The sequence below is a fragment of the Miniopterus natalensis genome, chromosome 11, assembly GCF_054644295.1.
Source record: "Miniopterus natalensis isolate mMinNat1 chromosome 11, mMinNat1.hap1, whole genome shotgun sequence".
Lineage (NCBI taxonomy): Eukaryota > Metazoa > Chordata > Mammalia > Chiroptera > Miniopteridae > Miniopterus > Miniopterus natalensis.
The window spans coordinates 30,493,707-30,615,405 of record NC_142091.1 but is presented as its reverse complement, the minus strand read 5'-3'; the positions used below and the strand labels follow the sequence as shown (position 1 = coordinate 30,615,405).

At 41.2% G+C, this 121,699-nt stretch overlaps 5 protein-coding genes across 11 annotated transcripts; 2 read left to right on the top strand and 3 right to left on the bottom strand.

Moving 5' to 3' along the window:
• Positions 1-6,943: 6,943 nt before the first annotated feature.
• Positions 6,944-14,379, top strand: TMEM126B (transmembrane protein 126B). Of its 2 annotated transcripts, none has more exons than XM_016206844.2 (5): positions 6,944-7,024; positions 9,721-9,839; positions 11,573-11,766; positions 12,813-12,924; positions 13,174-14,379. In XM_016206844.2, the coding sequence occupies exons 1-5, from the start codon at positions 6,944-6,946 to the stop codon at positions 13,355-13,357; spliced, it is 690 nt and encodes a 229-aa protein (XP_016062330.2). In that variant the 3' UTR covers positions 13,358-14,379. The 2 variants fall into 2 exon arrangements, with proteins under 2 accessions (XP_016062330.2, XP_016062331.1); XM_016206845.2 differs by lacking the exon at positions 6,944-7,024 and adding an exon at positions 8,233-8,385.
• A 5,132-nt stretch (positions 14,380-19,511) lies between these two features.
• Positions 19,512-27,672, top strand: TMEM126A (transmembrane protein 126A). The gene is made up of 5 exons (XM_016206843.2): positions 19,512-19,596; positions 21,785-21,917; positions 24,525-24,718; positions 25,708-25,822; positions 27,436-27,672. Exons 2-5 carry the CDS (start codon positions 21,829-21,831, stop codon positions 27,626-27,628), a joined length of 591 nt encoding a protein of 196 aa, XP_016062329.1. The 5' UTR covers positions 19,512-19,596; positions 21,785-21,828; the 3' UTR covers positions 27,629-27,672.
• Positions 27,673-29,988: 2,316 nt separating this feature from the next.
• On the bottom strand, positions 29,989-36,943 carry CREBZF (CREB/ATF bZIP transcription factor). Of its 6 annotated transcripts, XM_016206840.2 has the most exons (4): positions 35,612-36,943; positions 35,324-35,401; positions 34,190-34,258; positions 29,989-32,419 (listed from the first exon to the last, which is right to left on the bottom strand). In XM_016206840.2, the coding sequence occupies exons 1-2, from the start codon at positions 36,682-36,684 to the stop codon at positions 35,386-35,388; spliced, it is 1,089 nt and encodes a 362-aa protein (XP_016062326.2). In that variant the 5' UTR covers positions 36,685-36,943; the 3' UTR covers positions 29,989-32,419; positions 34,190-34,258; positions 35,324-35,385. The 6 variants fall into 6 exon arrangements, with proteins under 6 accessions (XP_016062326.2, XP_016062327.2, XP_016062325.2 ...); XM_016206841.2 differs by having other exon boundaries at positions 29,989-30,713; positions 31,395-35,401; XM_016206839.2 differs by having other exon boundaries at positions 34,190-35,401.
• An 8,657-nt stretch (positions 36,944-45,600) lies between these two features.
• CCDC89 (coiled-coil domain containing 89) lies at positions 45,601-47,293 on the bottom strand. Its single transcript, XM_016206734.2, has one exon. It carries the CDS (start codon positions 47,291-47,293, stop codon positions 46,178-46,180), a length of 1,116 nt encoding a protein of 371 aa, XP_016062220.2. The 3' UTR covers positions 45,601-46,177.
• A 3,416-nt stretch (positions 47,294-50,709) lies between these two features.
• Positions 50,710-107,915, bottom strand: SYTL2 (synaptotagmin like 2). Its single transcript, XM_016206835.2, has 19 exons — positions 107,754-107,915; positions 98,190-98,341; positions 96,278-96,410; positions 88,029-88,110; positions 86,970-87,084; positions 84,341-85,144; positions 77,131-80,976; positions 74,305-74,406; positions 72,302-72,355; positions 70,771-70,818; positions 67,239-67,333; positions 64,143-64,262; positions 62,676-62,845; positions 61,500-61,602; positions 59,376-59,546; positions 57,017-57,095; positions 54,817-54,916; positions 52,542-52,747; positions 50,710-51,728 (listed from the first exon to the last, which is right to left on the bottom strand). The coding sequence occupies exons 1-19, from the start codon at positions 107,852-107,854 to the stop codon at positions 51,583-51,585; spliced, it is 6,627 nt and encodes a 2,208-aa protein (XP_016062321.2). The 5' UTR covers positions 107,855-107,915; the 3' UTR covers positions 50,710-51,582.
• Between the last annotated feature and the right edge of the window lie 13,784 nt (positions 107,916-121,699).

The following is a 121,699-nucleotide window of genomic DNA, read 5'->3' as shown; positions in this document are numbered from 1 at the left end:
AATGTCAGAGCTCTCCAAAATAATAGGCAACCTACAGAGTTAGGGCCTCAGTGACTAGCAAGAAGGTGTCATCAGAAGTAAAAGGCCACATAATCTTACACATAATCTTTGAAAGCTTTAGCATAGTAATTCATTTTCACAGGATTTTCTACTTTATAACATCATTCCTCTTGGTCTTAATTTTTTTTTTTAAATGGGGTCAGGAGAATTGTTTCATAATGGAGGTGATTTGGCCATAATTCTTGAAATAGCTTTGAGAAACTTACTAAAAATTGAACTTATGCAGAAAGCTTACTAGTTGGAATTCAGAATGACTGACTGGACAGAAGAGACTGGGTAAAACTCATGATCCTTTGCTGACAAAGCAACCTACATTAAGGATACAGAGCCCTCGTGCCTTGACTGCTACAATTCCTGAGCAGGAATTATAATAGCTGGGGAACAGGTCCTCTCCGCTAGTAAAAAGGATTTTACACACCTCAGCCTTATACTAAAAAAAATTTATAATCAGTGACATGGTTAAACAATGAATATTATGAAACAACAGCATATAAGGGGAGCCTATAATTAAGAAAGATGAGCATTCTTCTAGTTTATTGAATATATTGTTATAGAATGGACGGGTGGATTGGTTGGTTGGTTGATTGGCAAAGGTATGAATGCCTTAATTCAATGTTTTAAAAGTCCAATATTTTGTGTACATCTCACTGACTAGACTCTCCTACCCAAAAAAGTAACCAATAATAGGCCTAAAGGAGAAATCAAATATTCTATCCCATGGAGCAGTTTCTCAAAAACCAAATAGTTCAAATATTTTTTGGTATCAAGTCTAGCATATCATTAGTTCACTTTCCCAAAATATAACTATAAAATAAATTTAATTAACAGATTATTTTAATGCCATGCCTATTGTTTGCCCCATGACATACTCCTAATCAGTAGCTGAATACAAAAGTATTCCTCTGTTCCTTTCTCCAGATCTCAATCCAAATACTCCTGGATTGATGAGTATTTTCCAACATCAGGAGACTTTCAGCTTTATGATTTGCAATAGCCCTCTCAATCAAGGTCATAATGGCCTTTTTGAGAGATTTTTAAATCTAAAATTTTCTTTAATAAAAATTATCTATTTTACTGTGACTTACAGAAATTGAAAAAGTTTGAAAACAATCTTTTTTCATCCCTCTCTGGAAAGATTCAGTACTCGACTCTTTTATTGGCTGGGGAAGGGGGGAGGGGGCGGGGTTGAAATAAAAGCAGCATCTGGATATAAAAGTGGTATAACAAACATGAAAGTTTAAACACACATTTGCAAAAGGTACAGTCAATAAACTCAGGTATATAATTTCCCCTTCAGAGGATCTGGAAAAAAAATTTATTTTAAGAGGTTAAGAAAAGCTAGAGATAGAAAGATAGTACACTCAGATAATGAAAGGCATATATAAATTAGTAAGATACTACCAAAAAAGAAAGTAAGGCACAAAGTGCAGGAAACAGGTAATGAATAAAGAAAACTTTGCATGAGGAAGGAATAAACAGAAGAGTTCTAGGGCTCCCTTCCCCAGGGAGAAGAAGAAAAATAAAAATAAAAATAGAAGTGACACTTCTCTGAAGTATACAGTCAACCAAAAGGAAAGACTGTGAACCCAGGAAACAATCTCACTTTCAAAGATGCCCGTGAGATATATGGCAATATCATCTCTTTGAGTTCTAATTACACATTCTTCGCCCTTCTTTAAAAAGAACAATGTCAAGATATATGAATTATGAAAATGGTAGTATTTAACTTTAAGTATGTGGTAAAAATAAGTTTATGAGAGCTCCATTATATCACTGAGAACAGTTGCAAAAAAAGAATTCAAAGGAAATAAAGGGTCAGAGAAATGAAAAATGTCAGGTAGACTTCTTTACCAATTTAAGAGCTCAGAAGACAATAGGACAGTATTTTTAAAACACAGAAAGGAAATGAGCATCAACCTCAAAGTATTAAAAGCATTGTTTTCTCTCACGTATTTAGTAAAAAGAGAGTAAAAAACTGTTCAAAAAAAAGAAATTGCAACGGACTAAAAAATTCTGGTAAAGCATATTTTATCATTAAAACAGCAACTTTCCACTGAAAACACAGATAAGGATACAATTATCATTAACTTTTATTTCTTACATTAATCCACCTTCAACATAGATCAAAGCAATTCAACAAGTCTTGTTGAAACAGCACTTTACCATGATCTTGTATCACATCAGAGAATGCTAAGATGACTGATCTTGGATTGGCCCTGAATTTTCACAGATTAAAATAGGTCAAAGTGTCCTCAAGGTTCAGTTGGGAGAAAATCAAGTTATTACTGTAGAAAAGAGAATCCTAAGTGAAAAGCTAGTCTTGGAGAAAAAAAATCTCTAATGAAGAAATGGAAAAGTTGATAAAACTGAGATCTACAAAAAATGTGCAAAGAGTGGGGTGGTAGAGGTAGGAAGTAATGTCATAAAGCAAGAAAGCAGTGACCACAGGGGTTTGAGGTACAGCAGTCTGAGCCGATCTCAGAGCAGTCAAGAACAGTGCCTAAAAATGGACTGAGATGTCACACCCACTCCCACTGCCCACCGTTTGTATGTCAGCAATCAGAGGATCTCCCCCTACTTTCACAATAACATACAAAATAAACACCAAATGAAAACCTGTCCTATGAAAATGTCTTATTTTAAGAATATATTCAATAATGAATAAACGCTTGACTCAATGAAAATAGTTATTGTTAAAATTACATTAACCTAGCTCTCCCATCATATCTAATAGATGTAACAATGAAGAAAGAAAAAAGATTCAAGGTGACAGAGGACAGTACTCCCTACAAAATGAATCTAGCTTATACTTTAAAATATTTGTCTTACTCGTATTTTAGAAATTGTACAAAAGTAAGCTTAGCCAATTAAAAATAAAATGCACGTGTCATCATTTGTTTGGCTCGTTGTCTATAAGATTCAAAAATATAACTTAATACTAATAGTTTTAAGAGATTAAAAAGAAGACAAATTGTTTTTCTAACTAGGTCACTTCAGAAAGTAAATTAAGTAATGCATAGACTTTAGTATAACCCAAATATATAGTTTTTGCTCATTAAAACTTGTTGATTCCTTAAAATTTGATCCATTACGATCAATCCATTGTTAAAAAAGAAGGGGGGGGGAGGAGAGGAAAGAGAAGGAGGGAGAGAGGGAGGAAAGAAAAGAGGGAAAGAGGGGAAAAGGGAAATAAACGTTAAATTATTTCTCAGAAAGTATGATTTTCAATAGCTTATCAGCAATATCTGTAACTTCCTTTAAATGTCGGAACTTTTAAGAGGCTCAGTCTACTGGGTTTAGAAACCTTAAGGTCATCCTGCTTAGTTAAGTTACACCTAAAACATCAATTGCCTTTCCTCTTCCTTCCCAGATACTTTTATCCCTTCCTCTCTCTCTCTCCCTCCTTCTCTCTCTCCCTCCCTCTCTCTCTCCCTCCCTCTCTCTCTCCCTCTCTCTCTCTCTTCTCTTTTCTCTCCCATTCACCTCCCTCCATCTCTCACACACACAATGTGTTTAATTCAAGTATTAGTCTAAAATAAGGTAATCCATAAGGGGCAATGTCTTGAGAACAATAAATGGTAGAAAGAATAACTGTAAGTTAAATATGTCAAAAAGCTATAATAACATTTATTGGCTACATTACCAAAACCATTTTTGTTCCAGGTAAGCCAATTGTGTCAGGTCTGGACAGGTGCGGCTCCAAAACCTCATAGACCGTTTACCTCTCTCAGTGACATTATGGGGAAGAGTGGGAGAAGGCAACAATTCCAGTCTGAAAGCCCAGTGTTCAAAAGGGATATTTCTCAGTGTTTCAAAGGTTTTATATACCACTGTCCATCTCCACAGCTGGTTGGAGAAAGCATCACACTGATCACGTTTCCTCAATGCACTTTCCAAATCCACAGGTAGAAGGATTCATCATAGTGCACAGCCAGGTTACGCTTTAACCTTCACACTGAACTTTAGTTTCAGACTGAGCAACTCACATAGCTGGTCAACTTTTGGATCTATGCTAGCCCAGTATAATTATAGTTCAAGCATGTTCATATAAATTTTGGTTCAAAACCGTTGAGAAAACTCTATAGTTGATGTGATCTTCCATACCATGTGGAAAAACACAAAAACCAAACAAACAAAAAAAAACTGGTGTCACTACGATCCTTAGCAACAAAGATGGAGTAGAGCTATGCTAAAGTGAATCCCCAAGTCTGAGCCATAATAAACTATACTTCAGGAATCCACTGATCTCGATCAATGCCAGGAAGGGGTAAGAGGTGGGGACTCAGGTGTTTGCTTCTGTTGGGGAATTTGCCAATCATGTTACTGGATAAGGCATACATCTGGAAAGCACAACAGTTACCAAAGTTGTGCTTTATCATAAAAGTGAAGATTTACACTAGAGTAAACCCAAACATGAAATCTATTTTTTAATCAAAAGATAAATAATAAATCTATAATTTTGTTCAGTGCAAACAATTTTGCAATCTTTTACAATATCTAATTCACTTGATAAATATTACACCCATGAGGAAGAATTAGACTGCACGCATTTCTTTTTTAAAGATTGTTTAAAAGTGACTTTTAACAAGCTAAAGAAAATCCCAAATCTATACCAAATCCATGCTGATTGTAAATGGTGATTTATATCACCTCATTTATGAAATCATCAGTGTCTGCAATTAAATACTACAGTCCTACTTCATTTCACTTTAGCAAAGTAATATTACTGAATGATGTGCCAGAGAAAAGACATTATTGTAATAAATATTTCCCCAAGCCCAAGCAAAATTTTACTCTCAAACGGAATACATTTTAAATTACAACTACCAGAATCAAGAAACATATATTATATAGGAAGCTTCATAGCCCACCTTTCTTCTTGACTGGCATTCTTGGTCTTTCCACTGCCACAGGATTCAAGATCTCTTTTCAGCTCTCAACTTGATGCAACTGGATTGAAGCCAAGAGCCAGGTAACTGTTGCAAACCGCTTCACCTATTTGGTTTTGAAACCCAGGCTGTCTTCTCTTTCAGATAAAGAAAAAAATAATGTATTTTTTCCACTATTAAATTTTTGACCCTGCCCACAGAGTTTAGAGAAACATAACTTTCAAGTTTTTCGATTTTTAGAAAATATTATTTTTTTAAAAAGCTGAGAAAATCATTGTAAGCATAGAAAACGTTATTAAAACTCCTCTTCAGGCAGCAACATTTTTTTTGGAGTTCAATGGCTAACTCGATTAAGGCACACACCAAATTCCCAGAGCTGTTCCATTACTCTCAGTACATGATCAAATCCAAAGATGACCTGGTTGATGATAAAGCTCCTCAATTCTTTAGAGAAAAAAATTAAACACTCCCCCTCCTCTTCCTCCCCCCCCCCCAAAACAGCACTTTTGAAAACCTCTTTGACTCTAGTCTCTAAAAAGGTGGGTGAGTTTCAACAGTTTTCCGGAGCAGAACACAGACTGAAAGGCCCCTTTCTGTTTACTGGACCAGAAGTTCCAGCTCTCACCCCTCAGGAAGGCAGGCTCCAGGCTGCTGGCACTTTCATTTTTTTTCTGCCGTGCTCCCCAAGCCCCTCAGGCTTGATCCTGAGCGCCCCCTCTGATCCTGATGCTCCCATGTATTAACCGAGAGGGCTGAACGGGAGGAGGGCAATGCCCTGGCACCGAGACATTAAAGTGACAGTGCTACTCAGTGGGCACTTGATGCAGGATGAGTTGGCGAAGGCGATTTCTTCCCCCCGGAGTCATTCACGTCGTGCCATTTCTTCGCATCCGAGAGGCTGCCTTGCGAGCGAGGAGAAACACCCAGGCTGCTCCGGAGAAGTGAGACCTCCCCGCAGAGGTGTTTTCGGAGCCGCCGGGGTAGTGTTTGGCATGTGAGCGCCAGCTGTGCCAAGGGGCGGCGATTTCCTAAGCGAGAGAGTTCGGCCGCCGGGCTCCCACGTCCCCCCCGTCTCTCAGCCTCTCTCCGACCTACCCGCCTTCCTTTTGCAGAACAGACCGGAGCTCTCGGCCAGCGCCGGCCGCCCTGCCCACACCCCGCTCCGGCACCGAAGCGCGCAGAAACGTCCTGCACCCTCCACGCGATGAGGTGTTTCCTCAGGCGGGAGGAACGGCAGCGCTAGAAATTACATAACTCTCCAGTTTGGCTTCTCTAAGACATGGAGGCTGGAGGGTCGGGGCTTGCTGGTCTGGGAGACTGCCGGGCGCGCAGCGTGCGCCAAAGGGCGCCAGGCCTCCTGGCTGCGCCCCCCGCCCCGAAACACTGGCTGGCGAGGGGATCTGCTCGGGAAGTGGGGGGGCAAATGTCTCTCCGGTCCCTTTGCAAGCGGAGTGAAAGGATGGAATATGAGGGCACCAGGGACTGGGGAGTGGAGTCAGACGGCCGCGAGGGGAGAAGGCCGGGCGGGGATGCCCTGGTGGCCGGTTAGGGTCTCGGGGGAGGAAGCGCGCGAGGAGCTGGAGCCGTGATACATGGGCCAGGCCAGAGGGGCGAGCTCCCTGGAGAAGTGAGAGAGACGCGCAGCTCGGCCCCAGCTCACAGAGGCGCCCTGGAGAGCAGAGCGCGCAGCTACAGCCCCGGGCTCGCAACGCCCCGCGTCCCCCTCGGGAGGCGAGAGGGAGCCGGGCTAGCAAATAGCCGCGCGAGGGAACGCAGGGCTGGCGGGAGGGGCGGGCCCACGGGCAGCTGGACCTCCTCGCAGCCAATGAGCAGCCGCAATTTCAGGACGCCGCGCCCAATCCCAGCCAGGATGGAGGGCGCGGCGTTTGACTGAGTCGGGGCGGGCAGGGACTGCGGACGAGAGGCGTGAGCCGGAGGCACCGCCCTCCCGGCGCGCTGGGCCCCGCCCACCTGCTCGTCACGTGGGCCCCAAGATGGCGGCGCTCGGGCGCGAGGTCGGGGCCGACCTGAGAGGTGGAGGTGTGGTGCCGGTGGGCGCCGGGGAAGTGCGCGAGGTAGGCGGAACCCGGGGTGGTTTGGGCCGTGATTTCTGCAGCCTCAGTGTGTTGGCGGACTCTTCTGAAACGGTGCACATACACGGGATTTGAAAATCTAAAGAGAACAGCTCCCGAGTCCGGGGGCGTCTCAGTCAGTTAAGTCCCCAGATGCGGTGGAAACGCGCGGAGGGAAAGCAGGAGCCCGCTTGTGTTGTCTCTTGCCTCCTGGCCGCGGCTCTGGCCTCACCCTCAACTTGAAATACTTTCCTACCCCTTTTTCTCCCCACCCCAGCCCCCTCCCCCAAATTCTCCTCTTTCGGATATATATTTTAGTTGATTTTAGAAAGAGAGAGAGAGAAACATCGATTTGTTCCGCTTATTTGTGCGTCCATCGGTTGCTTTTTGTTTGTGCCTGATTGGCGATCGGGACCAGGGCTCAGCATTTGTTCAAATGTCATTTCCTACGGGAAACCCTCCCACACTTCCCCCAGCTAAGTTAAGTTTGCTTCTCTTATGTTTTTTGGTTTGTTTTTATGACACGCTTGTTCCGCGTGTAAATCACGTGCCTCGGCCCCGCCCTCGCGCTGGGTGGCGGGTCGCTGGGCTCGACCACATCTGGTGATGCCGGGGCCGCCCAGCGGTGAGTGAATGTGGTGTAATATTTGAAGGTCGGTAAAATAGTGCACAGAATAGCACTGCAGAACCGTAAAATACTTTGCAAACTATAAACCTTCATAAATTCACGCTTTCCGGTATATTGAGTGGCCATCGACTGATTTTTAGATAAAATGTTGGTATAACCAACGTCTTTACGTTTCAGTACTTGTTTAAAAAGTACGTGGCCCACCTATTTCTCTGCTTTAATAACAGTGCCTTCCAAAGACTAGGTAAGCACTCAGATATTTGCTGTCTTGTTTGAGCATTTTAGGATCATAATCCTGGATGTCTGTAGACAAGGTAGGAGGTTGATACAGGTCACTGCCCAAAAGTTTTCTTTGTGGGGAATAAGGCACTTCAATGAATTGGATGACAGCAGAACAAATTTATCCAAGGTTCCTGGTTATCATGTTACTGACATCTGCCTTCTTAGAATATTAGATTATAGAACCTCCCTCAGATACCACTATCCCATTTTTTATTTAGATGTCAGAGAGAGGCAAAAAATTAAGTCTAGTCCCTTAGAAACTGTAATTTGTAATTTTTACCCTGTCCTCTGCAGGTATTCTAAACAAGAAGATAGAACTACATGGGTCCAGTCTGTAATGCTGCAGGGAAAGAAACTGGCCCATTATTATTGTGTAATACCATCTGAAGGTTCAGAGGAGCCCGTATCTTCAGGATGTTGATACCAGGGATGAATTGGCCTTTCATTAGTTAGGGTTAGTATTGCTACATATCACTTTTCAATAAGTGAGTATTACAGTGATGTTCAACATATGTCCATTGACTACCAGCATCAAAAGAATAACTACTAAAATGCATATTTCTAGGCTTCACCCTACTCCTATTGAATCCAGATATCTCAGGAGGGAGCTCAATAGACTGCATTTCAAATGAACTCCCAATGTGATTCTTGTGCACACTAAATGTTGAGACTCACTGATTTATTAAGCACCTTCTGTGCTATGCTTAATCCACTCTAATTCTCTTGCCCAGGAGTCCTGAGATATGAGATTTAGCCTGTGCCCTTGACTAAATTTCATGTTGTTAAAGTGCCGATTGCTATAAATTGTGAAGGGCAATAGATTTTTTAAATCTATTCATTGTCTAATTTGGAATCTCATAATGCTAGTGTGGCAAAAGATTTAACAAATGTTTTTATTAAGAATTTTCACAGAGATATGAGAGTCTTACCAGAGCACAACATTCAGAAAGGAACTTTTCTGAGGATCTAGGTTTCTTTTTGTTTGTTTTGCCACTGGTTTCTGTTAAGATGCTGCTGGCCAAATCCTCATGGTCCCTTGACATTGACAGCCATCTATTCATACATCACACTTGGGATACAGGAACCTTCTAGCCCTAGAGCCCAGTGCCATGGGTCCTGGCTCACTGGTATACTACACAACAGTTTCCAGTAAAGGTCCTGCTTTGCCCCAGGTCCTACTAGGGAGGCATTTGTATTATATAATCAGTAGCCATGAGCCACTGTTTCTTCCTAGCCTGGAACAGTCTCTCTCTTTATGAAGTTCTCTCTCACTATTCTCCAAGGCAATCCCTGCTCTCTCCTACCCCTCCAGGAAACGCAACATAACCTCCAAAATGAACTCAGGCTTTTATGAGACATAGGATAGAGAAAGTAGCTACAACAAGTAGCTACTGTTTTCTTCCAGCTCTGAAAAAGCTAGAGCAGGGAGAACTGCAAAGGGCCTGGCTACCTTTGGGGAAAACTATAAGGAAAACAAAAATATTTCAGTAAGTTATCCTTCTACACTAAGTCCTAAGGCAAGCACCCTTTCAAGCCTTATTTTTCTCATTTGCAAAAGCAGAATGATAATTATCCTACCAGTTTTTCAAAATGATTGAATCAAAAAGCCACTGTCTAGCAGATAAGAGCTCACTAAATGTTAACTGAATCATTCACATCATTAAAGAAGTATGTGAAAGCAGATGACAATACCTGACACGTTACTTTAAATGTTTTTTAATCTGAATCTGTAGAATTTATAATATTAACATCATTAGCTATTATCGTTCTTGAATTTTGTGTTTTCTAGGACATCAAGATGACAACATACACACATGGTCAATCCAGTCCTTCTCTAGGAGATGCAAAACTCAGACCAATGGTCATCGAAATCATAGAAAAAAAAATTGAGTATCTTAGAAAAGACAAGTAAGACACACCCAAACTGAAAATCAATTAACTTTATTTTTTTTCAGATCTTCTGTATTGCCATTGTTTCTGAATATCTAACATCCTATTAACTTCATTGGATTGGTTATGAAGAAAGCTTATTTTAAAAAAAGAACTGGAGAAAACACTGACAGATGAAAATAGTGGTTTGTTGGAATATTGGGACTGTGGATAACTGCTTTTGCTTCTTAAAAAAATCCCAATTGTTACTGAAATGTTATTTGTGCAGTAAACATTTTTAAATTAAAAGTAGTTAGGAGCCGGCTGGCATGGCTCTGCAGCTGAGCATCAACCTATGATCCAGGAGACTGCAGTTAGGTTCCTGGTCAGGGCACATGCCTGGGTTGCAGGCTCAATCCCCAGTAGCGGGCGTGCAGGAGGCAGCTGATCATGACTCTCTCTCATCATTGATTTTTCTCTCTTTCCCTCTCCCTTCCTCTCTTTGAAATCAATAAAAATGTATATTTTTTTAAAAAGTAATTAGGCCCGGCCAGGCATGGCTCAGTGGTTAGCGTCGACCTAGGATCCAGGCGATCCGGGTTCAATTCCCGGTCAGGGCACATGCCTGGGTTGTGGGTTGGATCCCTAGTCGAGGGTGTGCAGGAGGCAGCCAATCAATGACTCTCTCATCATTTATATTTCTCTCTCTCTCTCTCCCTCTCCTTTCCCCTTCTCTGAAATAAATAAAGATATTTAAAAAAAGAAAAAAAAGTGATTAGGAGAGCCCTGGCCAGGTGCTCAGTTGGTTGGAGCATTGTCCCATACACCAGAAGGTTGTGGGTTTGATTCCTGGTCAGGGCACATACCAAGGATGTGGGTTTGGTACCAGGTCTGGCACAAACAGGAGGTAGTCAATCGATGTTTTCCTCTCTCTCTCCTTTCCTCTCTCTCTAAAATCAATTAAAAAAAAAAAAAAACACACACACAAAAAACCCACATTTCCTTGGGTGAGGATTTAAAAAAAGATTAAAAAATATAATTAGAAGAATACCATTTTGGGGGTTATTTATATTTAATTGGAACAGTTGTAATTAAATTCAGCTTAGAATTGATTACCTTAACCACAGTGCTGAGTTCAACAAACAGGAATACAGATTCCATGATGTACATATAGTTTCACATTACCATTTTGACTTTTAGATTATTAGAGCTCAAAAATCAAATCAAAAGCTGTTGACCTTATACCTTACACATTTCTGGATTTAGGTATGAGTCAGACTAAGTAAAACTAGATCTAGCAAAATCTCTTTGGATGAAGTTTTGGAAATCCTTGACAAATTACTTTAAATGTATCTGGACTAATTAAGAAATAGTTGTTTTTTAGAAGGCCTAACCGAATGTAAAGAGCTTTTTTTCAAATGATCTTAACCAAGAACAGTATTCTTGGATTTAGATAGCTCATAAAATTTGGCTGCATTGGAACATATTTGTATTTATTTGTGACCACAGTTTATTCTCTCTTTAAAAGAGCTCCATTTTAGAACTGCGCTAAATATTCTCAGAAAGAGAATTATATCCTCTGATTAGAATGGAAGTTCCAGGGGGCGTGGGATTTTTTTTTCTTCTTTATTCCCTGCCCTCTCCTCAGCATGTAGAAAATACCTTTCACCTAGTAAGTGCTCAGAAAATATTTGATGCTGAATAAATATGTAATAACAAATAATATATCTATTAGGAAAATATGTTGAACTTAATTCTTGTTTTTCCATTAGGACTTTAAATATATATGGAACAGTGGTCTTTGGAACAGCATCTAGTTTCTCTGGAATGTTGGCAAACTTCATTTTCAGACACTGCTTCAAGGTTAAACACGATGCTGTGAAGACGTATGCATCACTGACTACACTTCCATTTTTGTCTACTGTAGTTGCTTATAAGCTCCTTGTTACAGATGCTTTGTATTCAGGTAAATTTAAGTTCATTAAAGTATAATGTGTTCATATCTAAGTAAAATTACTCATTAACATATACTGTTGCTGCTGCTAATAATAATCCCTCACATTTATGTGTCGCTTTACCACTTAAAAGTACCTTCACATATATTGTCCTATTTCATGCCCACAACAGTCCTCATCAGGCAGGGCAAGTAGTATCATCTTTTTTACAGATAAGCAACAAAAAAAAACATGTTCAAATCTAAAAAGCAACATAATACACTGAGGAAAAAAGCAGGCGTTGGCATACTACACACAGTTTCAGATCCTACCTCCTACCCCTTGAGTTTTGTGACATTGGGCGAGTTATTTAATCTGAGATTCAGTTGTCTTATCTATGAATTAGGACTAATAGTACTTACCTCACAGGATTGTGAGAATTAGGAGAGTGTATGTTAAATGCCTAACATAGTACCTGGCAGAGTATGGGCTTCTAATGTTATTTCCTGCCTCCTCTCTCTAAGTTTCTCAACTAGTAATTGATGGAATCTCTGACTCCTGTTCATCAGGTCCCTGCTTAAATATCTCTTCCCCAGGGAAACCTCTGATTCCCTCACTGTTTCTAGATACATTCTCTATTTGTTTTACCTTCAAAGCACTGTGCGCTTAAAATTATTTATTTAAATATCTGTCTAATGTCCTTCTTTCCTGATAGACTAGCCTGAAGGTTAGATATTGGGTCTCTTTTATGCAACACTGTATCCCTAGCACCTAGCACATGCCTGCTACATAGACAATAAAAATATATTAACCTAAAATCCAGATGTCTGGTCTGCTAGTTTAATTTTCTTTATTATAAAGTTGCTTCTGCAGCAACCACATATGTAAGAGATAACTTTCCTTATGTAAAGTATAATAAAAGCACTTTTAAGGCATGCCATAGACGAAATTTCTAATATTCTTTCTACTGTTTCACTGTGGTTGAGGACAGTACAGATAACTACTTTTTGAGGGCACAAGACTTTCTTAATGTTTATCCTGAGTTTTAAAGGGAGACCAATTTACTTTTGTTTTCCAGGTAATATAAGCAAGGAAAATTGTGCTCTGAGAAGTTCACTGGTTGGCATAGTATGTGGTGTTATATATCCAACTGGTTTGGCATTTTCTAAAAATGGGCGTCTGGCTGTAAAGTAAGTCTGTCTGTTTGTTCTTTCTCTTCCTTTTTTTTTTTTTTAAATATTAGTAAACTCTCCTTATTCTTTAGCTGCCAGTGACACATTTTAATCAAAATATAGTAGTTTGGTATTGCAAATAGCTAACTTTTAACCTTTTTGCTAGCTGCATGGAAGACCTAGGATAGAAATCATCAGTTAAGGAGAAATCAAATTTTTCATAGAATATGCATCCAGGAGAAGTGCTTACCTCTTTTTCCTTTTTAGGTATCATACTGTTCCACTGCCACCAAAAGGAAGGGTTTTACTTCATTGGGTGATGCTTAGTCAAACACAGGTAAAAGGAATGGCGATTCCTCTAATCTTTCAGCTGTTCTTTGGAGTATATAATGGTCTACGACATTATGCAATATTTGAAAGTACACTTGAGAAAACTGTGCATGAAGATTAACCAAATAATGAATGGATTTTTTTATGATGAGGACTCAGGTATTGCTGAAAGAATTCAAAGTAACTCCGGCCAATTTCTTTCTGTTCTTTTTGCCTAGTATATAGCAGGTTGTCAGTAAATATGCAGTAACTCAACAAATAAATGTAAGTTTTGTCTTTCTTCCTCATTGTATGTGGAAATGGGTTTGAGGCCTCAAGTTCTGACCTATACATTTATATATTCAGTCATTCATCAAACATTTAGTGAGTACCTGCTGCATCTCAGGCACTAGAACTCACAATTAGAAGAGAAATTAAAAATGTCAACACATGAGAGAGTTTGAGAGATATACACATAATTCTGTGGGCACATTGAAGATGTGGCTATTAATTATTTGTGGCTATTAACTATTTGTGAGCAGAAGGGAAAGCTATAGGGAAAAAGAAACATTTGACCTAAGTTTTTAAGAAGTTGAAAGTTCATAAGAAAGCAAAATATAGAAATAGCATACAGCCCATTCCTCTACCCTAAACTCTGATTCAGTATACTTACTAGCTTCTTATCATTAACAAATTATTTTCATTGTGCTGTTTAAAGAACATATATTGAGTGCCTGTTTGCTATGCATTCATATAGGTACCAGGGGTACAAAGATTCAGTCCCTGCCCTCAATAAGCTTAAAATCTAAAGAAAGACAACACAGCATGCTTCTTTAAGTCTGCTAGAGTATTCCTGAGCTACACATTTATCTTAATTCAGGAATGAACACTGATGAAAAGAGTAAGACACAGACTGGAACCCCACCCACAGCCCACTTTCCTTGTCTTAACCATACTCATACTGAGATTAAAAATTTGATCATCTGAGGACCCAAGCAACCCAAAGCAGAAATGGAAGTCTTAATAAGGCGCTTATAGCATCATATATAACAAACTGAAATACATGTATTCTTTTGTAATGAAAAAAAAAAGACCAGTTACCCATCTAGTTTTGTATCAATAATACATGATACTTGAAACTCTAAGGAAAGGGCAAGTGATTGGGGGGGGACAAAGCAAGGGGCAGGGGGAATCAAGTCAAATAGATAATTAGATCAGTGGTGTTCTTAACTCTTAAAAAATTAGTATATGAATACTTTCTCATTCTGAGATATTCAAATGATCCAGAAGTATATATACAGGGTCGAGCAAAAGTAGGTTTACAGTTGTGAGTATATGAAACACAGAGAATACTTGTATTATTATTTATTAATTATTGCATTATTTTCCATATGAACAACTGTAAGCCTACTTTTGCCCCACCCTGTATATACGTTTGCTATATAGAACAAGACTTGGAAAGTCTTCCTGCTCTCCCACTCCATCCTATTTCTACTCTATTCTCCACTATCAAGTTAGCATGCCTCTTTACTTGCAGTATTCTTTTTGTAACACATATTTTTAAATAAATTTTATTATCCATACATATTTTTCACTTAACTATATGTCTTAGAGCTCTTTCCAACTCATTACATATTGGTCCAACACATTCTTATTAGTGGTAGTACATTCTTGATTCTAGTATTCACATAGGTGATCCTTCCCATACCCTGGTCTCTCTACCCTACCTAACTTATTCTCATGGTCACACTTTAGACCCGTCTCTCTGATATGATAGTCAGTAGCTACTATTCAGCATTTGCAATGTGAATAATCTAGATTGAAATGTGTTAAAAGTGTAAAATACACATAAAGATTTACTCTGTAAAAGAAAAAGTAAAATGTCTCATGGATAATCTATTGATTACATGTTGAAAGGTTACTCTTAGTTATATTGGGTTAAATAAAATGCATTAAAGTTAATTTTATTTGCTTTTTTTAATGTGTCTACTAGGAAATTTAAAATTACATACATAACTCACATTATATTTTTATTTGTACTATGTTGCTCTAGACCTTGTCATTATCAATAAATTCAAATTCTCCACATTCTCAATTTTAAAGTCCAGTTTTCTTATCACTATCTCCTATCCTTCAAGATCTTTTCATTCTCATACCACAACTCCAGCATTACTTCAGCCTCACCAGAATCTATAATCCATCGGATCCCATTACCTTTTCATTGTCCCTCACTCCCCTCACACCCTTACTGCCCTTTTCCAGCTTCAGCCACATCAATCTTTTAAAGTTTCCCAATCTCGAGGCAAAAAGAAAAAAACAAAAATGAGTCTAGCTAAAGTTGATTTTTAAATAAAGATATTGGCCTCTTGTTTTCTTTTGTGAATTTTCTGTTCATGTCTTGACCATTTGAATGTAGAAGCTCTATAAACAAAATCAAGGACAGCACCACATGATTATCTCAATCAAGGCAGAAAAAGTCAACACTGTTTTATGATAATAGATACTCAGCAAACTAGGAATAGAAGGAAACTACCCCAGCAGAATATAAGCCTCATATGAAAAGCCCATAGCTGATATTCTCAGTGGTGGAAGATTGAAAGCTTATCCTCTAAGATGAAGAACAAAGCAAGAATGACCACTCTTGCCAATACTATTCTATACAGTACTGAAATTCTAGCAAAAGTAATTAGAGAAGAAAAATAAATTGGAAAAAAAGTAAAATGATCTCTGTTCACAAATTACATGATCTTATATATAGAAAAACAAAAAAATTCCAGAAAACACTGTTACGCCTAAAAACAATTTCATCTAAGTTGCAGAATACAAAATCAGTACACAAAAATTCATTGTTTCACTACACAAACAACAATCCCATTTACTGCAGTATTAAAAAAGATAAAACTTAGGAATAAACTTAACCTATGAGGTAAAAAAAAAAAAAAAAAAAAAAAGCTTGTACACTCAAAACTACAAAACATTGCTTAAAATATCAATGAAGACAGACGTAAATGGAAAGACACCCCATGCTTGTGGACTGTAAGACTCAACATCATTAAAATGTCCATGTGACCCCAAACAATCCACAGATTCAGTGCAATCTCTATCAAAATTCCATTGGAATTTTGAAAAGCAATGGAATAGAAAAGCAATCGTAAAATTCATATGAAATTTCAAGGGACCCTGACTAGACAAAACATTCTTGAAAAAGAACAAAGATGGAAGCCTAATACTTCATGATTCAGAACATACTACAAAGCAACAGTAAGATGATGTGGTACTGGCATAAAGCTAGATATATTAACCAATGAAACAACAGACAGTCCATAAATAAATCCTTGCATATATGGCCAAATGATTTTTGACAGGGTGCCAAAACACACGGTGTTTGAAAAACTGGATATACACATGCAAAATAAAGTTGGACCTTTTCCATACTCAATATATAAAAAGTAACTCAAAATGGATTAAAGACCTAAATGTAAGGCCAAAAACTACAAATCTAGAAGACACGGGAAAAACTCAGGACACTGAATTTGAGGGTGATTTCTTTCCTATGACACCAAAACATAAACAAAAATCAAAATTAGACAAATGGGAGTACATCAAAATTAAAAAGTTGTTCAAGTCAACATAACAGAATGGAAAGGCAGCCTAAGGAGTGGGAGAATAACCCCTTATATATCTGATAAGAGGTTAATATCCAGAATATAACTCAATGACAAATAATACAATTAAAATATGGGCAAATGACTTAAATAGACATTTCTCTAAAGAATATATACAAGCCATGGCCAGTGTTGCTCAGTGGTTAGAGTGTCAGCCCAGGCACCTAAGGGTCTCGGGTTTGATTCCCGGTCAAGGGCACGTACCTGGGTTGCAGGTTGATCTGCCCTGGTTGGTCAGGGCTCATGCAGGAGACAACCAATCGACATGTCTCTCCCACATAGATGTTTCTCTCTCTCCCTCCCTCCCCCTAACTTCCTCCCTTCTACTCTCTCTAAAAATCAATGGAGAGAATATCTTCAGGTGAGGATTAACAAAAAAAAAAAGAATATATACAAATGGTCAATAAGCACATAAAAAGATGCCCAACACCACTAATTGTTAGGGACATGCAAATCAAGACCACTCTTGAGATATTTCTTCATATCCATCAGGATGGCCACTATGAAAAGAACAGAAAATAACAAGTGCTGGCAAGAATGTGATGTTGGAACCCTTGTTCACTGTTGGTAGATATATAAAATGGTGCAGCCATTATGGAAAATAGTATGGAGGTTCCTAAAAAAATTAAAATATAAATACCACATAGTCTGGCAATCTCACTTTTGGGTATATATCCAATATAATTCAAAGCAGGGTCTTGAAGAGATTTACACACCCATGTTCATTGCAGTATTATTCACAATAGCCAAGTGGTAGAAGTATCCCAAATGTCCATCAATAGATGAATGGATTAAAAATGTGTAATATATACATGTACATACATTGGAATACTATGCAGCCTTAAAAAAGAGGGAAATTCTGTCGTGTGACAAAATGGATGAACCTCAGGAACAGTATGCTTAATAAAATAAGCTAGTAACAAAAGCACTAATAATGTATGATTCTAGTCATATGGAGTATCTAAAATAGTCAAACTCATGTAAGCAGAAAATAGAAAGGTGGTTACCAAAGGCTAGGGAGAGTGGAGAGGAATAATTAGTGTTTAGTGGGTATACAGTTTCAGTGTTGCAAGATGAAAAAGTTCTAGAGATCTGTTGCAAAACAATGTGAATATATGTAACACTACGTAACTACATACTGTACTTTAAAATAGTTAACATGGTAAACTTAATGTTATGTGGTTTGCCACAGTTTTAAAAACTAAAGCAAATACCTTTTTGACATGCAAAATATAAAAGAATTAACCACCAGAAGATTTGCTTTCTAAGAAATGTTAAAGAAAGCCCGGCGGGGCATGGCTCAGTGGTTGAGTGTAGACCTAGGATCCAGGAGATTGGGGTTCGATTCCCGGTCAGCGCACATGCCCAGGTTGCGAGGTCGATCCCCAATTGGGGGCGTGCAGGAGGCAGCCGATCAATGACTCTCATCATTGATGTCTCTATGTCTCTCTCCCTCTCCTTTCCTCTCTGAAATCAATAAAGATATATTAAAAAAAAAAAAAAAAGGTTAAAGAGTATTTCAGGTGGAAGGAAAAAATTACCAGATAGAACATGGATCTATAAAAAAATAAGAGCACTGCAGATGGCAAATGTACAAACAGTTTTCCAATCGAAGCTCATGCTGACTTTCAACCTTGAAATCTAACAAGCTGTTTTTATTTTCTGTTTCACTCACCAGAGAATATTTGATATCAGATAAATCCTTCTTAGCCATGGAGTTTTGGGGGCTCTTCTCACCCTGCCCACCTCACCTTAATCTGGAATATCACTTTCTCCTCTGATAAAGCTCAATTACTTTGAAAGCAACCTTGGTAGGCACTTTTATTGGATGCTCACATATTTACAAAGTAATCAGCAAAAATGTTATTTTCCCTCCTGTTTTACAGATGAGAAAGAGGCTGCTAGGATGAGAACTGAGACGTCTTCAGAGGCTCAGTCCAAGATTTCCTTCTCCGTTGTCCTGCCCGCCCTCCAGTTTTTCCTTGGCCACACTCACGCACTCCTGCAGCTCTAAGCAGTCCTAAGCAGGGCGCCAGGGGATCCTCAGAAAATCAAGCTCCTTGTCTTGAGGTGCTGATTATCTTGAAGTGGGACGATCAACCAGATTGCAACATGGCACAGGGATCCACGGGAAAAGAGAAACTCGACGGAGCAAAGAAGTCTCAGCTCCTTTTTTTATCTCTTTTTATCCTAGTACCCACCGTAGGCCAAGGGCTGTGCTGTTGTCTTGCACCCCACGTCCACACCGTGAGGGAGGCTCTATCGGCCGGGAAGGTAAATAACGTGCCCAAGGTAGGTTTTCAGTGGAAAGGGCCGGTTTAGGGTCACCCGACTTGCATCTGGCAATGTCACACTCCGCAAAGCTCTGCCCTGGGAGGCAGGGGGGGGGTGGGACCAACATTCTCCAGGTGACTCCGAGTCCCACGGCTTACGCCCAGCATCTCCCTGGGCGGGCAGCTCCTCAGCCAGAAAGTCGTAGCTGCGCGCAACCTGCCTCCGGGAAGCCCAATCAGCGGCAACCTGCCTCCGGAGAGCCCAATCAGCGGCGACCTGCGTCCCGGGAGCCCAATCAGCGGCCGAGGCCCCGTGCCCGCCTCGGGCCGAGTCACGTGCCACCCAAAGATGGCTGCGCCCGCGCGCGTTGAGCGAAGGTTGCAGTGAACCTCGGCGGCCGAGGAAGAGCACGAAGCCCCGGCAGCTGGGAGGAGAGCAAAAGGTACTGACGTCCCCGAGAAAGAAGCGCTTCGGGAATGAGATCCCGGGACTGGGTCGGGAGGGGAGGGGTCGGCGCTATGGCGCTGACGGGCTCTTCATTTTCCACCTTAGAAGAACTTGTAAAGTAAGCCAATAGAAAAAAAAGAAGAAAAAATAATGCCTGCACATGAATTTAATCCCGGGTTTACTGCCAGTTTATAAGGTATCCTGGGGCTAACTTCCTTTTCAGAGGCCCCCTTTTCTTACTGCCTCTCTCGGAGCTATGCTGAGTGACGTGAGAAAGCGAATTCAAAAGCAGTTTGACGTGTTTGTGGTATTTAAAGGCGCCATTGTCTTTGATAGGGATTTATTATTAATAACGGGGACAAAAATGACCAACTGCGGGCTGCCGGGTCAGAACTTTTACCGAGTTAAGGACGACTTTAAATAGCCGCACCGTGGCAGTGGCAAGTTCACAGAACTCAGAACCTTACCAATATACAGAGCATAGAACAGAAAGAAAACTATGATAGTATTAGGCGGGACTTTCTGAAATAATTTCTTTTATTTCCGATATCTAAACCGTACACTTTTTATATACCGAATCTGATCGCTTTTTATGTATCGCTCCACCTCCCCCACCCCCACCCCAAGCAGAGTCGTTCAAAGCTTCTCTAGGATGGAGATTGTGTCTATCATGTTACTGTAACCAAGGCCCTCGAAAAGTTTTGAGCCCAGGATACCTAGACATGAATTTCTGAGCCTGCATTGTACTTACTAGGTTAATTTTAAGTCTAGGGATATGAAATATTAGTGCCCTGAACATTTTCCAAATGATCATATGAACCTAACAAAGTACCCTCCAAAAATCTTAAGTTACTCGGTGTCATAAATTAATCTTGTAGCAAATGAATGATAGTGAACAAAGAAAATGTAATTTCATAAAATCATGTTGTCCTGTGCGGTTATCCGTAAAGTTTTGCTTAACCCTGCTACCCTGAAATCTTGTTTAATAAGCTAAAAATCTCCGGGGGAAAAGTTACCATTCACCATTTCCCTACTCTGACATTCACCCCAACTAGTACATGGATCAGCAAACTGCTGGCTTGTGGGCCAGCTAAGCATGATATTTATATTTTTTAAATTATTTTTAAAAAGTATTCAATAAAAACCATAGGTGACCTGCAAAGCCTACAATACTATATGGACCTTTAGAGAAAAAGTTTGATCTCTGCTGTAGGGTATACTTAGAAGTGAAGTTCTTAGGTATGTCTTCTACCTACTAAATACCATATTCCTTTCCAAAGGGGTTGTACTCAAAACTGGATATAATTTGTTTCCACCTGCAGCACGAGTTACCCTACATTCTTTGGAGTAATTGAAATAGTCAGATTTTGTGTTGTTTTGTTGTTGTTTTTAGCGAACCTAGGTACACATACTGGTATCACTGTGGTTTTGTTTCCCTGATTATGAAGTTAAGCATATTTTCATGTTCATTGGCTCTTTGCCTTTCCTTTCAGTGAAATGCTCATTCAAACCTTTTGTCAATTTTTCTGTTGGGTTGCTTGGTCTTTTCTTGTTGATTTGTACTTCTTTACACATTCTGGGTACTAACTACTATTTACATATATATATGTATACTACTATTTACATATGTATATGTGTATATTGATTTCAGAGAAGGGGAGGGAGAGGGAGGGAGTTGAAATATCAATGATGAGAGAGTCATCATTGATCGGCTGTCTCCTGCACACCCCTGACTGGAGATCAAGCCCGCAACCTGGGCATGTGCCCTGACCAGGAATCAAACCACGATGTCCTGGATCCCAGGTCCTAGGTCGATGCTCAATGCTGAGCCACGCTGGGCTGGGCCTAACTACTCTTTTGTCAGTTATAGTACAAACATTTTTCCCGCACTAGTTTATCTTTATGGTGTCTGTTGATGAACACAAGTTCTTAGTTAACATTTGTTTTATGTCTTTTGGTGCTATTTGCAAATTAAATATTTTTAAGGGTTATAAAAAATATTCTGTATTCCTAGAAGCTTTATATGCTGCTTTTCATGTTCTGATTCTGTTTCACTTAGGATTGATTTTGGGGATGGGGAGGGTATAGTGTGCATGCAGATCATGAATTCAATCTATAGCTAATTCTCTTGAAATTATGGCCTTCAGAAGGCTTTTTATAAGCTCTTTTGTTTTTTTCTATAGGTATACATTACTGGAAAGTGATATTAATTTCTTTAAGGCTCAAGATGGAAAATCATGAACCAGATGATACTATGAAGGAAAACATTTTTGATATCATAACCAGAAAAATTAACCAACTTCCAGAAGCAGAAAGGTAGGAGCCCATCTTAATGGTGAATTTTCATTGATTATCTCAAATTTATTTGGTTTCTATATAAATAACAGAATGTCAGAAGGAAACTAAAACAGTTTTCTTGCCTTGAGAAAACCAAGGCCCAGCAAGATTAACCATTTAGCTCAAAGTCAAGGCTAGAATTCATGTCTTTGGGCATATATAATTATATGATGGTTCTCTTTTCCATTAGGTTTATAATCAAATGTACATTTGTGGACTTATTTAAATAGCAAAACTTTAAAAAAGCTTTTAAATTGTCTTCATTTCTACCATTATGCTTACCAGTCTAAGAGAAAGTCATTTAACACACATAGCTAGACAAGGGATCTCAGAGAATAGGATCATGGTTAAAAGATCTTTAAGATATTATTGAATAGAAAAAGTTTATGTAGGAAACATACTGATCTATGAAGACAACACTAAGTGAACTATAGTACACAGTTTCTTTTTGGGAAGTAGATTTAAGGTAGAAGAAAAAATGAAGGCCAAAAGGAAAATGCCTAGTAATCCTGGTGAGTAGTAATGGTAGGGTGGTGGCAGTTAAGGTAAAAATAGGATGGATTTGAAGTACAAAGTAGTTCCACATACCATATATTTCATTGCCACTTGTTAAATTTGGTCTTACATTTTATATGTTTAGTTCATGTGTCTAGTTATTTTGTATGTCTTGACAAAATGTCATGAGTTTCTAGTTGTATAGGTACTTTTTTGGAAAATTGGCAAAGGGTCTGCCAGATAATTTTGTACTTGCTGAATTATTAACTAAAAAATGTGACTTAAAACTATAGTAAATTAAAATCTGGTTGGGAGACAGCAAACTTGGCTACTCAGATTCCAGTTGTATACCTTGTTTTATTTGCATATTTATTTTTATCATATATGTTTTACAGCAATACCAATATATAATTTATAATATTAATATAATATGCAAAAAATATATGGGCAAATGGTTTTCCTCTGAGCATTCATTCCTATGACTAAAATAGAGATGCTATATATTGAATAGGATTGTTATGAAGATAAAATAACTTAGTATTTTAGAGGAAGGGTTGAAATTTCCCCCTCTCACAAAAATAGGTCTTTAAAATTCATGTTTTTTGTTGTTTGGTAGGTTCTTTTCTAGGTTCTCATCAATCTTTAAAAATTATCTTACATACTTTAAGTTACTAAACTGCCTCTCTCCTACTGCCATTACCATAGACTTGTGTTGTATTTCAAGTTTACATGTCTTTCATCCTCAAAATAATAAACTGAAAACAGTGAAGGTAGAAGGTAAATTTTTGTGCCTTCGGCAGCAAGTCTGCTGCCTATAGTAACATGATTGAATGGCAAGCAACATTATGCCTGCAAAGTGAAAGGTTAAGAAAAGTAATACCTTATACAATGTTGGAAGCTCAATTAGGAATTCCTAGGAAAGTTGTTTTAAGAGTGTTAAACATAGAAGTCGGAGGGGTTATTGTGAGGCTAGTTTGGCTAAGAGTAATGGGATTAGGCAAAAAACCATATATATATATATATATATATATATATATGTAAAACACATAGACACAAACAATAGTGTGGTGATAGCCAGAGGGAAAGGGGTGGTGGTGGTGGAGATGGGCAAAGGCCAGGAAAATGGAGACTGAAAGAGACTTGGCTTTGGCCAATGGGCACTCAATGCAGTGTGCAGATGATGTTTTATTGAGTTGTACACTTGAAATCTGTATGGTTTTGTGAATCAATGTCACCCCAATAAATTCAATTAAAAAAATAGTAATAAGAAATTTAAAAGATCGACACCTGTGTTGTAGGTTGCAAGGTGGTAAAGTTAAGCGGTAGGCTGAAGAGTTTGGAATATTTTCAATATCCAGCAATAATTTTAGGTATTATTTTTTGCAAAACTAAAGAATGCTCAGAACATGCATTTTGAAGTCATACATACCATAGCTTAAAAAACCACTTTTCTCAAAACATTTTTATTATTTCAATGAGTTGTTGTAAGGAACCTGGTATGGAATATCCCTTCAATGTTAGTACTCTTCCAACCCCCAATCCTGACTCTAATGCTTTTAGGGATTAAATGAAAGGAAACGTTAACTCCACCTCTTTGAATGCCTTCTGTGTATCAGGTGCTATTTAAACCGAGAGGAATTTCTTGTATTCATTGTCTTCAATTTGTTTACAGTGGGGAACACTAGTGAACTCCTTATAATGTGTTGTGCTAGAGAGGTAAGAAGTATTGGGTGTTGTCAGAACCCAGAGAGGTATCCAAATCAAGCTATTCTCTGCTATATATAGTGGGGGAGATTTCTATACTAATATCCTTTGCAAAATCACAAAGTATATTTAGCAAAACCTAAATGTATCACTGTCTCCTTAAGTGTTACCAAGTTCAGAAGCCTTTACAATAAAAATCTAATGTGAAATATAGTGACTTTTAAAGGTTTTTTTTTTAATGGAGCTATAAGGGATAACTGTTGTATCCTGTTACTCCTAAAGTTCTGGTAAGTTCTCTAACATATGCCAGAATTGAGAGCATACAAGAGCTCCCAACACACAATAGTGCCAAAGAAAACTTTACTATTTTTTTTTTCACCTACTCAGGAATGTACTTGAACACGGATCAACATATATTGGACTTAATGCTGCTCTCTGTGGCCTAATAGCAAACAGTCTTTTTCGGCGCGTCTTAAATGTGACACAGGCTCGTATAGCTGCTGGTTTACCAATGGCAGTGATCCCATTTTTGACAGCGGACGTATCCTACAAAGGTTTTATAAGTTTACCGTTGAATACAGGTAAATCCTATTCACTATTACCAGAGTTTGCTTTGGTATATATTTCTACCCTACATTCTTAAAATGGCAGTTCATGTTAGGATGGCCTACCAAACAAGTGCACATACACAGCAGTTCTTAACACTTTCCTTCATCTAATTTATCTTTTCCACAGTGCTTAGAATAAAAAGTATTTGGAAACTTAATTTTTTTTTTAAAATGCTGACCACCTTAGTTAAAAAAAAAATCTGCAGAGAACTTTCTTTATGGGAATAAAACTCTAAGTAGTAAATCTCTCAAAGTACTTGATGTACATACAAGAATTATTAAATGTATGGAGACTTGATTTCCTTTCGACAGTTTACCGTATGTGCTGAGTGCTTTGAGTATAGCTAATCATGAAAAAGGTTTTGATTAATGATTTGAAATAAAAGTATTACAAGGGATGGTTGGGAAGGAGGCAGTCCATTTAAGTTCTTTTCTGCTAAGTGTTGCTCTAAATTTGTTTAAACTGTTTGAGTATTTTGCTTAAATCCCTATAATCAGTGTGAAAAGAACTTTTATGATCCAGGGAAGCCTATTGCCCAGTGAACTGAGCAGACTGACTGAGGAAAACTTAAGTTACAACTTAGCTTTCTATTTTTAATATACTTTACACTAATTTGGAAATGAAGAATTTCATAAAGTCACTATATAAGTATAAATTGTAAAAATTCCCATGGATTAAAAAAAGTTTAATACAAGTGCAGCAAGCTATGAGTGTAAACTGAGATTATATTCAATCAAGTTCATAACAAATTAGAAATTTTTCCTAAGGTGGTTAATCAGTTACTCCTAGGTGTTTTAGGTTATCTGTACATGTAATTATACCTTTTAACATGCCTTGCAGAATTGCATTTGCTTACTGCCTGAAAATTGAGTCTCTGTGATTCATATAAGGGGACCTTGCATTCTTTAAATGTTTGCTTGACTATCATGACCTTCATTTCCAGAACTATTTTATTTCCTAGGTGATTTGAATTGTGAAACCTGTACCATAACACGAGGTGGATTGGTTGGACTTGTTTTTGGTGGTCTGTACCCTGTTTTCTTGGCTATACCTGTGAATGGTGGCCTAGCAGCCAGGTAGGATCATTTTCTCATTATCATTGAAAAACTTCAGTAATATATAAATGATTACCTAGAAAACATTTAACTTAAAATAGCAAATACGTTTTCTAAGGAATGTTACCTTTTGATTTGAAAAAGTTAAGACTTGTTTTTTCCCTTTTTTTTTTTTTTTTTTTACTGTATTTACAAGTTTCTTTTTTTTTTTGGATTTTTGGAGTTCACATATAAGTGGTATCATAGAGTATTTGTCTTTCTCTATCAGACTTACGTCAGTTGACAAAATGTCCACAAGGTATCCATGTTGTTGCAAATGACAGATTTCCATCTTTCTCATGGCTAAATAATATTCCATTGCATATTATACCACATCTTCTTTATCCATTCACCCATTGACAGGCACTTAGGTTGTTTCCATATCTTGACTATTATGAATAATGCTACAATAAATATGAGAATGCATATATCTCTTCGCTATCCTATTTTCATTTCCTTTGGGTATATTCCCCGAAGTAGAATTGCTGGATAATATAGGTAGGTTTGTTTGTTTGTTTGTTTATGTAACTCCATACTGTTTTCTTTTTATTTATTTGTTTCTTTATCTTTATTGTTGAGACCATTACAGATGTCTCCCTTTTAACCCCACTAATCCCCTCCACTCTACATCCATCCCACCCCCAGGCCCTCCCCACACCAATGTCCACATCCATGGGCCATGTCCATAAACATACAAGTTTCTTGATTAATGTCTCCCTACCTACACCCCCCCTCCCCACCTTCTGTCTGAGATCCCTGTTTGTTCCAAGCGTCTATGTTACTGGATCCACTTTGTTCATCAGTCTATTTTGTTTATTATATTCCACATATGAGTGAGATCATTTGGTACTTGTCTTTCTCTGACTGGCTCATTTCACTTAGCATAATACTCTCTAGTTCACTCCGTGCTGTGCCAAAGGTCCTTCTACTTCACAGCCGCATAGTACTCCATGGTGTAAATTTGCCACAGCTTTTTTATCCATTCATCTACTGATGGGCACTTGGGCTGTTTCCAAACCTTAGCTATTGTGAATTGCGCTGCTATGAACATAGGGGTGCATAAGTTCTTTGTGATTGGTGTTTGGGTTCCTTAGGATATATTCTTAAGAATTTGAAAACAGTTCTAGAAATTTATCACACTGTACCTCTTGGGTATATAGTTCCAGTTGTTAACCTTAATTTACAGTTTAGGTTAATTTACAATTTACAAAGCCGCGAGTAATACTATTCTAGCATTAAAACCATGTTATTTATACACACACACACACACACTCACTCACACTGTTCGTAAGAATTTAAGCATTCCCACTAAAGGAAAACTCCATCAGAAAATGTCTAGCTATAAGTCTTCTACTCCAAAACTGTTATTCTCTAATGAACTTATATCAAGCAGTCTATGCTATATGAGCCTCCGGAGATGAACTGGAGAAAGAGGCAAAAAAATTACCCCCAAAGGGACAGTTTTTAGGACTCATAGTAGCAGTGCCTTAATATTTACCTAAACTAGTCAAGACTTCTGGGATTAATACATATATTGTACATTGGTTTGCCACGACAGTCTTCCCCAGTGAACTGCTCTCAATGTTTTCTTACAGGTATTCCTCAGCCCTGCTACCAGAGAGAGGAAACATCTTAACCTACTGGATCAGACTTTCTAAGCCTATCTTTAGAAAGATGTTATTTCCCATTTTGCTCCAGACTGGGTTTGCAGCATACCTTGGTTCTAGACAATATAAACTACTTATAAAGGCTCTTCAATTACCTGAACCTGGCCTAGAATTTCAGTGATTGTTAAGCAAATGTGTACACAAAAATAAATCTGTAAGAATAAACTATGTCTACTGTATGAATAAACAAGACTTAAAATTTATCACATGAGGTACAACTCCTGAGACCTACAACAAAAGGCTTCACAGGGCAACAAAAGGCTTAAAACCACTAAAGGCTACCAACTTAAACAAGAGCATAACTTCTTGTTTGCCCAATAGTATCTCTCCACCACTCTTGCTCTTTGCCTTTAAATTAGGCAGAGTTTGATCTTTAACACAGAAAAAAACAAACATGAAACAGTTTCCAATAAAGACTTCATAAAGAATCCAAACAGGAATGAAAATGGGGGGTGGAGTGGGAGTATCAGTATACTACAGCAAATGTTATTTACACTTCATTTTCCCAATTCACTGTTTTCATTGGTATTATAAATCCATAGAATCTTAGAACATATTTATTAACCTTCCTTACAGAGGGACCAATTCCAGTATTCTTTACAGGTGGTTATTCAGGCTCAACTTGAGCTCTCCTAAAGTTACATGCTTCAAAAGTCAAAAGTCACCTATTTATAAGCTATATTCTTATAAGATTGAGGCTGATCTTATCTTTGAAGTTTCCATCTAGTATGGAATAGTTCTTCTGGAATCACAGATCTCAGTCTTTTTTTTTTTTTAAGCTGTGTGACGTTAAGCAAGTTAACGAGCCCCTCTCTAGCCCTCAGTGTTCATCATTAACCTCACTCAGGATTGGTATTACGTAACATGTAATTTGCCTAACGTAGCACCTGATGGTATCAGGCACTCACATGGTAGCCATTTTCTTACTATTGCTCCTGGTTTTGTCTGCTGAAATATCCTAATCTTTCCTCATTTCCTAAAATAGATTATTTAAATTTTAGAAGTAACCTATTGTGTTCCCCTTCCTAAAACTTTTGATCTCAGTTCTTTAAACCATTTTGTGACAGCACCTAAATCAGTACTGTCCAACAGAACTTTATGTAATATTTTATATCTGACTTACATTAGCTATTGAGCACCTGATATGTGTCTAATGCAACTGAATAACTGAATTGTAAATTTTAATTAAGTTTTTAGCCACGTGTGGCTAAAGTCTAAAGTACTGGACAGTACCTATTTAGACCAACACTTTTCTGATGAAACAAGCCAGTTGTACCAAATAAGATATTAAGTGATATCATAGATCATTTCACAAGCATTTAACTATTCCTTCTAAACATAGTGACATAACTGTTGTGATCTTATGCTACTTAAAATTGTATCAAAGGAGAATGTAGCCTGTCACCTAGAAGCACCTTCGTGAAATAGGCTTTCAATGTCGCTAAGAAAGCAGTGCAACGGAAGATTAAAATTTAAATGAAATTTTAAAAATACATTTTCAATCTTTCAGAAAGCAAAGATGCCTTGTTTTATCAGCAGGTACTTAAAATGTGTTATACAAGAAATAACCCCAATTAGGAGGCAAAAGATTCTGTTTTACTGTGGATAGTCCCACTGGATTACAGAATTATGGATTTTTCTTGATTCCTTTTTGGATTTTCTCAGTTTTCTGTAATTAATATGCTTTATTTTTACAACTAGAAAAAAATATATATAATTTAAAAGGAAAGCACTTACCTATTTCACAAGCTAAAATGTCAAGGTAAAGCTATGACCCCAAGTTATATATTTTATCTGCATTCTGTCAGCTTTATTTAAAGCAGAGTTCTACTTAAATCACAATGAAAAAAACACTGAAAAATAATTCCTGACTTCAAAAATAAGAAACCCAAATTACTAAATTAGACTCCTTAAAAGCAGAGAATAATCAACTTGGATAATTTGAAACCCACTGATGCAACTAAATTGGTACAAATTGTTTCCTTACATATCCTTAAACATTCCCACAGTATTTACTCCCTATCATACCATCTGTAAATGAATAAAAGAATTCACAATGGTATCAAGATTTTTTTCTAATGTGTCCTTTATACCATGTATTTCTTAAATCATCTTTTCAATTAATAGAAACGCACAACATAAGAGAATGTTATTTTAAACCGGTTGCTATAGCCCGGCCGGTGTGGCTCAGCAGTTGAGCACTGACCTATGATCCAGGAAATCATGGTTTGATTCCCAGTCAGGGCACATGCCGGGGTTGTGGGATCGATCCCCACATCATTAATGTTTCTCTCTCTCTCCCTCTCCTTTCCTCTCTCTGAAATCAATAAAGATATGTATATTTAAAATAATAAGTAAATAAATCTGTTGCTATAAATCAAACCAAAATTTTTGATCAGGGGGCAGATAAGTGACATAAATCTGCATTTTAATTTAAGGAAACAGTCATCTGTAGCAAAGACCTAAAGAACACTGCCTCAGTCAGGAAAACGGTTTTTAATATTTCAGTTCAGTGACAGCAAACAATTTAAATCTGTCATTTACAATTTATAGTTATTTGGCTTTAAAAAGGGTTCATATATTCTACTTAAATTAATATAAATTTGTAAACCCCAAACTATAAGTACATTAAAATCCAGAGGGGGTCTAGGAAAATGACCTCAATGGTTATAGAATAGGAAAGATACAAAATTTGAAGGCACATTCTAAAGGAAGTTGGCCCACCAATAAAATTCAAATCTTTGCATATTAGCAGAACTACACACATGTTCAAAATGCCATTAGTGGCTAGATTTTAAAATTAGGTTAACAAAATTGAGAAAAACATTCTCATCAAAACAGGTAATTTCAGGTGAACAAAATTTTAAAAATTATTAAAGTCTGTTGTGAACTGGCTTCTTTTTAAAAATGGGGAAATACCTGAGTAAGAAATCTTGAATGTACAGATTGGGAAAAAGTTAAAAAACCAGAAATGAAAACACCATTATCAGTAACTAAAGCAATGAAAAAGTCGAGTTAGAGAACAACTATCAACCTATATCTAAAAAAAAAGAAAAAAAATCAAATTTTCTCTAATTTTACGTGATTTATGTTCCTAATGATAATTTACTTTCTGAAATAAAATTTAAAATACCTCGTTTAATTTTTCTTTACTTCAAAACTGAAAGTAAATGACCATCTGCAGTCTAGGTCGGTCAGAGTTCAATCTGAAATTATAAGACAATAGGGAGTAACTGGTGAACAGAGTATGTAAGTATTCAAGTTCAAATATGTGAAATATACTGTGCTGGCCAAACAAAACACTCTACAAGCTTCTAATGAAAGACCTCCCCATCTTTTATTCCTGGCTTAAGTGGTAACTACCTGGCTTCTGAAGGAAAAACAGCACAGTAAAACATAAAAATATAAACATTTGGGACGGTCTCAAAACTTTGCATTGATAAGGAGTCTGGGAGAAAAACTAAAAACTTGAAAATATTTTACTACCTAGTTATCAGATTGTTTAACTTAAAAACTTGACCAAGTTAGTAAGATATTAAACTAAACCTTTAAAATGCTAAACTTGGTAATCACATATTTTAAAAGATAATTACTCATTATCACTGACTGAATTATCCACTCCATGTTCCATCAAAGGGGGATAGCTGATGCCTAATCATTGGTTGTGGAATTATAACCAGCTGTACTGTTTGTGCTGTAAAAGCATCCATACAGTTATAAGCCACTGGGAATACTCTTTGCTACCAGGCATCACAAACATTGAATACACTTAGAATACAAGAAACTGAGTGGATTTAATAGGTTTTGTATAATACCATACAATAACCAAAATGTATAGTTATCATAAATTATTCTGGGAAGAAAAGAAAAAAGAGGCTATGTCCTACCATTTCCCACTTCTCCCTGCGTACTTCCCAAATGTAAGATAGCACAGCTCGGTCTAGACCAGGTAAAAGAATGTATTAACATAATCCAACAAAAATGAAATAAAACAATCCAGAGTTTTGAGTGTTTTTCCACACTGTAATAAACTGGAAAAATGTTTCCATTAAGTAAAACAACCGTATTCCATGAAAAAGCCACTCCCATCATCCAAAATACTAAAGCCCTTACATAACACTAGAGAAACTTTAATTTATATAAAACAGTAGAAACTAGTATACCATTCATTAGGAACCTCAAAATATTCAAAAAATTTTGTGTCAAGTACTCCGAGAAAGCTCAAGAAGCCAAAACCTCAGAATCTGCACACATCCTGGTATTACCCTGAATTGCAATTAACTACCCACACATTTAATCATAAATCAACTTTTTCAAAGATATACAGACAATGCTTCTATTTAAAAAGATTCCTCTTCATAGTTAAGGACTTTACATTAACTTTCACATTCTACTTGGCAAGATCTGTCTGTACTTCAGATTATCTCCCATGTTCCAGGACATAAATACAAACTCATGATATGCCTGTGATCAGTGATGGCTTGTTTATGCAATTCTACTCCACTAAATATAATTCCATAGAATGTGCTCTTGATTATGTAAAGAATCTAATTCTCCTTGATGAAATACTATAATTCTCTTCTCCAATGGTTACAATTTTTAAAAAGGTATGCGAAGAACTGAGTATCACTCCTATGAAAGACAAAAAAAAAGGTATAATTTTGTTCCAAAATTAACTTAGTCTCAAGTATTTCTATTAAGTCTTTCAAGGATTCCAGAGAATCTTTTCATATCTCCATTTCTGGAAAGTGAAACCAGTATAGAAGTAATTTGGGAACTTGAAAATGGCATTCATTTTTTTCAGCAGATGCCAAATTTTTGACCGACATGGCTCCCACAATTACTTTGTTACCATCAGTCCAGTCAGTTAACAGGTTGTAGGAAAAGATTCACTTTTGCAGACACTGCTAAGCTGTTTAAAGAGAAGAGAGAGAGATTAATTTAGTGATTATAAAATGTACAAGTATTTAAAATATTTTGAACACTTTTTGTTGGCTTATATCAGAGGTGTGACTACATTTTAACAAACATGGACATTTTTGTTAAGTCAGGTCAAGGAAGTGCAGAAACAGTACGTCAATATGATAGAAGCAGTAGGTCAATATGATGTGTTAGTTCAATTAATGTATGAATTCCTGTCACCATCAGAAGACAAATATTAAAAAGCTACATCTTTAATCTAGTTCTATATCATTTTGCCATAGAGGCAAAATTAGGAGGGGGGAAAAAAAAGGTTGTCCAATACTAAATTGTTTTCATTCATTACAGTAAATAGAGCCAAACCGGAAAATTTCAAAACAATCCATATATCCCAGAAATCTCCTTTACACAACTATTATTCACCAAAACACAATTTTCTAAAAATAGTAAGACAACAGTTTCATATTAATAACTTTTTTAATTAACAAGTAGTGAATAGGACACTTTAAGATATTGCTTACTACATACTAAAACACATCTGTTGTAAATTCAGAAACTCAAACATTTACAGTAAAATGTGCTTACACATAAATATGACCAAATTTATTTAACGCCCCTGTTAGATAGGTCCTAAATACATGCAATACCATGTAAAAACAAGACTATGAAGTTGATGTAAAAATGACAAAAATCACTGAGTCACCAAAATTAGGAAAAAAAAGAAAATGAAATGGAAACTAAGAAAAGACAGTTGCAAACATAAGTAACCTAACAAAGCAGCTTTAAAAATAGGCGATACTAATCTCCTCTTTCAAAAGTTCTTAATCAAGTATTTTCGAAAACTGCCATTTATAAAATGACATTCTAAAAATCTACACTTGGAATTTCAAAGCATCCCAATTCAGAAAGCTTTTGACTACTGTTTTCCCCCAGCCCCAACTTCAAATAATGCAGGGAAAGCATTGACATTAGGAAGAAAATATTCCAAGGAATTGGTATAATTTTTAGAAAAACGCATTTACTGCTTCCAGAACCTTTACGACCCACAGTCAGCATTAACAACAATCATTTTTCCTATTCTCATCCATTATTTTTCAATGTCATATTAGAGATGAAAAAATTCTTTGAGCCCATAACTGAAAGATCAACAAACCTGGTTTTATTAATGACACCATATTTTTGTCATTGGTACTGCACAAAATTATATACAAAGAAATATATACAAAATGTTCAAGTATTAATTAAATTTCAATTCAAGGCTTCTGTTTCAAAAATCTACATTTAACATATTCCATAAAGATAGCACAAATTAGTCATTTCAAATAATTTTTCCAACTACTTTTGGTTTATATATATATATATATATGAATAATTCAGTAGGCACTAAAAATCCATGCAGCTGCATCGTGAGGGGCTTGCTTCTGCACTTAGGTAAAAGCAGGTTCATCACTCCAGGTTGTGAGTTTGGCTACTACCCATTCATGCTCAAGTGCAGTAGATGATTTTACAAAATTGTTGTGATGCACTGGAAACCAGAGACCAAGTTAGGTCTCAAATAGTATTATCTAGCAACAAAACATTTACAGTTGTGCAAGAACAACGATTCCATTTTCATAACCAAACAACAACAAAATAAAACATTTTGTGAGTAAGATAACTTACATCTTTGGACTGCTGGAAAAACTTTTTAATTATGAACATTTTAAAAGAAAAGACAGCAGAAGCCCTGATATTACCTCTTTTTCCTCATTTCTTATACTACCTTTTAAAATAAAGCAGGAAATGTGGCCAGCAGCTGGTCCCGTCTCTTCTGCCCCAACAGCTGTATCCACTTTAGCACAAAGAAAAACAAGGATGCTAAATAGGTATATACTTTATCAAACAGTGATGTTTCACAAAGAATTTCTTAATGCCTCTTACACCGAAGGCCACCGTAACTCAATTTATAAAACTGGACGATAGATAACAGAGAACTTCAAGGGAAGAATACATCCCATCTTTTGAAAAAGTGTCAATCTTGTCATTAAGTAGCCAGAACCACTCAATTTTTAAAATGCCTTTGAAATATGGAAAATAAGATTCTTTGTGAAGCCTCACTTTACATGTTTTCATTCACATTTCACAACCTTCAAAATCGAATCATACATAAATTTAACCTAAAATTTTAATACAACAAAAATAAAGGTGTTCAACAATTTATTCATACTCAGTGATAGGGTAATCACTGTGCTGGTTCTCAAAGAAACATTTCATTAACCATTCTTATTCTTCCTTCAATTAACTAACACAGGGGTCTGATATGCCTGTTAATTTCCATTTCTCTAATGGTGAGATATTAAAATCTGTTAATCTGAATATTGTAGTTCTAGATCTTCTACTTAAAACTAAAAGGCATTCTTGAATATTTAAGTTATTTTGTCGTCACTTCCAGCAAAATAACTATCTCATTTGTGCATGCCCCAAACACTTGTCAACCTCTGAAAAGTTGCTCTAAATACTGGAATTCCAATTTGCATCTTGTACAACTCGGAACTTCCATTTAACTTCACCTGTTTCACTGTCTCCAAACTGTATCTCTATTAGCAGCTTTCAGTGTACAGTTGGAATCGATGTCATCCAAGGCCATGTCCACACTGGGGACAGAAGAGCTAGGTACGCGCAAGTCTGAACAAGGGGATACATTAACAGCTATTTCAACCATAAGAAACATCTTAAATACATTATTGACCAGCACAAGTCTGTTTCCAGGGTGGACAGGGCCCAAATTAGATTCCCCTCCCGCCTTCCAAAAAAGAAAAAAAAAAAAAAAATCACACACACACAAAATTGAGATGTTGCCCATTAAAGTAGACTAAGCAGCAGAGCATGAGCGTTACGTGAAGAGATGGAACCTTACCAGGTTGTGAGGCGGGAACGACTGTTCTGTAACCCCTACAACGGAGCCTGGCAGGAAGGAAATCACCTAAAAAAGAAACTGTCAGAGAGATTTAATAGTCACATGTTATCATTGGGAGCTGGTTACAGTGTCACATTCATGCTTTTAGCTAAACACTTAAAAGACTCAATATTACTTTTTTTCCTCCTGAAATGTGTCCAGTGACGATGTCCCACTAAGGTGTTTTTACATGGTGTAAGGGAGCTGAAAGGGGTAAACGCGGATAAAGAGCAGATTACTTGACCCTACATTTTCAGAGAAGACGACGCCTTCCGGGCGCACGCCGAGCAGAACTCCACCGACACCTTATCCTTGTCCACATGAAGACACACTCCTCCGGCCGAGTCGTCCTCTTCCAGCAGGTCCTGCTGCTGCTGCTTTCCCACCGGCAAAGCGTAGTCATGGTCACCGGCGGGCGAGTCTCTGAAGAGTGAGGTGGTCAGCCGCAGTCCCACGCCGCTCAGCCGGCTCAGCAAGCGAGCCAGTCCGGTCTCGTTGGCCAGGACGGCCCGTAGGTAGCGACTCTCCTCCTGCAGTGCCTGTACGCGCTTGCCCAGCTCCCGATTCTCGGCCCGCAGCTCCTGGTTCTCGGCGGCCAAGCCCCGGACTCGACTCTCCAGCCCCATCACGTACTCCTTCTTCTTCAGCCGATTAAGACGGGCCGCGGCCGCCGCCGCCTTCCGGGGACTCTTTGTCGCCGCCTGGTTGCTGTCAGTGCCGCTGCTGCTGCCGCCTCCTCCGGGGGACTTTCTCCGCCTCTTTTCGCCGCTGCCACTGTCACTGCCGCTGCTGCTGCAGCCTCCGATACCATTTAACAGCCTCTGCAGCAGGTCAGAAAAGCGCTGCATCTCCGCAGCTGCCGACTCGTCGTCGTCGTCCCCTCTCCATAGGCCGCCGCTATCCGAGCCTCCGCCGGACGAGGAGAGAGGCCCGGGCGAGCTGAGGCCCGGTTCCAGGTGCCAGTCCGGTTGCCGGGGGTCCAGCAGATCCGCCAGTTCCAGCCCGGACAGAAAGTCCATGTCCTCCGTCTCCTCCCCGGGGACGCTGGCGATCGCCTCCTCCTCCATCTCCTCTGGAGAGGGCGCGCGCTCCGCCGCGCCGCCGCGGCCCCCCCTCCCGTCCTCCAGCTCGCCCTCGTCGCCGCGCGGCCGCTCACGGCCGGGAGACCTGGAGGCCTCCGTCTCCTCCTCCGCCGCTGCCGCCGCCGCCGCCCGGGTCAAGTCCGGGGGCAGCGAGCAGGTGGAGGCCTGCGCCGGGCTCTCGCTGCGGGCTGGGGAGTCGGTGCCCGAGGCCGCCAGCAGTTTGGTCAGGCTGTGCCTCATGGGGCCCAGCGGCGGGCCCACGTAGGCCCCGGCCTCGCCGACCGGGCCTCGCGGGCCCCAAGGACCTCAGGCCCCAGCGCGGGCAACCTGTGAGCGAGCTGGCCAGGACGAAATGAAGGGAAGGTCCGAGTCGCCTCCCGCCCCACTTGGCTGGGCGACCCCCCACGCCCAGGCGGTGGGAGGGAAGAAGCGCTGAGGCGGAGAGGCCCGGCGATGACTCGCCCGCGCCACCCAGACAACGGCCTGGCCGGAAGTCGGTCGGTCTGGCCCCAGCCCCTCCCACGGCATTCTGCGCTCCACCGGGCTCCTAGTATCGCGAGAGTTCAGGAAGGTCTGGATGCGAGTAATTCCAGATTTCCAGTGATGTCATAGTAACAGCGGCAAAAATAACTACAAAACCGGGAGTTTATTGAAAAGAAGGTCTCTCTGTATTCCCCTTCCACTTCCAGTGAAAGAATGGGTCTTTTAGATACCAGCTTTGGAATAAGTTTAGAGTTCTGGATTTCTCTGGAATTTAAGACTGGTGATCAGATCCCTCTTAAAATTACTCCTTTCCCCTTTATAATACACGATCTTTTCACTCCACCACTTATAGAGTACTAGAAGAAAAACGGTAAATAAATAATCCATATATAATTTAAATTTTCCAAGTTTTTCTTATAAAAACTTCCAAACATACAGAAGATAGTACAGTATTCACTCTAATTCAACCCAATACCCAGGCTGAACAATTCAGCAATCAACGTTTTGCCATATGTGCTTTACCTGCATAGAAGTATTTGTAAAACATAATTATTTTTTTGTCGACTCATCCCAAAATTGCAGACGAGATACACCACCCCAACATACTTCAGTATGCATCTCTAAAAATAAGGACATTCTCTTTTATAATCATAATACTGTTATCAGGCCTTGAGAAAAGTGACAATCATTTGCTAATAGTATTACCCAGGCCCTATTCAAATTTCCTCAGTTTTCTCAGAATAATCTTTTATAGCGGATATTTTCTTTTGAGCCAAACAAGAGTCACTTACTGCATTTGGTTACTATGTCTTTGTGGGGTTTCCCCTCCCCCCCATTTCTCAAACTAGATTAGTCCCTTTCACTTCTTTAGTTTTTCTCAATATTGGTGTTTTGAGGACACAAGGTCAGTTGTTTTGAAAAATGCACCACATTCTGGATTGTTTCCTCATAGTTCCTGTGTTCCTTTAATGCCACTAGGTATTTGAGATTGGAAGCAGTTCACAAATACATTAGAAACAAAACAATTCAAATTTTTAATAAACAAGGCCAGTGAAAATACAGATGAATAGAAAGAAAAATAAAGAGTTCCAAAAGGGGGAAAGATTAGTATTGGATTGGCATAGACTTCATGTCTTAAAGTTACTCAGCTTGAGCTAACAATAGATTAAGCTTCCTAGCAGCCCAAACAAAACAAGAGAGAGAGGGGAGAGGGAGGGAGGAAGGGGGGAGGGATAAAAAGCTTTCCTTTGTTTGCTCATGAGTAAAGTATACAGTGTATTAATTCCTTGACCCTTTTTCCAGTTCTTAGGTTTTAAATTTCTCTAGGAAATACTGAATAAAGTAGCATATAACTTCAACAATTATGGCTGTTTCTTAGAGGGATAGAAAGCAAGTTCAAAGAAATCCGGACACTGATAGGTCCCCAATATCTAGAACAGTACCTAGCACAGCTTAGGCTTCAGTAAATATTTGTTGAATAATTGAATGAAGAAGGTCTCCAGTTTTGGCTGCAGGCATAATACTAAAGGCCAACTGGTGAAAACAATTCTGCCAGGGACAAAATAACTATGATTTATGGCATCTAGAATAATAAATAATGGTCTCCATGTCCCTCTTAACCTTCCCACTGGGAAAGGTTTTGTTAAAGTAGAATACTGTACAGTTCAAGGTGATATACGTTCTGACCTACCTTGAGTTACAAGTGTTTTGTGTGGCTGGTAATCCATCCAATTGCATTTTCTCTTTAGGAAAAATTCAAAGTCATGGATTGATCTGTTTTCCCCCCAACTACAAGATTTTGGTTTAAACATACATGGCTTAAGAGCCTCTCCAGTTGGACTAAGAGAAAGGTAGAAAACCGAAAGAGAAGGAACTTTTTACAAGATAGCCTCAAAATACAAAAAATGCAAGTGAAACAAGAGTAAACCTCTCAGAAAATAAATAGCTCCCCACGCTTTTACCAGTCCTCCCTTTTCTTTCCCTTGCTCTTCTCACTCTTGCCTTCTTCTAGCTGACTTGTTTTTCCTTTTCTAGTTATAATGATCATTGCAAAAAACTCAGAAATGTCTAAAAAAGTAGACAGATATTACCCACAAAAATAACTGTTATTAAAATTTTGGGGTATATATATATATATATATATATATATATATATATATATATACACACACACACATATATATACACACACACACATAAAAAGCTTTTCTATGCAGATACACACATTGTTTTATTTCTTTGAACTCTACTGCTTTCGTATACATATATTGTGGACTTCTTCATACATCTAAATACAGAGCCACATGCTTATTTTGATGACTGTTTAGAATTCCATTTTATGGACTTTCCAACTTTTATTCAACCAATTCCTCACTGATAACACTTAAGTGATATTGAAATTTTCACTATTACAAACCACATGATAATGTTGGGCAAATATCTTGGTTCACTTATCCTATAACTCCCTTAGGATAAATTCTTTGACGTAGAATTTCTAGGAACAAATTTTATACAAGGACCTTATTACCTATGAAAAGGTATGTCTCGCCAATGGTGTATGACAGTATTTAGTTCCTGCACACTCAATGACAGTGGATTTGTTCTTTTTAAAATGTGCTAATCCAAAAACAAAAGTGGCATATTGTCATGTGAATTTGCATTTCTTTGATTATTAGAAGGTCGAATGTTTTTCACATACCAGTTGATGTCTAATATGAACGACCTTTTCACCTCATCTCTTCTTCGAGGAGAGAAAAGATGTTTGTCAGGGAAAATGTTTGTCTTTTTCCTTCTTGATTTAGATGAACTTCTGCACTATAAGGAAAACAGACCTTTGTCTCATATATGTTCCAATTTCCCCCCAGTTGATTATTTACTGGGGAATGGAAAGGTGAAATTGCTTGTTTTGCTATACTTATTAAATAGTCAATCTATTAAATTTTCTTCATGGGTTCTGGCTTTAATATCAAGCCTAAAAGGCTTTATTAACCTAAAGAATACTAATACTTACCTATATATTTTAGAATGTCTTTAATTCTATTTATATTTTACTGAGTTGTTTTTTAACAACATGAGTGACAATTTATTTCATTTTGATCCAAATGGAATTTACTCTGATATAAAATGTGATATATGAATATAATTTTTCAAAAAGTGATCTGCCACAATAAAATTTATTGAACAATTCATGCTTGCTCCACTTGTTTCCCAACATGTATGCCATATGTGAAATTCTTACATGCAGTTGGATCTATTTCTGGTCTTTTTCTGCTATTTCATTGATTAGTGTCATTCTGGAAGCAAAATCATTCCATTTTTATTGCCATTTTATAATAGATTTAATATCTCATAGGACAAGTCCTTTGTTGATCTTACTTTCTCAGAATTTTCTATCAACAGATGAATATTTGTTCTTCCAGATAACTTCATAAATTTTCTAAGTTCAAAAAAAGCTGGAATTTTTATGGAAATTGTATTAAATTTATTATTTTTTCCCCCAGTTATTTAATGCACTTTTTTTTTGCTACTGGACTTAGATTATTTCTTCTTTTATATTTTCTAAATGGTTATTGTTGCTACATAGAAAAGCTACTGATCTCTCTTGTTAAATGGTTAACCACTAGCCCACTGAAGTTTCTTAATAGTTTTTATTTTCAGATCATTCATTCAAATTTTCCTAATAGAAAATGATATCACATTATATATCAGGACAATTTTGCCTCCTTTGCAATTCAATACTGAAATAGCACTTCCAGGTTGATGTTAAATAATAATGTTGATAGCCGACTGCCTTGTCTTATTCTGTACTTGAACAGGAACGCCTCTGTGTCTAGCTGTTGATTTGAGACGGGTATTTTTATTCAGTTAAGCTCAGTTGCAGGAAACAAATACCAATTCAGCTATTTTAAGCAGAAAAAGTAGTAGTACAGAGAACTCATGCCTACGAAGTGGCTGAAAGGATGCGAGGAGCGGGCATTAGGCTGGGTGATGGAGCATGCCTCTCCGCCCAGGGTGGCCACACAGGCCTGAGAAGGAGCTGCCGTCTCTGCCCCAGCTGGGAAAGCGGTCAACAGGAAGCTGGAGCGCTGACTTCAAGAGCCCTGCTGCTGCCAAAACTCAGCCCCACAGAGTGCACCTCTGCCTAACCACTTGCCCCAAACCTTAAAACAGCAGCAAATCTTTGTTCCTGTGTGACTTAAAACTGCAATAAACATTATCTCTTGCAGTTTCTGTTGGTCAGAAATTTGTAATTGCCTTGGCTGCCTAGTCTGGCTCCAGAGTTCTCGTGGACTTCAGTCAGATGTAGACTGAGGCTGCAGTCATTTGAAGGCTGGACCCGGGATAGGGGGTCCACGTCCAAGGTAGCTGCCAGGTTGGTCCTGGGGGAAGCCTCAGTTCCCCCTCCGTGTGGGCCTCTCCACGAGCTGTGTGAGCATCTACACTGCACGGCTGTTGGCTTCCCCCAGAGTGAATGACCCGAGAGATCAAGGAAGCAGCAGCAACGTCTTCTGTGACGTAGCCTCAGAAGTCACATGCAGTCACTTCTGTAGTGTTCTGTTGGTCACAGGAGTCAGACGGTATTCCCTGTGGAAGGGGACTACGCAAGAACGTGAATGCCAGGGGACAAGCACCAGTAGGTGCTCTCTTGGGGGCTGGCTGCCATATCCCATAAAACTAGCTAATGCACATTGGGGTGCTATTGCAGAAAAACGTCTCCAAAAATGTGCTTGGCAACAACAGCCGAAGCCAGGGAAGAGGCCCCTGCCTCATTTGCATCTTCCAAATATAACTGCAAAGGAGTCTGCAAATACAGTTTACTTTGCGTCTCTTTGTTTTAGCTTTCCCGTTTCTGCAATACAAGAAAGCGCTTTAGAAGAGGGATTTAATTGATGATGAAAACCAGTCCACCAAATTCTCCACAGAGACCATGACCAATACATACATTTATAGAACTTTCTATAGCAGAGAACTGGAGCAGAGATGGGAGGGAATGAAGCCGGATCAGGGTGGGTTGGTGCTTTGCTGAGTGGATGCAGCAGAATGATACCAGTGCTACAGAGGACAAAGTGCTCATTTTTTTAAAAAAGAAGAACTGTCATAGATTTAGACTGATATTTTCAATTCAAATCTAACATTGAATGATTTTTCCTTTTTTAATATTTTAATTTATACATTGAAATTTTGTCTAACAACATCAGCATAGTCATTTTTTTGCTTTAGCCTCTCTCTCGTTATGTATGTATATAGAAGATCCTTTACAAATAGCTTTAACAATGCCAATATTACAACTAACCATAAAACTAATCAATGAAATTTGCTAAGATTCTTTTGTGGTTCTAGTTCTCCTTGGAATATAATCTCTTAAAGATATTCATTGAAAGTGCTGTTTTCTAGAGTCATTTGGATAATTCTTTCTCTGTATGGCTATACCAATGTGAAATTCACACCATGTCCTGGTCATATCCTTCACTCACTGAAAGTGTCAGCTCCCCAGTAGCCTCTTCACCCAGTAAGACCTTAGTTAAGGTCACCTAGTAAGAGATAGGATTTGAGTGCAGGCAGTCTGGTGCCAACGCATGTCTTCACGCACTGCACGAACACCTTGACTGGTTCAGTGATCACAGATCCGGGTTTCCAACTGGCCTAGTGGATGGATTTGAGTGGGGATGGGGTGGGGGGAGGACTGAGCCAGATTATGAAGGCTCACACGAAGGTAAATATGGATGTGAGCATAATGGGCTTAACCTGGCCACAGAGTCTCTTATTAGAGTCTACCGTGACTGCTTATCCTGCACCCTGGGCCATCGATGTGGCTGTTGGGAGAAGCAGTTTTCTTACCAGGAACAGGAGGCAAAGTGAAGGCTTCTGAGCTGTTGTACTCTCATGTTTTCCTCATCTCTTCCCTTGGATGATTCTTACACATTCTACAGACTTTAGCTTAAATGGCACCTCTAGGAAAAGCTTTCCCTAACCTCTCCTACATTACATTGGGAAACCCTGCTATGTCATTCCATCTTTCAGCATTTCTCTCACTCGCTAGGATGCAAAGCCAGTGAGAATAAGGTATCTGTTGTGTCCCAGAACTTAGCACAGGGCCTGGCCAATAATGGGATCTCCATAAATATTTGTTAAATTGATAAGATATATTAAATTAATGAGTTATTCAATTTTAATTAATAGAAAAATCTATATGTTTTTTCAGGACATCTAGTCAGAAATAGAGCTTCCTAGGAAGTTGAAATAGAACTTCCTAGGAAGTTAAGCAGTTACATACAGGATTCTTTTTTGTTTTTATTATCTTTTTGAATAGGTAATCTATGCACCTGGTTCAAAAATCAAATGATATAATATGGAATACACTGAGAAGTTTCCTTTCCACTCCTATCCCTAACCATGGTAATCCCCACACCCCTCCATGCCACTAATAACCACTTTTATTAGTATCTGTTTTTCTCAATATATATTTATGCAAATACCTTACCCACCCATGTTCTTCCAGACACACCTATCTAATGAGTCCCTAGGGTCAGGTCCTTTACTAGACCCAAGATTTCCTTCCCAAATGACCCCCAGCCCACTTCCAGGACCCACTTGGCCTCCTCCCAGGAGCCCCCTCTTCCTTCTCGAAGTCTGTGCACAAAACCTGGGCTGGAGAAACCACCTTCAGAAGGCAGATTGGGACGAGTGGGTGGAACTTGGATGGGCAGGTGTGGCGGTGGGGGAGGGAGAGTCAAAGGTAGCCTGCACACCAGGCCGCTGGCAGAGCCAAGAACCTGGGTGGGGAGAGGAGGGCTGGTTTGTGGCTCCTATTTGTGTGTTTGCCCCTCTCCTTCCTTTTTCTCCCTAATCTGAGGGGCCAGCCGGGCTTTGGAGACTACCTGTATTATGTCCACAACCTACTCTTCCCGTTCTATCTGTAGACATGCTTCTGGGCACCTTCTCCCAACTTCTTATGATTTCCCCAGATACTCTGGACATTTTAAAAAACCTCCATGACTTTCTACACAATGCTGTCTCAAACCTTTCTTCCTTTTCTCCACCTGATGAAATTCTTCTAGTTATTTAATAACCAGTTGGTGTATCATCTCCTGTGTTAGTGATCTCTGAAAATCCCCTCTACCCTCCAACTCTCATGCCCAGGCAGAGTTAGCTGCGCTCTCTCTCTCTCTCTCTCTCTCTCTCTCTCTCTCTCTCTCTCTCTCTGTGTGTGTGTGTGTGTGTGCGTGTGTGTGTGTGTGTGTGTGTGTGTGTGTGTGTGTGGCAGGACGTTACCCTCTGGGATCTCATAACACCCCTGTGGAAACACAGCATACTGTATTTAATTGCTTTTTTGCCCCTAGACTAGACTGACTGTGTGGAAGCTTTTTCAGGGCAGAAAACATGCTTTTTCATGCTTATTCTCAGTGCCTATCCCCAGAGCATGGCACTTAGTGCACAGTCAACAAAACTTTCAGTGTGGTAGTGCCATGAAAATCCCAGGTCCCCCATTGATCACATGGCTTTGGGCAAGTTACTCAGTCCCTGTTTCCTTTTTTTTGAAATAAAAGTGAACCTCCTTGAATGGCCCTAAGGATTAAATAAAACAATCCATTCCAAGTGCTTCAGCATAATGATAAATAGTATGGCTTCACTAGAGGATAACCATGATTAAGTTACAATCTGAGCCTTGGTAACGTGTAAGAGGAAGTAAATAGTCCTTTCAAGCCAGTGACACGGTTCCCTGAAATTTGTATTTAATGTTGCAATCTTAATAAAACTGTGAGAGAATAGGTTTTTAAAAATGCCTGAGGTAAGGTGATGCTTTAAAATTGTTTATTAAAAAGGTTCCAAGTAATATTTTTTTAATAAATCCAAAGCATTAGGTAACTCTTGGCACTCTTGACACCAAATGGGTGAGAAAAATACTACATTACAATCTATTTTGAGAGATTTTTATAGGAATGTTTATATACGAACTAAGTATGTGGAAATAAGGAAACAAAGTGTATTTTTATAACTACCTCTTTAAGAATTTTATATAAATATATATCATAACTATTATTTTTTATTACTGCATATTTAAGTATTCCTACAAAAATGCTGTAAGTATACATATATACATTCTGTTCAGATGTTTTAAAAAAGGAAAAAGCTAATTGCAAAAAAACCCAAACATGCTATTAAAAACAAAACAATCACTATGAGTTGCTATATGTATCATATCCAGTCTGCTATCACTTGCTACCCAAGATTGGGGCCTTTTGTCTATTAGTATACTGTACAATATTAAATGGAACTGTGCTATGTGCATTCTTGTACCTCTAAATCCTGTTTTTATTAAGGAGAAAAAGAAAAAAACAAGAAAATGGAATGTGATCTAAGCTTACAGGAAAAATCAAAATGGATTGATTACACTTATTTGAATCTTAAGGTTTTTTTCTCCTCACTCAAGGATATGCTTATTGATTTTTAGAGAGAAAGGAAGGGAGAGAGAGAGAGAGAGAGAGAGACATCCGTTGGTTGTTCACCCCAACCAGGGAATGAACCCACAATTTAGGTTTGTGCCCTGACTGGGAATTGAACACGCACAGGACCATGCACCAAACAGATGAGCCTCTGGGCCAGGGCCACGTATTTGAATCTTATTGCTCATACAGAATGGCTCTAATAAAGTTGGCTTAATGATCTCAATCTTTGTTTTCCAAGCTAGTGAAAATAAAACAAAAAGGTTACTGCTGTAAATCTGGTGAAGCAAGCAATCGTTTGACCTGTTGCAAAATCAGACGCTTTTTTCCTGCAAGTTTCCATGCTATTCGTAGGCTTTAAACTGTTACAGCTTACAATCTCAACTATGGAAGACTACAAACCTACCTATCTACAAGGGCTAATTATACAAGTTTTTTCACAATTGCACATTTAAGATTCACTTACATCTATATGAGCTAGGTTAAAATCTTAGGATATATGAAGATATCTGAGGTTGAGAATAAATATGTATTATGAGAGTTAGAGACACTGAGAGCGAACTTAGAAAGATTTCAAAGGCACAGAACAAAATCTGGTAAATCATGTATTCTAAAGTGGTAGGACAGAAAATTAGTGTTAGCCTTACAAAGTTAACAACAGTATCAGAGTAAAAAGTAGCTTTTCTTTGCGTTGCCTTCCGTGCTTAAAAATATAATAAATGGAAAACCATCTTTTACTCTTGCCATGATGCCAAGGCACAAATATCTGAATCCTAAATTGGAGGCCAGAGAAAGCAGAAGCTTCCTCATGGGAAGAGATGGCGGAGTTTGGCATTGAGTTCTTTCTCCTTGCTTAAAAGATCCAGGCTGTGCTTTTTGAAGGCTTCAGACTGCAGCCTGAGTTCATCGTAGGCCTGCTGGATCCCATCTATCTTGCGTTGAAGTTCCCGGACTCTCAAGTTACTGTTCACAGCCACCACCTCTTGCTCAAACCTCTCCAGCGCCTGTCTCCTGGCCGCATCCGCTGTCTCCAACTTCTCCTCAAGCTGGTGGATCTCTGCTTGCTTGATCTGAAGCACCTTGCCCCTCTCCATGGATAGCTGTAGCAGCTCCTCTTTCTCCCGAGTGACGACCTGCAGCCTGGCCTGCAGCTCCTGGCTCAGGCTGCTGTGGGCCTGCTCGGCCTTGGCCATCTGCTCCACGGCCTGCTGGTGCTGCTGCTTGAGGCTCTGCAGCTGGCTGCGCAGCTGCTCTGTCTCCTTGGTGTGGGCGCTTGCCTGCTGGGTCTGCAGCTCCAGCAGCTCCTTCTCTCGGGCCTGTGCCCGGCTGGCATCCTGGGCACACCTCCGTTTCAGAGTCTCCAGCTCCTCAGCCAGGGCCTGGCTCCCGGCAGTGAGCTGCAGGACCTTGGCCTCCTGGTCCTTCAGAGCCTGGCTGAAGAGGTTGGTGTTCTCCAGCCTCAACTTCTCATTCTCCTCCCTCAGCTTGATGTTCTGACTCTTGTGCTCGTCCTTGAAGCGGATCATGGCCTCGTGGTTGGCGGCCAGGGTCATAAAGCGCTCCTCCAGCGTCCGGGCGTGCTCGCTCTTGGCCTTCAGCTTCTCGGCCTCCAGCGCCCCCTTCTCCTCCAGCTCCGCGTTGAGCAGCTCCAGGATCCGGCAGCGCTCCAGCGCCTCGTCCGACCTCCGCTTCAGGATGCAGATGAGCTGGGACTGGTCGTGGATGCGGGAGCGAAGCATGGCCTTCTCGCTCTTCTCCTCCTCCGACAGTCCCCGGAGGTTTGCCAAGGCTTCCCGCAGACCATCCAGTTCCTGAAACCCCATCTCCTCTTCCTGGCTTTCCGGGGTTTTGTTTCGGGCACCTAAGGGTTCTTCGGAGGGTCGGCTGGCATCCATCCCGGGCGCGGGCTCATTCTCAGGCATAGGCCTCTCCTGCGCTGCGGGCTGACCCCGCGTCCGCCCCGTCGGGCTTCAAAAGCCACAGTGTTGCCAGGGGCTCCGGGCGGCTGCAGCGACTGTTTTTCCCAGTTAGGGGCCCTGTGATTGGCGGGCGGGTCGTTAGAATGCGGTGAAGTAACAACAGGACCAATCTGCTCGGGCTGCGCCCGCCCCAGCCAATCCCAGCCCGCAGCCCGCAGCCCCGGCTGCAGCCCGCAGCCCAGGGCCTCGCCCCTTCCCCGCAGCGCCGACACGCCGACTGCACTCGGCTCCCAGCCAGCACCCGGGAGGCAGACCTGACTCCGCCCGATTCCTGGTAGCAGTAAACAAATCGAGCTGGCAGGGACTCCTCCTTCCTCTCCCCGCTTCAGTGGTCATGAGAATAAATGACTGTCTTTGGAAACACAGTTGGCTCCTTTAAAAAAAAAAAAAAATTGCAGTCTAGTCCTAGCTGGTTCGCTCAGTGGTTAGAGCACTGGCCTGAGCACCGAAGGAGCTCGGGTTCCACTCTGACCAGGGCAGGTACCTCGGTTGCAGGCAGGCTTGATTGCAGGAGGCAACCAATCGATGTGTCTCACATCCATGCCCCGCCCCCCTTTCTCTCTTTCCTGCCCCCACTGTCTCTGAAAAGCAATGGAAAAAATATCTTCCTGTGAGGATTAAAACAAAAAAAATTTGCAGTCTATAAATGCAAAGCAGTGGTGCTCTGTGAGCCAGGACCCCAATGGCTGTGAGTTGGCGTCTGTCATGCCTGGCACAGATCAGCAAAAGGGCAAACCCCAATGAAATTCCTTTGGTTTTCCTTAGCATTGTCCCCAGGTGGGAATAGGTACTCTTTCTTCAGGACTCAGCACTCCCTGTTTTTACTCATTAGCAAAATAAGGTTTCAGAAAGCAGCTTAATGAGTAACATAGATATGATACACACTAAAACAAGGCAAAGATCCAAATGAGGCTTACGTCATACAACATCCATTCCAAATGAATTAAATAGTTAAACGTAAAGAGTAAAATAAAAGTATTAAAAGTGGAAACTAAAAGAAAAGAAAGGTAACCCTAAAAGTTCTGGGTCCAGAAGGACTTTCTCAGCTCAAAAGATGAGTAAGGAAAAGCCTACTTTGACTTCGTTCAACATCTAAGGTTGTGTATAATTTTAAAAATTGTGACCTCTGAGCTTTCTCCAGTTTCTCCTTCCTCTGGACTTGCCTGACATTTTAATCCCTCGCCCAAAAGCAGCACTGAAGTTCCCCTAACCAGCCAGCCGCCTGGCCCTGTCTGTAGGCACCCTCTTTGCCTCGAAAACCTTTTTCCACCCTCTCCCGTGTTGCTCTAGTGGTTCGCTCAGTATTTTATAGTTCAGAATCATCTCTTCTGTGAAGCCCTTCCTGGCGCCAACATGTAGAATTGAGCACTCACCTCTTCTAGTGCATCCACCGTAGCCTATTTGTGCTGTTAATGGAACATGTCTAAACCTTACTGCACTCACTGTTTGCCTGCCTGCCTGCCTCCCCTATTAAACCCTGAGATCATTATGAGCAGGGACTGTGTGTTTTATCCTTGATGACTAGACCAGTGCCTGGAACATTGGGAAAACTCAGATAAATGTGTTGAATGGACATTAAAGGCAAAAATCAACTTGAGGAAAATACCCACCACAAACACAACAATAGATTTATACTTTTGTAGAGAGCCTGTACAAATCAATAAAGGTACTGAACATGTTAAAAAAGAAATCAATTAAATTCACAGATGAGGGGGCAGAAATAGTAAAGAATTGAACCCCATCAGTGATCCAATAAATACATGTTAAAATTAGATAGTATTTCATCTATCAAACAAAATAAACTGCCAAACAAAATAGGACCAGACGCATGGATATAGGGAACAGACTGAAAGATCTCAGAGAGGAAAGGGGTGTGGAGGACGGGAAGAGATCAACCAAAGAATATATATGCATATATGCATAGTCCATGGACACACATAGTAATGTGGTGAAGGCCTGGGGGGGGGGGCAGGGGTAAGGAGGGGGGGAATGGGGGACATCTGTAATAGAGTCAGTAATAAAAACATATATATTTATTAAAGTTTTAGCAGGAACTTTGCTTAAAAGCCCCAAGGGCTCAAGTCTGTAAATTTGAGTCCACTGAAGAATCCAGGTTGCCCACACTTTACAATGCATGAAAGTTGCTTTGTAGCTAGGTGAGATTTAAAGTTATGATTTATATTTTCTTCTTCAGAAAGAAAATGTGCCAGAAATCCCCTGGATGTCCTGAGGCAATTGGAAGTGCTGTGGGCAGATGCAAGGAGGGTGCTTCTATTACCCACTCTGGTGTCAGGGATCCCGATATTCAAGGAGGAAGGTAGTCCTAGTCCTAGATGGGGACATACTAGAACCAATCACATTGGTGCGTCAGAGCTGGCTGGCTGCTGGGAGGCGGCTGACCAGGTAACTGAAGGAAAGGCTCAGACAGTAGCTTGTGCCTGTGGTGAAGTGGCAGGAGCCGGAATAGGATTTGCTCTTCTGCTACTGTTCTGGGCTGACCTTCTCGGTCAGCTCATCTTGCCGCTCCCCATGGTCAGCACAAGAAGAGGAAATAGAGTTAGACTAAATGCCCATCTAAAATACCTTGACAGACAATGGGAAAGGCCTTGGTCTGGGTTAGCTGCTCTTATTGGCAAGTGTGTAGAAAGTTCTACCTGTTTGCGGGAGGGGGCAAGCACTCTGGCTGTTCTCAACGACATGTTAGACCCCGGCTATAGCTCTCACACTCCCCCACCGCCTAGACTTCTCCTAGGCCACGTTAAATCAGTTCTTGTTTTGAGAAAGGCAAGCTAGTTGGGTCCTAAGGGGAAGTAATGCTTTATATATGAAAGGACTAAAAAAGGTCTCTGTGGAAGACTTTTCAAGAATAAATGTTAACTTATCTTCAAAGCTTTTCAACTACTTTTTTAAAAGTAAAAACACTTAATAAAATAGCCAAAACCTCCCACTTAGAGGAAATAATGTCCAGAGTTGCAGTAAAGACTCTGGAGAAATATTAACCTAGCAGAATTTCTTTAGCCTTGCTAGGGAATTTAGATTTTAGAATTCCTAACATAAAGTATTTTTCATTTAAAGTAAGATGCCAGGCCCTGCCAGAGTGGCTCAGCTGGTTGAGCACTGTCCTGTGTACTGAAAGGTTGACAGTTCGATTCTCGGTCAGGGCACATACCTGGGTTGAAAGTTTGATCCCCAGTGGCAGCACGTAAAGTCCCTGCCCCCCTCTCTCAGAATGTTCTCAGGTGAGGATTTAAAAAACCCCATAAAATCATAAAATAAGAAGTCAGATTAATTTGACAACACATTTTAAGTCATAATAATTTATTCTAAGGGTTTTTACAAAATACTTTACGAAAATTATACATATAATAGGAAGTACAGTATAATTTAACAATCTACATTCTAATTAAAACTTTGTTGCAAAGCATGTCTATGACCACTCTCATGCTGCTTTCATATAGTAGAGTTATAAGAAAAGCAGAATCTTATATATGGAAGGTTTTTTGTTTTTTGCTTTTTTGTATACTCTATTTCAAAATATAGGTTTGTACCTTAGGAGAAAATTAAACCAAAAACTGAATTCCACCTATGGCCAGTGGGTGGCACCAAAGCATATTTGAGACCATTTTAACACTGGGAAAAGGGAAAGCAGTTTCTTAAGACAGAAAATACATGCAGTAAACTCAGTCTCATTGCCCTAACATGGAAGTTCATATTTTAATAGAGATTACAGAGTAAATAGTTTTCTATGGTCAAAGTCTTTATTCTGCATTTTTCTCCCCCTCATAAGTATCTTTTTGTCACTTTTTCCCCACAGCCTATATATTTGCAGTTCCTGTAAGGAATTCAATGGTCAAGAGTTAGGCTCTCCTAACTACAGCACAAGAGTGGTGTGAAGCACATGAAAGCACACTAGAGAACTTTTCCCGTTAACAGCACCCCACATTTCATATTTTTTGGCAGCTTTTTCTTTGAAGCAATAGTGGGATTTTCCCAGCTTTCTCAAATATCTTCTTTAATGCTAGGGTCGCAAATACATTATGTACTTTGTTATCATTTAAATCTCTTGGGCCTTGTAACCAAAGAGGCATATGCAGTTTGACTTTAAAATGCTATGTAGCGTTCATGAGTGCTGACAGATAGGAGGTGAGGCTCTCTGTCTACCTGGTCAGATTTTCAAGGTCAGATTCCATCTGTTTAGTAGTTTTTGGTGGAGGACCCAATGGACTTTGGGCTTATTTGGAAATCTTTGCAATCAACAGCATTCTGAGAGGCAGGGTTGCTTCAATCCAAGTGTTGGGAGAATTTACCATCTTTTCCCAGAGAGCAACCTCCTCTGGAGTAGAGTCCATCCAATCCACTTCAGTGCCATAGCTTTTACCTGAGAAAAAAAGGAAGCTTTGCATTAAAAAAGGAATCTCTCATTGCGGGGGTGGGTGGTGAGTGTCATTCTTTAATTATAATCGCCAATGGAAGTCAGCTAGGAAGAGTTTTAACATCACCAGGAAGGCAGATCTGGGACTCCATATAAGAAAGAAATGTTTAACCATCTGAGATGAGTACTCTGTTGCCAGAGTAATGTTTTCTCTTCACGGTCATATAAAAGCTAGATGACAATCTGTCACAGGCTTAGGTAGGAGGGATTCCCACATTGGGTTGGAAGTGACACTAGATCATCTCTAAGGAAGTGCAGTTACAGCTTTAGTGCTGAACAGACTCAATTTTGAATCTTGGCTCTGCCACTTATTAGCTGTTACTTAATTTTTTGGAACATCAGTTGTGCTGGAGATAACATTAGTAACTACTCATCTAATTGCTGTGAGGATTAAGTGAAATAATGCAAATAAAAAACTTAGTACAGTCACGAGTGCTCCATAAATGTTACTTACTATTATTATTCAAAGCACACTTTTAACTAGGAAGGGCCATACATGTTTTTTTCAGGGAAGAGTAGTGATGAGGGCTTTTCTGTTCCCCCCTGCAAGAAGGCAAGGTCTATGTGGACAGACACTGCATCCTGTTAATCTTCATATCCAGAGCCCTGAGCACACAGCCTGGCACTCCTTCACTCACTCATTTCATTACACTTATCAGAACTAAAATATGTTTTGATTAGGAAGAAGCAAAGCAACAAACCTCTAGTGTCTCCAGAATCATTTGGCTCATAGAAAATTAAAAATGTAACAAATATTACCCGTTCCAAAGCCTATCCGAAGACCTCCCAAAAACTGGTTGGTTAATTTGTAATGGTCCCAGACGGTAAGCTCCACGCAGGCTTCCGTCAGATCCTCGGGCCTGAACCCATCGTAGACCATGGTGTGGTTGAAGACAGGGGTGGTGGTTTTCCCCACGGCTCTTGTCCTCTGGCGACTTTTCCTACTTGTATCTGGAAGGATGGTACTACAAAAGGAAACATCATTGTGAGAGCATTTTAATGAGATAGTGAACGTTTATGTTGTTGGTGCACTTCAATGCAGCTACGGAGGACTGGTGGGAGGAAGGGGAGGAGAGAAACGGTGCTGCTGGTAGGGGCCATCCTGCAGTTGAGACTGTGTTAGAGTGGACTGGACTTGCTTTGCGCCCTGACTCTGCCACTTACTGGCTGTGTATGGTAGGGAAAGTTACTTAACCTCTCAGATGCTTGCTTCCTAATCTATAAAATGGAAATGGGAATGCCTCCTTCATAAGGTTAATATTAAAATTACATATTAAGCAAACAGCTTAGTTCAGTTCCTGCATTTTTGTAGTAATTCAGCGCTTACTATGTCGCAATTGTTTGAGCATGCCTTTAAAATTTGGGAAGCACAGTCTATTCCTGATTATCTGTGATAGTCTAGGGAATTAGTCTTGTGCAGAATTAAAAAAGAAGAGAAACCTCTCTGATTTATTAGATTTGATTTGGGGAATAAATTATATATTTGCAATTATTTACATTTAATTTATGGTAATCACTGAGTAACTTTAACCTATCATGCCCCTTATAAAGGCAAAAAGGTCTGAGGCTAGTCTCAAAATAGGAAACTGACCTGAGCTGAAAAATTTTACCAGCATCTATGAAGAATGTTGCCTTTTTGTTCTGTGGATGGTTTCTTCTTGCTGTGCAGAAGCTTTTTAGTTTGATGTGGTCCCACTCATTTACTTTTGCTTTTATGTCCCTTGCCTTTGGGGTCAAGTTCACAAAACCCTCTCTAAGACCAAGGTCCTTAAGTTTAGCACCAATATCTCCTTCGATATATTTTACTGTTTTCAGTCTTATATTCAAGTCTTGAATCCATTTGGAGTTAATTTTTGTGTATCGGTGTCACAACCCTATGTTCACTTGTAGCATTATTCACGGTAGCCAAGACATGGAAACAACCTAAATGTACTTTGATGGATGATTAGATAAAGAATCTGTGGTACATTTGTACAATGAAACACTACTCAGCCATTAAAATGATGACATATTACCATTTGCAACAGCATGGACAGATCCGGAGTGTATCATACGAAGTGAAAGAAGTCAGGTGGGAAAAGACAAGAACCACACAATTTCACCCATATGCGGGATATGAAACAGAGAGCAACATACAAAACGAGCTCACAGACAGAGGCAATAGTATGGTGATTACCTGAGGGGACGGGGGAGTGGGGGGTGCATGAAGAGGGCAAAGGGGGTCAAATATATGGCGACAGGAGAACAGGCTTTGGGTGGGGAGCACACAGCGCATTATACAGATGACGTATTATAGAATTGTACACCTGAAACTTATATAATGTTATTAACTAATGTTACCCCAATAAATTTAATTTTAAAAAGAACACGTAGAGGGAAAATCATAAATAATGTCATATAAAATTAGATAGCTACAACTGGACTTCCGGTAGAATCTGTATAGTTAAAATCAGTTAGAGGGAGCTAGGACGGCACATTAATATCTGTCTAGTTACTATTTACTAGATATCAGGCATTTATATGTGTAACAGAGAAAAAAGTCTGCCACTTAAGAACCCCAACTGTCTCAAACTCTTATGAGCTATTAGAACAGCTCATAAGAATTGTTTAGCAAATAATTTCTCAGGTATTTGCAGGCTGATGCCAAAGGCCTTTTACAAATGGGCCACAAAACAGGTGCTTCCCCAAGGAGCCAAGAGGCGTGACATCCACTGTTAGAAATTGCATAAACTTTTTAGTACTGAATATTGTTCCCACCAGTAGATATAACTCCTAGAAGACACTACATATCTGAGCATGTGGTGTCTGGTTTCATTTTTATATATGCTCTCTTGTTTTTATGATTTTAAAACTATATGAAGCCTTGTTGGGTTCATGTCACGGATCCCTCCAGTTCATGGAGTCACTGTTTCAAGGTATTTCATTTAAACTGTAGATGATGAGTTTCAGTATCACAGATATAGAGAATTAAAATCAACCAGCAAAGGCCAGGTGACTATAGAACTGAGGGAGGTGGATATATCAATGCTGTTACCATTTAACAAAAGAATTTAGATGGCTGCCCCTTAGCTGTGGTAGATCAAGGCATTCCTTCACCCAGATGTGCACTTCTCCAGTTGTAGGAAGCTTTTTACCTGTAGCAGAAAAAAGAGAAAATAAAATTTTACTGCCATTCTTCTCTTGGCAATACTGCATCTAAAGATACCAATTTAAAAATGGCCTAGGACAGAGATACCAGCTAGTGCTTGATGATATGATCCTAATTGGTTAAATCCATACATTCCTTTTTTTTAAAAAAAAATATGTTTTTACTGATTTCAGAGAGAGGAAGGGAAAGGGAGAGAGAGAGAGAAACATCAATGATGAGAGAAAGTCATTGATCGGCTGCCTCCTGCACACCCCCTACTGGGGATCGAGCCTGAAACCCGGGCATGTGCCCTGACTGGGAATAGAGCTGTGACCTCCTGGTTCATGGGTTGACAATCACTGATCTGTGCTGGCCAGGCCCATACATTCTTAATTATATCTTTTATAGTCTGGTTGTATTGAGCTCAGACAGCTCTATGAAAATAATTTATATTGATTCCAAGTACAGAGTATTACATCATTCTTGTTGGGTTTTGCTGGCTCCACAGGATCAATTATAGATATCAGATATGTGACTCATCATTTACACTTATATTCAAAATATCTCAGTGAAATGCATATACCTTTCAAACACTGATACCAATATCAATTGGTACTGACAGGAGGTATTTTAAACATATCACTGCAAAGTAACCAAAACAAGGTACTGGTTACGATACAGTCACTCTTCTTTTTAAAAGGAGAGTGTAAAAAGTCACACATTTTATAAGAGCGTTATATAGACACACATAAAAGTGACTATTATGGACAGGGAATTACTGAGAAGTTGGTTTAGTCTGAAGTTGTTGTCTAGGTTGGGTGCACCTGGACAGAGGAATACTATCATATTTTTCTGGATGAGTCAACTCAACCAGCCAACGAACCAACCAACCAGTATTTAACGAGCATCTATTATGTGTTCAGCCCTATGCTAGGAATGTCATTGCCTATACAAGGAAGACAAGAAATCTATGCCCTTGGGATGTTTACCATTAAGCTAGAGAGAGTAATTCAATAAAAACTATAAAAATGTAATAAGGAATGAAATGCCTAGTTATTACTGTAATGTTCTAGGAGACCACGTGATCAGTGAGGGGAATATAGTCAGGAAAATCTGTATGAGGGAGACAGGACTTCCTCTAAGACTTGTATAGGTTAAGAAGAAGATTAAGCCAATACAGAGAAGAGAAATTACATGAGGAAAAACTCAGACGAGGAGGAGCCCATCACAGCACACAGTCCCCCAGTGCCCAACACCAAGAAATGATAGTGGAGAAAATGGGAAATGAGATTGGTAGAATTTCTGCGCATGTTGACCATAAATGATAGGGCAGAAATTATATATAAAAGAATCTGCATTTTAGAAAGATCCAGAAGTAACAAGATGGTGGTTTGGCAGCCATCTGACCTAAAGATATGTTTCCTTGCCCTCCAAATCTTTCTTTTTATTTTTATTTAACTGAATAGAATGTCTTTCTCTAGTTCAGTCACTGCCCTCACCACCCATTGTGTCTTTCATCCCACTAGCTTCACTGCCTGGTTCCTGAAAGAATCTGAGTGTGCAATCCCTGATTCCTATTATAACATTCATACAGATTCGTAAGAAGAATAACCTGGGGAACTTGCTTGGGAAATGACAGGGGGACTGGCATTCATTTCCTGCCTGCCTCTTACTTCCTAATGGGCTGTAGACCCGAAGCCCTAACATCAAGAATTAGTAATCTTCAGGAAAGATTACAATGAGTAACTTTCAGGAAAAAGCTTTCTCTCCTGGCGAGGCCTTGAGAATGGAAGACCAATGAGCTCTAATTTCTTAAGGGTTCATATGAATCTTCTAATTCCCACCTGTGAAAATCAACACTCAGGTTCCATTATATTCACAGCACCATCAATAGGTCCAAATTCTGAATACAGAAAAGGTCATTCATATTGTGAATTTTATGTGTTTTTATCACAATAAAAAAATGAGAATGTTCTAGTTTACCACTGTGAATTAACTCATTTGGCCTATATGATTACTAAGTTAATAAATTTGTTTAGGACTTGAAATCCTTGGAGAGTAGGGGATAAGGAAAGGGGATAAAGCTGGACAGAAAATCATTACCTACCAGGAACTGGCTCTGGGACATACTGGAGAGCTAATTTCATTTCACCTCTGTTTTCTGCTTCAAGGGCAACGGGTGCTGTCTGAAAAACAAAGGAATGTCAGCAGGTGTGAGACACAAACTATTTACCCTGTCTGTTGGTACTCTGTTACAGGACCTTATCTGCCCCATTTCTGGAACAACATATCATTCATGAGTGCCCTGGATTAAAATTTCCCTCTCCATCAGAGCTAGACTGTTGCTTTTATATCTGGGAGAGCTCTACTGTGTATCTTGGGGTACCCAGAACACGTTTCAAGGCCTTTAGTCTCAGAGATAGTGGAGAAATCAGAACGGCTTTCTTGGAGATGGGAGAGGTGTTGGAGGATGCCTTGGTTTTTATAAAAACACATAAATCATCCATCTAGCACATAAAACAACTCATTTATATTTTCTTTCTTTGAAGGAGTGAGAAGGGTGTGGGAAGGTGGGGGTGGGGGAAAGCCAAATACTGCATTTTCAAAGCTGCATTGACCTGATTATTTAAGACCAAATGAGTAGATGTCCGTAAGAATAACAAAGACTAGACAATAATTTTAAAATATTTATCTATATTTTCAAGTATAGGAGAGATGGTTTTACTTTCAAAATCTTTAGAACCTTATTTCCAAAACATGACAAGGCATCAGAAACATAATGCAAGTTAATTAAAAAGGAATGCTTTTAACATCTTCTAAGGAATTCGGATCCAGCAAGTCTTGGGTAGGGCCAGAAATAAGTGCTTCAGGTGATTTTGATGCAATGTCTAGGAAGCACTTCTTAAAAGGAACTGTTTTATTATGTAGATACTAAATAATGATTTGTATAATTGTTTATATGTATCAATTCTAGCTATGATGGACTAGCTAAGGTCACATCATCCCTCATACTAAGAATAAAAAAATCAATTATAAAATCTACTTGAGGGTGCTAAAGAATGATTCAGATAAGTTGTGCCCAACTGAGAGAATAAAAAGCCTAGCAGAAAGAGACCTTATAAGAAGCTGAGCAGGGCTTTTGGTAGTCTCATAAGGCTGGGGAGACAAAAATTGCAGTCCAAGGCCAGCTAAGGAGGAATGGCCTCAGATAATAATATAGATCAGTGGTTCCCAAAGTATGGTCCACAGGCCAGCATCAGCAACAATGCTTGAAAATTTGTTGGAGCCTGGCCGGGCCAGGCGTGGCTCAGCGGTTGAGCATCGACCTAGGATCCAGAAGATCGTGGTTCGATTCCCAGTCAGGGCACATGCCCCGGTTGCGGGCTCCATCCCCAGTTGGGGGCATGCAGGAGGCGGCCGATCAATGACGACTCTCTCATCATTGATGTTTCAATTCTCTCTCCCTCTCCCTTCCTCTCTCTGAAATCAATAAAGATATATTGGAAGGGAGGGAGGGAGACATCCCTAGGCTTTCAGTTGGACCGCCCTGAAGGGCCACAGTCTAGGAATACCGGGAAACAAAAGCTAGATCGGACCACATGGGAACCGAACCCCAGCTTCTAGTCAGTCCATTCCCAGGCTAGATTAAGGTGGTCTGTCCCTACTCTGTGTGTCAGAAGCAAAAACCCTCTCAAGTTATCCCTAGAATTTTCCATACGCCATGTCCAGCATTCAATAACAAATGAATAGGCATACTAGGACAAAGGACCAAAACAAAATAAAAAATTTGGATAAGAAAGACTCACAAATGTTTAAGACATCAGAGTTTTCAGATACACACTTCCCATAACTCTGAGTTAAGGTATTTATAAAGAAAATGTTAAGATGGAAAATTCTAGCAGAGAAGTGGCATTTATAAAAAAAGAATCAAGTGAAAACATAAAACTGAAAAATATAATAATTGAGAGCCTGTAGATGGGTATCACAGCATATTAGACATAGCAGATAAGGAAATTATTATTATTATTATTTTTAATATATCTTTATTGATTTCATAGAGAGGAAAGGAGAGGGATAGAGAGATAGAAACATCAATGATGAGAGAGTCATTGATAGGCTGCCTCCTGCAGGCTCCCGAGCCCACAACCCGGGCATGTGCCCTGACCGGGAATCGAACCCCGATCGCCTGGATCCTGGGTCAACGCTCAACTGCTTAGCCACGCCCGGCTGGGCAGGAAATTATTGAACTGAAAGGTAGGTTAACAAAACAATAGCCAACCTGAAGCATGGGGGGGCGGGGGGGAGATTACACAAAAGAAAATAAGGCATATGAGACTGAGTGGAAAGGGAAACTGATCCCAAACTCCGGATAAGCACTCTGAATGGAAGTGCAATTTTATATATTGCACTTCCATTCTCCTACACAGCGGGCCTCAAGCCAACCAATCAACCAGCTCTGCACTCACCTTCCGCTTCAGGGGGTACCACTTCAATTGTTTATTCTGCTTGTCGTCCCAGTCCCAAGTTTCCAAATCAAGTTCCACTTCCCCTAGAAAACTATTGCGTTTAAATGTATCCCGATGCCATACAGACAGGTTCAGCTTCTGCGTCTTTAGGATTTGCTTTTCGATTTTATACTGCAGTTCAAAGAAGGAAATAAGAGGGGTGAATAATATTGCTTCGTGCCAAAGTTATGACATAGAGAGATGAAGAGAAAAGTCATCTGTGCAGATCAGATTTTCTCCTCTGTTAGGTTTCAAGTCTCAAGAATAGCAGAGTCATCTTATTCTAAGGGTCTTGTTTCAAAGAAGCTAAAACCCATCTTTCACAAAAGTCGATTTTCTTTGCCCCTTTGGAAAAAGCCAACTGTGCATGGCTCAGATATCATAGCCGGTAATAGCTCTCTAAAAACAAAAGCCGATTATTCAATTTTTTACTGGATGTTTTTAGTTCTCACGTGGTAGAACATAAATCAAATTCAGTCTAAAAATACAAATGGAGTTTAATCGATGGTCTGTTTTCTACCTAAGAACAAGGTATATTTTTTGAATAGGCTTTATTTTTTAGAGCAGTTTTAGATTCACAGCAAAACTGAGTGAGAAGTAGAGTTCCCATATGCCACCAACCCTTATATACAGACCACCTCTCCCACTTGATATCCTACAAAGACAAGGAATTTCTCAAGAAAAGATATATTTGTTTTTTCCTGTTTCGTATGGTCAAGTGGAAAATATTTGGCATCCTAAAAGGTTTTCATCTAAAACACAGTCAGTCCTTGATTATATGTAATCATGGAAGGGATGATAGTACTTATAATCTAAAAATAATCTCTATTTGGCTTTATGATGTACTACTTGAATGTTCATTTTGGTTGTAGCAGACTTGTTTTTCTCTGAGTTTACTATTTAAATGATCTGGCTTTTCCTGAGTGTAGGGCTGAAGTAGCTGACCTAGAAATAGCTAGAGTACTGAGGTATAGCATAGTCAAACTGTAATTAAAAACTTGCTACAGAAAATTCACCCATGGATGACTGAGAATTAATTTAACTCTACTTCTTTTCTCAGAGGATAACCAAATACTTGGACAGAATTTTCAGAAAGAGGGAATGAATAATACTTCTATGTGTACTTTTAAATTTTCCGTTACTCATAACTAAGGTAGCATCATGCAGTTTGGGGGGGGGGGAGAGGAGAGATAGAATATTTGTATTTGAGCCAGGTATACTTTCCACTCATCTGTCCATCTACCTGTCCTTCCAATAAGCATTTCTTGAGTACCTATCCCAGACACTATACTAAGAGTCAACATTTACTAAGTGTTTAATGTATACTCATCTCTTCATGTAGTAAACTCTTAACATTCACAATAGGCTATATTTTACAACAGGCCATACACACACACACACACACACACACACACACACACACAGAGAGGCAGCAGACAGCAGGGGGCCTGAGGGGTTAAGGACAGCTGCTCATAGGAAGAGCCATTTAAGGCTGCAGGAGGTAGCCAGGGATAGAATGTGGGGAAGAATATTCCAGCCTGAGGAAACACAAAGTCCCAGCAGTGTGAGAAAACGTAGTTCTTCCAAAGAACAGAAAGCAATCAGGGTATCCTGAACAAAGCCCATGACCATGAAAAGATGAAGCAGGAGCTCAGGTTGTGAAGGGACTGGTGTGCGTGTTAAGGATGGACTTGACTCTTAGGGCTAATGGGAATCCTAAAAGCCTTTAAGCAGAGAAAAACCACCATGAGAATTTGGCTTTGAGGCCATTTGGTTGCAATGCTCAACTTCATCTGTTGTGTATCCTTGAGCAAGTTACTTTATTTCTCTAAGGGTCATTTGCCGCATCTGTGAGATGCAGACACTAGCACCCGCCTGGCAGAGTGGATAGGGAGTGTGTGAGATACTGCACACAACGTTCACGACATATCATCTCACACAAAGCAGTTTCTCAGCAAAAGGTGCTTCCTTTCCCTCTCCTCCCTGGGCAGCTGACTTCATCTGTAGAGGTACTACTCAAGAACATATGGCTAAACACATCGGTCACCACTTGGGGGCTTTCTAGATAAAGGAGTTCATAGATACCCGCAGTATCTCATTATACACAGGATTTAACGTTTTCTTCACGACAAGTGTCTTCTTCTTGCCCATTTTGCCCTTGTCTGGCAACAGGTAAGTCTTGACATATCTAAAAAGAGAATTGAACAGACAAGAAGGTCAGGGAACATTAAAGTGATGTTTCCACCCCTACTTCAAAAAAATGCATTGGAAATGGACAGAAATAATTTTTTCATGATAATGAGAAAAACAGTAAGTAATAAATGTTCTCACCAAGACCTTTATACTTAAAAGTTTGGAGCAATTTCGGTGGAATTAATCATGAATTCCTTTCCTTACATAGGGTCAAGGGGAAGACAACAGACCTCTCTAATGGTGCTTAATTCCACTGGCTCCTTTTCTGTTAAGAAAGGCTTTGGTGCTTGCAGAATTATTAAAAACAGGTTTTGTGGCTGTTTTTCTAAATAAAATTAATCTTAGCATACACCTAATCAAGCCATATTCAAAGTAAATAAAAGGATATCAAGCTCAGTTGTTTTGACAATAAAAGGAAAAAGGATTGGGCTTATGCTAGCAAAGTAAGAATCAGACTTCTGCACAGGGATAAGTGAGGAATGCCATTCAACTTTTGCAAATAAACTGAAATGCAATTAAACCTGTGATTTCAAAGATGGATTGGTAATTCCCCCTAAAGTACTTCTACAGAATATAATTTAAATATGGAAACCCCCTCCTTCGAGAATCTTAACTAATTTTGGACCACTGAACATTGTGCAGTAGGCCCCACATGTCCCTAATTTTAGAGAAGGTTTGAGAATGCCATGGAAAGAGACCAAGGTCTGGGGCTCAAGCTCTCAGTCCTCATTTTGTCACTGACTATCTGAATTTATGGAAATAGGCTGCTTATCTTCTCTGGTCCTTGTTTTGTTATCTGTAAAAAGAAGGACCTGGACATCATGACCTCAACAGTTCCTTCCAACTATAAGCATTTTGGGCTTCTCTGACATTTTTGCAATTTAATAAGCCTGGCATATGAATATATAAAGTAAATAACACAGCATTCCCCTCACCCCAACTTGTCCTTTCAAACATTCATTTAAACAGTCACACACATACCGACCCCCTTCAATTACTTTCTTTCCTTCCCAATTTCTACATGACTAAGAGTAACTAAGAGAAAACAGTGACTCCAGATGTACTTACGGGTCTGAACGCTGTTTTCTAATGTCTGCGGCAGCTAAGTCTTTACACTGGGCCACAAAGATATGCAGCTCCTTCAGTGAGTCCATGTAGTCAACTGCGAACTGGATACTTCCTTTCACCTCCAGATTGCCAAAGTCCCCACTGTAAACGCTCATCACACTGCCGCTCACCTGAAAGCATTGGAAACATGCAGCGTTTGTCTCTGTCTCGCTCTTGAACCCAACACAGGGATCATGGATATAAATCCTTGCTTGCCATTATTTCTCGTTTGCATATAAAAGCCTCTAATTTAATCTGGCGTAAAGACACACTAATGCAGATAACCTGACTTGGTATACACAACCCGACTGGTTAAAAAAATTGCTCCTGAGAGACACAGGTGAAAAGCGAAATGCAAAGTTACTTAGGTGCTGGTTCATTTCACAGCAGGGTGATTTTAGGGTAAGGGGCTTTCAGAGTTCCATTTTTAGGCATGCTTAGTATTTAAAAAGTTAAAGAAAGGGGATGTGAGAAACCCCAGGCACACAAATCATAGTGACACGTTGCTCTATCACATTTCCAAGGCACTAAAAAGGAATTTTACTATGTTACCCATCTGCTGAATCCAGGAAAATGCTTATTGAGCCATAGGCTTTTAAAGGTCAGGAAGGGTAGAAAATGGATGATTGATGAAGGGAGTTTAAAGCCTTCCCAAGACCTTCCCATGCATTAGATTGTTGTCAGCAGAAATTCAACTTCGATTTTAAAAGAGCAGCCTGAGAAATGTGAGGCTCATAAGAATTTAAGCACAGCTTTATTATTTATTTAGCATGCCTGGCAAGACATGTGTAGGTATATCAGAGAAATATTTGGATTAGTGTACATAGATATATTTGCATATATTTCTACACACCTACTACATGCACATAGAACTACCTCACTTTATGAAAGAAGTTCTATGTGACGTCAGATTCTCTAAATCACATCTCAGCAACCACACTTAGGGAGCTTTGCCTTTAAAACCCTGTTCAGAATCCTTTTTATTAGGTGAAGAATCACCTTTCCCACTCTTTTATTTGAATTAGTACTTTTACTCATCAGGCTTAATAAAAAAAAAAAAAAAAAGAGAGATACAATTCTATACCTGCCAATGGTATATAAAAGCATATCTGATATAGGCAGACTTGGTCATAATTACCCATGTATTGCACAGAAAAATTCAGTGGGTCATTTTGTTGGTAATTTAAGTTTATTTTGGAGTCTGTACATCCAAAAAACCGTATTGACTTATAATGGATAGGAACTTCTATGCTTAAAAGAAGAGAGAAACAGGAGGATTTCGCTAGCCAGAAGCCAATGGCGGGTGAGAGAAAGCTCATGCCCTTGGAACCCGAGCAACACAACAGGAGGCCGCTGGACAGGAGCAGGAGCATGGGAGGGTGAGGTTGGCGGAGCGGAGGGATTAACACGGAGCCTTTGTTTACATACAGACGACAGGGACGTCATGCCAGAGGAGCTGCTAAGATTGGTTAGAGAGCTTGGGCTCTTCTTGTGTCTGCTGAGCTGGTAGCTGCTTTCTGATGCTGTGTCTGTTTCTCTGTCATCACTCTACAAGACATCATATAATACAGACACAGTTTAAATTCAGAATGAGTCAGGCTCAGATCCTCTGTGTAGATAAAGGTAATATCTTGGCATCACACTGACGGAGGACATTTCCCAAGGTCAAAGGACACCAGCGCTAACTGCCAGGGAACGGGATTCCGGATGGGGTGGGCCGGGCTGCCTTGGACCTCACCCGAGGAAAGCAGTGCTCAGCTACCAAAATAGCAGTGGTGTGGTTTTTTCACCTACAAGGTGGCCCCAAGGTGCTACAGAGGACAGTACCACTGTGGGCTCCTTGCTGCTCTCTCGATGTTACATATTTATGCTCCTTGGAGGACTTTACTGATATGTATGAGAAATTAACTTTACCCAGACAATAAAAGTTCTAAGTTTTACTGTCAAAACATAAAATGTCATGCTTAATTCCTCCCATTATTAACATAGCCTTAACTTCCCTAAATATCAAATTAAACTAGGAAAAATAAATGCTAATCTGATCTGTTTCAACTAAATGTGATATACTAAGAAATTTGAAACCATGTCTCATGTATTTCTATAGTGCTATTGTGCTTATCTTTTTTCTGCTATAGGGAAGTATATTAAATTATATATTCTACCCATATTAGATTTTAACACATTTAAAAAAAAAAAGCAACAAGATACTTATTTTATATATATATATATATGTGTGTGTGTATATAGGCATATGTGTGTGTGTGTATATATCTAGATATATCTAGATATATCTATATAGATATATCTAGATATGTCTATATATATCTAGATATATATATGTATCTCCCAGGAAATATTTTATACCTGGGTAAAGAAAGAAAAGTGGCAATAATACATTTTATTATATTTAGATCTAAAGTTTATTAGATTTTTTTTTTTTAAATTCATGATTCAGAAAGAGCTCCTTTGGGAGTTAGAGAGTTTATGGGGCAGTTCTGTGGCTCCTGGGATTAGGGAGTAGTTAGTTCATGCCAACATATTCCATGGCCATGCAATTATGTATCAATATAACAGATGCCAATTACAATGCAGATTAAGAAAGGAGTTAAAGAAAAACAAAATTTACAAGTTATATGGATGAGAAAAGAATCCTCAAGGATTAAAAAAAAAAAAAATCCAAACCTTTTTAATGTCCCTGTTGTCACATGCTCCCCCCACATGCTTACAGCCCATTTCCCTCTATTACAGCATGTACTCCGCTCTATCTAGTGTATCAGATCATTACTGAGTTATTGGAAGGATGTGACCCTGTCTTGTTGACCTGGAACACTGATTTTCACATAATTGGCACTCAACACACGTCACTGATGCTAACTCGGCATCAAAGGGGCAGTGGACAAAGGAGCAAGGCCTGATTTCATCTCCACTTCCTGTGAAATTCAGTCCAACCCCATGTACTCTGAAAGGTAAAATGTACAGCTAAACTTGGCATCTCTGATGAGCAAACTCAAAAGATTTAGACTCTTTTGTGTGGAGCTGAGGCAGCAGGTTGACACTGAAGGCAGGACAAAAATAAAAAACCAGGAACTGGTATCGACTGCCTTTTATTATATGGTTCATTCATATGAGCGATCAAGACGAAAGCATATTTACAAAGGTATAAAAGCACAGCAACTCCATGAGGAGTCTACCACTGGCTTCCAGCTAATGAATTAATTTCCAAGAACGAGTGGTTCTTCCCAAAGTCACTGTAATACGGGTTCTGAAAAATATTCAAGGGCTGACTATTTGCAGATACTGTTCATCTAAGGCCCAAGAATGGTGCCCAGGAGGTGGGGGAGGTGAGCTGTAACTTATGTGCTATCCAGAGCTTTCCTCACATTCTATCTATGAAGATAATGCTTGAGGATGAAGCTATTTATTTCTCCATCAAAAATCAGACACAAACTGCAAATAGTAAGAGCTAATACTTATTGGGCACTCACCATGTGTCAGGCACTGTGCTGTGTGCTTTCCCCACATTATCTCACTGACTCCTCACAACCTAACGAGGGAGATACTAAGAAACTAGACTCAGGGAAGTTAAGGAACTTGTCTGTAATAACACAGCAAATTAGTAGCATATCCAGGACTGGGAATGTCTAACTCCAAAGCTGAGGCTCCTAATTACCTGGCTACAAGAACATGGAATCTTAAGTCAAAGGATTTGAGTTACAGTTCTAGATCTACTTTTTAGTAGCTGTTGGAATTGGGGAAAATTACTTAACCTCTTCTTTTATAAAATGGAGAAAATAGTGTCACATTTAGTTAGTGAGAGTTAGGTAACAGAATGAATATTAAATGCTTGGTACTTACTAGGTACTCAATGAATAGTAAATAATCATGTTCTTACTTGAGACAGTAGTTACAATGGTTATAATAGCATGGGAGTCAGATCTGGGCCCCAGCCCGGGTTCAACCCCTTTCTAGCTGAGTGAGGTTACTTCACCTCTCTTTCTAGCTGAGCGAGGTAGACTTCACCTCCCTTAGGCTGTTTCCTCATCTGTAATATCTGGTAACAATGATGGTGCCCACTTCCAGGGTTGTTGGAAGATTAAAGGAGATAACGTATACATCCAGTAGATATCCTTAATGTTTTCTATGACATTTTTACTTTATTACTTTAATAAATGTTTTCAAGCATTCACAAACCAAATGGACTCTAAACTACAGAGGAGTCATTACCTCATGCCAACATATTTCTGCCTAGATTTCTTATTTTGTACCCAGTATGAAACAAAAGTCACATTCCCAAATCTATGCAGTTTGACTTCACTACCCAAAAAGAGTTACTGTTTGAGTCCAATGAGACGTGCCTTGCCTTGTTCCAGGATCAACAACACTACCTCTATTGATATGAAAGGCAAGGGTCAGTCCCGCTGACCTCCGGCCTCTGCCACAGCTCAATACACACACACCAACCTTGGCAGAGCAAATCCACTTATTTGGTTCCATTTTTTCTGAAGGTACAAAAGGTTAACTTGCCTCATCTTGGAGAAATGCTGGAACAGACTTGCTCATCCTTTTGAGTTTGTCGGGGTGGGAAAACTGATTATCAGGCTGTGAAGGCACTGTGGAAACTAAACAGCAGCATTTCGTTCAAAATTATCTTTACAATCATCAAACATAAGGCCTAGGTTGAAAACATACTTTTCTTTCATCTATGAACAGAGAGGGTTTTGTGAAAAGGTTAAAGGCACCGTAGTTCACATGCACAGGACCATAGGGAAGCAACATGCAGTTTTCATAAATTAATTATATAGAGAAAACAGTAAGGAGTTGAACCAAATAGAATATAAAAGTTAATTTAAAACTATTCGTTTTTATTGAACTGGAGCTGGATTTGAATTATAGTAAAAGATACTGTCCAAGTGAATTGGTTTTATTTTTTCACATCAGTTTTGAGCCCCAAGATCTGTAATTTATTGGTTCATCTCCTTGAGATATATTACATTTTTAACATGCTGCGGCTAAAAAACTATTTCATCGGACAGCAGGATCTTTGCACACAACTCCGTCATAAATGTGTCCTGGTCACTGAGTGTCTAAGAGAAGGCTTGTTTGTTTAGTGAGTGTGGAGATTACCATCAGAGGCCATTACAATTTCAAAACAATCTCTTTCTGAAAATAGAAATTATTTTTTATAATTTTTTTATTTTTCAATTACAGTTTATGTAAGTTTCAGGTATACAACCCAGTGATTAGACATTGACATAACTTATGAAGTGATCACCCTGATAAATCTAGTACCCATCTGACACCATGCATAGTTATTACAATATTATTGACTATATTCCCTATGCTGTACTTCACATCCCTGTGACCATTCTGTGACTACCAAATCTCTACTTCCTAATCCCCTCGCCTTTTTACCTATTCCCCCAACCCCCCTCCCCTCTGGCAACCATCAAAATGTTCTCTGAATCTAGGAGTGTGTTTCTATTCAGCTCATTTATTTATTTATTTATTTTAAGATCCACATATTAGATAGGTGTCAACTCAAAGAATTTTCACTAGAGATACCCAAGGCCAAGTTTGAATGATTCAGGTTAGGATACTCTAAGAATTTAATATGAAAATGTAGCATATGGTTTCTTTCTGATACAGCAAGTATATGTGTGGAAGTTACAATAAGATGACAAATTCTATTCCTAATTTGTGTAACTCTAGTTAGAAAGCTATTTTCTTCTTTGTCTAGGAATCACAATGTTGAAGTTTTTTGTGTGCGGTGAATCAGAGTTCTTATATTGAATGAGTTCGTATTTTTCAAGGCACGTAGAACAGTGCTTGGCACATAGTAGGCCCTACACAAGTATTTGCTAAACCAATAAATATTATCTGATAGAGATTCTTTAAGTTATCTTTACAATGTGATACAAATATATTGACTTTATCATTGAAATGGATACTAGGAAAACAAATAAAAATCAACTTATATTTCTATATATAACTCAAAAGGCTCCAATTCAGCTCTAAGCATTAGCTAAATTTAGTTTTAGTTAAATGAAATCTAACTGAAGGAAAACTGAAAACTGAACTACATATATTAAATATTTGCTTATTAACATAGTTCTCACCTAGCCTTAGGCTCACAAGTGTATCAAAATATACTCATTTACGGTATCTCACAAGATGCTACCCGCTTTAATTATTTCCCATTAAACAATAATGTGTGTGTGTGTATCTGGGTCACTTACACGGAAGCAGTGTACGATTAGGTCCCAAGAGGGCACAGGACGCCCAAAGAGTATGCAAAACCTTTTTATCACAACGCTGCTCCCTATTATTTTCAAAGTATATACCCACTACTCAGACACAGTCAGTTTTACATTTTAGTTATGTATGTTTTGATCCTGCATTTCATTTTTTTCTTTAAACGATTAAAAAAATTTTTTTTTTCAATTAAAGTTGACATTCAATACTATGTTAGTTTTAGGTGTCCAGAGCATGTATTGCATTTTGTCTTTTGTGGTGAGAATACACTCTTTGCTAGAGAAAAGGGATAATCTCATCCCAGCCATTAAGAGTCATCTTGGAAAATATTGTAAAGAAGAAAGAATTTATCCAGAATTCACCACATGATTAGTCTGTTTGCCTTGACCAATAACTAAGCTTATCAGGAGGTCACAAATAAAGTTGTAGATATATTGGCTGTATAGCTATATCCCTATCTATATAGATGTATATAATATATCTATGTTTTATTTTCACTCCTCAGGCTAACTGTTGAAAAAACAGCAAGATAAAATAAGATGCCCAAATCTAAGCATTTGCCAATAAAAAAGCAACTGGTAAAGCCTCTTTACCCACCACCCCTGAAGGACAGAAGTCTGGTTCCCTCTGCAGCAGCTGGACAGAATAACACCAAGGACTAATGCCCGGGTTGCCTTTTTCCCTGGGTAGCTCTTAAGAACTTGTCGGGTCATGTGCTAAAAGCTCAGCACCTTCATCTCCGGCAGGAGGACCACATGAGCAAAGTTTCAGATTTCAGACAAGATGTCGCTGCCTTCTAGCAACGGCACTTTGCTTCTCTCTCTAATGGCTCCTTCATTTAAGCTGCTCTTCTCATTAAGACCTATGAGCACATCCAAAGAATGTTGGGAAACTGTTATTAAAAATCCGCTGGACTCCTGAGGGCAGGCATATGTGTCATTATCCTCAGACCATCAGTGCCTAAGACTGTGCTACTGACAAACTGGGGAGCTAAGAAGACACACACACATAGCCACATGCTTTGCTTGGCCCACAAACAGCTTTTCAATGTGCCATTTGTGCTCAACGTTGTAATCACAGTTAAAAAGTACAGCAATCTTAAGACTGAATGGAAAAGAGTAGAGAATCATAATCTTTGCTTGGTGGGGAGTATTAATTAATTGATGGACATTAACCACCACAAGTGCACCTTTATTTCTTAAGATTCAGATGTTCACTTGCTTTACATGTTGAATATACACTGTTGGCATCCGGTTTTAAACCTCAGAGCTTAAACCCTGGACATCATAAAATTTGCTTCTATGGATACGCAGAGGCATATACAACCATACTACACACTGTCAAGTACAATTCTTTCTTAGATCCAAATAAATTATAAATTGCTTCATATCTACAGGCTCGTGTAAAAGCCACTGCGATCCAATACTCAAGGCCATACTGCAACTTAAAAGCCAAGTGATATTGGGAATTGCCAACTTCATTTTATGCAAAGACTCAAAGCGCAGAAGGACTAGCAAAATGATGATATCCGGCATTAACATATATATGCAGCACATATATATGTATATGTGATAATTTTTAAAATATGTAACTCTTTCTCAGAACCAGCAATTAATCTTTTAACGCAGACAGCAGCAAAATGTTCTTTAATACTGCCCTTGCCAGAATGAAATAGTTTTGTAAGCTGCAAGAGTTTAGTACCAATAATAAAGCTGTGTTATTAATGGGTTAGTTATTTCAGTATATTTAACACCAGGTACAGTGGCAACGCTCAGTCATTTGTAGAAAAGAACCTGCTACTCACTTCCTGGTATGCATTCATTTGTATCTGGTTCCTCATCTGCTTTTTGATCTGCTCAGAAGAGCAACATTGAGAATAAATACCATTTTAACAGAAGGATTAAAAGAGACATGAAAGTAAAGTTCAAGTATCAGTTTCATAGCTGAGAATGCAGAACACATCGGACAGGTTTTCAGCTTGCTTTCATCCCTTCCCCGGTATGACTCTGCATTAGCCTCTTTAATGTCTCCTGTTCAACTAAAAGTCCAACATCCAGCATAGGAGCTGTTTAGCATCTTTCCTCCAATTCACTAAGCCACAGCTTTTAAAATGGAAAGAGCACTGGACTAGGAGTAATGAAGCCCAGATTCTAGTCCCTACCCTCTCACTGACTGACTAGCTACAGGATCTTAGACAAGTCACCTAATTTCTCGGAGCTTTTCTTATCTGTAAAACAAAGATAAAAATCTGTGCCCCACCTATTTCTTTCTTTTTAAAAAATTTTTAAAAATTTATTTTTAGAGAGAGAGAGGGGAAGGGAGATGGAGAGAGAAACATCAATCAGCTGACTCCTGCACACCCCCTGCCAGGAATTGAGCCAACCGGGCATGTGCCCTGACTGGGAATCGAACTCGGCAACCTTTCGCTGCCCAGGACGATGCCCAATCAACTGAGCCACACAACTGAGCCAGGGCCCCGCCCCACCTATTTCAACGAGGGTGTTGTCAACATAAAATGAAAAAGACAAATCTATTATATAAAAGCAAGGAATGACCTTTGAGGATCTCTCTTGCTGCTTTTATATGGGAAACCTCAGTAAATATACATTTTTATTATAGTGACGGCAATTTAGAAAACAACATTCCAATATATAAATATAAATTACACATTTGCATCAATGGTGAATTATAAAAGTCAGATTCATTTCCATCCTTCCCCCCCAAGCCATTATTACCCTGTTCGTTTTATAAATGAGCCAAGTAATACCTGATCCCCTGACAAGCTTCAAAATCTTCTGACTCCTTAATGTTCAGAATCAGTTAATTTTACCTACCCCCCCCACCGCCCACTCGTAGTTATTTACATGAGCAGAGGCAGGATACCCACTTTTGTTCTGGGACCCTTTCCTCTGAACGTAAAGCTTTATCAGGTATGCCCGGAGAGATCCATATGCTGAGACATGAGAATCAAATTCAAGAATAACTTAACCCAGGAACCCACTGCCCTCTTCCTGCCTTCAAAGGGAGTTCTGCAAATCAGAGCAGCAAAAATCAGCTCGTACCCATAGAAATACAATTTGCTATTTATAGAAACCCCCGCTTCCCAAGGGTCTCTGAGGAGATCCTCACAATGCTATCACCAGCAGAAGCCTTAAGAATACGAACAGTTAGCATTAAATGCACAAGTCAGAACCATTTTATAATAACTTAGGCACCATTCATCACAGAGTAGTAAATGACGTTTCTATTTATCCAACAGCTGTGCCCCGGTGACTGCTCAAACCACCCCAGACCCTCCCACACAGACAGACATGCAGATACAGAGAGATATTTACCATCTTCAGCACTACGTACTAATTCTTCTGGCAGATTATCTATTTTTGCTTGATCTGTGCAGGAGAAATTAACAAACGGTTAACACGGCTGACCCTTGCCGGGAAAGAACAATGCGATTGTCCCCGAAAGCCCGCGGAGTTGGAAGCAATTAGTCAAGATGCAGTCAGGGGTGCAACCAAGATGTCTCTCCCCAAATACTTTCTCTTTAGATTAGCTACTTGAGCCAGTGCCATCGCGGGAGCTCCCGTTCCAGCCGATGCAGCTTACATCAGCACACCGCTGCACACACCGGGGTTAGAGGGTTCGCTCAGAGCAAGCAGGCGGCGGGCAGCGGCAGGCGGGGGCTGCAACGGCCTCTCTGTTCTTCTAAGAGGGTAAGATGCGAGCTGTGACTAACACCTTCCCAAACGCACGGCCACTGACAAATATTTCTGTGTGTGCATCACCATTTGTGTACGCCCCTGGGAGCCTTGCTTGGGAAGCCAACTGAAGAGATGTGACCGGGGCCCAGCTGCTAAGTGGAATCTTGGCAGGCGAGCGTGAGTGTGGGTATCGGTATTTGGAAGGGAGTGTGCAGGAATACCCATCGGCTGAGGGTCATTTTTTTTTTTTTTAACCCTACACATTCCTGAGCCCTTTAAAGCTTCACCATGGAAATGGCCCCATGTTTTACAAATAAGAGGTTTGCCAAATTGAACAATTGTTGCTAAGTTTTTTTGCCCCCACTCAGGACCCAGCATCGGGAAGAACAATCAGGGCGGCCCAACAAAGGCTCGGACTCGCCTTCTCCACAAGCATTCAGGCGGATGTGGGGGTTGGCCACCTGTTGAGGAGGCTTTGGAGGGAATTCCTACATTGGGGGGAGTTTGGAATGGGTGACCTTCAAGGTCCCTTCCAACCCTGAGATTCCAAGATCTCTGGCAGGGTTAGGACTGCATACCAAATTGGGAATACTGCCTTCGGAGCCCTGGGAATCTTTGAATTTTAGAAATTGTTTAGTGAGTGGTTTTTTCCCCTTCGTTTTTTCTTTTCCTTTTAAAATTCTGACTTCTTAGTCTCAATTGCAGATGCATAAAAAGTATTCTGAACATGACAATGGTCAAGTTTTCATCATATAAGTTTGACTGTGGTTAACTTTCACTCAATAAATTTTCTCATGCCCATCCGCAATCCTGATGGTGTATCTTAGCTTAACAATAAGAACAATGCCCCCAGAAGTCATGATTTCTAAGTCCATTTGTCTAGCTCACAAGTCCCGATATTCATTATGTGTTATGTTAGTACTCAAGACACCCCTCACCCATTAAAGCAGTGGCCAGTGGAGAACAGTGTGCCTCAAGTGTTACATGTCAGGTAGTCTTTGGACTTATAGTTCCAGTATCAAAAAGAAAAGCATGAAAAGAAGGGATAAAAGAGAAAGGAAAGTCCTTAAAGCCAGGGACTAATTCATCTCCATATCATGCAAAATTCTTCAGACATGCCAACACTGTCATAAATGCTCTTGACAACAGTCTGTTGATTTGGAGTCCCAGCTCTGCTGTGTGATACTAAGCAAGTTACTTTACCTCTCTGAGCTTCACTGTCCTCATCTGTAAAATGGGGATAACAGCTTGTCCCTCACAGGGTTACTTATGCCAGGTAAATAAAATAATGCATGTTAAACACTTTGCCAAGTCTTGGCACATAGTACTCAATAAATGTTAGTTATTGCTACTAGAACCACTAGCTACCACAATCTTTTAAAACTCACTCAAACCAGGATTCTTCAATGCAAGGAAACCTAGTGTTCTAGTGACCAAACCTTGTGTATTATTTTAAAAGCAAAATGCCAGCCACTTTAGGGTGAGCCTCTTCGGTTCACTTGGGAAAGGTTATTCTCATCTGTTAAGGCCCCCCATAGGGGTTTCAGTGCACAACTGCATGCAGTGAGGCCACAGAGGAGCACATGAGCACGTTTAAGCTTAGATGGGGGCATAAACAGTGGGGCAAACTTTATTCTCACTTGATGAATCTGATGAAATGTCTTCTAGACTTTTGGAAGGCATTTTCCTAGCAGCACTCCTTTCCAAAGTTTTCAAAACAGGACTGGGTTCTTCTTCTGAACCTGTTATAAGACAAAACCGATGAACACTGCACAATACACAAAAAGAAACCCACCAAACTCAATAAGCAATGAGCATTGAAAGGGTAGGTTACAATGAAGCATTTATGCCATAAGCCTCTACACTTTTGTTTACTTTATGAAGCACTTCACAGAAGAAAATAAAATATCTTCATGTATAGCATGTCCTTTGAAAAAATAATTTTTCTGGTCAAAAAACATTTGCAAGCATAAATCATTCAGAAACAAGATTGCCACATTAATAGAAATGTGATCTCCTAGTCTTCCACACCTCTATTTTAGGCACATGATTTGTTCTGTGCCAGACTTTCAATCTTTCCACTTCAGTTCTAGCTTTTGAAGATAGCCACAAAATGGTTTTAGAAGCATTAAAAAAATTATCTGAAAACCATAGAAGGCAGGATCCAGATGCTTAACATCTGTGTATAATCGAATGCACAGATGGGTGAGTTCTCCAGATCAACAGATGTAGGCTTTTTGGGTTTCATGAGCTGGTAAAATTTCCATCAAAATACTGGGAAATGACATGAGACAGTCGACTTTTTATTTTACTAAGATATTTTAAAAGGGGGTGGTTGTGGCTCTGTCATCTACTAATGCCTTTTCTTTATAAAAGGAGTACCAAAAAGAAAGAACAAGTGCATAACCTCAGAATATACTAGCTAAATACATATAACCTTACAAAAATAACTCTCTAGACAGTCCTTAATTGTTCTATTTTGACAGTAAAAACTCCATCAGGGATGACCCCTGGTTGGAGTACTGTCATTTATCACTGTTATATTCCCAGTGCTTAGAACAGTGGTTGGCAACAGGCACTTCAAAAATGTTTGCTAAACCAATGAATGGTTCCATTAATGAATCAATAAGTTTGGGAACCATTTCTCTAGACAATACTTTACAGAAATGCATCCCAGTTCCGCCCAATGTTAATAGGCATTCTACAGCAAATGGATTCTAGGATGAATTAGACTTGGGATGCTCTGTGTTCAAATTTAAAAGGTTTCTCACTTCAGACCTTCTTCGAGACTTTAATGCTAATAATGGACCCAATCCCCCAGCATTTCCCAAAGTATCTGGCCATGAAACTTTTTTTTTCTAGGAGCACACAGAGGTGTTGGTTAGCTGAGAGCTGAGCCACAAGTCAGACGGGTCTGGCGCCCACCGAAATGTTGGTGCCTTTGCAGTCAGGCTCCCTTCTACTCTCACCCCACCCCGCCCACTTGCTTTAAAATAATAATTTAGTTTAGAGGATATAAAACTATGACTGTACCATTTCATACCTCTTACTTGGCTCATAATTTTAAAATATCTTCTCTAGGCTCTGTCCAAGTTGTTATTTAATGTTATTTCATTGTTAGATAGGCTTTTTGCTGCTCGGCAGTTATGCTGGTATACTATAAGCACAGCTGTACACATCAGGCAGTGGTCTCCAAGGTCAGCACAAATGTGCAAGCCCTCATCCTCCTATGGGTAGCTCACTGGGGTGGTTTAGTATAAGTCCACTCCAACAACTTTAACATGCTGACTTACACTCTTGCATAGGTCTGGTTTCAGAGACTGGTATTTCACTTTCCTTTTCTTACCAGAAACATTTGTTACAGGGGCTTCAATTTGATTAATTAGGGCTAGAGATGGATTCTTTGGTCAGTTTTCAAGAGGCCCTACAGCTACCTGCCAAGGAACCTAAACCTCCAAGTCAGCTACTCCACAAAGCTTATTTATTGAGACTGAAGGGAGCTAGAAAATGAAAAATCCTTTTAAATTACTAGGAAGGTGGTTAACACTAGATGTGCAACTTTGGTTAAAATGTCCTGCTAAGGAGCATCCTTTATCATTTCATCACTCTAATCAGGTAACTTCTCATTCCTAGTTGCTCCTGGGTTTCTCTGCCTAAATGCCTGTGTTGATCTGAAGAGCTAACTGAGGCGACCCCTTGTGTTTTATAGCCTGGCTGAAACCAGTGCCCGCCAATCCACTTGGATGAATGTGGTAATCAATTAAGATCTTCACCCACTTAGCCGTGGCGGAGCCAAAGAAATTCAGCAGGCCAGGCAATGCCCTTGTGTGGAAGCAGGTGAAATCATTTGACCAAAGTCATGCTCTAGAAGGGGAAGATTCTGAAGATAACTGAAAATGAGAGGGAGAGTGTGGCAACAAAAAAACCCACAGCACAAGGTATCGGAGGAAAAGAAAGTTCCAGTTTACACTTTGTTCCTGGTATTTAGCCACTTCTGTGGTCAACTGTTGCTCCTAAAAGGGAAATCTGTGCTCATTTATGGCAATTTCTTGCCACAAATCTTACTAGAGACTTCTGTTTAGACTGCCAATTATAAAAGAAATTCTAATTATTTCCAGAAGGAAAACTAGCTAGAATGTTTAGAGGTAGTTTCCAAACCCAAAAAGCTCTTTAAAAATATTTTTGAAACCTAAAAGTTCTGTTGTTGACTTGTGAGAATAAAGCAGAATTCTAAAACACTACCCTGTGGGTAAAAGGGTCTCTACGTAACTTATCTGATTCAAGACTATAAAAGGAAATGCAGTTTTTAGTGAGAAAGGCTAGGGAGAACTGAAGTGATAAGAATTTAGCACTAGGTAGGAGTGGCAAATTAATTCCAATTTCAAAAGCTCTATCAATCATCCTTTACATCGTCATTCCATAAATCAACTCATTAACCAATGGGATAAGAACTTCAAAATGCTCACTGGAGGTGTTTCTCCAGCTTTCTGTGTTGGAACTGATGTTTACATCTGAAAAATCAGAGTCAGACACGCCTTCTCTTTCTTCCCCTTTCTCTCGCCTCTTACGTGGCGATGCCAGAAACAGTTTGACTTTACTGGTCTTTGTAGTGCTTTCCTCGCTGGTCAGGAGAGGGAAAGGTTGCCTATTTCTGGACATGCCAATTGTTCCAGGACCTTCTTGGAAGCCAGGCTCCTGAAAAGCCCCTTCTAGAGCCCCTGCAACCTCCCTTTCCCTCTCCCTGGGCTCTGGGCGTGTCATGGTCTCGATGATCCCTGTTTCATGGTCCACAGAAAGGGCTCCAGGGATCTGAACGCCACTCTCAGAACCACAGAGACCTACTGATAAATCAGTCACGGCTTCTCCCCTCAACACGTTATCCCGTTGGTTGACTCGAGATTTGAATCCATCGCTTTTAGCCTTCATTTCGGGGGCCTCCTGGGTTCTCCCCAGAAACCTGGCCTGCTCGGGCTCTGAGGTCTCCTTCTCAGGAGCTCCTTCCTTCACTGACACCTGGAGCTCACAAGGAGGAGCTTCGGATGCTTCTTTAAGGAGTTTCTCAAAACCAGTATCGAAAGTACTCTCAGTTACTTTTGGAGCCTCAGACTTTTTTACTGTTTCTTTTATTTCCTCAGGATGGACTTTGGAAGCAGCTGGCCTGGGCACCTCGGCACAACCTATGAACTTGGACGGAGAAAGTGTCCCTGTGCTGCTTTCAGGTTTTGAGGCGAGAGTTTCAGTTGTTTCCTTCAGCAGTTTTTCTAAGCCAGCACTGAATTCAAGGAGCTCTGATTTAGGTCGGATAATTGTTTCCCTCACAACTTCTGTCACTTCCTGCGGAAACTCTTTGCTATACCGAGCAACGGCGGAGCCGAATGAGCGGAGGGTTTGTTCTGATGGAGACACTGGGGCAGCTAAGTGAGATGCACCGGCATGAGTTTTATCAGGAACTACGGTGAAGGAATACGAATCCTTTCTGCCTGGGGCTGCAGTGTCCGCTGTGGCCGACGGTGGGATAGGTCTGCGAGAATTTTGGAGGCTACCTGCTGCCTGTGGTCCTTCAGGAAATTCTGCTTTCCCTTCTCCAGGAACGACTTCCCTCCCAACTGGATAACTGGGCCCAGCTTCTCCAAGCAGCTTTTGCAATACAACATTTACGTCCTTCGTTGCGGATTTGGGTGGAACAATGACTTTTTCTACAGTCTCTGAAACTTCCCTTTGAGGAGACAGTGCATTGTCCTGGGGAGCAAGAGGAGCATCGCTGGAAAAGGGCATATCTTGGGGAGAGCTGGCCACAATCCCGAAAGAACCCTTTCTGTGAAGATGAGAAGGTTGGTCCAATGGGTGAGAACCTTCTGCAGCCGCCTGAAACAAGTTTACCGCGTTTAGCTGGTGCTCACCACTTTCTGCTTGCTGGGGGACAGCTGTTTTCCCCAGAGTTTCTGGAAAAGGAGTGATCCTCTCTCTCCGAGAGGCTGACGAGTTGTGACTCCCTTCTATGCCCGTTTCAAAAACTCTGCTCTCTTCAGGCTCAGAGTTGATCCTAGGGGTGACGGCTTCCAACCTGGTTCCAGTTCCTTCCTTCAGGAGTTTCTCTGGACTAGCAGCCCAAGTGTTTGGTTTGACCTTTGTGGGAGCTACTGTTTTGTCTACCTGCTCATTAATGATGCCCTTAGGTCCTTTGGCTGCTTCCTCAGTATCAACAAAATCTGTCTTTTGAGGCCGTGTCCTATTTTCAGAAGCGCCTGGTTCAAGCACTTGTTTTCCATGAACTTTTTCACCAGCAGGCTGGATGGCAGGTGATGAAGCTTCTGAAAGTAGCTTCTGTAAACTGTCATTAAAAGCGCCTTTGTAGTCTTTAGACAAAACGCGTGTTTTCACTATGGACTCTTGAATTTCTTGGTCTGAGTAATCTTTTTCTTCCTCGAACACTGGAGTAAGCAACCATTCCATATTCTTTCGCACATTTTCCTTTGATGACTCATTTCCTGGCAGCTGATGAGTGGACTTGGTGGGTGGTTTTAATGGAAATGTGGTTTCATGTGGTAATACCTGGAGTGTGCGCTTTGAATTTAATTCCTCTATTTCCTCTGTTGCCGGAACTTTGGAGGGGCTTAGAAGTGTCTCTTTTTCATGGGTATTTTCTCCTGATGATTTGATGTCATGGAATTCTTTATGTTTCTGGCCATTAAAAGGCACAGAATTGTTCTGGCTTGTTTTGGTGGTATCCTTCCCAACATTACCCTGCCTCTTTGAGTTGGCTCCTAAGTCCCAAAACTTTCTCAAATTCTCAAATTGAGAGTGATTATAAACCTGTTCTGTACTGGACTCATTCATTTTTTCTTTTAGGGACATAACTTTAAAGTTGGGATTTGATTCATCAATTAGAAATCTGTCTTTCTCCAAAGCAGCATGTATTTCATTCCCAACATTTGAAGGACGCTGCAATGCCGGTAAAGTGATGTCTTTTCCAGAATGTAAACTGTCGGCCACTGCCAATCGTTTTACAGGCTCATTTATCTTATGCTGAAACAGAGACACTTTGCCTGGTTGGTCATCTGAAGGGTAATTTTTGGATGGACCTGATATTTGGACCCTGGTCTCTTTAGGTTTATTTGAGGAATAAAAACTGGAGAGATGAGCTGCGTGGCCATCTTCATCTAGCATCACTTGTTTGGCAGTGACTTGAATATATTCATTCTGCCCTGTAGATAAACCATCCATGGACCTCACAGGCCGATAGGCTTTAGCAAAAGGTTGTCCCTGGCTGTGTGAAGATATGGGTTCTTTATGAGTGGACTTAGCTGCAGCTTTCTCACCTTCCCAAAAGGATATTCTGTCGCTCACTCTTTTGTATTTCTCTCTTTGCACCTGGTTCTTGGGAACTTGACCAGCTTCTTGTTGTAGTTGGACCTCAGGCTTCTTCCAAGGAGATTTGTTGGCAGCCCCAGGGAGTGACTGAATATTCTCTGGCTCTGGGGAAGCATTTAGGATGTAAGCATCTCCTTCTTTGCTCTCTCTCTCTGCCTTCCTGTTGTCTTTCAAATTTGGTTCTTTGACAATTTTTGAAGAGTCAATATTTACCTCTGAGTTTCCTCTATCTTTTTCATAAACGCGAAGCTTGGCTTCTTCATCTAAGCTGCCAACATCCTTAATGTTGCATGGAACTTGGTCTGCTGCATCAGATCTGTTGAGAGCACTGTAGGGATAGTCACTGGTTGGGTGAGGGATCCCATTTCCTGCTCCTGTGCTTTTTGAAGCTTGGCTGTAGTCCACAGTTTTACTCCCTTGATTTGGACTGTAGATTTCAAATGGTTGCAATATGCCTGGACCTTCCTTGCCTTGTTGGGACAAATTAATAGATTTGGATTTGATATTTGCATTTCTGTCTTGGCGACTGCCAGAAGGCAGCACATTTCCCTCTACCTGGAATGTCGAATCAGATCCCATAGGCGTCAATTCAACTTTGGTGGATGACAGAGCCTTGGAGCCATTTTCTTTTAGACTGATATCATCTGTCACCAAGGAAACAGCAACCTGTGATTCTGAGTCTGCTTTTTCTCTGGGATCTATTCCTCCGGGATGTTGGAGAGGTGACTTATCGTCATCTAAATGAGAACTTCGGTTAAACCAGTCTAGGACTTTAGATATGGAATCATCGGTTGTCCTCCTTATCTCAGTGGCATGTGGACCAGAGCGCGAGAATGTCTTAGCTTTTGGGGCCTTGAGCAGAGGAGGCTTACCTTGCTGATTGTCTCTAGAACTGCGATCTGGCACCTGAGAAGGCTCAGGCTCAACTCGAGACAGTTCATCTGCAATACAGAAATGCTTTTCTAAATAAGAAAAGAGAATGCTTAAAGAATTATTATTCAATCACTCACAGTATCTTTTAAGAAGGCATTTTGTATCTACATGCTCCACACCACTAGCTGTTTATACCAGCATTTTTCAGGGGTTATATAAACCTTCCTCATTAAGATATTCTGCCAAAGATGCCCTATGACAGTAAAAGAAGATAAATGTAGACCCCTGGAAGTGTGGGGTGTAGAACAAATTGGGAAATTTCTTTGAAGTCTTTGGTTTATTTAAAAAATTCATGTAAATTTTGTATTCTGCTCCATGTTACATTTTATACATTAATTTTCTCTCACTCTCAAATCTTTGTTTAAAACTGACCTTCCAGGAAGATATACCATGTTGATTTTATGACTCCACCTATCCATTGGCACATTCATAAACCCTTGAGAGTTTATATCCAAGTTTGAGGAACACAGACTTAGAAGACTTCAAGAGCTGGGAAAACAACTTACAAGGAAGATTAAACAAGGAGTTCCCTCCGGAATATTAGAATGGACCAGTAAGGATAATTGCACTTCCAGGTCATACTCCTGATCTATTAAAACAGAATCTCTGAAGATGGGGCCCCGGAATCTTTACTGACAGCTATCCCCATGACTGTCTTGCATACTGGAGGTTAAGGACCATGATCTCAAGAAGCATCTTCCTTACCCCCAATTCCCCTACTACAATTTGTGACTTAGACGTAGTCTCTATGAGCTAAATACACTAAAAGGAGGACTGGTGGAGAATGTGATCTCTACCTGATGTTGGCTAACCAATGGCTAGGAGGCTAGAGAAGAATATTTAAGTTCTTTCTAAGCCATCAAGAAAGTAGAGAGGGTCTTTTCTGAGCCTTAATCACAGGGCACAGGGTACATATAGATAAGGGAACTCAGACATTCTTCCCCTTTAGTTAAGATTCAGGTGTTTCTGTATTTCTCCCTCTTCTTTATCAATGCTTAGCTACGTAATACATGTTCCTGAAAATTATGTGAGCTAAATTTTTATGAAGTCAGCTACATTTCAAATGCATCAGGGGGCATATTAGTTAACAAAATTCTATATTTTTATTCATCAGCTCTGGTTAACTATGAAAACAATGAAGTCTTATACAACAATTGGCACATGGGTAGATATTGGTTTGCTTCCTTACCTATACTTTGCAATATTAAATAGATACAATAATTGTGAAGTTTCTTTGAGAAAGCTATAATAATTCTGTTAGTCTGTTCAACAGAAAACGACTCAATGATGAAAAAAACATTCACAAAATACTGTTACTGAAAAAAGAGGCCCGGGCAGTATAAGCACAATTTGAAATTATATTCATGCCTGAAAATTACTGAAAGGCTCTACAATTAAGTGTTAGCAATAGTTAATGCTGGGTAATGACAGCACAGATATTTGTGATGGTGAGAGGAGCCAATTTTACTTCTATCCCTTGATCCCATATATTATAGTTATTGAGGTATAGCACCGTTTACCAACATTCTGTGCATCTGAAGGCATTTCTTCTTTTCAAATGTTTTACAGTGAAGGTATATTACTTTTAAAATAAGAACAGTTATTTAAAAAGTTGGATGCTGCCCGGCCAGGTGTGGCTCAGCGGTTGAGTGTCAACCTAGGATCCAGGCGATCAGGGTTCAATTCCCGGTCAGGGCACATGCCCAGTTGTGGGCTTGATCAAAGACCCTCTCATCATTGATGTTTCTGTCTCTCTCTCTCTCCTTTCTTCTCTCTGAAATCAATAAAGATATATTTAAAAAAAAAAAAAAAGTTGGATGCTGGGTAATGTTTTGTTTCCTCTAAGGAATTCTTCTGTTTTGTGTTTTCTCCAGGCTGAGTGTGATATTGAACTTCCAGAAGCTCAGTGTTAAAATCAAACCCTTATGATTTGCAGAGATTTTACTTTTTTTTTTTTGTCATTTTCTTTTTAGGTCCATTTTTTACTTTATATTTTTGCAGGAATAAAGCAGGGCATTAACAAGTAAGCAGAACTTTGTTTATAGTCTCTGATACCAGAGGCCTATCAAAATGAGCAGAGCTGATGATGCCTTCCTCCCAGTGTTCACGGTCAGTTTCAATTTAAAAATCAGAAAGCACAAATAAGTAGTTAATAGAAAATTTCAAAGATATTCTTTGAAAGCTGGTGCAGTCTGAGAAACAGAAAAGGTTTGCCAAATTTCTTCTATGGATCATAATAAAGGAAAATACTACCAAAGAAATATCCTTCATCTTTTGAATAAACATTTAAGTAAATGTCATCCAATTATTTGCTAATAATTACTCAAACTTTAATAATTTCCTTTAATATGAGTTCCTTTATTATTTGAAGAAGCACCTGCTGAGTTTTTAATTTAAAAAAATCTGTTCTGTTCAAATGATTTTAAATGTCCAGGGGAGGGGTGGTAAAAATGTTTTGTCCTTTAAAAACTAGATTGATCTGAACAAGAATGAAACTGTAGAGCTGAGCAAAAGTGACTCAGGGTTAACTTAATACTGACTAATAAGGGAGAGTGCGAGCCGATGGGTTAGAAACCTGACCGTTGTTAACTGTAAATATTCCTAACAATAAAGAAATAATCATAGGGTTGGATGAAGACTTATTGAAGATGGAAGAGAGTACATGGAATGATTTTCACCATTGTTTCTGTTTTTTAAAACATAAGAATTATGAAGTCATCATATAAGTATGGGAAAGCCGTTTGAGGCATCCCCTGAGAGTTGTAGAATCTTCGAGAGGGAGCTAGTTAGCTATTTGGCAGAAAAAAAGCAGCATTCTTATTGCCTCTCAACTCACACCAGCTGGAAGGGAAAGTTCCTTCAGAGCTTTTAAAGGCTAAGAACAAATGGCCAGAGGGCCTGTGCAGGCCAAAGTAAGTACTCCAAGTCTACTTTCCTATCCTCTGAGGATAAGAAAATGAAGGTTCTCTTGCGATTAAAAGAGAAACCAAAGTCTGGTTAAATGGTAACTGACAAATTTGAATTAGGTAAGTAATAATATATTTACTCCATAAAATGTTATCAGTATATCTTTAATTCTTGCTCTGTATGAACACCTTGATAAACTCAAAATATGGTAATACATTTAAATAATTGATATGATTACATTTTTAGGCTATAATGGCCCAGACATTGTGCTATCTGGGTTAATTATTGGTGACTGAGGAAAACCTGCAAACCCATTAGGAGGTATACGCATTCCCCAGTGGCATCCGCCTAAATTCCAGCTGGAATGGCTAGGAGGCAAAATGCAGCTTCTACCCAGCTGGCTGGCCTAGCCATTCCAAGCCCACAGGGTCAGTGCTCACAGCCTGGCAGTGACAACTCTCTTACCAGCAAGGCTTTTGGACAATTCCGATTCAAGCCTTGACAATTCTGATGATTTAGCTTTGTATTCATTGATGGTGGGTGAAGTCTCACTGGACTGTGGTCTTGCAATTAAATCTTCTGAGGGAAAAGGCTGCCCATTCACTGGGAAATGACCAGAAGTCTTTGGCTGATGTGTTTCATTTTTTAATGCACTTGGGCTTGAGGTTGACTGAGGTAAAGGCAAAGGCTCTCTGTACTGGGAAGGTTTAGGGTCCTCCAAGAACCCATCCTTGTCCCGAACATCTTCTGCTCCATTCTTCAACCTGTCGTTTTCTAAAACACTGAACTCTCCCACTTCCCGGCCTTGGACGAGCCCAGGGCTCTGCGGGAGCTCCTCCTTCACCGCAGAGAATCTCACGTGCTTTAAGGGCTCCAGTGAGCTTGAGGAGGAGTCATCTTCTGGACAATGCTCCTTCTCAGAAATCCTCTCATGGATGGTTAGGCCAGGTGACACAAGTTTGCTTTTGGGTTCAAAGTTCTGATGCAAACGAACAGTTTCGGAGTCGGTGCTGCTGGAGCTGGAGTTGCGCTTCAGGATCCCTCTTGGAGCCCCTCTTGTGGTGAAGGAGTCTGTCCTTTGTCTAGGAAAAGACTGGTTCTCATCCTGCGTTAAATCATGTGATCTGGAGATCATTTTCCTGGCTTTAGGGACTGGAGGTTTGATATGGGATCTACTCTCTGGGACTGGAAAAGTCTGCTTTGGTTTCTCTAACTTTTGGCTTGAAATATCCAGGATAGGTGACTCTTCTTTTGACGCTGATAATTCACCTGAAAATTATAATACGTTAGGTGACACATCAAATGGAGAGTAATGTATACTTTAAAACACCTATCATAAACTTAATCCACATTTAGCAAAAGTATTAAAATATGAAAGACAATAAAGTATGTAGTATAAATAAATGCAGACCTAATTAAAAAGCCCTTAGTATGCACGAACTTCATTTAAGATTACTGTGCTTGCCCGGCTGGGCATGGCTCAGCGGTTGAGCATTGACCTAGGATCCAGGAGATAGGAGTTTGATTCCCAGTGAAGTTTGCAGGCTCGATCCCCAGTTGGGGGCATGCAGGAGGCAGCCGATCAATGACTCTCATCATTGATGTTTCTCTCTCTCTCTCCCTCTCTCTTCCTCTCTCTGAAATCAATAAAGATATATTTTAAAAAAGAAGAAAAAAAGATTACTGTGCTTTACACATACTTTGTGGTATTTATGACTCAATAAAAAAGTTTTTAAAAAAAATTTAAAAATTCCTCATGGAGGCAAAGGAAAAACACAGAAGTCACTTTAAAAAATTTATATATGGAAACCAGAAAAATGAACTTAATTAAATAAAACAAAACTCAATACCTAGTGTCAAATGTTAAAAAAAAAGGTAATATATTCCAGTGACATTTTTTTTTTAAATTCTCACCCTAGGATATTTTCTCCACTACTTTTCAGAGAATGTGTGTATGTGGGAGACAGGGAGAGAGAGGAACATTGATGCAAGAGAGACACATCTATTGGTTGCCTCCTGCATGCACCCCCCCGACTGGGGCTGGGGATCGAGCCTGCAACCGAGGTGGAACCCTTTAGTCCAGGGGCTGAAGCTCTACCCACTGAGCCAAACCCGCTGGGGCTCCAGTGACTTTTTTCCTGTATAATATTTTATGCTATACAAAGTATTTACAATGGACAGGGGAAAATTTACTAACATTGCCCTGGCCAGTGTGGTTCAGTTGGTTGGAGCATCGACCCATACACCAAAAGGTTGCAGGTTCAATTCCCAGTCAAGGCACATACCTAGGTTGTGGGTTTGATCCCCAGGGTGCAAGCTGATCAATGTCTCTCTCTTTCTTTTTCTTTCTCTTCTTCTCTCTCTTTCTCTGTCTCCCTCCCTCCCTCCCTCCCCTTCCTCTAAAAATCAATGACAACATATCCTCAGGTTAGGATAAAAAAAAATTTTTAAAAAGAGAGAAAATACACTTATATTAAAACAGGCAATTTAAAGTCCTAACTTCACTTTCAATTGCTAAATTTTCTACCCCTTGTCCAATCTTTAACGTTTGTGAAATTTTCCTATGGTCACTTTTGAGGAGATTAAGCTGTCTAGCATTTAATGTCCTAATGGGAAAATTTTGTAAGAGGCAGGCTTAAGTTAATGAGGTCGCAAACCTGACCTAATGCTCCCAAGGGATTGGGCTGATGGTTACAGATTAGATGATCGTGACACTGTTGAGTGGCCTTTTTCTTTTGAGGCAAACTTTTCATTTTCAAGAGAACTGTGTCTGCATACGGTAGACATCCAATAAATGCTGTCAATGAGTGACTGAATGCCTCTGGTCCAAAAATTTCCCAGTTCACTGAGGGGGAACACTAGGCTTAGAGGTTACACACGAGTGTCAGCTCCACGACTGGAATGCACAAGCCTCCAGCCTCTAAAGCTTCTGCTTCCTTCCCTCAGGCAGGAAACCAATGGGCAGAGCAGAAGAAAACCATCAGGACCTTTCACTTTCTCTAAAAAGTTATTTTAGTTAAAGGAACTCTGAGAATTTCCCTTCGACCACAGATAACACAGATAAAAATATCTAGTCCATAAAAATAATATTTACCGTCTTTTGAAGTCTGAGAGAAACCAGTCCTTCCATTTCTTGACTGCTCATTTTTGGTTTGTTGAGATAAGTCATCTTCTGGCGACTTGGAGCTATTAAACGGATTCTTCCTTTGCTGGGGGAAAAACATTGTTTATTCAACTCCTTTTAAATGTCATAACAGCAACTCAGTGTTAGCAAATGCTTCTTAGCTCCAATATTTGATAGTTTTATCCAGTAAACTCTATCTGGCATGTTTGAAAAATGTTTGTCCTGGTTCATCAGGGTAGCGTAGAATTACTATATATGTCATACAAAAAGATAAAACTGTTACATAAAATATACTCAATCCCAGAGTTCTACAATGTTAGATCAGAACCAGGCATTCAAATCTATATCTCACATTTTATAGAGGTGAAAAAAAACTTAGGCCTGGATATATCAAAGAGCTGGTCAAGGTCAAGGTAAACCTGAGACTCTAATAAGGACAGGTTCCCACCACCAGTGCTCTTTCTACCAGCAAGACTTTCATTGTGCTAGGTTAAAGCTGTACTAAATATAATTGTAATCGAGGTTTTCCATAAGGATTTAATAAAAGAGACTTATCAAAGTATCTTGAAATATTTATAGCCACTATTATGATTATCAATTCTAATGAAGAAAGGGTATCAGTAAACAGAACTTTTTAATTAATATAAGACTAAGTATCAAAGTTTACTGTCCATAGTTTCATAAATTGGCAATTCCCTCCCCTAAGCAGGCCTCTAACAGAGAGTCAGGAAGCTATGAATAGGACTAACAAGCCATATTCCATAAACTTAAAAGCAGCAGCCCCCAATAGCTTCAGACTTTTTATTCCCTAGGGCAAGAAATCTGGGTCTTCAGTATGATATACCAGTAACATGGTATTCACCAACTTTCCCACCACAAGAGTGACATTGTATATTAAATAGTAAAAATTATCTGTATCTAGTACAAAAAAGTACTACAAAATTCTCTCTATATTATGGTGCTTTGATAAAATGAGAGAAATGGCATTCCCTCCAAAAATGAGACTTCCGAAATCTGAGCTCCATCTACCTTAGCTGGAAACACAGCTGAGTTCCTGGAGTTTTCCTGGGACATATCAGTCACAGTGGAAGCTGGGTTTACCACGCTGGAACTGCAAAAGAAACGATAATTCAGAGAATAAACTCTCACCCTTTGAGGAAGCATAAATCATGCCTCTGAAGCCAAAAGCTATTAAGGCAGGATAGGAGAGGAAGTTCATAAGATCAATCTGGCAGGAAGGGAAAGGGAGTCGGGCCTAGAAATGATTAAGCAGTGAAGCAAAGGAAAAGGCAGACCAGAAATGCAATCCATCGGTACCAGGTACACAGGGAGTTCACAATTTAAGTTTTCAGAAATGAACTTGTCACAAAGTCAGGAGCTAACATCAGATGCAGACGAAGGTGAGCAAATGATCTCAAGGAGGGAACGCCGTTGCCGAAATATAGCTCCAAAGAATTTTAGGGCCTCGTTCCATAGGCCAGGGCCAGAATGGCAGGGTTTACTCCAACTCAGGTAGCAAATACCGAAGAGAAGACTCAGGTGACACGAGTGACTCAGCAAAGGAGCAGAAGCAGCAGGAGATCTAAGAGATTCTGTGCAGGAAGGCTGCAGGGTCTGGGCAACTTACTGAGAGAACTTTTGGCCCAACTCTCCAGGCTGGCCAGGCGAGTCCTTGTTCACAGACAAGACAAATAAGGACAAGCACAGCATCCAGAAGGTGGTGGGAGGTGAGAAGCCTGGAGATGGCTTAGAGGAGTGAGAGAGATTCTCTAGACCATGATTCCCTACTAGCAGGACCAGATGGGCCCAGAATGAAAGCAAGGTGAGAGTAAACGGAGAAAACTGAGTTGAGCAGGCTCCCTCTGGAACAGCCACTCCCTTGGCTATTGACTAAGAAGGGCAAAAGAGGGTCACAGTGACTCTGGAGGGGGAGGAAAACCACCTGCTCAGACTTCCTGTTCCAGTGGCCTTGCCTGAGGCATAAGAGGTGAAGTCACTACTGGCCAAAACCACGTGCCCTATTAAACTCCACCAGTTCTCTTAGAGTCAAGAAGATGGAAAATACCTCTGCGGGTGCTGGCTTTCCACCATGCAGTAAAGGAACTGAAGGCTGAGGAGGGGAGCAATTGCCTTGCCCAAGATTATTGTCAAGAAAATCGTGGGCTACGTGTTCCTGCAGCTTCATTTCCTTTCTTTCCCTCTGCACTTCAACTGTTACTTTTGTGCAGAGTCAATCCCAGGAACAGGATGAAATTTTGAGGAAGCCATTCTTCCTTTTGTTACCCTCCTCATTGTTCCAGAAAGGAATTACAGCAGATGAGGCAGATGTATAGAAAACACAGTCCGATCCCATGGATGTGAGAAAGGGGAAAAAAGGATGGGAAGGGGAAGGAAAGGGAACAAGAGTAAGAACTTAAAACGGAGCCAGAATTAAGGCTAAAAGAAAAAACACCTTGCAATAGGTGGGCACAAACTTGAATCAAGTGATCTAGCAGCCAAGGCGAAAAAAGAAATCTGGTTGCTGAAAGAAAGCACAGTGTCCACACAATAGAAAAACGAACAATAGCTCGGGACTAGAAAGCAATTTTTCTTGCGTGTCATTTTAAGAAGCCAGTGAGTGGAGTGAGGAACCTTATGCACAGTTTCCCAGAAGGTTTTGTATCATCTCCCTTAGTAAATAAAGCAGTCACGTAATAATCAGAGGAAGCAAGCCAACTGCTGCTGGTCAGGGGTCTCCCTGGAACACCCATCTTCTCCTGCCACCTTCTTCCTTTCCCCTTCCCCCTCGCCAAGAAGAAAGGATAAGCAGAGCCTCTAATTCTTCTTTCTGTGCTCCGGGGAAACCCAGCCCCGAGCGCACATGTTGCACATCATGTTTTCCCCTCCTTCCCAGAGATAAACCCAGTCTCTCTCATTAAACTCCATCCAGCTATGCGGTTCATGTTTATTCTGCAGCCTCACCCTGTGTATACATATCTTATCTCTCACAGTAAACTGGGAGATCCCCCAAGAGTATCTGGGCTATCTTTCTATCCCTATAATGCCTTCTACAGTGCCTGGTATACAGCTGGTGAATGACTGACCAAATGAAGGCCAACTGAGCCAGCGGCAGGGAAGGCGGCAGCAGACAGGTGGCCATGTTTTATTCTGTTTTTGAAATCCATGTTATTTGCCAAGCTACAATGAAACCCATTATTTAGGTTTTAAACAAAATGTCTTTGTCCTGCTATTCAGAAAGCAAAAGGGAGGAAGAAATGAGGCATTCAGAACACATGGACAAACACTAAAATACCAGAAACAAACAGAATTCCCTGGGTTGCCTTGTAGTTGAGATAGAGGGGAAATGGGATGAGAGTGGGATACCTGGTTAGCTTAATTAAAAAAAAAAAAAATTAAAATAAGAGTCTTAGGCCTCAAGCTGTGTCCCTGAAAATACCGCTATTTCCTAGGTTAAGCTCTGGCTTTGCTTCTCTCGAAGAATACAGCAATGTTTTGCTTGCCTGTCTTTTATTGGTCAACCATCACTACAGTAATCATCTTCTCAATTGACCTTTGTGAAATCCTATGAGGTATATATCCCTCACCTCATTTTACTTGTGAGAAAACTGAGGCTTGGAGAGGTTCAATACCTTACTTGAAGTCACAAAATTAGCTGTGAAAGAGTTGGGGATTTGAACCACGTGTGTCTGACCCTGACTCCAAAGACAATCGTCATAATGGCTAGGCCACCCTGCCTCTGTTTCTTGCATTAGCAAAGCTGTGGTTTGTAGCCAGAGGACTGGAGCAAAGTCTGGGTGATTCTTCCTTCCCCGTGACTCTTACATCTGTCACTTCTTGTCCACCTATATGAGTGCCTCCTCTATTTCTGTCATGTGTATTAATCTCACATCTGACCTCTGACTTCAGAGTCCGACTCCTATAAACCATTCAGCATTCCACCACTAAGCTGCAACGGTCTAAAACACAATGGTGGCCCTGCCCTTCTTCTGCTCATTACCTTTCCCTGGATCCTCAAGGCCTGTGGGATAAAGTCTGAACTCCCCAGAAAGGAAATGGAGATGTTGCACCATCTTCCCCAAATACCCTCTCACTCCTTCTTTCTGTTGACCTTTCATGGTATACAGACATGGTATATAGACAACGTGGTCTATATACTCACTGTCCCCAAACCTCACCTGTCTCTGCTGTCTCCACTCAACTGGTCCCCCAGCTCCTCCCTCAAGTGTTTGCTCTGTTCTCTTTGCCCAAATCCCCGCTTTCATCTCCAAGCCCACTCCAAATCTCACCTCTTTTGTGATGCTGCTCTTGTGTCAGCCCAGCTGGAAGTAGGTCTCCTCATCTTAAATCTGACAGCACATTTTACTGGCATTTTAGATTTATTGGCATTTGGGAGGAATTTGCTCCCTGCCTAGCGCTATTTGTTATCATGTGATCAGATATTCTTATACAGATGTGTTATTTTTCCTAAGAGAATATAGTCTCTTTATAACTAGATACCGTGTCTTTTGTGTCTCAGAATCCCTCTCAGGAGGCAGTAGACTGTGTCCTGTATATGAAAGATATTCAATACATTCCACAAGATGGGCTTTTTAAACTTGTAAAGCATGCCAAAGTCTATTCCCTATGCTCTGTCATTTCTTCCCTCAGGCACCCTTCAGAAATTGCCTGCAATCCTAGAAGGAACACTTACACAAAAGTGTTTACTCCGTGAAGAAGATTATTAAAATATTACACTGTGATCTTGGCATTCTGATTCCCCTCCTAAAAGTGTCTGCATTTTAATGCAAGTCTTTGAAAACTAAACTAAAAACCAAACAAACTCATATCAGGCACTGTGCAGGGACTCTTGGGGGAGAGGGAGGGCTTTACAGTCTTAAAATCATGCCACACAGGCCGCTGGCCTCTCCATTTGCTTCTACGTACAGCCATCGAGTGCTTCAGCTTTCAAACTTTAAAAATCTTTTGAACCTTAACCAGCCTTTCTCTCTAAAACAACAGCACAAATCATAGACTTTCTTCTGAGGTATCTTCCAGCTTAAATATTAACAGGGTCTAGAATCACAGGCAATCCTGCAAGTGCTTTTACTCCCAAGTGTTTTGTTGCTGCTGATCTCTCCCTTTGGACCACGAGTTTCTTGGAAGCTAACGCTGCCTCTCATCCCAGCACCCAGCACTGTGCCAGCACATGCTACACTCGATGAAACTTGGACACATGAACAAACAAGTGAAGAAATGGCTCAGGGACAACTCGAGGGAACAAAATTGGGAAATATGCTATGCCAAGCCTTTCAAGCCCATCTTTTTTTAAAGCAAAATGTTACTTCTCTGGGGCTACCACACTTTGCGCTATGATTTATCTACAGGCTTATCGAACACAGATATTCTCATCCAAGGACAAGGCACTCTGACATCACAGTGAAACTGTTCCTACTGAAACTGACTTCGTTAAAGACCCTATAGAATTAAGAAATATTCTTTTAAGAGCTCAATATAAATGGCTCTGTTGGGCAGAGGTCCAAGAAATGAAATGGTCGCATCACTGGGCTGTAATCCATCCAAGGACAAAAGATCAGACGAATTGTCCACAGATTGGCTCATCACAAAAGCAGCTCAGAACTTGCATCCAGACAGGCTTACGTTACTGAAAAGTCAAATACTCCTTAGAGTGGAATGCATGTTAGATCCCTTCGAAGGAGAAGCACGCTACCAGGCAACTGAGGGATGTGAGATAGGAAGGATGTGGGAAGAGGAACCAGAAGGGGAAAGAGCTGCGAAGCTTGCAACGTGCTGGAGACACTACTGTTTTTATAGAGACCTGGGCTGGCCCTGTCTGCAGCCACGGAGCTAAGATAATATAAGGTGCCAGAGGGACCAGTCCTCAGATAGATGGTTTCAAAGGAAGAGATGAGAGTGAGAGACAGAGAGACAGAGAGACAGAGACACCAAAAGGTCAGTCCCCTTCCAGGCTCCTTCAGACCGAAGAAGCACCAATAGCAAGGACATCTAAGGCTCTGGTCAGTAGAGAGGCTACTAGACACTCAGCGTTTCCCAGAGCACCCAAACTTGTCCTACAAAATATGTCATCATAAGTAACAAAGGAGGGGCTTCTCATCCCAGAACAGGATACCTCTATGGTCAGGATGCATTACACCTCATTTGCGGGCAGGGTCCTGACCACAAGGGAAGAGCGCCTCCCATAGTTACTCTGCCCTCCCCACTTTGGCTCAGTCTTGCAGATGATCATGTACGTGCTCCACAATCATTTTTTTCTTGGCGGGGGGCCATGATGTGCCGTCAAGTGTAGTTCATGGACCAGTGCTAGTTGTGACCTGTCTGTTACTGGTTCAGAATGAGATAAGTACAGAGATTGAAAGTATGCTTTGATAACTAGAAATACTTTTTTTTTTTTTTTTTAAAAAAAAGCAAAATACTGGCTCTTTACCACAGTTTGTGCCAACACTGCCCACAGTCTAGCCAACCCCACCCTGCTGAAGGTCATTAACCAGAACTGTGAACATTTGGAGCTCTCCCCTTGCCACTCTGAAAGAAATCTCGTTCACGGCTCCTCTGTTCATCAGACCTCTCTCTGCTGCCTGGTGTGACAGGTGCAAACAAGGACGAGTTCCCAAAGAACACAGGTGGCCTCCAGTGGTTGAGCACATACTCGGTACTCACACTGTTTTCATTCCTCACAGGCAGAACCCGCGCCCCCCTCGAACAGCTTCCACAACAGAAAGAAGAAATCGAGCCACAGAGACCATTGGAAAAGCTTCAGGAACTGTGATACCCAGTCACTGCTGCCTCGCGCTCCCTGGGTCCTGGCTAAGAAAATATTGACAGGTACTGAGTCATTCTATTGAAGCTCACTTAGTCTGAACGTACAGGCCCCAAAATACACTGAACACACCCAGTTCCCAAAGGTTAAAGAATAGGTGAGAAATGCTGCAGGAACCCGATACTGAGTAAAGCAGTGGTTTCTGACAGGGAAAGGGGGAAGTGAACAAGGCTCGGGCTACAGCTCTGGGCGATCACCACCCACGCCGCGCAATGAGCAGAGCACGCTGGGTCCATCTAACATTCTTATTCTCGCCTTCCCGGCCGTCCCTCACCTATGGTACAACAACATAATTATCAGGCCACTTGGAAATTGCCAATTTTCTTTCTTCCTGAGAAATGTTAAGTGGTTCCCATACCTCACTGCATTTAATCTCACAATATCCTGGTGAGGCAGCTCTGTTCTGATTTAGAGAAGGGACCCCAAGGACTCACAAGACCCGAAAGGTCACACGAGGAATGCGGCAAACAATGGAGACACGAATTTTGGAAACTTGATAGCCTCAAATTGAGGAAGAGGGGGGAAATACCTACCAGCCCATGTGGGGTCACAAGGAAAATGAGTCGGGCTATCAGGCCCTTGAGGTGAGATGAGTTCCTGGGAGAAGGACAGCAAATCTGACCGACATAAAATTGTGCAATTAGCTAAATTGGTCTCTGAAACTCCCAAATTTTCTCCTTCTGTGGCATTTCTACCCTCTTCCCTCAGTCAGTGCTCTGGGGCCCTCCACCCCCATCAAACCTGGCTCTTAGGAGCTGCTCTCAGTTCCTTGGTGGTTGATCTAAATGACTGTGTTCTCACTCTCAGAGTTTGCATTATTTTAGGTCTCACCTCTCCCTATGGAAAGAAGGCAGGCCTTAACCCATTTAGGCGGGCTATAGGCAGCTGGTAAATGGGGTGTCACCAAGAGGAAAGGAGTAGGGTATTTTTCACACCCTTTCCTGAGCTTCTGGAAGTAGCTGTGTGTATGTGAGAGCCCACCCTTCCATTCCTTGAGCATCTACTATGTCCTATGGACTGTGTTAGGAATTCTACATTTACTAGCTAATTAAATTCTCAATAATCTTGCTAGCAAATTATTATCATTCCCATTTTACAGCTGAGGAAACAAAGGCCCGAGAAGTTAAGGCACTTCCAGTGCAAGGTCACAGAATCAGTAAGTGGCTACTGTTAAGGAGCTTTAACTTCTAGCCAACATGAACTCTACAGATACCACAAAACACTACAAATTGCCCCAGAGGAGAAACAGTGCAGCCTCCACCCATGGAAAACAAAGTGAGCCCTCTCCAACAGGGAACTGGATAAATAATGGGTACCGTAATAGAGTCAGTATTCCATTATCCATGTGGCATGACTTTATTCATATTTGACTCTGAAATGCCTTTGGATGCCTATATTACAGAACCTCTCCCTCACCCATAAATTATGTTGGAAACACCCCTGTCCTCTGGGTACTTCAGCCTTGGACCCTGACTCAGTGAGTTCCACCAGCGAATTCATCGACTTTATCCCAATTGGAGACTGAAGTGAACTGTCTTCACTGAGAAGCTAAAGATAAAATGGAACTGCCCTCCCACCAAGGGGTAACAACTATACCTCCAAGGGACAAACACCAATAGGAAAGTCCTTAAGTCCCTAAAAGCTAATCATCATGACTCAAAAGGTCTGTGGTGATGTAGCCCGACAGTCAGCTACTTCATAAGGAGGTACAAATGTACATCTTAATTGGCCAGATGACAACATGTATGGAAAACACCAAAAATCAGGACTGAAACATTAGGACAATCTACATCATTAAGGGGCATCAACTGAGCACCTGCTACTGAGTGCCAGGTATTCTACACACATTATCACTAATTCTCGCCATAGCCTTTCCTGGTATATATCATCATTCCTATCTGCAGTTAAGAAAAGAGACTCAGAGAGTTAAATGACTTGCCCATGGTCAAATGGCTAATAACTGGCATATTCAGGATTTGAATTCATATCTGTCTAGTTCCCACGCCAGAGCATCTTCCATCGTACCAGGCTGCTATAATTTGATCATAATTCATCTCTTCCCTGAAGTGACTCATTACCCTATATTCATTTTAGAGTACCTCTTCCTTCTACCCTAAGGAAAAACTCCTTAGTACAATAAAATCCCAGCTATTGTTGGTGCTGGAAGAAATCGCCACTTAATATTTTAATTTTACTTCATATTCAGATTTATTAGACATTCTGGAAGCTGGGAAACAGTACTACCCAGGCTTTGTTTACATCAGGGCACAGAATTTTCTCAGACATGCCCTTCCCCGTGCCCATGAGGCCAGTCTAGCATTTGCATGAATAGCCCGCTATTTTGCCCGCACAGCACAGCACAGCACAGCACAGCACAGCACAGCACAGCACAGCACGCCACGAGTCCCACATGCAGCAGCTCTCCCCGTGAGCTCCGTCTTACCTTGGGCTTGCTGGTCCCACATCTTCTTCTGGCTCTTCCACAACACCGGCTAGCTCTGGGGGAAGGAAAGCATCTTTGTTGACATTATTCACCCAGCTTTCCTTTGCCCTGTTTTCTCTGTCATTCTGCTCAGCTGAAACAGGAAACAATAAAGACAGGAAGGTTATCGCTCACCTCCGTGACCTACAACTCTCATATTGGCTCTTATCACTGAAGGCTGCAACCTGAACTTCAGGCCTTCCCTGAGTGCCAAGGCAATCACTAATGTGTCTGCGTATTAGGGATCAGAATTAGATCTGCAAGAGGAGTCAGTAGTCGATTCTTTTGATGTTAGCTCCCCATGCCCAGCAGAGTCTCCTGAGAGCAATGTGCAGGTAACTCCAGAGCCAACTGAAGCACAATTCTGACTGCCTCTAGGTGAGTCTGACCTGAATTGTGGTCAAGACTGAATGTGCATGGCAGGGGACGCTGAGGACAGGGAGTCCCCCATGGGAACATCAGCATGATCATTGCGAAGCATTTACTAAAACATTTACAATGTCCCTGACTTGAGGGTGAGCTCTGGGATACAAAGGGGAACAAATGCTTTCAGTCTAGAATGCCCTCCCCACCCACCTCCTTCACCTCCCCCCAGTATCTCCACATCCAAATTCTGCATATTCCTTAATGCCCAGTTCAGATGCCAGGACTCCACCAAACCTCTGTGCTCCCTCTCCAGGAATAACCTCTTTTTCCTCTGAACACTCAGGGCTTGATCGGCACCTCTCAGAAAATTAGCATCAACGGAGTGATAACAGTGCCATGCGCGGAGCTGAGTGCTTTTTGCATTATTCTATGAGGAGGGAGTGACTTTCCAAGTGTGCAGATCTGGAAATTGAGGATCACAGAGTTCAAGAAACTTACCTAAGGCCACATGACCAATAAGTACCAGGAATACTTTCATCAGTGTTAAGAAGATGAGGCAATATAGAGGCTTCCAATTTCCAAACATACATTGCAAGGTGGTATTCCCCACAGGTCTCTTTATATTAAAAATCTAGTTTTTTCAATTGCAAAATGGAGTCCACAGTACTAACCTATACCCTTCAAGATTTCTGAAGATCCAAAGGGTTTTGAAAATCAAGAGGCCTGTGAGCAATGCATGGCACACACTAAGCAGGCAGCCCTTACCTGCAAGGAGTATGGATCTTTCTTTCAGAAAGAACGAAAGCCCAGCTCTGCCATTTGCCAGAGATCTGACCTTGGGCATGTAGAACTTTATATACCCCTTATATAGTAAATGCCTATCACATATTAGATGCTCAGAAGGTGATAGTTATTTTCCTTACTGGGTACAGGCAAGATCTAGGCAGGGGCTGTTCTCAGGGATAAAGATTTACACTGACTGGCCCAGAGTTAGAGAGAAGGCACCAGGGAAGTATTTAATGAACTCAATAGGATTCTAAAGTAGCCCTCAAAATACTGTCTTTAGAGTTTCTTAAATAATGTACTTGGTTGATTAAAGAAGTATCAGAGGTCAAGGTCATTGAACAGGGAGACTAATCTCTTTCTGTCTAAGCTCTTCACCCTATTCAGAAGAAAAGGTTCTGAATCCTCAGTCAAAAAAATACAATAAAAAAAGAAGAGGTGGTAGATCCCCATGAGTCTCAACTGTCCATGCTCCTCCTCCGCACCATGGCATCTGAAGGGCTTCTTTTTACCTTCAACACCACCCTGAGTCACTCAGCCCCACCCTTACCCATCCAAATGCAGGGCAAGGACATACTGAGTTTGAGGACTACACATTATGAAAAGTGTACGTTTACATGATTTCCCTCAGCAGATTTTAGTAACGATTCTGATACTTCCCTTCTCCCAACTCCTCCTTCCCAGACAAACGCTGGCTCTAAATGCAGTAGCCACATCAACTCACCTGCGACCTGGAGCCGCTTCTTCCTCATGGATGCTCTGATGATATCTGCGCCATGGATTTTGTCTCTGTGCCTCTTGGCCTTGGCTTCGTAAAACCATTGGCCACTCATATTCTTCAGCTGCTGGTCATCCTTAATTTTTTCAGGCAAATGTCTACAAAAGGAGAAGAGCTTTACTTTGCTGAGAACCCAGAGTAAATAAATGAGTTCACTGTGACACATTTGTAAACATACAGTCAAAATGGGCTCTCGATGTCTTATAAGATTCCTCAAATCTCCCAGATGACTAACACATGCATGTTCCCCATTGACTGAGAAGTCAGTGAAGCCAAGGCCAACATTTTTTAAAAATTCAAAGAATTAATCCACGATGCCCAGATAATGCCTGAACTTTATCAAGGGCAGATCCACTTTTTGGCCCCACAGTCTTCTGTGTCCACTGTTCAAATGCAAATAAGCCAGGGAGAGATGATAATATTAAGCTTCCCTAAGCCTTGGTAATCTTATCTGTCAAAAGGGGTTAATAATAGTAACCCACCTCAGGGGGTTGCTATGAAGATTAAATTAGTTTATGCATATCAACCGCCCTCTGCACATGCCTGGCACCTAATAAACACACAATGACTAACTGGTGGGGTAGTTATCAGCTTATCAGTCCTTTCCATTTCAGTGCAATGAGTTTACCAGGGATTTTCCTGGAAGCCTGTGGGGAACAACGCATGATGTCCCTGGTTAGGGAAACGAATGCTGAAAAGGCAGGCCAGAGAATCAAGAAAGATCATTTTTATGGGGCTGGGGGTGGAGAGTGGAAGCAGAGGCAGAGGCAGAGGCAAATGCCTTTCATGTAGTTTCTGCTTTTAAGGTTTCCACAATCATTCACACTGCTGAAAAGCTAAAACCAAAAGAATAAACCAAGCACTGCCCTCCTAAAATGTCCCTAATTTACACTGGCTGCACAAATTATGTTCTGCTTCACAAGTCCTTCTGCATCTCTCTATCCGTCTCAATAAAATGAGGATCACAAAATCTCTTTTCTTATTCCTGGAGATGCACTCAGAATAAAGCGGAATAAAAGCCTTGAGGAGACTGCACTCTAGGAAGATAATGTGCTACATAAATCCCAGACGGTTTTAGGACTGCTATTCAAGCTAATATGCAAGCTTCCTAAAGTAGCAAGTCTAAGTCTTAGCCAGAGTGTGAGCACTGTGGTCACACCAGGGTGCTGGGAGAGCTGCGAAGGAGGGTGCACACAGTCAGACGTGGGAGGGAGAAACGGGAGGGGCAGTTACCCTGGGCCTGGCAAGGCCGTTTCCTCTCTTCCAAGTGTGCCTGCAGAGTGTCTTTCCACCCAGAGTCCAACTCCTGCTGGGACTTCCTCTCCCAATTACCTAGGAAGAAGGGAGCCCATCCCAAACATGCCCAATCAGAACCCTCAGACACACAGTCATGACAGCTGGTCACCAAATCCTGGCAGGGACAGTGTCATCACTTCGTGGTTCTGCGACACCAGAGAGGCCATGGTTTTTATTAAACGTTTGTTATGGTTACCCATTGCCTAGGTTTTCAGCAGAGCAAACTACGGCCCTGGGCTGCTGATGGAGTTTCTGTCTTCTCCTCTCTAGAAGACCAACTTTGAGTTCAAGTCCAGAAGAGAGAGGTCCTTCCAGCTTTCCCTGTTAGAGAGTGAGCCCCTAGGGCATGGCCCGTACACACTACATCTTTGCTTTGTGTCTGAAAAGCAATGGAGTGAAGGTATACCATATGAGACCCTGCCACCTGGCTCAGGCTACCTTTTTGGATTCATTTTCCAGCACTTACCCCAAGCTCCCACTTGCCAGTGCATTAGACTTCTTACTGTTCCCCAAACGTCCCTTTCATGACCCCTGTAAACGTCAGAAGCAGGAAGGTGTGGCAGAAGGACTATGGGCTTTGGAGTCTCCCCAAAATCAGGTCCAAATCCTAGCTCTGGCCCTTCCTGGATGAGACCTTGGGAAGGTTACTGAACCCCTCCAAGCATTAGTCTCCTTGTCTGTAAAGATGAGGGGAAAGAAGTCCTCCTCTGCAGGGCTTCGGGGATGATTAAATGAGGCATTTACCGGAAAGTACCTAACAGTGCCTGGATCTTGGTAAGAGGTCAATAAGTGAGGATTCTCTGTGGATGTCTTTCCCTCATGTCTCTGTCCAGCACGTTGTTCTGTGTCCTTCAGATCCAGCTGCCACACGGCCCTGCCAGGAAGCCTTCCCTGATTCCCAAGGGCAGAGTGCAGAGTGCCGCTCCCCATGCGCCCACTGCACCTCCAGGACAGAGCTCACCACACTGTGTTCCAATGATCTATCTGCACATCTGTCTCATCCGCCAATCTGTCAACTGCAAACTGTTTGAAGGTGAGACCCACGTTCTAATCACCTTTGCAATGCCGGCGCCTAGTATAGAGTCTGGCACAGAGCTGACACCCCAGGACTGTCTGTTGAGTGAATGAACCAATGAATAAAGAAATGCTCGGCAGCCACCCAGTCTGAGTCAGGCGAGACATAGGAGAGATCCTGCCACTGCCGGGGGCGAGTGAACCGTACTCAATCACGAGGGCCGTGCAGCCTCCTGATGAGGCAGAACAGCTCGTCTCTCAGCGGAACAGGGAAAAGCATGATGAACTATGGCATCAGTCATTCTCTTTCTGAAAGAGACCACAAACCCTCAGAGCATAAGAGCTCAATTTCTCCTCATGAGGTTTATTTACTTATTTTTGTTGTTCAACTGAAAGGCATTTTGTACGGGTCTTTGTGCAATTCTGGATTTCTCCTGCCTAAACACTGTCTGCCGGCCTCTGCCGATGCTCCTCTTCCAGGGCACAAGGGGAGTCAGGCTCACCGAAGCAGGTGGCCCCCAGGAAAGCCGGTGGTCACTACAGTAAGGAATTAAAGTTGGATTTCTGGCTCATTTCTTTTAAAGTGGCAAAAGAACAGGAAATTCTCTCGAATTCAGTAAGAGCTATTTATGTATATCTCAACATGATAATCTGCTAGGTTTAATCAATTTATTTTTCTGTCTCTGTCATTTGAAATATTTTGTAGATGAATTCATAGGTGGGGCATCAAAGCCCAAGTTTTGTAAACATGTAGATGATCGAAATAAAAATGCCCCATTACCTAGGTGGTGCTGTTAAGATCTTCTCTACCAGCCCACGCTGCTGTCTCATTTTCCCTGAAGTCTAACCAAATTAGCATTTAATTCTCTAATCGTCGTATCGTTTAGTTGAAGTAGAAAAAGGGTAACAGTCCTGTGACTCACTTTTTATACCTTACCATCCTCGCCCCACATGCAAGCTGTGCTTAGTAAAGAGCTGAGGGTGGGCAGGGTGCTGAACAAACACCCAGGGGCCGGGGGGCAGAAGCGAAGGCGGGAGGGGAGCACTCAGTGCAGAGGTGACACCGTCCCTCCCGCTGCCCTCCACGCAGAACATACCGGTCATCCCCGCATTTCTTCAGCTGATACATACAAAGCATCTGTGTTGTGCTGGGTCCCCTGCGTGGCACTGTACATGCATCATCTCTTTGAATCCTTACAATGTCACCATGATGTACAAAGAAGTTAGTCACCTGCAGAAGATGGCCATCTTGGGTCCTCTATACGTTAAAGGCCATATCTGTTCCTCTGTTCATTCACTCATTCATTAATCCCCTATCGTACACCAGGCCTATGGTTGGAACTGTGCATAAAAAAAAAATCAATCTACAGGCCTAACTGCCAGTGTAAGCTCCTGTGGTCCAGAGAGAGAGTGAGCACTTTCAGAGGAAAGCCAGGAGAGCAGTGAAGCCCCTCAGCCTGGCCTCAGCACTTTCCCCCCTTTCCTCCTAGTAATTACAAAGCACACCCCCTCTTCCAGCTATTCATCATGATTAGGCAAAGGCCTAGCATCACAGGCAGAACCTGGTTGATATTATCTAGTCAACTGTGCATAATAAAAATCAGCAGGCTGGCCAGAGAGGCTGGCGGGTCCATTCCCCAGCTTTTTGTTTAACCCCTCATCAGACTCCTTAAGACAGATGGTTAGATATGTGACTTGGAAGTAATCTTAGATGTTTATTTTGGATGTGAGAGCTGGGAAGGACTTTAGATAGTTACAAATGGCCTCAGTTTATAGATTAAAAAAATTGAGACCCAGAAATGTTAAGAGCCTTGCCCAAAGTCACACTGAACTGGGCCAGCTAGACTCCTGGCCAGTGCTCTTTGCACTACCCCATCCCGCCTCTGAGAGCCAAACATGATTTTGGTTTCGAAGATGGCTATCACATTTCCCTCTTTCTACAAAGGAATTCAACCTTTGACAGAGAATCTGAAAACCAACACATGCAAAAATGAAAATAAACTGCAACTGATCCTTATAATGGCAAGTAAGAGGCAACAAGTGTCCCTTGTGTCACAGACACATCCTAGAGCCCCACAATCTGCTGGGAGCCAGCACAGCGTGGGGGAACCACAGGCTTTGTAGTTTGATGAGCAAGTTTTCAATCTCACAGGGCACTCAACCCTTCCCCCCGACTTTCTCACTGCTGAGTGGGTTCAGCTACATTGTTAGGCGGAGGAAAGAGGGAAATGCATGTAAAGCTCTGTGTACAACGTGGTTCCTTGACAAATGTTGGTTCCTCTGCCCTTTCCTTGGACAGAAAACACCACCAGAGGTCCTGGGAAGCCGTTCTTCAATGATAACTGTCTTCATATCAAAGAAACTAGGTCTTAAGGATGCAGCTGAGAATCATAAGATGTGGTCGCGGTTGAGATGGTATCTGCTATGAGAACGCCCCATCACCATAGATGTGGTTGTGTGTGCATGGGGTGGGGGACGTACATGGTGCTGGTGGCTCATAGACACACATGGGCAACGATTTCCTGCTGGCAGTGTGATGCAAAGCACAGGAAACACCACCTCTAGAGTGTGTCATTTTCAAACCATAAAAGACTAAAATTACATATGTGTACATGATTGTGCCTCTTAAAAAGTAAGAGGGGGGAGGGGATGGGAAAAGAGAAAAAGAATCCATCCTGATGTCTGCTTTGCTGCTGGTTTGTGAAATGTCTCCAGCTGGTAGTTAGGGAAGCAAGCTGGGTAGAGATGGGTGGTAGTATCTGGGCTCAGGACCTGTGGCTACACATAGAGGCAGTCGTGGTGGCAACAGTGACCTGGAACTGTCATCTTTTAACTGTAGCCCACAGTGGACATTCCCTTGGGTTCAAGTCCACATTCTACCACAAACAGGTTGAGTGATTTGGGAACTGGACACTTCCCCTGCATGGCACTCATTTTATTCATCCATGAAATCAGGATGGGAGGTAACATATAGACTAAATCACCCCCAAAGTGTCTCAAATGAGCTTGGATGTGAACAATCCAAGGCACTGGAAACATGAGACACGGCAAGCAGATTCCAGTCTGAATGCCAAACCTCATCTACGACCGTCCCGAAAAGGATTCTGAGGCAGTATCTGGTTTTAATGAGGATGTTCATTAGTGATGTCCTCATGGCTCTAGGAGGGTATATTGCAAAGCCCATAGTGAATTAGCATTTAGAAGAGCAGTCTCAATATTTGTGTCATGTTTGACTTTCTAATGTTTTACTTAAGCTAATATTATAATTGTATAATTTAATTCCTAAAGCCACATACACCTAGAAGCATGACTGGGGCATTATGAAATCATGTTTAGGGGAACAAGGTTGAGATTTTAAATTTGTAATTGATAATCCATTGACTATATAAAGGCCATTACATGGCAAGTTCCTTGAGGTCTAGAATCATGTTTCAATCACCCTAGAATTATCTTCATATCATCATGCAGAGCAGTTCCCCATATTTAATAGGTTGAGTACCTATTAAGGATAGGTAAATTTCACTACATTAAATAATTGAGAGGTTTTAGAAATAACTTCCTCCTAAGTAATCAGACTACTAACCAGAGACTTCTGTCCTTTTTTAGAGGTAAGGGGGAGTGGTGAAAAGGGAATTAAAACATACTCATCACCTGTTATGAGCTAAGAAGATTAAGAATTATTTTACTTAATCCTGGCTTTAATCCTTTAACTTCGGTACTATGGTCATTTTCAGTCTCTGAGTTGAGGCTCAGAGAAGTTAAGTAACTTGTCCTACAAACCATAGTCAATCAGCGGTGAGGATAGGATTCCTGTCAGTTCTGACTCCAGAGTCCATGCAGAGAAGTTCTTCCCTTGTGTCATGATGAAACCTTACTGTTCTTCTGAAAGAATAGTAGCAGTAAACAGTATGGGGCAGAAGGAACAGCACTGGACCAAAAACTTTGCTTATTATGGCTTTGGCACTGACTAGCTATGTGACCCTGGGCAAGTCACTTCCTCTCTCTGGACTTTACCTTCTTTTTCTAGAAAGTGACCGATGTAGACCCCAAAAAGTCTCCTTTCCAAAACTGTCAAGCTGTAACTCTGATGGAAGTCAAAAACAAACAGCTGGGGGATGGCAAGGAGGCTGGAAAGCAAAAGCTCACTAAATAGCATTTTCAGAAACCAAAGACCTAGCCAGGTAACTCGGTTGGTTGGAGCGTCATCCTATACACCAAAAGATTGTTGGTTTGACCCCTGGTCAGGGCACGTAAGGGAGGCAACCAATCGATGTTTCTTTCTCTCTCTCCCCTTCCTCTCTGTCTAAAATCAATAAACAAACAAACAAAAAAACTCCAAGAAATCAGAGACCTAGTTCTGGTTCTAAAAGCCCAGGCACAGAACAACCTCAGAATCATCCCCACAAGTCCCTTCAGTCCAAAAGCAAAGAGGGGATCAGCGCATGATTCCTCTTGTATGGAGCAGATCCTCGGTAGGGCCTCTTTCAGTGCCCACAGGCTATAGGCCTCATGCCCATCTGCTCCCCTTGAACGGCATCACTCCTCCCCAGGCCCAGGGTCCTGGACTTGCCCTTGGCCAAGTCAACATGAGGTGCTTGGACCTAATGAAAAGGTCCCCCAGAATGGTGGTGGAAGACAGGGCTTGACTCACACCAGATTTCCTATCACCCCGACCCTTCTTCCTATCAGTTCACAAAAGCAAAAACCAAGGGCACCATCAGCAGCAGCTGCTGGGGCACCATCAGAAACAGTGGACGGAAGGAGAGCCTGGAAACCCACCACGACAAAGGGGCTCAGCATTTCCGCTGCAGCTGCAGACTGGCTGGTGCCAGAGGCTACACACTCACACCCCTTACAAGGCCCAAGCAGAACTCTGCATTTCTGAGGATATTTTCATCAACTACTGCAGGTGCCCACGGAACTCCTCCACTCTACTCCCACAGAAGCAAAGAACCACATGGGATACTCGGCAGCCTGGAATTCCAGGGGCCAAGAAAATACAGAAGGTGGAGAGGACAAGTCTCTCTCCCCAGGTGGCCCGGTAGGGGAGGCGGGATTGCAGAGCACACATAATGCCACGGATGTGGAGGGAACAGAAGGGACTCGCAGCGATCCAGTATTCACGGTCCCGGCTTCCTGAAGTAGGAAGATGACCCACAGCTTTCTGCGTCTTGTCCTCTGAGAGGCTGGCGGAGTCCCCACTTCCCAGTCTTCTTTAAGAATCAGCTAATACGGGAGAAGGTGTGACTTTGGGTGGTGGGCACACAGAGCAATATACAGATCTGGCAGCATAGAAACCCACACCTGAAACCTAGACGTTCATACTAACCATTGTCACCCCAATACACTTAATTTTTTAAAAAGTACATTGGACAGTTGAAAATAAAAACTAGAAATCTTAAGAAAGTCAGTTCACAATGGTTAAGAGCCACTGCACACTTTTCATACTTTTTAGCAGTGTACACACACTGCAATGATGAAAATCTCTAGGTAAAAGGTTGCATTTTAGAACTAGATGAGATCCTAGAAATCCTTTCAGATTTTATCATTTGTTCTTTAAAAATACTTTACATTAAAATAATGTGTATTGCCTTGGGGAAAAAAGAAAAAACACACACAATCAACTAATAGTTTCTCTGCGCTGCTCTTTCCCCTTACTTCTAAAAGGGGTGTAATAGGCCCGCGTGGGCAACCTCAGGGTTGCTGTGAGGAACATAAGAGGATAGCATTTATGAAAGGGCTTTATAAACTGTGAATGGGTAAAGCATTAATGTTACCAAGAGACTCCTATGGCTGATTAGTGTAAACTCCCTGCCCTCTTGAGGAAACTGCTCAAGGCACCTCACCTGCTGAGAATGGGGAGCAGTGCCCTGTCCAGGTGGCTTGTGGGAGGAGCATGACAAGTAAAGAACCCCATTCTCACGGTCTCCACTACTTAGGGCCACCTCCTGTCACCATCATAGCTCAGTGCGCTACCTCACACCAGGACGGCCACCCCCTTTCCCATGGCCAGGTCCCAGGATGGCCTGTCTGCTGCTGTTTTCTCAGGAAGAGGAGGTGGAGTTAGCGAATGGGCACCTGAAGACCAGGATTCGATTCTCACTTCCGAGACCTATGGACTGTGTGAGTTTGGGCAAGTCACCTGACCTGTCTCAGAGTCAATTTCCTCACACATCAGAGCGGGTGAAGTTATATCCTGCCACATCCCTGCAACTGCGAAAGAGTGCTATGAGCTCAGAAGAAATAATGGGCGTGTAAACCCTTTGCAATTTGGTGAGCACTGTCTGTCTGTGAATTAGTAGTGGTAGCCATAATCAGACACTCTGAATTTCAGCATGCTCATTTATAAAGCATCATGTTCAGTTAGGATCAGAATATGAGAAGTGGTGCAAATAAATCCATTATTCATGATCCTTGTGAGTCAGAAAATAAGAACATGGCTTATGCTCCTTTTGGAGAACTCCTGGGATGGGATCATGCAGTTAATACTATCCTACATTCAGGAGCCCTTTCACTGCCTCCAAAGCCCAAGGTTACACAGGCAATAGTGGCAGGGCCTGGCCTCAAGCCTGCTCCTTCTACCACGTGGGTAAGTGAAAGTAGCAGAAATGTTGACGTGGACATTTGGGTGCCTCCCAATAAGGACAGTGTGTCAGAGCCGCCACTCCTCCTTGTGGGACACAAATGAAAAACTGGCTCCGGCAGAGCCACTTTTAATTGCTCTTGAAACCAACTCAAACATTTCTGAAAGTATGCAGAAATGTGAGTTACTTCCCAATTTATTTTCTTTTAAAAAACTGTATAAATTTTAAATGTTTCTAATTTAGTTCATAATTCCGTAAAAAAGTGAATTCTGCAAAAAAGAAAAGATATAAACATGCACACACATCCATATATATGGATGTAGATGTATGTGTTTGTGTATATTTCATTTTTAACTCAGTGTTTAGTAAGTTAAAGGACTTTTGTTAGGTTTTTAATCAAGACTCTCTTTCTGGCAGGAGTCCTATGGGATCAATTGAGAGATACCAAGGAGGAAAATGTTCCACCAGGAAGTAAACCTAAAATTGGAACCCATAAATTCAGGCTCCAAGTCAGAACTACCACTTATGGTTGAGAGAGAGAGAGAAAAAAAAAAAGTGTCTCGTCTTACAAACTGGTCCCCCGGCCCCCGGCCTGGGAGCCTCTCTGGCCCGTTACCTGACTCTCTCGTCTTCAGCCCTCTTCAGGGCAGCATCCCGCTGCAGGACCTTCATGATGGTCTCCTGTTCCTCTTCTGTTAGGAAGCTTAAGTCGATCATTTTGAAAGGCGTATGCAAGAATGACAGGAGCAAATCCGGCTTAAGCTTCGAAAAGCTAAACAGCTCTCCCTGTAGCCTGGGTGATTAAAAGATGCAAAAGCAAAATGAAGCAGTCTCTGGTTCAGTTCTGGAGCAGAAGTCTTGTTTTGGCTCAGCAGGAGTTTTAGGTGGCCAATGGCAAAATCCTAAGTGCCCTAGGCCCTGGGGGCAGGCGTGGTCGGAGCGGCGACAGCGGAGAAGAGGCTCTGGGAGGGAAGCCGCATTCCTTGCCAGGCAGGCCACTTGTTCCTACAGCAGCATTTCTACTCGCACCCCTTCTCTGGACCAGTCTTCAGGCACAGTTAATTCTTCGGTCCTTGTCACCGGCTCGAGAGAGTCAGCAGGATGTGAGCACCACCTACGCGGGGAATGGGGAGAAAGCAAACATCAGCGCCAGGTCATTCCTATAAGCACTGCTTTTACTACAGGACAGCAAACATGCGGGGGGGGGGGGGGGGAGCAGTGCGAGATGGTCTCTGAGATCAGGGAAACCAGTTCTGCTGGCTTCCTGAGCAAATGGCAAACGGGTCATGAAACACGCTTCCACTCAATTCCGGACCCCCCAAGATGGGGAGCACACGAAAATGCCCCTCAGTGTTCATGATCCACAGAGGAAAGAGATGTCTACACAAAGGAGCTGGTCTCAAACTCATGGGACACCAGACTAAAAAGTCACGGTAACAATCAGCAAGACCAGGGAGACACGATTTCGGTTGTCAAGGGACTGTGGGTAAGAAATTAGAAAAATCCCCAGACGCCCACTCCTCCATGAGTAGGAGCGTTCCAGGGGGGTGTCTGTGCCGCGCAGTGCACGAGAGCTAGGGTCAGGTAGAGGGTGTGTATATAAACTGGGGGAAACAAAGAGGCAGAATTTTGAAACACCTCACTATCCAAAGTGAGCATTTTAAAGTAGGGCGATGGGCAAGAATCCTATTTTCTCCGATGCACCTCAATCCCACATACAATGAGAAGGTGAGATCTGAAGAATGGGCAACCAGACACGACTTGAGAGAGGACCAACTCCAGGACCTGGGCCCCGTTAACAAGCGTAGTGCTGCATATACGGTGGGTACTAAAAACCAGGTGTCCAGCCCAGCTGGGCGTGGCTCAGCGGTTGAGCATCCACCTAGGATCCAGGCGATCGCAGTTTGATTCCCAGTCAGGGCACATGCCCCGGTTGCGGGCTTGATCCCCAGTGTGGGGTGTGCAGGAGGCAGCCAATCAATGACTCTCTCATCATTGATGTTTCTATCTCTCTCTCTCTCCCCGCCTCTCCTTTCCTCTCTATCAATAAAAACATATTTAAAAATAAATAAAATGAATATAAAACAGCACATACATCCTGTATCAAACATAGCTACTAAAACTATATTCTAGCTTCCTTTCTGAATTTATACTTTTGTTTCATCCAACTGAATAAGAGTGTACTTGGTTGTATATTTCCTGTTTCTCTTTTGAATTATGTTTGCTATCTCCCCCATGAAATTAGGCCTTCATGGACAGGTACTCTGAAGACCTTTGTTTTATCTTCTTGTATCTCTTTACAAAATTTCCATAGAGACTACTCAAATAAATAGTAAGACAATGCTTCATTTTCTTTAACATTTTGCATGTACTTGCCTGCTTGTTCATCTTGAAAACCACTCATACTTCAAAATGAAAGTCTCCACTTCCAGGAAGCCTTCCCTAACTTCCACAGCCAGAATTAAATGCTATAGTAGATTCGCTTATTGTTCCTAACTCTTCGTTCCCTCCCTGAAACTGAACTATACAACCCTGTTGCCACTCCAATAAGCAGAGTATTCATCCCTACCTTCCCAATGCTGGGCTCGCCCTGTGACTTACTTTGGTCAATGGAATGTTACAAATGTGATATAGGCATAGGCCTTAGATGTGCTTGTGTGGTCTGGCTTTGCTTCTTATACTCCTGCATGTGCCACAAGAAGAGCTTGCCCAAGGTAGTCACTGCCTCTTTTTTTTTTTTTTTTTTTATGTTTTTATTGATTTTAGAGAGGAAAGGAGAGATAGAAACATCAATGAGAGAGGAACATTGATCAGCTAGCTGCCTTCTGCATGCCCCCCACTGGGGATTGAGCCCACAACCCAGGCATGTGACCTGACCAGGAATCGAACCTGTGACCTCTTGGTGCACGAAACGATGCTCAACCAACTGAGCCACACTGGCCAGGTACCACTGCTTCTTCAGTTTGGATCCCAGAAAGAGAGATACAAGGACAGACCAGAACCTGAACCACCTAAAACAGGGTCATTCTAGCTGACCTGTAGGTATGGAAAAAAGAAAGAAAGATTTGTTGTTGAAAGCCACTAAAGTTTGGGGCTGTTATATAATATTTTTGTAGCAGGGACTTGACTTCACAAAAACTTTCTCCTCCATCTACATACCTCCACTATTTTAATTATTTGTCTGCCTTTAGTCTCTCCCATTTGACTGTGAGTCCCTGAATATGAATAAATAAGTGAACAAGTAAATGAATGAATGGACCTAATCCAAATACACAACTTCACTAGGGGACGGCTATCTCAATTCTTTCACGCACGGTAACTTCCTTAGATATCAAAGGCTGGCGAGGAAATGGATTCAGGCCACATTCTGGGAACCATGTCCCCAGTGAGGCATTACACTGCCATACAGTTCAATGGGAGGTTGTTTTTAAGTTCCATGTGGGGGTCAGGAATAGAACAAAAGAGAAAAAAACACTTAGGCTGTCCAGAAGTGGTAACTGGCAGGCCAGGCTGCTAATGGGGGAAGGGAAATGCTGGTTTCCACACCTTCAGGTGGAACTATAAGCAAAGCAGAGCTTCTGTGTAAAAGCCTCTAAGGGTTAAAAGTTTTTCCTAAAAATAAGCTGTTAGTGAAACAGGGAAATATCCTCATTTTACAGACAAAGGAGTGAAGGGCTGGAACCCTTGGCTCCTAACTAAGTAGCCAGGAGTCACTGACCAGTCAGATGGCAGGAGAGCGCTCGGATGCCCATCGAGATTCTTCAATACCAGGTGCTCCCTAACTCCCAATATTCTGGGTGTTATCCATCGTGGGAGCTAATCAAACACTCCATCCATTCAACAAACATTTATTGAGATCCTTCTGTGCCTGGCACTGATCTAAGCACTAAAGAAACGGCTATAAATAGAACAGGAATAAACTTCCTCGCCTTTGTGGAGCTCACATGCTAGTTGGAAGAGACAATGTTCAAACTAAATAATAATAAAAAAATTAAAAACAAAGCTAAGTAATTAAATTATGTAACCTACTGGCAGGTGAAAAGAGCCACGGAGGAAAACAAAGCAGGGAAGGGAAGGGAATGATAAGGGGGGGAGTTAAGCGGGGAGAGTTAGAGTTTTAAAGAGAGTGTTTAGGGCAAGTCTTGCTGAGAAAATGACAAAAACTTAACAAAGATGAGGAAACAAGCCACGCGGATACCAGGCTCCTGAGGTGGGAGTGTATCTGGTGTGGTCAAGAAACCTCAAGGAGGCCAGTGCTGGGCTCTCAGACGGGCCAGGAGGAGATGGAGCAGGTCAGAAAGGAAACAGGTCAGGCTGTTAGGCTTTGTAAGGGCTGTAAGATCTCTGGTTTTTTCTCTGAGATGAAGCAGCATTAGGAGAGGCAGGAAAAAAAGAGAATAAATATTTACTGTGCACCTCCTATGTGCCTGGCACCTTACATACATCATCCCGTAGGCTCCTCACAAGATCTGAGCAGGTGTTTTGTTATCTGTGGTTTTTTAAAGGAGGTATTCCAAGGCTCAGGGAGGTGTTCGCCACCAAGCTTATGTTCAGTAGAGCTGGCATTTGCTGGTGGCTCTGTCAGGTTAAGCCACCCCAATGCTGACATCTCACTTAAGTCCTCCCTCTGCACAGATTTCTCAAACTGGGGAAGCAGGACAAAACTTCCGGCTGGCTGTGGACCCTCGGTCTCTACTTAAGCAGCAAAGATCCACTGGCCCACAGCTGGCGGGCAGCAATGGGGGCAACCTCAGTACAAAAATGCGGAGGGATGAATTTTGGCCACAGGGATTCTTGATGTGTTCACAGAAGGAGCAGCTCCCACGTGGACAAAAAGTTCTTTGGTTCCGCCTCCCTCACGTGCCTCCTCTGCATACTGCTCAGTGGTTTAAAAAAAAAAAATCTGACCGAGCCATATTCCACGCTTAAAACACTTCACCAACTTCCACTGCCCACTGGCTAACGCTCAAAGTCCTTACCATGAACTAGCCCCGTTTTTCCTCTCCAAGCTCCTCTCCATAGGCCCCAGACACACTGGACTTTATCAGTTCCTTTTGCCTCCAGGCCTCCGCACGTGCTGTTCCTTCCTCCTAAAACACCCTTTGTTGAGCTAATACCTTTTTTTTTTTTTTTAATATATCTTTATTGATTTCAGAGAGAGGAAAGGAGAGGGAGAGAGATATAGAAACATCAATAATGAGAGAATCACTGATCAAGCCCACAACCGGGGCATGTGCCCTGACCGGGAATTGAACCCCGATCACCTAGATCCTAGGTCGATGCTCAACCACTGAGCCACGCCTGGCTGGGCGAGCAAATACCTCTTGAATCTCAAGTTAGATGTCACTTATTGCACAGAAGCCTTCTCTAACCTCTCAAGGCCAGGTTAGGTGTCCCTCCAGTGTGCTCCATTAGCAACTGACTTCCTCAGTGGGGGTACTTCATGCTGTCTCAACTCCCGTCTACTCCTGTTTGTTCCTCGCTACTTTATGAGCAAGGCCTGGGCCTCTGAGTGCTTGGTATCCCCACACCTGCCGCTGTGCCTGGCTCCTACTAGGCACTCAAGTATTTAATACATGAACGCAGGTCCCCCTTTACATGAACCTGGCTCTAAGGCCCATAATTAAAAAATCAGGTCCATATTAATTCATCAAGTTCCAGCTCCAGGTCTTTTGTGTGACAGTGTGGTCTCAGTTTTCTCTTCTGTATAATGAGTATATTCACCCCTACTTCCCCCACCTTATGGAAATTACTGTGAAGCTCTGGGAAGAATGCAGGACACCATCAAGGACAAATATGGAATGAAAAGTAGTTGGAGCAGTGGCACAAAAGGGAAATTTCAGAGCTCCAAATGCAGACTGTGCTTAATTCAGTTTCCGTGCGCCAGCCTGACTATGCCACATCGATAAAAGCCAATACTCTTCTCCTGGTCAACTGTCCAGAAGTGAACCTGGAGAAAGAAACCAAGGCCCCAAACAGTATGGCAGCAAAGAGAAGAGCTAGGCTTGTGCCTTAATCCCAATCGTTCTGCCTGACCAAACCCAGGTTAGAACCTGATTAACCAAAGCATTTGTTCCCCAACTCACTCTGCCGCAAAGAGGGGCCCAGATGGTACCCTCTCCTTTCCCAGATGGCTGTTGCTGTGCCAAAGCCTGCAGACCCCAAGGAAGGGGGGAGGAAAACTCGAGTAAGTAGCGACTCTCACATGATGAGGTTTTCAGAAAGAAGCAAATTGTTCTGACAGTCCCATGATATCAAGAATGAAGGCTTGAAAGAAAAATCTGGGAGGCAGGAGAGCAGGAACAAATATGTTTGAGTTGGGGTGGGGCTGGGGAGAATGGTGTGGGACAAGAACAGGCCCAATCAATTAGGGGGCTCACCCCCAGCAGCGACAAACCATCACACACAAAACCAAACACTCTGGAAACTTCCTAGATCACAGTGGCATCAAAGGATAAGTGGAATAACCCACAGCTGGTTTGAAAAAGCCTAGGAAACAACGAGTGGAGTGAGACGAGCAGAGAACATTTGCTCACCATTCCCCACAGCAGGAAGATCTCCCCACAGGGGACTGAACTGGTGGTGAGCAGACCAGCAGGCAACACTGCCAGGGCACCGTGCCCAAAGAGTCAAGTTCCCTGAGCCGGCTGCTCCACTTCTCAGGCTTAGTTTGCATTTGGCTGAACTTGCCTGTAATTTCCACCCTTCGCCTACAGTTTGCCCTGTCACCCTCAGCTCACTCTCCCTTTCACACAACGATTTAAAAGGAAGAGAGTTTTCTTGATCTCCTGGAGTCTCCTTTGTTGAGGGTTAAGAGGAACTTCCTCTTTCCTTCGACTGTTCCTCACACGATGTCTTCTGAGCCTCTCATGATCTTGGTCATTTTTCTCCGGACTGAAAAGTGAGCAGTTGGTGCTAAGTACTTCACACGAGTCATCTCAGTGAATCCCTGTGACCACACCGTGCAGACAACCCTGGGCTTGAGGAGGTAAATAGCTTATCTACAGTTGCTCAACCAGAACACAATTTCAACCCAGGGCTGGAAGACTCTAAAGTCACCGGTTTTCATCTCCACCACATCACCACCCTCCTCATAGTCGAAGAGCTCACATGGCTAGTTAGAGGCAAAGAGGAGCCTAGAACCCAGCTTTCCTGATTCTCAGGCCAGATCTTTCGCCCTGCCGCTCCTCCTTGTGTGTACCTGCATTCTTCTTTGTCATCTCCATGGGTATCATGCCTGGGCCCTCAAAGCCCGGCATGCTCTTCCACGCGCAACTTGTTAGGGACAGGAAAATGACTGGGCCCTTTGGGTTTGTTTTATGGACAGACATGGGGGAAAAAGGACAGGCATGAGACAGAGAAAAAAGGGCACCTGTGTCAACATGCAGGTGTTTGTACATGTCTACTGGCCTCTTAGAATGGTAGAGATCCCTGGAACCAGAAACTATTATTTAAAAAATCTACTTTAGCCTGGCGGTGTGGGTCAGTGGTTGAGCATTGACCCATGAACCAGGAGGTCGAGGTTCGATTTCCAGTCAGGGCACATGCCCGGGTTGCGGGCTCGATCCCCAGTAGGGGGCATGCAGGAGGCAGCCGATCAATGATTCTCTCTCATCATTGATGTTTCTATCTCTCTCTCCCTCTCTCTTCCTCTCTCTGAAATCAATAAAAATAAAAAAATTAAAATAAAAAAAAACCCTATTTTATCTGTTTAAATTCAATTAGAATGTTTTGTTTCATGCTTACACAGAAATGTGTTCATATGAATGGCAAACTGTGTACATAGCATTGTCAGGAAACAATGCTATACAGATATTTTCCTGTTTCTGCATTGCCAGGGCTTCTGTCACTCTATTAAAAACCATGCAAATCACTCAATCTAAAGTGTTGCCTAAATGGGGCTTCTTACGGGGGAGAGAATAATTCATTGTCTAGTGACTGGTTTAAGGCAGCCCCTCAAAACCTGAGTTGAGTGAAGAAGTGAAATGAACAAGAATTGAACCTATGGAGAAGTGAATAAATGAAAGAATGGGGGTGGAATAGGCAAGAAAAAGCTAGTTTACTACCCAATGTTTCTGTTTTACATTTTAATTGAAATAGCAAAACTGACAGGCAACCTCAAGTTACAAAGCTTTCGTGTTTGTGAGGAGTCTTCCAAAGGTGGAAGCTGATTTTCTACTGCTTGCAACTCCTCCAGCTCCAGGCTGATGTGGTTCACAGCTAAAGTTTCCCATAGACTGACCTGGAGACCTCAAGCTAAGAACAGGGAGAAGAAATACTACTTCTATGGGACAATTCCCCCCTTCCCATTAATCATATTCAAACCTAAAGATAATGTCCTTAGATCAGCGATTTTCACCCTTTTTCATCTCATGGCACACATAAACTAATTACTAAAATTCTGTGGCACACCAAAATATGTATTTTTTGGTAATCTGACCAAAAAAAAAAAAAAAGGGGGTATAATTGCGATTCATTCAAACCAGATGGCTATTTGTTGTGTTGGCTGTTGTCATTTTTTTCATGTGACGATCTAAGGGAAAAGAGGTCAGTGCCCCTTACTAAAGAGTCAGGTACTGCATGTTTTGAAAGTTCTTGCAGCACACCCACTGAAAATCACTGCCTCAGATTTCTGAAAAGCTCATTTTTGCCATTCTTAGGCCTCACCTTTAGACTTATGGTATCCGTAGGAATCAACTATTTCAATCAAGCCCCAGCCAAGGGCAAGATAATAGGCCATTTGAGGAAGATAGCATAATATACAGCTAACCTTTATACAAGTACTATGGTAAGTGCTAGCAAAGGAGGCACACACCAAGTGTTGGGGCCCAAAGGGATTTAGGAAAGAGAAAAAAATGCAGTGAGCCTGGAAGGCTAAATTAAAGATGCGAGTAGGCATTCTGGGCAGAGCACTGGGCTAGGAAACCACAAAGATGTTCAAAAAGAAGACTCGTAACTAAAGTACAGGCTATAAATGGGGAAACGTTACCGGGGCCTGACCCCAAGGAGCTTAAAATGCCAAGAGAGAAAAAATTGAACCTAAATTTTTCACATTTTCCAGTCTTGATAAATGTACCAGAACCGCCCTTTTAATCTATATTTTCTAACAGATAAAAACAGTGAAGAAAGAAAGGAGCTGGGAAAATGGGCAGCTAAAAATTCATTTTAAACTTCACACCAGGACTGAAACCTCAAATCACTTCTGAAAAAAGATGACAGCGTACGGAAGGGACAGCTTACCTCTGGCAGCACATCAAGAAGAAACGTTATACGTGGAATCTAAAGAACTTAATAAACTGATGAACAGAATATATTCAGTGACATGGAAGCAGGGATCAGACTGACGAATGTCAGAGGGATGGAGGAGGGTGGGTGGGTGGAGGGGGAGAGAGTAACCAAAGAATTTATATGCATCTATGCACAACCCAAGGACACGGATAATGGTGGGGAGAGGGACTGGGGAGGGGGAAGGGACAGGGTGGAACAGGTCATTGGGGAGAAAAAGGAACATCTGTAATATTTTAAACAAAATAAAATTTTTTAAAAAAGAAGAAGAAACGTTAAGACACAACAGCACAAGGTTCATCTGACACTGCTCAGAGCTGCTGTAAGAGCCAACATATGTTTGGGCTCATAGTGGTTTCCCAGCTTGGGCAGTACCAGGAGCCTCATGCAGGTTGACAAAGCCAGAGAGACGCCTCCTCTCCCCTTGGATGGCGACATCCACCAGTCCCAGGTCTCAATTCTGGAAGAGGGTAAAAGCTGTGTGTGCCAACAGTTCTGATGTGCACACAGTCTCTGCCTGCACAGCTTATGTTCTGGAAAGGGGGACAGATGTTGAACGGGCCCAAGAAGTCCTACAAAGCAGAAGGGCAGCGTACTATAAAATTTTAACAGGGACAAGGGGAGTGAGCAGTGCTTAATGTAGTCTTGGGGGCCAGGGAAGGCTTCCTAGAAGAAATAGGATCTCGGTCTACTGTAAACTCTATAAACTCTACAGTGATATCTAAATTGGGAGTTCTATCACTTTAACTGTATCGTTACTGCTTGTATCCAACTCTGACTGATGAGCAGCAGATTACCAGACATCGATTGCTCAAGATCTCCTGAATCAAATCCACAGCAGGCATTACAGATGAATTCTATATTTAATTATTTTCTAGGTTTCAAATTCAGAGGAAAAGAATGGAGAAACCAACTGATTCATTAACCAGGCTGGAATTAAACCCAGGATCATAAAGTTAACTGAACTGTAGCAATCCCCAACTCAGACTTCACAAGAGCTACATAAAGCCTCACTTTCGATGCAATCGTGTACATTCCTGTCTGGCCTGAGAGTCAGGGACTCTCTCCAAATGTACTAATTCAGGGGGTTCCCAAACCTCACTACATTCGCATCACCTGAAAAACTTTTTAAAAATATACCCACACCAGGTCTCTTCACCCTCCACCTCCCTGCAGCTATTCTGATTGAGCTGGTCTGGGGCCAGACTCTACTTGGAATTTTTTTTTTAACTTCCTAGGTGACTGTAACGTTCAGCCAGCATTGAGGTCACTGAGCCAAAGGTCCTCTCCTCTTTTTGGCCCCTGCTTGAATCCAGGACCCCAGGACCTAGGGGTTAGGCAAGCAAGGTAAGAGGGAACAAAATAAGACAGATTGTATGAGCACAGCACCCACACTTGTAACACTCAGAGAGCAAGGCCTCCTTAAAAGTAAAGCACCTCAGGCACAAAATTGAAGGACACTCACTCTTAGTGTCAGCTCTTGCATGCCCTCATCTCCATAGATTTTGTGTCCTGGGCACCTCCCTAGCCTCACCCTAGTCCCAGACATGTTCAAATCCCTCTGGCAGGGCCATTATTTTTCCCAAAGAGACGTCAAGATGCTACCAGGTGCAAGGCCCTCCTTGTTCCCCTCCATTCTCTAAAGCAGGGGTGGTGAACCTTTTTTCCGCCAAGGGCCATTTGGATATTTATAACATCATTAGCGGGCTATACAAAATTATCAACTTAAAAATTAGCCTGCTATATTTGGTCAAACCTTTAATTAACTCACCCCTAATGTGATGGCTGAAACTGCTCAGACACACTTTGAAACTGGTGTAGGTGGAGAACGCCTACGACATCCATGCACTGTACCCCTGGGATGGAGTGGAACACACTGGTTTGGGAGTCAGCAATTGGAAAGGAATTCATCTTTAATTTGTGCTTTGGCAGTTCCCCTGAGGACTCTGGGTTTGCTTCTTGGTCCATACCATGTGGGCAGTATTTCACACGGTTACTTAAGGATGACATTAGGCTGTAAGTAAAATGGTGCGGGACATGTAAGTGCTTCATAGACATCTGGTGACAGTGCATCTACTGTTTCACTCACTCCGTCACCTTCCCATGCCACCTGCAGGCTGGACTGTTACTGCTGCTGCTTCTCCTGTTTTCCTCATTACTCTGTCTCCCATCTTCTGACCTTCCTCCCCACTTTAAGGAGTCAAATTCTTGATTTCTGCAAGCACCCCTCTATCCTTCCCACTAGGCCTTGAAGGAGATTAAAAAATCTTCTAAATTTCAGGATGGCAGTTTGGCAGTCGAGAGGTTCGGTGGAAGGATCCCATTTTTAAATTACCAAGAATTCTTCTAAATCTTCTCATCTTAGGCCTGGACCTCAGCTTTAGAAAATCAAAAGTCAAGTTTGACATCTTGGTCTCTGGTTCAACAGTAAGAGCCCTTTTCCAATACTGCTTCCTCAAGTGCTGGGCATAGAAGTGCCTTGGCATCCCTGTGTCCCCAGCACCTGGCAAGGTGCCTGGCATACATCCAGTGCCTCATTTATTGAATAAAGGAAAGAAAAACAGGCATTAGAGGGGGGAAAGCAACACAACTCAACAGCATAGAGGAAAAGCCAAATAAGGTTCCAAGAGTGGGACTAAAAAAGTTTGGCAAGTTACCCTCCACAGAGGTACAATATTTGTTAACTCTCTGTGTTAGGCAGAATAATAGTCCTCCAAAGATATCCACATCCTAATTCCTGGAACTTGTGAATATGGTATTACATGGTAAAAGGGACTTTACAAGTATGATCAATCTTGTGATAGGTTTCACAACAAGGGAAACCATCAAAACAAAAAGACAACCCACTGAATGGAACAATGTATTCACCAATGATATATCTGATAAGGGGTTAATATCCAAAATTTATAAAGAACTTATAAAACTCAACACCAAAAATATAAACATTCCAATTTAAAAATGGGCAAAGGATCTGAATAAAAACTTCTCCAAAGAGAACATACAGATGGCCAATAGACATATGAAAAGATGCTCAGCATCACTAATCATCGGAGAGATGCAAATTAAAACCACAATGAGATATCACCTCACACTTGTCAGAATGGCTGCCATCAACAAATCAACAAACGAGTGCTGGCGAGGGTGTGGCGAAAGGGGACCCTGGTACACTGCTGGTAGGAATGCAGCCTGGGGCAGCCACTGTGGAAGGCAGTATGGAGGCTCCTCAAAAAATTAAAAATGGAACTGCCTTATGACTCAGTGATTCCACTTCTGGGAATTTATCTGAAGAAACTCAAAACACTAATTTGAAAGAATATATACAGCCCTATGTTCAGTACAGTGTTATGTACAATGGAGGACAAGATTTGGAAGCAGCCCAAATGCCCAACAGTAGATGAGCAGATAAAAAATTTACACAATGGAATACTACTAATTGGCTATAAAAAAGAAGGAACAACATAAATGGACCTTTGCAACAACATAAATGGACCTGGACAGTATTATGCTAAGTGAAATAAGTCAGTCAGGGAAAGACAAATGCTATATGATTTCACTTATATGTGGAATCTAACGAACAAAATAAACAAAATAGAAACAGACTCATAGATACAGAGAACAGACTGATAGCTGTCAGAGGGGAAGAGGAGTGGGGGCTGGGTGAAAAAGATGAAGGAATTAAACAAAAAACCCCTCATAGACAGATAGTAGTACGGTGATTACAAGAGGGAAAGGGGGTGGGGCAGGTAGAGGAAGGTAAAGGGGGGATAAATGGTGATGGAGAGAGACTTGACTTTGGATGCTGAACACACAATACACAATACAGATGATGTATTATAAAATTGTATACCTGAAAGCTATATAATTTTATTAACCAGTATCACCCCCCAATATATTCAATATAAAAAATAATCTTGTGATGGGGAGATTATCCTGGATAATATAGATAGACTCAATGTAATCACAAGGTCCTTATAAGAAGGATGGTCAGGAGAGAGAGGAGATGTGAGGGTGAAGGCAGTTGCAGTGACATGCTTTGAGGATAGAGGAAGGGGCCATGAGCCAAGGAATGCAGGCAGCCTCTAAGAGCTGAAAAAGGCAAGCAAACAGATTCTCCCCAGAGCCTCCAGCAGGAACTCCTTGACTTTTATCCTGTAAGACCTCCTTCAGACTTCTGACTTCCAGAACTTTAAGATTAATAAATTTGTGTTGTTTCAAATCATTAAGTTTGTTGTTATCTGTTACAGCAATAAGTGAAAACCAATACACAGTCTGAGAACAGATAATGTGCCTTATTCATCCCTGAATCCCCAGTTTGTTGCCTGGAACTCTGTTGACTAAATACATCCTCATGAGCAACACTGAGGTGGAAGCTTTCCTCTCTTTGCCCTCTAGCCAATCAGTTGCCAGATTCAGTTGACTGATTCACTGCAGCCTCCCTCCAATGCAAGTCCCTCTCCTTTTCTACCACTCATTTAGTAACTGTCTCTGAACATGGCTTCTTTCGTCCCTGGTTCTCCCTCCCTTCCATCTACTGTACACAATCCAGCCAGATTTATACTCCAAAGCCCCACTTTATGCCATAGTCTGACTTAAAAACCTTTCCTAGCTCTTTCCTAATGGCAGAGTAAGTCCAATTCCTCATCCTAGTATTTACATCCAACTGGTTCCAAGCTTCCTATCCAACATTCCTACCTCATGAATTCCAGGCAAACCTCTCAATATTACCTCCATACTCTCCTTGCCAGATCTTTGTTCTTGCTCTTCTCTCCACCTAGAATGTCTACTGCACACATCCAAATCTTACCCACCATTCAAATCCCAGCTTAAAAGACACCTCATCCATGAAGTTGCTCCTGCAAACCCCCTTCTCCTCACAAATATTCCTTCCACAAGCTGGCAATAATAACTTCTTTCACTGAGCCTTCAGAACACTTACCTATACACTCTCATCTGAAGTAGGAAAGAGCACAGGCCCCAGAGTCAGAGATCCCAGTACAATGGGACCCTCTTGTGCTAGTTACTCAGCTTCTCTGAGCCTCAGGCTTCTTACCTGTAAAATAGGCATTATACCTATCTGGCCAAGTTGCTGAGATTAAAGCTCATATATTAGTGCTCAACACTATAAGTATTCAATAATTACACAAACATTATAGTAAATTAAGTACACATCAAATTCCCACTTCTAAACTCTGTAAGGGCAGGATGTATGTCCACTCTATTTTTGTAACCACACAATACCTGCAGGTAGTAGTGAAAAAACCTTTCAAATATTGAATA

Excerpts from the sequence above, each read along its gene's own strand:
- TMEM126B (XM_016206844.2), top strand. The coding sequence starts at position 6,944 with ATGGCGGCGCTCGGGCGCGAGGTCGGGGCCGACCTGAGAGGTGGAGGT. Across the intron at positions 11,767-12,812 it reads TACAGATGCTTTGTATTCAG|GTAATATAAGCAAGGAAAAT; the intron begins GTAAATTTAAGT and ends TTTGTTTTCCAG. Across the intron at positions 12,925-13,173 it reads AATGGGCGTCTGGCTGTAAA|GTATCATACTGTTCCACTGC; the intron begins GTAAGTCTGTCT and ends TTTCCTTTTTAG.
- TMEM126A (XM_016206843.2), top strand. The coding sequence starts at position 21,829 with ATGGAAAATCATGAACCAGATGATACTATGAAGGAAAACATTTTTGAT. Across the intron at positions 21,918-24,524 it reads CAACTTCCAGAAGCAGAAAG|GAATGTACTTGAACACGGAT; the intron begins GTAGGAGCCCAT and ends TCACCTACTCAG. Across the intron at positions 25,823-27,435 it reads AATGGTGGCCTAGCAGCCAG|GTATTCCTCAGCCCTGCTAC; the intron begins GTAGGATCATTT and ends GTTTTCTTACAG.
- CREBZF (XM_016206836.2), bottom strand. The coding sequence starts at position 36,684 with ATGAGGCACAGCCTGACCAAACTGCTGGCGGCCTCGGGCACCGACTCC.
- CCDC89 (XM_016206734.2), bottom strand. The coding sequence starts at position 47,293 with ATGCCTGAGAATGAGCCCGCGCCCGGGATGGATGCCAGCCGACCCTCC.
- SYTL2 (XM_016206835.2), bottom strand. The coding sequence starts at position 107,854 with ATGATCGACTTAAGCTTCCTAACAGAAGAGGAACAGGAGACCATCATG. Across the intron at positions 96,411-98,189 it reads GAAGCGGCTCCAGGTCGCAG|CTGAGCAGAATGACAGAGAA; the intron begins GTGAGTTGATGT and ends TTCCTGTTTCAG. Across the intron at positions 72,356-74,304 it reads CATTTCATCAGATTCATCAA|ATCAAGCAAAAATAGATAAT; the intron begins GTGAGAATAAAG and ends TCTCCTGCACAG.